This window comes from Chaetodon auriga, chromosome 20, assembly GCF_051107435.1.
Source record: "Chaetodon auriga isolate fChaAug3 chromosome 20, fChaAug3.hap1, whole genome shotgun sequence".
NCBI classification, from domain to species: domain Eukaryota; kingdom Metazoa; phylum Chordata; class Actinopteri; order Chaetodontiformes; family Chaetodontidae; genus Chaetodon; species Chaetodon auriga.
In genome coordinates this window covers 8,856,493-8,978,388 of record NC_135093.1, presented here as the reverse complement: position 1 = coordinate 8,978,388, position 121,896 = coordinate 8,856,493, and the positions used below count along the sequence as shown (strand labels likewise).

The 121,896-nt window shown below is 42.4% G+C and overlaps 6 protein-coding genes across 7 annotated transcripts; 1 reads left to right on the top strand and 5 right to left on the bottom strand.

Moving 5' to 3' along the window:
* Nucleotides 1-658: 658 nt before the first annotated feature.
* On the bottom strand, nt 659-33,703 carry kcnh4b (potassium voltage-gated channel, subfamily H (eag-related), member 4b). Its single transcript, XM_076760338.1, has 16 exons — nt 33,488-33,703; nt 24,668-24,901; nt 22,889-23,020; nt 22,354-22,487; nt 14,632-14,872; nt 13,914-14,071; nt 13,385-13,586; nt 12,090-12,284; nt 11,373-11,572; nt 10,833-11,082; nt 10,526-10,740; nt 6,146-6,184; nt 4,850-5,229; nt 4,223-4,314; nt 3,709-3,785; nt 659-2,761 (listed from the first exon to the last, which is right to left on the bottom strand). Exons 1-16 carry the CDS (start codon nt 33,561-33,563, stop codon nt 1,703-1,705), a joined length of 3,684 nt encoding a protein of 1,227 aa, XP_076616453.1. The 5' UTR covers nt 33,564-33,703; the 3' UTR covers nt 659-1,702.
* Nucleotides 33,704-39,174: 5,471 nt separating this feature from the next.
* On the bottom strand, nt 39,175-44,128 carry ghdc (GH3 domain containing). Its single transcript, XM_076759139.1, has 11 exons — nt 43,908-44,128; nt 43,414-43,704; nt 42,604-42,800; nt 42,328-42,522; nt 42,120-42,239; nt 41,481-41,778; nt 41,137-41,326; nt 40,727-40,798; nt 40,475-40,608; nt 40,304-40,392; nt 39,175-40,219 (listed from the first exon to the last, which is right to left on the bottom strand). Exons 1-11 carry the CDS (start codon nt 43,990-43,992, stop codon nt 39,998-40,000), a joined length of 1,893 nt encoding a protein of 630 aa, XP_076615254.1. The 5' UTR covers nt 43,993-44,128; the 3' UTR covers nt 39,175-39,997.
* A 389-nt stretch (nt 44,129-44,517) lies between these two features.
* Nucleotides 44,518-48,214, bottom strand: LOC143338609 (FERM domain-containing protein 6-like). The gene is made up of 13 exons (XM_076759140.1): nt 48,143-48,214; nt 47,834-47,924; nt 47,623-47,702; nt 47,387-47,445; nt 47,081-47,303; nt 46,845-47,000; nt 46,640-46,705; nt 46,437-46,505; nt 45,887-46,061; nt 45,426-45,590; nt 45,115-45,240; nt 45,010-45,032; nt 44,518-44,930 (listed from the first exon to the last, which is right to left on the bottom strand). The coding sequence occupies exons 1-13, from the start codon at nt 48,212-48,214 to the stop codon at nt 44,889-44,891; spliced, it is 1,347 nt and encodes a 448-aa protein (XP_076615255.1). The 3' UTR covers nt 44,518-44,888.
* Nucleotides 48,215-48,670: 456 nt separating this feature from the next.
* Nucleotides 48,671-68,107, bottom strand: gpam (glycerol-3-phosphate acyltransferase, mitochondrial). Its single transcript, XM_076759844.1, has 21 exons — nt 67,892-68,107; nt 62,876-63,012; nt 62,564-62,683; nt 61,781-61,854; nt 60,731-60,844; nt 60,407-60,556; nt 60,049-60,148; nt 59,645-59,781; nt 59,029-59,128; nt 57,011-57,223; nt 56,680-56,793; nt 56,337-56,422; nt 55,408-55,520; nt 54,240-54,310; nt 53,499-53,766; nt 53,235-53,392; nt 52,869-52,946; nt 52,542-52,679; nt 52,233-52,422; nt 51,957-52,015; nt 48,671-51,813 (listed from the first exon to the last, which is right to left on the bottom strand). The coding sequence occupies exons 2-21, from the start codon at nt 62,957-62,959 to the stop codon at nt 51,697-51,699; spliced, it is 2,484 nt and encodes an 827-aa protein (XP_076615959.1). The 5' UTR covers nt 62,960-63,012; nt 67,892-68,107; the 3' UTR covers nt 48,671-51,696.
* A 478-nt stretch (nt 68,108-68,585) lies between these two features.
* LOC143338589 (large ribosomal subunit protein eL19-like) lies at nt 68,586-70,800 on the top strand. Its single transcript, XM_076759062.1, has 6 exons — nt 68,586-68,632; nt 69,495-69,601; nt 69,702-69,824; nt 70,068-70,188; nt 70,300-70,410; nt 70,617-70,800. Exons 1-6 carry the CDS (start codon nt 68,628-68,630, stop codon nt 70,741-70,743), a joined length of 594 nt encoding a protein of 197 aa, XP_076615177.1. The 5' UTR covers nt 68,586-68,627; the 3' UTR covers nt 70,744-70,800.
* A 12,939-nt stretch (nt 70,801-83,739) lies between these two features.
* Nucleotides 83,740-109,562, bottom strand: LOC143339525 (SH3 and cysteine-rich domain-containing protein 2-like). 2 transcript variants are annotated; one of them, XM_076760813.1, is made up of 11 exons: nt 109,098-109,562; nt 98,157-98,532; nt 97,005-97,099; nt 91,380-91,464; nt 91,036-91,148; nt 90,862-90,925; nt 88,879-88,934; nt 88,616-88,704; nt 87,627-87,678; nt 86,102-86,239; nt 83,740-85,827 (listed from the first exon to the last, which is right to left on the bottom strand). In XM_076760813.1, the coding sequence occupies exons 1-11, from the start codon at nt 109,185-109,187 to the stop codon at nt 85,729-85,731; spliced, it is 1,257 nt and encodes a 418-aa protein (XP_076616928.1). In that variant the 5' UTR covers nt 109,188-109,562; the 3' UTR covers nt 83,740-85,728. The 2 variants fall into 2 exon arrangements, with proteins under 2 accessions (XP_076616928.1, XP_076616929.1); XM_076760814.1 differs by having other exon boundaries at nt 85,509-85,700; nt 109,098-109,317.
* Nucleotides 109,563-121,896: the final 12,334 nt, after the last annotated feature.

The window sequence follows — 121,896 nt, the reverse complement described above, 5'->3', positions numbered from 1 at the left end:
TACATCAAACACGAGGCTCTGTAGCTTCTTGCAGGTCCTGCAGCTCCTTCATTTGAGGATTTTAATGACATGTAAGGAAATTTGAGGCAGCTCACAAATGTTTTAATCATCTAAATGACACCAGAGCACATATTTTCACCCAGTTTTGTTATGAAGTATAAACAAAGGAAGTTCTCCGTGTATCTAACTAAGATTTGCTAAAATCAAAATAATCTGTCTTTGGCTGACAAATCTTGGAAATTACCTAATTTTTTCATTGTAGCCACAACAGTAATAATCTCCCAGTAATGAGAAAAGATCTCCTTCAATCTTTGGTAAATGTGATATAATCCGAAATAAAACCTTGATAGATTTACTGTAAAATCATGATGGCATACTAAACCACTATGGAAATTTATACTATGAAGATATACTTTCATTTAAACTGATTTAAGCCTTTATTTTCCCCAAAGTGTTAGAATACTGCACACCAGTGAATCAGTGGATAGGACAGTGAGTCCAGTGTTTCCTGAAGCTTGGACACAAACTTCCTGATCTTCAATCAGTTTGATATTCATTATTAGAAGCAGGATGATCTATTGCAAATAAGCGGTCATTCACAGCATATGTTATTTATTCATCATCAGTAAGTGTGACACCACAGTAAAAGACACCGTCATACATTTCTGGATACTTTATTTTGTCAACTGAGGAGAAATCATTCAAAAAGAACAAAGTTCCTGAATACTCTCAGCACTGTATGAGTATCATGATTTAATGCTTTTCATCCCAGGAGGCATTCATATTTTGTAAATTCATGACAGTACTAAATATTTCATGGGACCCACGTTTCATCTAAATACGTATAATTATTCATGTATCATTATCAGCATGTTGTGTTTATAGAATTGTAGATCCTTGAGAGAAATTTTCAAGCTTTAGTCATTTCTTTTTTTTTCTTTTTTTTTGTGGAGAGAGCAATTAAACTTATTTCACAGCGCTACCTTTAATGCTTTGGTGAAAGAAAACCAGGAAATGTATTCACATCTCCAGAAGGATCCGTAGGAGCAATCGTACGTTATGCACTGATTAAGAAGGACTCACAAATAAAAAAAAAATGCTGAACCGAGAAAAACATTCAATTCAAAACAACAAACAATCTACGCCATGTGATGCACATACTGTACTCTACGTGAAGCATGTGTCCTTTTTTGTTCCTTGGTCCATTAAAACATCCAACCGCTCCAACCTGTCTGACTTACAAATACAGCATCTGTGAACACAATCAGCAGGTTGTCATGTAGAATGCATACACATTGATTTGGAAACCTTTTCCTTAGGAAAAAGAATAAACAACTTTACCATGCAAGGAGGTAATAGGTATCATCAACTGCAAATTGCTCCGAGGATGTTGGAAAAAATATACAGTATATACTGGAACCCACTGCTGTGGAACTTTATTTTTTTTTTTTTAAAGACGCACTTCAGTAAAGCCAAGTTAATGCACAAATGACATGCTTTGCATAGAAATGGTGTAAAGTTGTGTGGAGTTTGACAAATATGAGAGCCCAGGAATTAAGAGAGGGAAATACAGCACACACTGACAATCTCCAGCAGCAGTCTCCTTAAACACTGTCAGAAGTTGCATGTTAATAACTCGACTTTCTCCTCCGGTCTTTTGTTCCAGCCGCAGTGACGTCAGTGAGTCTGATCCTGAAACAGTTCAGTCTGTCAGGTCCAGACACCACGACTGCTCTGTGCTCTGAGTCTGGACGCCAATGCTGGACCTTCGCGATGACACGCTCTCACTGTCCCTGCTCTCCATAGAGTCCCTGTTCCCGAGCAGGCACTCCAGACTTGTGTGTTCTATGGCAGATGGGTCGCCCAGTGGAAGGTGGGGCTCGAGAGCATCCGATCGCAGCGATCCTGAATCCACAGGGGGTCCCAGAGGCTGGCCCGGCAATGTGGGTGGAGAGGCAGACACGGGGTGGATTGAGGGTTGTGAGTCCTCCATTTGGAAGATGGGGGTGTCCTGGATCAGAGTGTGGGATGCTGGGGCGGACATCAGAACACAAATGTCCTCATGTGTGCCTTGTGATAAGCTGAGATGGGACTCAGAGGGCCGGCAGAGAGGGGGGTAAGAACTGGGTGATGAGTCCAGCAGACTGTGTGTGGACGCACCTGTAGGGGCACTGGACAAAAGGCAAGAGTATTCATCACTATCGCTGGGAGGCTGCAGGCACAAAGTGGGCTGGGACTGGCTGATGGTGGTCGGGCTAGCACTGAGAGGTCTGTTGTCTCCGTGCCCAACACGAGGTGCAAGGCCTGGGCTTCCACCCTGGAAGCCCGGGATGACGCTGAGAAGAGACGGACTGGTCCACGGGTGCGTGGTCACGCTCTCAGAGCCATGACACGGGCCTAACCGGGATGCAGAGTTTACAGAGAGGGGCGGACAGGAGTGAGCAGGAGGACTTGAGGATTGAGGTCGGTGGTGGCTCTCTGTTTGGGTTTCAGCTGCACTGTAGCCCCAGTGGGCAGCGTGTGGGACGCTTTGGTGGCTGTAGCCTTCATGGCCCCCAGGATCGTTGTGGAGGTTGTAGGTTGAAGCTAGGTTGAAGGACATGCTAGTGTCGGAGGCTGTGGGAGGGCTGGACACCATTTGGATGCCATACGGGTATGAAGCGAGGGAGTAGTGCTGCACAGAGACGTGAGCCTGGAGGAGGTGCATCATGTGGTGCAGGCCCTTGGTGAGCTCAGATACTTCCTGGTTTAATGTGCTCATCTGGGTAGAGAGTACACACAGTTTAGTCTTGAAAGACTTGGAGAATATTCTAAGTTTCATATATGCTTTTGTTATACCGAGCAAACGTGTATGAGGCAAGTACAGCTTCTGCCCAATTAAGTCCTGAGCACAGAGTGACAAATTAATCAGATTCTATTTAAGGTTTAATCTCAGACTTGTGTCCAGATGTAATTTTCTGATGACCTCCCAAAAGAGAACCAAACAATTTATAATCCCCTCTATGACTCTAGGAAATAGCTTCTTGCGCAGCAGCGAAATCTAGTGGGACACAGACTGAGGTAACTGACGCAAATAGGGAAGAAAGCAGACAGAAGCCTGGGAATAAGGGAGCGAACGAGAGGCAAAGGGGGCCAGAGAAGGGCCACAAGTAGAGCTGCCATCAAGAAAAAAAAAAAAAAAAAAAAAAGTAAAAAAAATTCTTGAGATTGTTGAGTCAGCACTCCCGACAATCCTCTGCATTGCAGAGAGTGCCCTGCTGATTAATTAATATTGACTTCAGACAGCACCTACCTGGGCCCATCTGGATCCTTTCGCTGCACCTGCTTTCGCTCTATTTACTTTCAAATTAGGAGTGCAGCAACAAACTGAGCTACAAGGCAGAAACTGAGTCTATGTGATCACACTTTATGTTTTTCCCTGTAAATGTACCATGTCTGCTTATTGGATGAGACGGCAGAAATGCATCTATGAGAAAAGCTTATGAGTTTCGACTGAAACAGAAACTCGTGGTGTGATGTTGAAATAGCTCACGGGTTGTGTTTTCTTATCATGAATAAATTAATGCTTCCTTTATTTCATATTCAGTCATCTGAAATTGCTTTACAGACAGGAGACAGAAGGGATGATGAGAGGGATACAGAGCAAAGCTGATTCTACATTATTTTTGGCCCAATCAATTTTAATTTGGGTTAGGGGCTGTACCTTACCTTGTGGTTGAGTTGACTGATGCTCTGTCTGACCTCCTCTGTCTCCAGCAGCAGCGTGGCATTAGCCTGAGTGGAGTCTGGAGAAATCAGGAGAAAACATACTGGTGTTAATATGAGACTAATTTTGATGTGTCACTTCAGAGGAAGCCCAATTACATCCAGTATTAATACACTGTTAGTATTTAGATTGCTATGTTGTACTGATGCGCCTCTCTATCGCCAACGCACTCGTACTAAAGTAAATTAGTTGGACTTTAACTGAACTGGAAAGTCATCCCAGAGCGATCACCAGTGAGAGCTCAGGTCAGATGATCTGTACCCTGCTTTGACCTCTCTTGTCCTTTAACATGTTCTCTGACTCTTCGGACACCTAGCTGTCATTTCCATCCTCTGCGCTCTCATGTTTCTCCAGAGGGAGGCACGGCTGCATCGTATCCACTGTTTGAACTCTTGAGTTCACCTCCAGCCATCTGGCACCCAGGTGACCCTCGCAGCTGGTGGCGGTTTGGCTTACCTTGGGTGCTGCCTCCTGTGCTGGCTTTAGGCCCGCCGTGCTCCACGTTGAAATGGAACGTGTGTCCATTGTCTTCAATGCCGTCTACAACCCTGGCAGGAGGGGTGAAGAGGAGGGGGAAGCTGGAGTTAATGTAACAGTAGAGCGTTTTCAATTATCACAGGAGCCAGCAGACGACCCAGGAATGTGCCATGAGAGCTGCTGCTGGCAGAGACCCATGTGGGTTTGAACATGAGGAGAAGAGCCCAGTCTGGAGGGGTGGACACCTGAGCTCTCTGAACCAGCACTTACCCATATCTTGGACTTACTGGATGACTTAGGGATACATTATGAATACAGATGGTTGGGGCAGAGGGATAAGGTGCTCCGGTAATGAAATGCAGTGACATCTGTTGAAAAATGCAATGCAAATACACTCCATTTGCATTAAGTGGATGATGCAGGTTTTGGTAGCATGACTTTAGGTGTCCTTACTGCAACGCCTCACTTAGATCATCTCAGCAGTTCTAAGGCTAGCATAACTTGGGTGAATTGGACACACATTTCTGATGCTTTACAATGAACCTTCAAGAAGTCCTTTAATTTAGACTTGATACGTTCTTGCTTGTTTTCTGATTCTTACAATACCTGGGACTGAGATCTGGGGGTCCAAAGCAGGTGACAGTTGGGATAAGCAGCTTTGTGGGCTTTTGCTCAGCCCCTGACTCTCCCTGGGCTGACGTTGAGGCTGGGGTCGCTGTAGGGGTGCTGTGCTCTTTTTTCGATGGTGGCTGAGGGGACGAGCTCTGGCCGTGGAGGCCACGGCTGAGGTTCGGTGAGCGGCAGCGTCGCAGGGCGTTGAACTGCCGCAGTTCATCCCCCAGGAGGTTCCCCAGGGAGGTGCGGCGGACGGGGCTGCTGAAGCTGGGCAGCAGGAGGTTGCGACGGGAGCGGGTCGCTGGAGAGAGGTGGAAGGAGTCATCGAGGTCATCCCCCTTTGTTTCCACGATGGAGGGGAGTCTGGATTCCTGCAAAACAGCAAATACAATGTACAGCATTAATAACTACACTTTTTATTTTCTCTACCGAGGGGTCCACTAATCACAAAACTGTCTGATAAGTGTTTCTCAAAATACAAACACAGAGGACATGAAAGCACATTAGAGCAGAAAAACAATTTGGCAAGTGCAGGAAAAATAATCACATGAATACTTAAATATTTCAAAATATTGGAAAATTCAATTTAAAACCAAATTTAGAATGCCACTCACAATACCATTCCCCATTAAAACATTTCCTGAGCAATCTGGCACATAATAATAACTCTATTTACTTCAAAAGATGCTGATAAAGAGCAATTATTGTGTCATTTAGATTTTAATGAGTTACAGCTGGTGATACTTTAATCACATACTTTAATCCTGTAACAAATTTTATTATGCTTTAACCACGGCTGCCTGAGTCCTTGTGAGAGAAACAACTGGTTTTACATTAAACTGAACTTTCAGGAACAGCACAGTATTTTACTAACAAGAAAAACAAGGCGGGACATGCAGCGTACAGTACATAGTGAGCAAATTAGCTCATAAGGTTTCCCATCAGGAGAGCTACTGACCCAGTTAGTGAGCTAACTCCAGGGACTGAACTGCTCTTTCTATTCCAAATGAGTTTCAACCTGTAGGGGAAGTCCTTGCACAAACCCTCCCACAGTACTCACTAGTAATAAAGTACAGTATGTCCCAGATAAACACGGGGGTTTTACCTTAAAAAGGCACAAGACCCCAAGAGTTGAAATGCATGACAAAAATATACCTTAACAACACCTGCCTACTGTAATGAAATTCAAAAACAGGTTTTATCATAATGTAAAAGTTAAGGAAGCCATGTGTTGTGGAAAAAGGAATAACGACACTCTGAGAGGAGAAGAATCCGAACTGAACTCACATGAGAAAGCCTGGGTGACCTTGAGAACCTGCTGTGGCCCTGCAGGAACGAAAAGAAAACCACAGCGATTAAAAAAGTCATATCCTCAGGCAAAATGTAGTATTTTAATCAACTCTGTATCCTCTTTATTACACCTCGAAAAATTAAAATAAACCTCTGCAATGACATCTTTGGAAATTAAAGGAGCCCTGTGGAGTTTTCAAAATGCATTATGTGTATCCTTGGGGGTCTAAAAAGTGTGTAGAGTACATCATGAAACATTTGCACAGTATTTAAGTATTTTAAATCCAGCATCGTTTACATCCATGTTAACTAGCTTACACCTGTTGATCAGTGCATGGCACAGGATAAACAAAACCGGGACCCACTCAATGAAAAACAGCTTTTTCGTCATGGTTTTATCCATAGGATAGTGATGTCGCCCTTTGCTGCACAAGCTGAATCACATCACTGATCCTTTTTATAACCGATTCCTGACTGCAGAGGGGTTCCAGCAGAAGTTTGCCTTTCTTCTGGTGTGTGAAGAAACTGCGAGCAATTTACCATAATCACCAGCTGGATGGCAAATGAAATGCTGGTAGTGTGAAGTCTTCCGTCATGTGTGAAAAATGTGCTCCTGACAACATGGCTTAATGTGACAACACAAGCCACAGTCTGTCGCTCCACCAGTACAGTGCCAGTAATGCTCTTTGATGCAGGGTGCCAATTGACTGAGGCTACACATTAAATTTAATCCACTGAAGCACAACACTGGTGAAGAATCAGCACCACTCAAAGGCAATCAAAGCGAAAACATAACCTGAGCTCTGAAACTTTTCTTCAGACCGTGGTGCCATGTGAGAGGCAGGGGGGGGACAAATTCTCCCTGGAGCAACATGGAATAATTAACTAACCAGGAGGAATATTGGGGCCAAATGACGTTAATTGAACATCAATATCAATTAATGGGGCACAGATGCCACAATGCCCCACATAGCAAAGTGGGTTTGCAGAGACTTAATTGACGGACTTTTTCCTGTCAATCAAAAGTGTGTTTTCTTGTGTTTGCACATGCATGCGTTTATTTATTTTTATAAGCACAGGTGGAGTGAGGGTTTTGTATAATGTGCCACTTGTCTTTCAAATCCAGAATACATTTCATGGCTTCTGTTTTTGCTACAAGAGTCCAGAAAGTGAATCACAAAACTCCTAAACCACACAAACAACAACCTTAAAAGCTAGTGTTGTAGGTAGAAAATGAAGCATGACTGAGCACATGCTTGGCTTTGTTTGTACCATGTCTTTACACACTGGTGTTGGTGAGTAATTTGGGACAAAAACCACCTGGAACAGTTGATGTGACATTTTTTTTTGTCAACTCCTCTCTGTACTCTGTCAGCCCACTCCTGGTTGGTATTGTTATCCAATCCAACGTGTCAAAAACACTGAGCTCATCTTGTCTCTAGCTTTCTTTTTTTTTCTTTTTTGTACTCCCACCACTGGTTACCCGTGGCTGCCTTTATCAACTTTGTTAAACTACTGCTGTCATATGAAGCTCCAGAGGGGGTTGTGTCCCTATAACTCCTGAGCGACCAGCTTGTTCTTCACACGCCATGACTACTGACGACTTAACTCTCCCTGTGGCGAGATGGTCATTATAGTCCAACAAATTTTGACTCTGTGCTGGCTCCCTGGTGGTGGCATGACCTTCCCACTCTGCCCTGGACAGCACAGTCACTCTTTATCTCTTAAAACTCACCTCCCTTAAGACATAAGCCATGCTCCCGTCTTTGAGTGCAGAGTCTTTAATGTTGATATGTTATTTACACATCCAGCAGTAACATGGCCATTCGTGTTCAGTCATGTTTTATGGTCATCTTGCAAATGTAAGTCCAATATTTACTCTCTTTTACATCTGAGGGAAATATCTGGCTAATTACCCTCCAACTGCTTCACACCGCTCTCCAGCTAGTCGCTAACTGTGTCTGTCTGCTTGTTTGTTTGGTGCTGACAAGTAGTGTAAATTGAGTTTTTAGCTTTTTCACTGGAAACAGCTGCAGCACAAACCAACACTCTACCTGCAATGAGAGTGAACCACGACAGTAAAATGAGGGCTGGACACTTAAAAAATTAGCTGAAATTCACTATAAAGCTCAGTGAATCTGAGGAAAGCTGCAGATTCAGGTCATAATTCTCTGTAGTTTCATGACTCTGAGCGACACCTTTCACATTTTCATATTGTTTTTACATTTGTCATTTGATACATTCTAGCTTTAAAATATTGATTACAGCTGCTTCAAAAGACAATATCAACGTATTTATTAAGCAGCATATGGGATAACTCCTGATACTACAGTGTAAAAACAACCCAAAACAACATTTTGTGTGTGGGTTTGTGTCTGTTTACCATATGCTGAATATAAAAAAAAAGCTATAAAACTTCTCTACCAAAACTTTAATTGACACGACAGCAATAAAAGTTGAAACTGAATAATAGAGTTGACAAAAAAAAATCCTCATTTTCCATCTGGCTGTCTGGGTTTTTCCCTTTTAGACAAGATAAAATAGTCCCATCTGGATACCTTGTACTGTAATAGGCATTCCTACAATCTGTTTCTTTGGCAGTATTTCACTGCAGCTGACTGATTGCTCTACAGTCAGCATACGATTCTCAAGTATGTCTCGAGTGTGAAAGGACCTCCCGTCCTACAACAACTCCCACCTCAAACTGCTCACCATGAGGATGTGGATGACACCAGTGTGACTGTATACGTGTGTGTCAGGAGTCAGTGGGACCTGGCAGCTACGACCAGATAGCTGAGCGCTCCTTCATCCTGTCAGGGGGATGCCGGTGCCCTGGCTTTGTGCTTCAGCATAAACTCAGAGCAGATGGTGTGAGAGAAGTAGAGAGCTACTACTGGTGATCAGCCACACCCCAGAGAAGCCTGCTTGACTCTGAATTAAAGACTGCAATAACTCTTATAACGTAAGTACATATATGGCATCTATAAAACAAATTCTCTGCTCACACACAGTTCACTTTTCTCCAATAACTGACAAAATGTGCAGATCATAGCTTTTCTGTCATATATGCATGAATTCTGTAAGGTACCAAATTTGATCTGTGATGTCTCTTTAAGGAGTGAAACACCTCGAACATAATTGTTCTGTTTTTGAAGCCCTTATGAATACAGCAGAAGCCGTTCTCTCTCAGCCTGACTGACGAAAAAGGACATCCGGTAATTAACACAGCCAGCACAGATGTCCTGTCCTTCATGTTCCAAACTAACCAAACAAACAACAAAAAAAACAAACAAACAACCACCCCTGAAATGAATAAACTAATGAGCTACAAAACCTTCAAACAATGAGGAGGGCCTGTGGGAACCAAAAATAAAAAGCTTGAAGCGAGTACCAAATGCTTGAGACTGACAATTAGGACGAGATTGGGAAAGTCCTCGGGGAGCTTTGTCAGTTGTTGTCAGTCACACATCAGAGACATCTTGGAATTAATTTGTTTTGATCATACGGTTCAACAAAATGCCACACTAAACAGCTACTGAACCGCGTTGAACCGTTTCTGCAACCAATAAAACGACTGAGCTTTCCGGCTCTCGTGGTGCACCTTTAAACAGATTGTATAACAATGCCTGAAAACATGGTTACACGTGTAACATCAACAGGTGCGTCTTCTCCACAGACGGAGGATTATCTTGCCTTACGTAATGCTTTCTTAAATAACTGTGAGGGGCAACAGGCAGTACCGAGAGGAGGTCGGTGTCTGGGTGTAATGTCATCCTGCTGTGCTTTGGGGTGGCAACAGGGAAGCGATACGGCTGCCTGACAGTGGCACCCACGCATGGTAATTGGTGTGACAATCAAGCCACCAACAGCCCTTTGGTTGCTGTGGTAGAACAAGTGTCAAGGAGAGTGACAAAGGCACCTTAGGGGGGCACAAATGTGTTGTCTGGTGTGTTGTATGCTCTATTCCACGGTGAGACAAATGTAGGGGGAAACTGAGGTTGCAGAGTCAGATGCACATATCAATCTAACCGCTCTGCTGTGAACCCAGAAAGAACAATAAGATGTCTGGGTCCATTTTGGGTGATCATGACGTGTTTGGTGTTAGCTCATCATACAGGCTGAAATCCACTGCAGAAGTGGGAAAAATACAAGATTCTCCACTTACAACAGCCTCAGCTGACAAGAGAGTATCACCACTGCTCTCCTCAACTACATTTACTGTGGAGTGTAAATGTGGGTAAGGGTTTGTGGGCTGTAAAGTAAAGTTTTTCTAAGTTTAAATAGATGACTGTGACAGGTTTGACTGTGAAAAAAGAAACCCTAATCAACAGCGCTTTTCTCTGTGTGTGTGTGTGTGTGTGTGTGTGTATTTCGTACCTCGTCCTGGCTGCCCTCGCGCAGATTGTAGGTGAGGTTGTTGTGGATGTCGGAGGCGAAAACACTGGCATACTCAGGGTAGAGTTCCAGCACCTCTCTCAAGCCACGCACACTGATATACTGGAGGTCGCAGTAGGTCAGCGCTTTCACGTCAGCATTGGTCTTAATCACCTGGTCTGTTCCAGGCAGGTCAGACCCAATCAGATCCCCTTTTCCTAAAATTAAAATAATTAATATTCACTTTCCTGCTCCACATTATCCTATATTAACACCTTAAATGTGATGTTAAAAAGACCACAATGCACACCTAATATTGCCAGCACCATGTTGTCTTTCAGCACCTCCAGAGACCCAGAGCAGACGAAATAGTTGGCATGCAACGCGTCTCCCTGACGGATGAGGTACTCCCCAGGGACGCAGAAGGAGGTTTTTATATGGAGGGAGAGGGAACGCAGGCAGCCACGACTGGCCCCCTTAAAGACCGGCAGCTGGAGGATGTCCTTATTCAGATGCATGGCGATGTCAGCTCGCAGCTCGTCAGGGAAGTCGTGCAGGAGCTGGGGATGTGTGACAGATGTAATGAGGTGTGACACTGATTGGTAATTAGGGAATGGACTGTGTTGCCACCAGTTACCCTCTTTTGAATTTCAATAGGGTGTCAATTGCTAGTGCTCAGGCGGCCATGTGTTGTGAAAGATCATAAACAACTACAGCTGCAAATGATTATGAAGGGACTGTAGAACAGATTTCAGTGCTATCTTGCATTGGATTGCTGTGAAGTTTCTGGAAGGTAGGCAGCACCATGTACAAAAGAATTACATGACAGTAACACTGAAAGGACTCCTACCTCGTTGGCATCTATACCGTTGTTGACAGACCATGTGGTCTGGAAGTACTCCAGCATGCGTTGTTTGAGCTGCTGGGGCAGGCGGTGGACACGGATGAAGTCCTTCAGGTCCTTCATGCGTGTGTGGTACAGAGAACGCCGCGAGTACATACGCTGGATGATAGCCGTCACGTTTCCAAAGACCAGGGCGTGCATCAGCGCTGTTAGAGAGATGGAAACAAACAACATGAAAGACAGTAAATGATAATATAAAGGCTGAATACTGGGTAAAAGTAATGAAAGCTGAAATTTGTTTCTGTGGCATGTTTCTTTTAGCATGTTAGAACTTAAATGGGTTAAATTGCAACAAAAGAAAAAAATACTTTTTAGGATGATACTTTCCTCTCCTTTCAAACACTTTCCTGCTTTAAAATAAAAATGTACAGGTGTTACAGGTGCCACAGTAAATTATAGCTTCACTGGTATCACTATTCTGACAAGCAGTCTGAACAAAAGATTAATACACAATAATCATCCTCTGGGTTGTTGCCCCAATAATTGCAACCTTAGCTAAAATAATCTGTTTACTGGTACATAAAGATGGGAACAAGCTGCGTCTTAAAGGCCAGCCAAACCATCCAACCCACTTCCTGCTGAATTTCTTGCACTGACGGGCTGAAATGAGGCGCTGTTATGCCAGGACGCCAGAGGGAGAATGTACCCCGGTGTCAGACGTACCGCCGACAAGCATGGTGCAGATGGAGAAGATCTTCTCAGCATCGGTGTTGGCACAGACATTGCCAAAGCCCACACTGGTCAGACTGCTGAGGGTAAAGTAAAGGGCAGCGATGTAGGAGCTGCGCACTGTCGGGCCGCCCACCGTGCTGTTGACGTAGGGCGTCTCCAGACGTTTGCCCAGCTCATGGAGCCACCCTTGAAGGAGAAGCCAGAGCATGAGACAACAATGTCCAAAATGATTCATGTCATCTTTATGTTTGTGGTGGTCCGTCAGCTCAGAGCTAGATGGCAGTGGCGGGATGTTACTGCAATACCTGGTGTAAGAGAGAGAAAAGTGTATGTCTGGGTTTGTGTGTGTGTGTGTGTGTGTGTGTGTGTGCATGTGTCTTAGAAGGAGATTTCCAGCAGTGTCAGGAGGCTGACATGTCGGTGCGGGACAGGGCAGAATTAGACTGGCTCCACCAGGAATAAATAAGGCCAAGTGTTAATTAGCAGGTATGACCTAACCTGCCTAAGTATGCACAATCTCACACACACACACACACACACACACACATTGCACAGCAGACTGGCCCAGATGTTTAATTTCGCTGTAGCCTGCAGTATATCACAGTATGTGCATTACAGATTTTGGTTGTTTAAAAATCACGTGACTGCTAAGATGCAGGAATAAACTCACTTGTATGCCGTCATTTTAGTGGCAATAAAAGACTCAACATGATTTTATACAGAGAATAGAAAAGCCAGTCAGTTTTTGATTATGGGGCTTTGCTGTTCTCCATGTTGAACCATTTTCAAATAGTGACACAGCCAACATTAGTGAGCTGCTTCCCACCAGCCACATTTGATATCAGCTTTTGATCTGGTTTCAGACAGTCCTCATTAGAGCGGTAGAGAATGGTGTTTGCCACCATCTTGCCACTGAGCAGAGCTAGACATCCCAAAAGGTGAGCCATTACTATTTATAGCTGAGTGGGGACACAACAAATGCCTATTGAAAAGAAATCTTATTTGTCTGAATTTCTGCCGATCTAAAAATAGAAAAAACTGACTTGCATAGCATCTACGATAACTGAGTCATGTCTGGATAGTCAGCAGTGCACTTAAATTATGAAATGAACAGTTTAATAAAATATTAGATTTATTTCCTATCAGACACAGTGAAGACAATGAATAAATAATATTTCCTCATTTACCCTTTACAGAGAAAGGAAATATGCTGGATGAAACACTAAAACTGACCCTCACACTTCCAACAGCTTCTGCTCTAGCAGGGCCTGATCAATCAGACTCACCAATGTCCCAGGTCTCATTGGTCTCTATCTCCTTGCGTCCAATCATGTACCAGATGCAGGCCATCCAGTGTGCCAGCAGACCAAAAACAGACATCAGCAAGGTCAGCACCATGGCGCTGTACTGGGAGTAGCGATCCAGCTTCTGAAGCAGGCGAAGGAGGCGCAGCAGGCGTACGGTCTTGAGCAGGTGGACCAAGGAGGTCTGAAGAGGAGAGGCAAGTATGGGAGGCGTTGTGACAGAGAAAAGGAGAAAGACAGTGAATACCTCTGCCGTGTTATATCTGGACACACACTGTGTATATACTGCATGTACACAGCTGAATGTCACAGCTTGGACAAGCAGCGACTTGTTTTGCTCAAACAAATTAGCATATCTTGTGCAAAATTCACTATTTTAAGGAACATAGCAGATGCAAGAGTGCAAAGACTGTACATTTCAGGGGAAATTAGTATGTATTATAAACAGTCAATTTGCTGCTTATGTCAGCAGTCACAGAGAGCGGTGGGAAAAAAGAAAGCTTGTACTCACCACTGTGATGTTGAAGGCATACAGCAGGTCAAAGGGCAGGGCAGCCACCAGGTCCACAAAGAACCAGGTGGTGGCGTAGTGAATGCAGATGGAGCGAGACTCATACACCACCTGCCCTGACTGGCTCACATAGGTGGTGCGAAAGTTCAGGATAATGTCTGCAAACACAAAGTTTGAAGATACTTTTTGAAAAAAGGGATAGAAACATATTTTTAAAGTGTCACATGCTCAGATTCAATCCCAGTGGTTCACTATGTGACCTATAGACCGCACAGCTGGAATATGTCATTGTTTTAAGGCATTCATATGGATCAGTGAGTTTGCTAGACAGATCATCTAACCCTGGTGTCAGAATGTGGCAAACACATAACAGGCAGACCTCTGGGTATGTGTCTGATGAAGCAAAACCTCATCTGTCAACCAAGCTGTCGATATTTGCAGAGATGATGGCTCATCGTCACTCAGTACAAATTTTGGTTATGAGAAGTCAGAAGAAAGTATGATGACAGCAGCAAATTAAATAATGATTATGGATTTTTAGGGAGTGCAAGCTGCAATGTGCAGACCTGCAAAAATCCTAAAATGTGTGAACTATTATGACCGCCAAAATTATAGATTATGGATAGAACTGACTTGATGATGGTCCTAGCACATAGTGCACGGCACAAGACCTTCAGGTGGAAAACAGGAAGCAACAGTAACTTCTTTCAGCACTCACCTATAATAAAGAGCATTTCCACAACAATGTCACTGACGATGGTGGAGCGTGCAGCCGTGACGGTGTCGTCGTACGGCGTGAAGCTCACATTGTAGGGCACGGTGACGGCCACGTAGAAGGTGGCCAGCAGAATGAGCCAGTCCCACAGGGCTTTGGACACACTGTAGTGGAGCAGAATGAAACGCGACTTCTGCACCGCTGCCACCTTGTACTCCGGTATTGAAGGCTTATCAATCATGCTCTGTAAGAGAACAGGTACTCTAAGTGTAGAAGCACAAAAATATCTGTCACACACTAACAACCTCTTGAATGTCAGGCTTACGGTGATAAATATACAAAACACACAAAGCGCACTGGAGGAGCTGCATAAATGAATAAGTTGATAACCAGATGGTCACGAGGTGGAGTGCTGTGAAAATAAATGACAATCAGACGGACATTGCAGTGCCAAGATTTTGCAGAAACAGACAATATAAATGTCAACACCCTCCCTAGTGCTCTGACCGCTGATGATTCAGTACGGTAGGCAACTCAAGTGAAACAGATACGGTAATGCTGCTGATTATCTATTCTCGACAGCCTCCAATAGACAGTGATAAAGCGTTTAAATGGTCATGCATTAACAATACAAAATGACAGAGATAAGACTGTGGTCAGTGAGGGGGAAACTGATAATTTCATACATGACTTAGCCTTGGCTTGACTTAATCCCACCAAAGGCCATTATTGCCTTAAGTTTCAGGTGGTGCAGTACAATGGCAGTTGAGCTATTATAAGAAAATGAGGGAGATAGAGCCATCAGCTGCTTTTATTTTTGAAAGTCACTTATTCATTCCAGTCATTTAATTTTTATTGAGAAAATCCAATTGCAGAAAGTATGAATTGCTACAGCTGATGAGGTGGGGAGTCCATTCGGCACGTAATGAGACTGCAGCTCTCCAAATGGGGCCATGCACTTGGCACATAATAGCCTTAACCATGTTTAGAAGACAGGAGGAGAAGCTATTACTTTTGACAGTAGCGAGAGGGAAACAGAAAGGGGAGATAAATGAGCAGTAATCCATCCAGGAACAATGTGGCCACTTCACAAACAGGTGTGTGCAAGAAACAAGGAGGTTGGATAATGAAGTCTTAACCTGAGATTTCCTTGTGAGGGCTCTGAAACTGCCTGGTTGACTTGGAGGAAATAGACAGGCTATCTGAAAGCACTTGGGAGAGAACGGACAACCTTTTCTTGTACTTCAAAAAGATGAGAAACACCACAGAACAATCACACACTCCACTGTGTGAATGAAGGAAACATGTTCAAATCGTCCCCAGTGAAATGTACATCTGTATAGAGCAAAAATGTCTGACAGTGGACAATTTCTGGTTAAAAAAAAAAGTGCTTTATCACAGTATCCATCCGTCAGTGGGTTTTCATGGTGTCTGGGGTCATTCCTACGCTCCCAGGCTACTATGTTCCCCACAGTTACATGGCACACAATCAGAACATGACAGTGTCATACAGTCCCAATTCTACATATGTGCTCTGTGTGATAACAGAATATAGAGCTTTGGAACACGGGACCTTGGGGACCTGGGACCCTGGGACCCTGGGACCCTGGGAACATAGATACACTCCCTTTGTAACCACAGCAGAAAATCTAGAGTTAAGACCTAGCTGACTGTCATCAACAGCTGAGTACAAGCTATGTCAGCAAAAGCTGGACTGTTTTTTTAATTTGCCTTACATCACAGAGGTCAGGACGCCCTCCTGACCTTTGGCACTCGAGGCCGTTGGCCGAGCACATCTCAATGATTAGAAAAGAAAAGCCCAGCACTGTGGGGACACATGGGACTGCATGTCACACAGCTACAGCTGGTCTTCGCACTTCATTAAGTCAAACTGTAGCCCAGAGCTTACTGTTCTGAACTCCATCTCCCAGCATCCTTCAGGCTTTAGCACTGATAAAAGCCTGTCCTTGATGGAAAAGAGGATACACGCCGCTTTCCATGTGACGACAGAATCTATTGCAGCGGATCAACAACCTTTAATTTATACCCCAAAATACTACTCAACTTTCTTCCGAGTGATTACTCTTCAGCAATAATGAAGCAGGAGTAGAACACAATAAAAACTGTAGAATGGCCAGAAGCCCACAGGTAAGGAAATTGAAGCTGACTACTCTCAATTGACTCTGTTTTGTCCTTCACTTATCATATGATTTTAGGATTATAAAACTTATTAGACTTTGCAGTTTGAGCTTCAATTTCAACAATGTAGTTTTCTCCTACACTAAATTGCTTTAAAGTCAGAGGCCGAACAGAGACGTTCACTGTCTGAAAGTGTCGTTATGAGTGAGTGTGTAGAGGGCAAAAACAAAAGAAAAAAAAAAAAACTGAGGGAATGTAAGATGTGAGAGCTCAGACTGTGGACACAAACTATGAGTTCTGTATTTCAGTCAGTCAAAGTATTTGCATCATAACTTACAAACGCCTCCAGATTGCACTATTTTTCTCTTTCATCGCCCTCTGGCAAGTGCATTAAAATGAAAAGAGACAAGAGAGGCTCTCCCCTGGGAAATGCTTGAAATCAAGTCTGAGCGACTTGTCAGTTTGCCTTGGACTGGTTACAGTAGCTGATACACTCATGGGCTGACAGCATCTAAACTGCCAGAACAGTAAGGCAACAACTCAGAATGTTTGTGTTTTGGTGAGGAGCTTTAATGAAAAAGAAAACTTCATGTCCTTTAACGAGGCAATGTAGTGTGTGGTAGACCATTTAAAAAGTATGTAGCCTGTGCTGTCTGAAAATAACTGTATGCAAAGTGCTGTGGAAATGTCCAATTTCTGAAATCAGTTGACAGATTTCCATTTGTACATGATATCCCTCTGTCAGTGTTTTTATGGCTATGCACCTATTTAAAGATCTATGCCTGTGTCTACATGCTTTCCAGCAAAAGATAAAGCACCCCCCCTTTTCTTCCTTGCCTCGCAGGCCGATGGGCTACAAATAGAGATCTTGTCAGAGTAGATCTGGCTGGCTGTGGTGTGGAGGCAGAGGATCACATTGTTAGCTAACTGCTACTGAGAAAGAGACAGAGAGACAAAGTGAAAGAAAGATGGAAAACAGAATGGGAAGAATATAGTCAGAGTGGGAGGATGGCAGTGGTGGAAGAAGTATTTTGATCCATTACTTAAGTTAAAGTAGAAATACCCCAATATAAACATACTCTATTGCAAGTTAGTAAGTCCTGCATTTAAAATCTCAGAGGTATTATCAATTGTCTAAAGTATAGAATAAGCAGTCATTATGCAGAAAATTAAATTATTTTGTTATTCCTGAAGATACATAATTTCGTAAACAGCATTTTAAGGTTGCAGCTGGTTGAGGTGGAGCTGTTAGATCACTTAATCTTTATCGATGTATGATATTTTATAAACTGATCATAGATTTAAGATTTTAAGTAAAATCATGATCTGTCATACAGCATTAGTATTTCCTTCTGATTTACAGTGTGAGTATATGTAAATGTAAGTATTAAGTTGCAGAAGACTGAAGTCATTGAGTTAAGTACAAGCACTGTAAAACAGCGCGCATCAAAGTATTGGAAGTTGAAGTGGATGGAGGGCGTCAACAAGCTGTGGCAGGAAAGAAATAGGAAGTGGGAGATAGTTAAAAGTAGAAGAAAATGGGAGCCACAGAGTGACAGACAGACAATATGGGGGAGAGACGGCAGGATCCAGAGGGATGAAGCCAAAAGGAGATGAGGTTAGAGTGACAGATGGAGAGGGAGAGAAAACGTGTAGAAGCTGTAGAGGGGTGGTGAGCTAAAGCTAACAGCGAGGAAACCGAGCGAGGGCACTGACAGGGATGAGGACAGGACATGGCTCACTCGTACTACAATTTCCTCTCGATTTCCAACAGTAAATAACAACTATGAATACTAATTTTCCAAGTGTGGAAAACCCCACATGCCGGGTCCCTGCTGGACGTTTAACGTATGGCTGGAATGGCGTTTGCTCCGACTCTATTAACGCTAATTAACTAGCCAATTAGCTAATTCATATTTCAGGATAACTCAGAAAATACGGTGTCATATGTCTTACTTCTTACTTTCGAGAAGGCCCAATGGTCAACCATTATTTCAAACCCCTTTTTCTTCTGTTGCGAGTTAACTTCGCTGTCATTGCAAAACTAAAGTATTTTTAACGGAGGTAGCTAACTGACGTTGGCTAGCTAAACGGCTAATAACTGCAGTGCTGTTGCTATGGTTACCTACGGTTTAATATAACGTGGTCACGTGGTTTTCTGAACTATATCGGTGCTTTTTTCTCTTTTATTTCCCTCTCCTCTTCCGCAGAAGATTGTACATTTCATCTCCATCTTGTTTAATACTGTCATCTTTATTATATTTTTATTGTCGGCATCAGCAACCTCACTCAGAATTGATACTATGCTATTATGTTTTATGAAGAGGCAAATTTAGGAAATGAAATGTACCATCTGAGCAGTGCATGAACACACAGTCCTGCGAAATTGAATCAAATAAAAATGTCTGTTTTAGAATAACTGAGTGATATATGTTTAGCTATATTATCATGAAACAACTTATGAATTTTGGTTCCTAATAACACTCACTGGCAGGTACATGTGCTGCACTGCACAGATATACAGACATAAAATAAAGACACAGTGCAGAGGGTAAGATGTAGGGAAAAGCTGCAAACACCATCAAACTTGTGTGTGTGCTGCATGCTGCTATTGCTTTGAATCTCGTTCCCACACATACTGCGCTGTATCTGTTTAACACTGGTGACACATCTGCAAGATACAGGTTGTCCAAAGTCACTGATAGAATGTCAAATGTCAACGTCTGATGTCAAAGACCCTGAAAAACAAACCAACATCTTAGAGAAATATATGATTTATATTCTAAATGGTAGATGTTTTTGTTTTGCAACCTAAAACCACGCTGCTGACATTTTTCATACGCTACATCAACACAGGCTTGTTCTGAACGCATCGTCCTGCTGGAAAGTACTCTGTACTGTGTGCTATCATCAGTCCCTAAGGTTACAAATAAATTAGGCAAAGGTGCTTTCTTCTGCATGTAATTGACTGAAATGTGGGCTCAAGTGCAGGATCTTGATCATACTCTGTTTACTGGTCTGCTGCTGCACTACTTTGAATTTCTTCTTAACTACAATGTGATGTCTGATCTCAGGGGTATTAATAAACACTTTAAAATGGTAATTCTGGTGGTGGTAGAGGTAGAGTGAGGAAACAAGGGAGGTGATGGAAAGCTATCATTTCTCCTTAAGTGTGTGCATGTGTGGAAAGGAGAGGGAATGAGAGACGGAGAGCAGCCTGTGAGGACATTAACTCTGAATGCTGAATTTCAGATTCCTAGATTTTTTTTATATGTATCTCTATATGTGAGAGAGAAACTGAGTCCGTGTGAAAATACAGCCTCATGCTGAGAGTGCTGGAATAAAATTTGAATGCTAAATACTGCGCATCTGATTCTGACTGTGTTGACGTTTTGCCATATGTTTGTCTCCGCTCTTGTCAGAGGGCAAGCCATCATTTACATGTTTGTGTACATGCATGAATGTTTTTGTCAAGTGTGTGTGTGTGTGTGTGTGTGTGTGTGTGTGTGTGTGTGCGCGCGCGCGCACTAGAACAGGTGTGTGCATGGTGTCATTTAACAGTGCCATCTGTAAGTAGGTGGGATTGGAAACGTTGCAGCAGGAGGTTCGGGGAAACATGGGGGAGGTGTAGCACATTGATTCCCATGAAGGCACCTGCAGGTCATATCTGAAAGCCGCAGCAGCAGCACAACTTTTGTTTCTGGAGGTGTTAACAGGATGCAGGTCAGCTGCATGCAGGTTACATGAGGGCATTTATGGCTGCCTATTCAGACAACTTTAACTCTGATTTCATTTCCACCAAAAAGCAAACACGGTACTTTAAAGGGCTGCAACTATCAATCACAATGACATAAAGAAAAGCAGCAAATCCTCAATTGAGAATAAGCCAGTGTTTGATCTGGTTTGTCAAATGATTCAAACAATCAGTTATCAAAATGGCAATTCATTTTCTGCCAGTCAGCTGATTGATTTATCGACTCATTATGTCAGCACTAGTAATTTAATTATCTACAAGTAAGTGTAATGTCCCTTGGGCTCCTAATAACAGCTAAATATGGTTTATTTTATTTTCTTAATTTCTGAAAAAAATAATATTCTGACTTTCTCCCCTTTTTCTTTGTCTTATGAAAAAGAGGTGGTAGTCTGCAACATATCTGGAATTGGCAAACACATTGGACAACAATAGCATGTTAATGATAAAGAGTGAAGTGTCCAGAAGGCAGTTTTAATGTTAGATTCTCATCATGTTTTTGCAGGTTTCAGCAATGCATGTATCAGCACTGAGGAGGGGATGCTGAAAATTCGGTGTCAGGTAAGGGGCATACCATTAAAATGGTAGAGGCACTTTGAAAGAGTGCCACTGGTAAAATTTTATTGGGCTTCTCAATTTTAGTGCTAAAATGAACAAGTGCTTTCAGTGCTTCAGGCTCCTAAATGGCAAATTAATCTCTCCAAAAATACACAACAGCCTTTTCCCCCGTTTTTCATTTTCGAGTGCTAAAATTAGCCTCCTGAATCTTGCTCGTCTCACAGGCTTTCAGCATTTTTTTTTTTCTTTTTTTACATTTTAATTTCCCCTGAAAAGTTCAGAATTGCTTTTAGCCCCCTGGGATGAAACGTCACATTGTGAAGGACAGGTTTGAGCACAGACCCAGTTGGTAACTGAGCCTCTGTGGGTGGGGGGGGTGGGGTGAAGGATTATCTCAAAATGGTGCTCCACTAGAAAAAAATGCTCCCGTTTGCATCAGAGAGCAAAACAGGAGCCCGTTCTCATAAATAACGTTGCTTAGAGTGTCAACTTTATTATTCCAAGCCTACAAAGGCCTTTGTTCTGCAGCTACGACAAGAGCCAATGAAACAGACTATAGCTGGGCTCTAGTTCAACACAACAAGGTACTTGAAACGCAACACTTGAAAGACAGATGAAGGCAGAAAAGTGGGACACTTATCTGAAAAGTGTTGGAAAACATCTGAAATCCATATGGAAGGAGGCTATTCTGTCCTACTTGCATCCATTATTCAACAGGTAGCACATATATACGACACTGTATAGAAGCATCAGACACAGCAGCTTCATTCGGACCTTTAAGGGAACATGCTGGTGACATAATGACCTATATCCTGGAGCTCCTATTGGTGAGGTGTTAACATTTCCAGACAGCCCCTCAAAAAAGTGATGATGATGACGACGATGCATCCACGTTCCCCCCGACCATGTTGTGCCTCCCAGCAAACCACCGCTGCCGCAGTGACCTTGCTATTTGTCCATTTAAAGCCACCAAACAACGGCTTTCATGCAAAAAATATGCAACAGAAGCAAGATTAAAACCATTCAGGAGACTTAAAATAGAAAACCCATTTGATGATTTTTTTTCACTGGGATAAGCCACACTTGGGAAATCTGGGTCAAGACTTCCCTCATATTGTCTTCCTAAAAACTCATCTTTTAGTTATCAGCATTAATAATTCACGCTCAAGATTGAGGGCGCCGCATGTCTGAGTAACTCCTGACTGTTTACTTTCTTAGAGGGCCCCCGAAAAAATACCATCACAGCACATCAGGAAGTACGTGAGAGTGGTACTCACGCCGCCCAGGTTGACCTCTCTCTTGCCTCCCCTCGAGAATTGGCTGGTCAGCTGGTACAACATGGTGCGTCCACGCTTCCTGGCCTCGCTGAAGTGGGAGCCGCCCTTCCTCCTGCGCCTCTTGTCTTCTGAATCTGTCACACAATCACTCAGATCAGCGCATGCAATTAGATCATGAAATATGACAATATAATAGAACGCCTGAAATCTGTCAGGCCCATGTGCTGAATACTTTCTTTCTGTAGTTACACAAGTCTATTTCCCCGGCATCGTGCTTGGTATTTGCGGCAGACTGTCTCCAGGTTCCACTTGAAGACACACCGCTGCCCAAATCAAACTCCCCATTGCAAAAACATTGTCTGAGTTCAGCGAATGAATGCTGGCCCAAACAAAACCGCCGGGCAGAGTGTGACAGTGATGAACAGGAGTGCACGGACAAAATGAAAGCCGGGGGCCAGAGGATGGTCCGCTCGTAAATCATGCTCAAAGTAAGTAAATAACAGGAAGCTTTTGGTAATCGGGGCTTGTTGCCTACCTTCCTTCTTGCTGTTGTGGTGGCCCCTTCCATGGGTGTCAGTGACGTCCTTGAATGAGAAGAGGAAGAGGACCATTTCGCCCTTCTCGTTCTTTATGGGCACGATGTCTAACAGACACCAAAAGGCCACACCTGGAATAAAATCACAAACGTTCATTTAGCGCAGGGTTTACGTTACCTCATTTGCTGGATGAATGCAAATCCTCAACAGACACATCCGGGCCTGTGATTTCCCACGTCATGCCAGCTCTCACCATGTCTGCTGAGCCGTGGATAATTGTCAAGTATGGCACGGCCTTTCTAAAAATACACCACAAACTGGATGTGGATCATGTTCGGGAGGAATGAAGAGAAAGAGCAAGTGAGAGGGTTGGTTATAACAAGTCGGGCAGGGAAGGAGCACCATAGATCCAAGACCTTGCCATAACCCAATGCGCTCATTAGCAACCCTGCAGAAACTGTGCAGTGCCACCAAACAGACACTGTCCCTTGTGTGTGTGTGTGTGTGTGTGTGTGTGTGTGTGTGTGTGTGTGTGTTTGGCATAGACAAGGATAGAGGGGAAGAAAACGGTGTGGATGATGGTGTTGTAGCACAAGGCTGTGGGTGTTAATACAAACAGAGAGAAGCTATTTGTGTGTGTTTTTGAGCAGCAGGCACACACTCGAGAGGACTGTGTGTGTGTGTGTGTGTGTGTGTGTGTGTGTGTGTGTCTGCTGAATTTCTTTTTCTGTCTGACTTCATCATGAAAATCCTGCTAAAACTGTACCAGCCATGAATATTTTCCATTTTGGATTCTAGCTTTAACATCACTGTCTTTGTCCTCTTTTGCATTTCAGTCCCTCTTGGGTCTGAAACTGCATTCTATTATTTTTGGCCATATTACAAATGACCGTGCCATTGGCCTCATTAATGGTAGTGGCTTTGCCTCACAGTTACTTACTGTACTGTAAAAAAGTGTTTTTCGGCTACAGTACAGATTCGGTAATCCATCACCGTAATTAGCGGCTCACACACTTCGAGGCTGCAGGTTTGGATCTCTGTAGAAGGAACTTAATCCTTGTGTGCCAATCAAAGAGGCTTAAAGGGTGTTTTATGCTCTCTTTTCATGCATGACATCGTATTTTGAGCCCAAGACCTTGTCAGAAGGATTAGGTAGAAGTCAGAAGGAGTGGGTTATATTCAGGATTTAAACTACTTTAATAAACACACACAGAGACAGTATGTGCCGTACTTTGTCCTGCATTTACTTCATTAATAAAGTATCAAATATGTCTTTGAGAGTGACTTTATGCTTGTTTTTTCCAGCACACGTTTACTCCTTTTTGCGCTTCTGTTGAATGAATCACAAAGATGAGCTGGCAGCAAATTTCACTCGATCAATGCTGGTTTTGTATTAATTATAATAAGCACCAACTCCAACAAAAGAGCATGAATTGCACTGCTGACCTGCTGTACTTAAATTATGCATCACTGTGGAGATTCATAATTCCACCAAAATGTTCAGTTCTCATCCAAAAATAAATGTGCTCTTCATGATGTCAAGAACAAAAAAGAAAAAAAGTTTCACTCTGAGAACAGAACAGATGATCACAGCCTGATCAACCCAGAGCCGGATCTAAGAAAAATGACTGCCATTATACTTGAGTTTTTGATCAAGTGAACAAAAGATGACGGGGATGTTAATCGCTGGATGACTATTTTGCTTCGAAAAGAAACAAACAAACTAGAACATCTTTAAGTTATGTACAAATCGGCTCCGTCTCCTCTCCTGCACCCACCGTTCTTCTTGTAGAAGTGGACCTCGGCCTGGTACTCCTCTCGGCCCTCCAGAGCCTTCACCATCTGCTGGGCCACGTGCTCGCTGGTGTCGGCCCCGTACAGGAAGCGGCAGCTGCAGTTCTTCTGCATCACCTCGGTTCTCGTGAAGCCGGTCAGTTCGCAGAAGCCGTCTGAGCAGTAGACGATGGGGTAGCCACGGTGGCCTTGGGCGTTACCCAACAGGAAGTTACTGTCTGTGGGGGGGTGGGGCATGTAAAGGTGTTAGAGGGAGTGGAGCAGCATGGAGGCAGAAGGCTCAAGGCCAATGTGAAGAACCATAAACTGAGACATTTTGGAATTTTCAGGTTGCTCAAACCTGCCTGAACGCCAGTGAGTAACGGATAAGGAGCAGCCGGGTGCATTATGTCACAGTCTGAAGTTTGGCGCAAATTTGGTCTTTGCTCCAATCAAAGGGTGTTTAGCTCTTTGAACTCACGTCAAAGCTTTGCAGGTTTGGTTTGACGCTAGTTTACAACTTCAAAGTAAACATGAATCAGACTTTGGTGTGGACTCAGTTCCGGGCTAAATTAATTTCCCCCGGGCCTGGTCGTCTGGTGGCGGTCAGGGCTACTGATGTGGGTGATTGAAGGAATCTGTGTCCTGGGCTGCAGACAGCGAGATATAAAAACAGCTGACTGGAAATGAAAACGAGCACAAAGGTTAGCAATTGATTCCCATGTAACTCTTTAATTGATTGGTTGATGTGACCTGATAAAGGCTCAGACCTTAGAATTTGAAAAATGATTGCATAACAGCAGAAAGTATGACAGTGAAAAAGAGCGTCAGAGTGTCAATATAACTGTGGATTTAACTGAATGAGAAGACACATGATCTACAGTCCACTCGACCCAGCTATCATAGAGGAAATACGAGAGCAACATTAAACTATTAAATACATATGACGAGAAGTAAATAGAGCTTGAATTGTGCAACTAATTTCTCGTCAAATACAGATGATCTAAACTTTCCTACACTGAACTATTCCATGCATGACTTTCTTTTATATGAATACAGAAAAAAATCTATAATTCAAAGTAGATGAGCATGTGACTATAGCTTATGAAAATAGCTTTATATCAAATCTTTATTCAGGCCCTCTGATAGATTGAACCCAATTTCAAAATCCAATAAAACACTGGAATATTGTCAGCGACCCCTCCTCTTATGTTCCTTCACCTGTTCATTGCACGCTCATCTCAAAGTACTGATATCATGCCGTGCTTGTGAAGCTGCAGATGGAGAAATGCAATCTGCCTCCAGGACCTGCTGAAGATCTATAAGATCCACACATCTAACTGCCAAATTAAAGGGGTGGCTTATCAAGTCTGGAACGCAGGTTTTTACATAATGTGGATGGTATGATATCGGCACCAAAACATCTCTGCTTGGTTTCTCGCTCTGCTTTCAGCACCATGGACAGCTCTCCAGCAGCAGGCCTGCACCATGAGCTGTCTTCTTGCTGTATTTTGTCTGTGGGACATAAACACACAACGCCCGCCCTCCACTCTGCATACTTACATATACATTAATCTTGGTGACGTCACACATGTGACCTTGATAAGCGAAGGCAGGTTCTTGCTGCAGTGTGGCTTCTTTGTTAGACTTTGGCTATCAGTCTGTCAGAGCGACCAGTGGAAGGAGCTTTGAAATACAGTGCAGCCTGTTCACTTCTTGCATTTAACACTTCAAAACCGTATACACAGCAGTGTACTCAGTGCTGCTAAAACAAGATAAAAACTAATTGGGGGACTTCCACTGGCACGCACTTTTTATTTTTGCAGTATTTGACAAATGGAACATGACCAATACAGACACAATTAACCACATACTGCAGCTGAACCAGCTCATCTCAACAATAACATTGTGAGCTTTGAACTTTGGATTGCATTATATTCTCCAGCTATTCAGTCCACTCTCTAGATACAGCATGGATCCCATAAAACAGATATTCCCAAACGGTTTTTGTCCAGCATACTCCCACAAGCCCTATCTAATGGGCTCAAGTACTCCTTCATTGTGCCCATTTGGCTTTATGGATGTGGAAAAGTATGAGATATATAAAAGCAGAGAAAACCTGTGGCATTGGTGGATCCATGGCTGCACATGTGGAATTGTCAGTTAAGATTTTTTTTTATTATTTTTTCTTGTTTTTAGTCAGTTAAGTCAAGCTCATATTCCTGGAATAACTCAGAAACCCTGTAGAGGCACCTTATGTGGTACCTGTTGGGTTTTACTACACAAAGGGTGGACTTATCTACAAGTTAGGTGTGATGACATATTTATGCACATTTGTTTGCTAATTCTTTGCAAAAAGTCAGTGTTGAGGCATCAAACTTCCACAGGACTGGGCTTCTTTTGGCTGTTTAAATGAAAACATCAAACCCCAGATTTTCTGAATGCCGAGCAGAGAGGCAGCACACAGAGAGACACCGGTCTGAATTCTCCCGATTCCACAGAGACCGACCTAAGAAGGAGGAGTATTAAGCAGCTGCTGCAGCGCTTTCCACAATCTAGCACTTTAATTGGCCAGACTAAGCAGAAAGCAGTCCATAGGGGATGTCTTTTCTGAGCGGTGACAACCTTTCTTGGGTGTGCAGTGAGCAGCAACTAAACTGTCACCGTGGAATTAAAGAAAGAGACAGGCATTAGTCGGATCCATCAACAGGCAGATGGGGTTCTTTGCCTGTGCTATGAATTGCTGTTGTTGCTGTTCCCCAGACTTCAACATGGAAAAACTGAGATGTTTCTATTCTATAGTCTGCTGCAGGTTTGTGCTCATGAGGAGAGACTGATAACTGCTGCTTTTTATTGCTTACAGGCTTTTTTTTGTATAAAGTAACACCTGTTCAAGAGCTGTCTTTTCACATCTAAAAAAATCGCCCTAGAAACAATGGCTGAACACAATGCGGTAGCCTATCCAGCTGAAGAAAACAAAAAAAAACAACCAACCATGCCCTCTTTTTCATGTTCTATAAATTTCTGACACCCAAACTCAGTGAGCCAGCAAGTGTTAGAGAGCAACTGCATTCATCTCTGGTTTATGTAATGTTACCTATGAATAGGTACATCTCTACTCAGCATCCCTAAATCGGTCCTTCAAATAGGTCAAGGGCAGGTGTAGTCATAAATCACTTTCTAAGGATGTATCAAAACCAACAAGCCACAGTGGCCAAAGAAAACAAACTTATATGCTGCGTTTGGAGGAATGCAACCTGTGCTACTTCACCCTGTAGATCAGGTTAGTCACTGCTATGGGTACATATGTACCACACAGACATGACACTGGTATCAATCTTCTCATCTAACTCTCTCCAAAAGAAAGGAATTAAAAGCATTTCCCAAAAGGTAGAACTATTTGTTTAAGATGTTGACAGGTCTTGATCCTGAGCAGACCATTTTACATCCTGGAAACAAGTCTTTACTCCAGGATTTTTCTTATCTGGTAACTTTATAAACAAACAATCCAGCGCCCACTTGATAAACAGTTTGTGAATGTGTGTGTGTGCGTGTGAGAGATTGTGACAATGCTTCGACTCTTAGGCCGTAATCCTCTTCGGGGATATTGCTTTGAGTGGCCGCTCCGCTGCGCCAGCTTCCTTAATTACACATCTGTGCTGACTCGCTACAACTGTAATCTGACATGATGACGCCACATGCTACAGCTAACAACAAGCAGCATGTCCGTGTCACAGGAGTCCCACAGTGTATGAAAGACAGATGAAGCCCATGAGGCTTGGCCACTGCCTTGCCAGCTAATTACCACCCAACAGCATGTAATTACTTATTGGGGCATATGGGTGAGAGTGCAAGGAGAGGTGGACCTGCAGGGGAAAAGGTCTTTGGTCTGGTAAAGAGGCATCTGGTGAGTCAGTGGAAATTATATTTTGATGTCAGTGATTAATAAAACCATTTTCTAGACTTTAGAATGACACGTTGGCGACGTCAGGAGCAAACATCACGACAGAAGTATGTGTGCTGTTGTGATCTGAACCCTACAAAAGTCAAAATGACTGAGCAGAAAGCCTCACACCCACTGACACCTATATTCACACGCTGATGGAGGCAGAGCTGCCACATCAGGAGCAGATTTAGTGTCTTACTTACAGCGTCGAACTCAAAACATATCTAGGAGGAAACAGGGTTGAAACCATCTATCCTGCCATTCCTGAATGATCTCAGTGTCAGTTAAAGATTTCGATGATGCCAAATCAATGCTTAGATCACACCTGGAAAGCTAAATACCAGGAGGTTCAAAAGAAGCAGCAAAGGACGAGCACACACAATAGCTTCAGCTCTCCACTGGCTTCTGTCTGCAGTGTTCTGACCTTTGCAGCTGCCTATTAAGACCCGCTCATCAGCTGGGTAACAATGAGCTCCGTAAGGTTCAGTCTGACAGTCCTTCCTGTCTCTGCTTTGGTTCTTCGCTCGCCTTCTAACAGGAAAGTGTTAAGGGGGGAAAATAAACCCCGTTCTTATCTCTGCCTGCAGCTGCCCCGTGGTTACGCTGCCCCACAGGGCGAGCGCTGCTGTCAATGTAAAAACGCTGCCGGGCAGGTCGTGTAAAGAAGCTGGGGGAGTTGGGGATGGGTGTAAAGGACAGGCGTGCATGCTGTGACACGCACACGACAGGCACAGCACAGTGCCAGTGGTGCAACTACTGCAAGGTCCAGGTTTTAGCCTTTGTGTGACAACAAACATCTGCCACGCCGAAATGACCTGGAGCAAAATACAGCTCCAGAGGTGCTGTTCTGTGAGGTGACCCTCACCTTTGACCTCACAGAACTTTCCCTCAGGGATAAATACGGAAACATGCAAACACATATAAAATCAACATATATCGTAAAAACACGTCAAACACCAAACCCTGAGCCCAGGCGCTCAAAACACACAGTGCTGGAGGAAGCACTGAGATCATTTACTCAGTAAGTGATTTGTAAGAAGAATTACCAAAATGCATCTCCCTTATTAATCTGCCAATTTACCCTCTACATCCCCTCAGAGGGGCAGAGGGGTTCTTTATACGTCAGTCTAGTCTGACTCACTGATCCTTCATCTGACTGAAGTTAGAATCTGTGGCCTCCATCATGGCTCTGAAATATCAGCAGTGTAACTGTGCTGTGAGTTGATAAATCCACGACGCTGTCCGTGGTGCTGAAGCAGCAGATGGATTTGTGATTGTGCCTTTTTCTCTCAGTCCCTCTCTCCAGTTAGTTTTACCTCAGATCTATAATATTCTATAAACTACTATAAACTACTACTTCTCTAAAGTACTCAGTGCAGAAAAATGGCCCCTGTGATATTATAGCTTTCTATATCATTAGATTATCATTACTGTATGTATTAAAATCAGGATCTTGCTGTTGTACTTGGTTGAGGTGGAGCTCATTTTGAACTATTTTGTGTAGAACAGCAGCTAATAATTCTTTTCATTATGGATTAGTCTGCTGATTAGTCCAAACCTCAGGATTATTGAAATAACAAGAATTAAAAGCAAATCATCACATATGTGAAACTGGAACCATGATTTTTTTTTTCTACATGAAAAATGACTGAAATGATTCACAATTAATTTTCTGTCACATGCACAAAAAAATCCTAGGGGGACAGGAACGCTGACATTGCCAAGAGGCAAATGCTGTGCTGTGCAGTGCCAAAGGTTACTGACTTAACCTGTTCTGACATTTTGCATATAGTGGTGGTGGTGGTGGTGGTGGGGGGGGGGGGGGGGTCTCTATGCTTCCTCTTCTGTGATATGCTGAGCAATTTTCTCAGCCCAGGAAGTGATGAATTAAAATCTTAAAATTGCTTTGAGTTTTACAAAGGTTATTCCCCAAGTCATCACAGTCCAGTCAATATTTATTAGCATGAACGACTCTCCCTCACAGCCACAAACTGGAGAAACTACACTGAAACCCCCTGACGGCATAAAAATGTGGAATGTGAAGCTGCACAATATATAAAGACTGGGGGAGCTTTTAAAACCAAACGGCTCTATTGTTTGTCCCAGCAGAGTTTCCAAGTAGTTATGCTTTGCACAAAGACACAGTGTGGAGCGTACAGGAAGCAGTCTGGGTAATTATATGGACATGCTGCAAAATAAATGCAGTAGGATAATGATGTTTACATAAATAATTACCTCATGTAGATTATACTTATTGTAAATAGCAGTCTGGGAAAGGGGCTGTGTCTGAGTGACACGTTAGACAAAAATCTGTCAGTGCTGCAGCTCAGTAAACACTGCTGCTTTCTTTTGTTCTGCTCATCTAAAAACATTTTTTCAACTAATCTGACTATCGCACTGAAAATATGTGGCAGGCATCATGTTTTACATATTTTAGGACTGCATAGCGTAAAGTTTGTTCTGATGTGTTATCCATATTATTTATTGACTCCTCTGGTCACACTTAAACATATATGAATGTTGAAAAATATGAAAAAATTAACCTCCGTCAGTCTTGTCTTCCTATTGGAGTGACACACTGGATAAATCTTCTGCACAATGTTTGAGTGTGTGGCTGCTCAGTCAGCAGTGCTGCTTTCTGTGGTTTTGCTGATCTAAGGGCACTTGACTTCATTTTCCAAATTGTAGAATTAGTGAAGAAATATGTGGCACACATAATGTTTTACATATTTTAAGGATGCAACATGTTTTTAAATGTAACCATGTGTAAATCACGCCTGTACACTTACTATATAGATTTAATGGGGTTTAATTAATTCTCCTCCATAATTTAAGCCTGTATTGAATATTGAACAATGTAAAACACTAAATTATAACAAATTTCTATTAAAATTACCAAAAAACATAACCAGGAATGATGGTTTAAGGATTTAACTGAAGCTGAAAGTCACACCTAGAGCTGCACAGGAGCCCAAATTTCTTGGCTTTGGAGACTGTATGTAACACTTTAAACTCATGTCTTCCACCTGGAGGAATTTTAACAAAGCATTTAAAGATACCCTCATGACATGTCTTAACACATAAAAACACTCTGAATAATAATTAGTCTCATACTGTTTTTCCACAAGTTGAATACTGCAGCATGACTGCCTTCCAACATGGCTGTGATGTCGCCTGAAACTCAGATTTAACCTGACAAACTCTCCAACTTCGGCACATGAGCGAGAAAACTCTGCACAGCGAACGCCAAACTGAGTGACTTCAACAAGCGCTGCAGCTTGAACAGTTTGAGGTTACACTGAATTGCATCGCAGCTGCACGACCCACAATGCCTCTTGTTTTAAGACGTCTCATTCCGAAAACAAGAGACCAGCTGCGTTGTAAAAGTCCTTGATTGGAAGGCAAGTTCAAGTGTTTTCTCTTTAGCGGACCATCTTTTTCTCAAAGACCAAACTGCTCAAGCATCATCCATGTCAAGTGGCGGGACCCTGTCGCCCCGGCAACAGGAAGGAAGCTATTTTGAGCCGTGGGCACTTTGCCACTCCTCTTGGAGCCACAGCCTTATGGTGGCTTTCAGATTGGCTTGGAAGGGGCAGAAGCTGGCATGTAGTTGCAAAGATGTGTATCCTGCTGCTACGACACGCTTTTATCTCGGCCTCCTGTTGCTCTAAAGGGCCTTTGTTGGGTTATTTATTCACAAGCGTGCAGGAGAGCGAATAAACACAGAAAGTATAGCAGTGTAACTTTAATGTAAAGTGGTGGATGTAAGCTCATTTGTCTTGTCCAGCGCTTCAGGAGGGCTGCAGGACTTCTGATGTTGAATAAGCTCTGTAGTTTGTTGAGAAATGGTGTTACACAGTAGAAAAGACATTTAGCCTGAAAGGGAACTTTCCCTCTCGCTCCCTTCTGCCGGGAGGTCAGAGAGGAGGTTCAACCAGAGAGCAGCCCTCTGGAGCTGGCAGGCAGGGAGTCCATGTTTAGCTCAAGGACTCTTCAGCAGGGCAGATGCAACACGGGGGCACGACCCCTGCTCCTCCAGCTGAACTGTGCACGACCTGCGTCATCTCCAGATTCAATGTGTGTATCCTCACATCTCACAAACCTCTTCATTTTTACTTTACAGTCGGCGCTACGTGAGAACAATTCCTGATGAGCAATGTGTCAGGGCGCTTTAAGCTCTTCAGAGATCCCCTAACACCTCATTAGAACGCCTGACTCACAAGTCAAAGCTATAATTGCATACCCTACACATCAATTACACAGTAATGTCACACATTTCACTGTGTTTATTTCCCCAAGTCGAACCGAGGCCCAGCGCGGAGAATAACTTCGAGCCAGCCGCTCAGTCAGGCTGCTACAGCAGAGGGAGGACAGGTTGAATCGACGAGCAACAACAAAACACAGACTTCCCTACGGTATTTGTTTACAATGAGCCACAACCTCCCCTGGGGTGGCACAAGGTACAAAACAAGAGACAGAAGCCAAGCAGAAACGGCAGTGCTGCCCGTCGGCTGCAGCGGCTAGTGTGGAGCTAACTGTGTGAAACAAATGTGAAAAGACAACATGATATCTGAAGGTCAATTTTCCGCTTCTGTCTTACTATAAAGCAAACTTTTCCCTGCATCCCACTGCAACCACCAGCAGATTTTTGATTCAGCACCACAGAGCGACCTGAGCACAAATGTGTCTCGTTCACATTCAGGTTCAAGCATGAAAAGAAATTCATTCATATTCTGGCAGTGGAAGAGAAAACACCAAGCATGCTGCCACCAGGAGTTTTTTTCTTATTTCCTGTGATGACATGCAACAAGAGTAAGTTGTGTGAAAAACTACAAGCACCAAAATAACTCATCCTCAAGAGTGTTTCCACTGTACTTACGGGTGCCATCAAAGCGTGTTGCGATGGTGTCCAGAAAGGTGTTCTGCGGGGCCAGGAGGCCCTTCATCACCGGCATCTTGACCCAGATGTGGGATGGCCAACAGCTGGCTGGAGGTCACACCATCCCAGAGGCACAGCAGGTGGCTTCCAGGGCGTCTCAGCAGGCGCAGGAGGAGACTTTGACGGTGGCAGTCCAGTGCCGGTCGCGGAGACACACATTTACAGCCACCCTTCTCCAAGCGGCGCCTCTCCCAAAGACAACAGTGCAGTCTGGGGAAGACTAAAATAGCCCGCTTCAACAAATGCAGAGGTGCAGGTGTGGGTAGCCTAGATAAGTCGAAATTAAGAGTAGCAATCACCAGCAGCTGCTCGGCCAGCAAAGAGGGATCAAATCCAGGTGACGCTGAGATCCGAGGAGCTTCAGATCAGTCAGCTCAGCTGTTGCTTGTCTGCACCTTTCAGCCGGAGAGCTCACTCCATCAGCAACGTGGAGGAAGTTATCCTTTAAGTCCACTGCGCTTCCCATCTATAGGAGCAAGAATCTGCAAGACAACAATGACATGATGTGTCTGCACGTCTCGCATCCCTCAGCTCAGAGCTCTGTCGGGATGCTGTGGCAGAGTAGTTGCATCTTCTTGAGCTTTCTCCCTTCCTCGCTACTCTCTCTCTCTCTCTCTCTCTCTCTCTCTCTCTCTCTCTCTCTCTCTCTCTCTCTCTCTCTCTCTCCTGCTCCCAACCACTCCTGTGATATCCCAGCCAATGAGATGCTGGCATCCTCTGTGGGGACCTGTTTTCATCTGTGGTGGGGGTATAGAGGGAGGGAGAGAGAGTGAGAGTGGAGGTGAGGAGGGAGGGAGGGAGGATGCTTTTGGAGCAGCTGACAGCACCATTACACCCCATAGTGCTACTATCAGCACATGGCTTTTGTGTGCATGTCTGCAAATCAAGGAAAGATGGATCACCTGCATGTTGGTCAATGGAGCCTATTGTATTCAGTTGGACTGTGTGCTGTTTTGTCTTGGGAGTCTGACTCAAGGGACATTGTGAGAGCGGGGCGGGGAGTGGGAGAGAAATATTCAGATGTATTTCTCACATAACTGAAGGAGCTGCACAAGTTATAAGGACTGTAGCAGGAAAATGTCATTCCTAGAGTATTGTTGTCTCAAACTCATCTCTTCTGGATGGAGCTGGTCACTGCTGCCCTCCCAGCCCCTACAGTATCCTCATCAGAGAATTAAGGCTCTGGGATAAAAGCGGCTAAGAGCAGATTAAAAGGATAAGCCTGGAGATGTTTTTCATGAGGACTTGATGCTAAACACACCAAAGCAATGCCGTCTTAACTCACTTTGACCCGAGCAAATAACACAGCTTAGCTGGCGAGGGGAATACCTCCGGATAGTGAAGGTGCTTAACAGCAGCGCTTGTTTATCGTAAATCATATCATTTTTGATGAGTTTTGTCAACAGTAATCTCATTAGATTGTACAGTAATCAGGGAAAGCGGATCCTGCTATTAATCCAATTAATGTAACTTTCATTAAATATTCATTCTTTTAAACGACAGGAAGAAACCTGATAATTAGGGGCTGATTGTTGAGACGACTTCTCCCGTTCTCTGAATCTGTAAATTAGTTGTATTTACATAATTTGTCCATTTTAAAATGTCTGCATCTTTTTGCAGAAGGTGTTCATTCTAAAGTGCACAACGGGAGGTTTTCAGGAGGAAGAATGGAAAATTGCTCCTTTTTTGTCACTGTGATTTATGCAGAGCTTGAGGACAGAACCCACGGCGGCATTTGAGTTGTATAGATTTACCCAGATGATAGAAGAAAACCTTGAAGAGATCGTACAACAATATATCATTCTGAAGCCTTTTCTTAGGCCTTTCAGCAACCTCAAATTCATATGCAAATGATCAATTAGACGGTCACGACTGTTTTTTTTTGTGGAACATATAAGGTACTTGTGGCTTAACATAGAAAATTTTTTGACTTTTAATGCCTGTCAAAAATAAATAATATGTTCACAATATATTGCCCAGGCCACGTATAAAGTGTAACCTAATGCAAATTGGGAGAGCAGTAAACAAAAATGGATGAGAAAAGAAATAGAAATATACTTGTGGGGGCGTTGGTAATCTTGAAAAGTTGAGCCGATTCAGCAGCTGCGTGGGCGTCTCCTCAAGCCAGAAATGAAGTTTGTAATCTTTAGGGTGAAAAAAAAAAAAAGAGAAAAGTTTGGCTTACATCTTGATTGACAGACTTAGCAGCAACTGCAGATATCAGAGATGAGAATAAGCAGGTCAAGAAAGTGGTGAATGATAATGACCCCCCCCCCCCCCCCCCCTTTTTTTTTTCAGTATGCATGATTTTAGGTTGAAGAACAACATGTGGTTCTGATAAATTCTAGCTTGAGTGGAGGGAGAAGACAGTTTCTGAGCTTGTCATCGTTACTCTGTCAGTCAGGAAAATGCTGGAGAGATGGTGGAGGTGATTAAAAATGCCCAATTAAGCCATCCAGCAGGCAGCACAGGTGCGCTGCATTTAGAGAAAAGGAGGGAAAAAAAAGAGAGCCAGTGAAAGTAAAAGACTGGCTTTCAGACTGTAAGAAAGTATTGTTCACCCTCTCGGATCCTATTCAAGCCCTGGCAGCCCTACACTGCTATCTATTTTTAATGGCTTCTCATTGTGGGTTCTTCTTGTAGTTCATCCATCTCTGCTTGTCACTAATAAAGAGGCTTATCCATTAAACATGCTCACTATCTACTCTGCAGTCTAATACCACAGAGTGACGCACATGCGGCCAGGTGAAATATTACGCCGACTACATTTCCCACAGTTCTCAGCTCTGCAGGGACTGCTGGCATTTGCCCTGATTTGATTTCTTTATTTATGTATTTTTTGAGGTGAAACTTGAGGGATTTGACTTGATTTGAACTTTAAATCTTTTGCTATTATTTACAAACAGAACTCGCATTTACTGTTTTAAACTTGAATGAAAATCCACAGGCCTAATCCTGACTTAAACTGGAAGATAGATAAGCTCTGAAGCCGCCATCATTCGCTCAACATGCAACATCCCTTCCTCTCAATTAAATACGTCCTCCTTCTCTCAGCAAACCCATTGAGAAATCAGGCCTGCCATTCTCAAATCTCTGCTGTTTACATTGAATTAACTCGTGTCTGAGCAGATGTGCTTTGAAGCGCTTTGTGTTTGTGTCAGCCCTCAAGGCACGTGAGGAAGACAGACACAGCAAGACACACACCATCTCACCAGACACCAAGCGGAGAAAGATGACAGTCTGTAATGAATAAACAAAACCGCTGAAAGCATGGATTAAAAAAACAGGGCCATGCTTTATTTACCTGCCATGCTGTCATTATTTTGTAATCTGGGGCAGCATTGATTATGCGCGATAAAAACAAGACTTTCAGCACCACAGGGGCTTTCAGAGACAGGATTTATCCCTATCCTTGGTTTGCCCAAGTTGTTGTTGTTGTGGCAGTATGAACAAAAAACGTTTAGATTATTAGATTGCTGTTGAATGAGTAAGTCACATGTTCAAAAGATAGCTAATTTAGTCAGAAACTTGGAAAAAAAAATCTTATTTGACACTGGTGGACTTTCAGTACATTGATTTTCTTTCTGGTGGAGAACTGGATTATAAGATTGATAAAACTGTCATGTCTCTACATTACATATGAGGCTACAGCCAGCAACCAGTTAGCATAGCTTAGTATAAAGACTGGAAACAGAGGGAAACAGCTAGCCTGGCTCTATTGAAAAGTAAGTCCACCTACCCGTGCATCTAAAGCTCACTGATACATCTGGTGTGTTTGATTTCTAATAATAAGAGATTTGATATATATAATGCCTTATCATGATACCCAAAGTGCTTAAGTGAAAGGGGGAAATTCACCTCAACCACCACCAATGTGTAGCACCCACCTGGGTGATGCACGACCGCCATCTTGAACCAGAAGGCTCGCCACACATCAAGGCGTGGGGAAGGAGGGAAACCTTGAGCCAGTTACACAGGGGGACGTTTGGGCGGCCAGATGGAGGCAGCCAGGTTGGGAGCTCTGCCAAGACACAGCAGAACCCCCTACTCTTTGTGATAAACGCCATAGATCCTAAATGGCCACAGTGAATCACGACTTTATCTTTAACGTCTCACCGGAAGGACGGGGTCTCTTACAGGCACGCGCCCCAAACACTGTGCAGAAACTTCGCGATTAATTGGGACCAGAGGGAAGACTGCCCCCTACTGGCCCACCAACACAACTTCAGCAGCAAGTTTGGCGAGTATAAAAGTTATTTCCTGGCAACTTGGGAAAAAAAAACACAATTTGTTGTTTTTACGCTTCGGGCATGGTAACGTTATCAATGTACGCCGCAAAGAAAATTAGCGTAGCTCCAAAATTGTCTCAGTATTCCTTTGAGCTTCAGCACCAGCCGCCTAACACGAGGCTGACACTAGGCGTCTTGCTTCAAGTCATTAATCAGCCTCCTGTAACCTCTGATGTGCTGCAGAACATGAGAAGATGACAGACTTTCACAGCTTCAGGTAACCGCTGTCAAACCATTTAAAACCTCCAGAGAGGAAAACATCATCTCACCCAAATGCTGTTATTTTCATTTAACCCCTGTTTTGGTGTGATCGCACTATGAACCTGAAGCCAAGATAAAGCGAGAGCAGTGTCAAATCTCACGCTGAAATGGGACGTTACTATAAATACTAGCCCACTTTGTGAACGGGGGGACCTGCGGGAGAGGAGCGAGTCCTGCAACAACACACGAGGGTGACAGGCTCTCAGATGAGGGCTTGTTTCCTACTCAACTGCTTGGTTCCTCCAGCTTCCACAACATAATAAATGCCTACTTTGGTTAGATGAAATATCTCATTAAATTAAATAGTGATGTTGGGGTCAGCCACTGTTGTAGGTCTACTTTCACTTAACTTCCAGCAAAAATAACCTCTCTGATTGCCTGTAGTGACAGTCATGACCAAGAATCCAGTTTTTAGACAGTAGCAGACGATAAGACAAAGTATTGAACTGCTGAAGTGTAGAAAACAATGAATAGCAGCTCCTGTGAGCCTTATATATTGGACTAGCCCCCCCTAGTGGTGACTTTGAAGTCCAGGCACTGGCGTTGTAGCTGAGGAGAGAAATCAGATGGTCAAGAGTAAATTCAAGCCAATGTTTGCTGCCTGTTTTCATGGAGAAACATCATCTGCAATGAATCTTACCATTAATCTGCTTATCTGGCTTTAAGGGCTTATGGTGGGAGGTTGTGAGGGAAAGCTGCATTAACTGAACATGGTGTGGTATGAATTGTATGCTTACCTTCTGCAACCCACAGAGGATACTGAAGCAACAAGACAAAACATCGGCTGCTTTCGAGTCCAGATTGTGATAAAAGGAGCGCGAGCTGCTGAGCCGATTGTGCGAAACCTCTAATTTCCCTTTAAATGGCTTTGATTTGCCACTTATAGGAGATCACAACCTACATGCGAATTTGCTTTCCAAACAGAACAAAATCATAGTTTAGTAGTAAAAGGGTTTAGGATGCTGTTCTCTGTTGCACCCCCCTTCCACGAGGCATACAAGAGGGATTTATTTTTAGATATAAATCTTGCCAAATGTTGCTTTAATCTTCACGGTGACTGCACTTATGGGACAATGGGAACGTGGTGATGCTGCATTCAATAACACCAGATGGTATCAATTGAAAGGATCATACTGTTATAACTGTGTATCAGCGCAAACATTTCACAAGCTCAACTGTCTGGGTGTTATTTTGCTTTTTCCTCAGCTGCCATAAAAAACACTTTTTTCCCCCTCACACATCACCCCAGTAGTGATAAGGCAGCGAAATGAAATCCTGGGCAGACACACTGTGTAGAAACATGTATGTGCAGTCTCACACTAGAAGGCTGTTCTCACATTCATCTGCTGAAAGCGAAAAGTCACAACTAGTCTGGAAGCCAATTCTGGTCCAGTGATGTGTGTGTGGTGTGAGGTGGAAACTCCGAACACTGAGAAAGGACTTTTCAGTGAAGTCATCTGGTGTCCAACAGCTAAACTTTGGAGATGAAAAAAATGCTTGCACATTCGTAGATTCTTGAATTTATATAAAGTTTTTTGTTGAACTGTGTGTGTGTGTGTGTGTGTGTATCTTGGAATACCCCAAAAATCCATATCAGTCAGGCTGTACTCTGATGAAACCTTTCATTAATCAAAACTACAGCTTTAACAGTTCACTTTAATAAAAATTATAAATATGGTTGAGAAAATAAATCGTTGAAATGAACATTTTTAATTGTTAAAAATGAATGCTGTTGTGTGTTTGTGTCAAGCGGTTCCCAAAGGCACAATTTATCAACTCACTGATGAGCGGCAGGTCAAAAAAAAAAAAAAAAAAAAAAAAACTGGAGACATGTCATTCAGTCGGCGCTCACCACAGTCTGAGTCCACAAACTTTGTCTCCTTCTCCACAGTGGAAGGTTTCAGGAAATGGTTTTCCCCAAGAGGAAGTCTGCATATTCTTTCCTGCGCAGCACGCGGTGCATCTTGAAGGTGTTGGGTGAGGTGTTCGAGAAGTCCATCATACGCTTGCGAAGTTCGTCGAACGCGCCCTGCGCCACCAGCTGCACCCTCATTGGTCCGATGCTGCCTTTGATGCGGAAAGACTTGTAGACGGCCGAGTCCTTCTGGAGACAGAGGTCCAACTGGAAAGGAAGTAGAGCGCATGTGAATTTCACGATGAAGGAGAAAAACAAGCTGTGTTGTGCTGCAGGCTACATTCATCTCACCTTGTATCGCTGCTCCTCTGTGAGGTTTCTCACACCTTTCAGCTCTATGAAGACCTGATAATGAGGATCTGAGCCCCCTATTGAATCTCCTACAACGGCACAGAGAAGTTCATTAGAGCGCAAACTGAACCTGACTAGGCACTCAGAGGTGTGACTCAGCGTGAGTCTTACCCATGATGCCGCTCTCAGCGCAGCAGTAGTCGACCAGCTGAGCTCCTGGCCACTGAGCAACAGCTTTCTTCAAAGCATCGAGGAACAGCGCCTCAGACACTTTCTCCCCTCGAACGCTCAACATCTGACCCCGTCTGACAGAAGACAAAGGGAGGTAATTTGACATGTTGTTTATTTTAAAGACCTGCGTATAGCACATGACATGCAGGATGGGAATCTACAGTAGATGCGTGGGAATGCCACAAAATGTACCTGTATTGAAACTCAACAATGGGACACTGGTTGTGGAATCCGACTACTTTCACAATGTCTCCAATGCGATATCTGCAACACAGCACAAACCAGTGTCATTATGGAGTCTGAGCACAGATCTTGTTCTTGCATGACATTATCAGACTTGAGATGCCGCTCATTTGATCTTGATAGCGTGCAGTCGAGTGAAACCGCACCACAACGGCAATGACACCCGGCAATTATTGAACGTAAATTCTCACTTTTTCCAGCGCACGACTCGACAAAGGAGCAGTTAATTAACAGAAATATTCCTAAAATTGACCTGTATTTCACGTATTTACTCCCTGAGCACATAACAAACATAACGTTGTCTGCATTCAAATCCTGCAGACTTTCGTCCATCATTAGATCCTTAAATGAAATCAGACCTGAAGAGTCCTGAAGCGTTCGTGATAACAAGCTCGTAGTTCTGTCCCTCCTTCACCTCCTCCATCAGCAGAGTGTGAGGCGTCTCCTCCTCCAGGCTGCTCTCTGGCAGGAACTCGCAGAACATTGAACGAGGACACAGCAGGTAGCGTCTGTTTGGCTCCTGAGGCCACAGGTTCACCCCTATTAGACCTGCCGGGGCCCGTATGCACAATTAGAGCTAATACTACTAATGACAGATGCGTTTCTTCTTCTTGGAGATGCAGCAACACATTTTATCTGTACTTTTATTGGTTGTTCCTACAACGGTGTCTGATATCAGGTGTGTTCACGTGCAGGTTCATACCTTCAGTAGCGGCGTAGAATGGCGAATAGAAAGGAACTCCGTGACAGTAGTTCTCCCTCAACATTTCCCCATAGATCTGATTGGAGCCCGAGTCCACCGCCAGAACCAGGTGGAGGTGAGGCCACAGCCGCTTGGCGATCCCACGGAAGCCGTCCTGGAAGTGGGCCCGGAGCTGAGCCGCCCTCTCCGGGTCCGGCTTCATCAGAGCCTCCAGCTTGGACCTCACTCCGGGCTCCAGAGCCAGAGCGCTGCTGACCTTTCCTCGTTCAATGTCCTCCACGAGCTCCTGCCAGCGATCCTAAGGGATGGAGAGGAGATGGGATGGAAATTACCTTTCTAATCCTCAGTACATCAAACAAATTACCAGAGCTTTTCTTTTGGTCAGGGCAAGGCTGACATCTGACTCAACATTTCATCCCACTTAACAAGAAAACGTCCCGCTGGGACTCAAACCGGGCATGCATGAAGGATACAGCACCACAGGACTTTTCCATCTAATCGGCAACTATATATTCCAGCTTTTTCTGCCTCCAATCACATAAAGTAGAAAGAAATCAAAGGAGTAGAAGCGACACATAAAAGTGTTTTCACACGACCATTATTTGTAAAATAAAACCTGACATGAGTTATGTGGTGTACCTGAAGAGCACTGAAAGCATAGAAGACTGTGGAGGCAAAGTTAGACTCCAGTGTTCCCACACTGGGATCTTTGAGGGCAAACAGGAGATGGAGGTAGAGGGTGTCCTTCTCACTGGGAACCTGAAAGAGAGGACCGGCGAAAGTATTGAGCAGTGTGTTTCAAATACTGTCAATCGGACATAACTAAACAAAGCTGATTATCTCGTACCTCAAAGGCCGGTGCTGGGGTGGTGTAGAGGTTGAGCATGTGACGGGAGGAGGCTGGTGTGGAGGAGTTTGGTCCGATGGGAATGCCGGCCTCAGACTGGCGAAACGTGGGGGAGTAGAAGATCTTGGTGGTTCGCTGGAGGCTGTCGGTCGCAGGAAAGGCTGTTCTCATGGCGTCCAGACACACAGTCACTCCCTGGGAAAAACACATAAATAATTATCATTATTGATCGTTTAATATGCACAACAGCCGGGTCAACACGTCATCAAGCTTCACCTGTAGGAAGAACTCAGTGTTGGTGTCCTTGGTGCTGAGCAGCATGGCGCTTTGGCCTGACGTCCCAGAGGTCATGGCCAGGATTAACAGCTTCTCGGCGATGATCACCTTCTCCTCTCCTGCCGCGATGCGTCTGATGAGCTCACGGTAGTGCTCGTACGTGGTGATAGGGTGACGTGCCCGGAAGCCATCAATGTCTGAAAAATAACAGGAAAACAGCTGATTTTAAAGTTTCTGTTGGTGAGTCTTTATAAACCACTTCACTTTTTTTTTTCTTTTTTTTTTATCATTTTGAGTATTTTCATTTTACCCTACTTATCACTTCACTACATTTCGGGGGGAAATATTGTACTTTTTACCCCTGTTCACTTAACTTTAGGTAGTAATTACAGATTCTGATTAATAATAAGTTAAAGTAAATACATTATATTGTTAGATTTGCTGAATTTCCTTCTCTTAGATGACTGTAAATTGAACAGGTTTAGGGTTTAAATGGAGGGACATTAATAGATTTGGGTGAATTGGGATTTTTAAAAAAAACAAAAACAAAAAAAAAAGTAGCCAGTAATGGATTTATAAGTCAGAAAAACCGTGAACAAATTGCTGCAGGGTTGTGTTTGGAGCCTGATCTCAGATTTCCTGGTGACGGCCCTGCGGTCTGTCCTGTCTGTGGGCTCCATACATTCACAACACACGAGGTTACATCACAGCACGACAGAGGACAAATCAGTGTCACTGCTACCTTCACAACACGCGCAGGTGTGGACGAAGTTACAAGCGTCCACTCGCACCGTCTCACTGCTCTCTTACCTTTAATGGAGCTGAACTCATACTGTTTTCCATAACTCGTGTTGGCGTTTCTCCTCAGCCGCTTCAGCAGAGTTTCCTCCTGGACTCGCTTCACATTCAGAGTCTCGGCTTCAAGTCTCCCTCTCTGCCGCCTGCCCAGCCAGCCCACTGCCTTCACGGCCAGATACTGGCTGAGCAGACTGCTCAGCGTCCGGTTTTCACCTTTCATTTTGGAGCTCATGTCCCTCCATACGAGCGCCATACCGGCCAGCGAGCACACACCGAGGGCGGCGGGCAGGAGAGGCGGCATCGCTGTGGACGAGAGCCGGCGTTACACAAGAGGCAAGAGCGGAAGAGGGGCCAGGTGGGGGCGCTGTTTGCCAACATTACACCGTTACTCGTGTCATATACGTTTAAGGCAGCTAACTGTTCACTGTTGTCCCATCAGGTTTCAATCACAGCGGCCTTTCGCATCGTTTCCACACTTTTAGCATCATCATATTTAACCTCCTTACCATGATTGTGTCCAATGATGGCGACAGCAGCCGATAAAACCACAAAACAAAGCGGCACAGCAACGTGGAACCAAGAGAAAGGCATCTATAACAAACAATGTCACCTAACGTATCTGTGTTTTTACTGTTCACGTTATTAATAATGTATAAAACGCAACTACGTGACACAAAAAGAGCCTGAACTTCTAGCTTTCGCAGCTGTCTGAGCTGCTTCCGTGTTTGGGTCGCAGCCTGCCGCGCTGATTGGCTGACCACAGGATGACGTAGTCTGTCTGATTGACACTCGACAGAAAACAAAACAAAACTTTTTATTCGAGAAAGTTGGTCCAGACTTATTCACAATTTTCAGGCAAATTCCAAACACATTAAATTAAAGTGGAAAGCTAGAATTTGCAACTGTACTCCCTTTTATTATATTTTATCTTCTTATTCTTATACACGTACGTACATACATACATACATACATACATACATACACTGTATATTGCTCTACTTTGAAAGAACAAAAACTAACAAAAAGAGTTTCATGCTTAAACAAGACCATATCTATTAGTTATTTCTTACATATTTTTATAATAACCCTACCCTACTGTTTTCTTTTCTCCTTTAATTCTGTAGTTAATAAATAAACGAAATAAAACCCAAATGTCTAATCAAACACTCTTACAGCACACCCTGTGTTCCCACAAATGCTTTGACTGAAGAAAAAAAAAAACATTTTGTAGTTGGAAGCTCAAACAGACAGATGAGCTTAGTTGACACAATTATTGATTTAATATTACTGACATATTGTATGTTAAAGGCATTTGTTTGAGCATATGTTGCAGTGGAAACACAACATAATAAGCATAATTTCTTCTATCAGGTATGCAATTTATTCGGTCTCTGATTACTTATTTGAAAAGCAATGTGAGCATCAGAGCAGAGACATTAGGGGTCTTGTCCTGAGCTGAATGAATCCCTCTTGCCTCTGGCAGTGCATTAGTCCACAGAAACCCCTTCATCAGCTCTCCTCCTCAGAACCTGCACACAGATCAGAGAAAACCCTGAAACCTTTGATGTGCTGGCAGTGTTCAATCAGAGGGATCTGCGGTTTGCTCACCTGTTTCATTTCCACGGTGACAGCTGACGATGGAAAGAGAACAGGAGATTAAGTGGTGATAAACAAGCGATCGAGCTGATTTTAGATATGTCTCTGAGGACTAACCTGCCCAGGAAGGTAACACCAAAGGTCCCTGTACAGATGCTCCGCGGAGCAGCTCAGCCAGCCACGTCACCTCGGCAGGGTCGTCAACAAGAAACTCCTCTGGTTCATCCACGCAGAGCTCAAACTCTGACACAGTCAACAGAAACGCAGAGACGCTCAATGTTTCCTCTTGATTTACAGCCAAAAATATCACAAGCAGAAATATAATAGTCAATAAAATTATTATTTAATGTGTATTCCAAGAAACCTTCAGTGGACTGTACAAGATAGCACGTAGCAAGTGACAGCCATTATTTTTCCTTTCAGCTGACCTGTGGCAGACACTGTATCCTCCTCCTCCTCCTCCTCCTCTCTGGAGCAGGCTGCGGTCATTTCATCCACATCGCTGCAGTCAGACATGGAGGATGTGAGGCTCTGGAGTCTGTGTGTTAGGCGTGTTGTGTCACAGATGTAGGCCTCGTTGTAGAACTGAGTGGCTGAAGAGAGAAAAAAAGAGGAAAAAGTCACATTTTGGGTTGTGATTATGTCAGAAACTGCTTTGAAAAGTCATGTTGTTGTCAAAATGCTTCGGCTGAGGATGAGAATAACAGTCCAGTTGTGATGAGTTTGAGATGAAACAGCGATGAGAAAACAGATTTTTTGAGACTGCAGCCATCTTGTGACTTCTTAAGGACATTTAGGATGTTACAGACTTGAGGACAGATCTCAAATTGGCATTATATTATCTCATGGATGCATTGGAGCAATGGAAAAGGATGGTGAGACTGCTGACCCTCCATGTCCTCCAGCTGTTGGATGTAGCTGACTGCGCCTCTGGTGTGGATGTGGAGGCGGTGACTGTCGCTGAGGTGCCTCAGGATGTGTTTGGAGTGAAAGGCTGAAGGAGTGTGATACAGCAGCTTTGGGAGGCACAGAGAGCCCACTGCAGAGATTTCAAACCTGCTGCCCTGCAGTGAAAGAAAGAGGGAAAAAGCAGTGGAGCAAGAGGTATTTAAATCTAATATCACACCGTGAAAATACTCTGTTACAAGTAAAAGTTGCTTAAGTAAAGGACAATGCAGTGAATGTACTCAATACAGAAAAACATGTCCTCTGAAATGTAGTGGAGTGGAAGCAGAAAGTGGCAGGAAAAGACTCAAGTAAAGTACAAGTACCTCAAATTTGTACGTACAGTACTTGAGTAAATGCAGTTAGTTATATTTGACTAACGACAGCCAAAAGCAGAGGCAGAGCTGGCCTTGTGGAACTGACAGTATCCTCATTTATGTCAACATATTTACTCTTGTATGTACTCAGGGGTGTGGGGGGTCTTCAGGACCAACCTGGAAGGTGAAGCGGTCAATATCGTTCCAGGAGAAATCATACAACAGACACAGCTTCCCCTCCACCTCCTGAGGACAAACACACTCACTTTACACCCATAATTCAGGCAAACTCAGGTGTAAATGTATTAAGAAAGTTTCTTTACCTCGACAAGTCAAGACGCTTTGAGATTGAATGTGTATATTCACTGTGGAGGACCCACCTGATAAATACAGACTCCTTTCAAGGCCACGCCGAGAAGGATTGAGCTTGTCAGCTCTTTTTTCTCCTGCACAGAAAATAACAGATGAAGAAGCAGAGTTCATGAGCGCACAGACACTTTAAGAGCAAACAGCGTCACGACTTCCTCATTACCTGACTGAGGTTTTCTCTGGTTCATTGACAGTCTGAGTGCATGTGTGACTGACCCGTCTCATCCTGTAGAAGGTGACCGGCCCGTCCTGCAGGCTGCCGGCCTCTTTAATAAACTGCAGGACAGCTTGGCAGCGCGACACACCTCTCAGCTCGGCGTGTAACAGCGGGCAGTGCTGCAGCAGGAAGTCTCGTCCACGATGCTTTATCAGCTGAGGACACAAGCATGTTACAGCACATATCAGACACCTAAAACTGTTATGATTTCTGAGGTTAGGCCCACTTTTTTTACCCAAGAGGGGAAGTAATCTTCAGGAAGGAAGTAATGTTTTCTCTCCTGTCTTTTCTCTCCTCCCTCCTCTTCATCACTCCCCGCTCTCTGCTCCACATCTCCGACCTCAGCTTGAAGCGCGGAGGCTGCCAGCTGGAAGAATAAAGCTTCCTGGTGGCGGCTCTGCGAATGCAGCACCTTCTGCCTCAGCTCTGCGTAGTAGAGCTGCTGCACTCTGCTGCTCCTTCAACAACCAAACAGCACATCAAGTTACAGAGTTCACCTTCATCGTCGTGTCACGCTTTCGCAGATGGGACACCGACTTACAGTATTAGCCGCCCGCTCTCCAAGTAATGCTGCACTCTCAGGAATAAGATGAATGGGATCTGGAAATGTAGAATAAATATTTCAGCAGAGTCAAGGAGGAATGTTGCTCACACTGAACACGCTGCACAGACCGTATGTGAGTTCAAGAGTCCACTGAGGCACACTGCTACACAGTGCTGTGGGTATGTTCTATGAGAAAAGGATTTCACTGCTTAAATATGAGGGAAAAGAATCACCTTTAAGGATCTTCTGTTCCATCTTTTGCCAAAGTACTTGCTCAGCTTTTGCTCCAAATCAAGAAAGAGGTATTCATGATCTGAGGGAACAATGGTGTGCATTTCGTTCAGTTTACACAGTGTTTACCGGCAGCCTCCCTAAATCTCAGCGTCTCACACTAAATGAAATTAAAACATTTTCTCTGTAACTCCCACACAGACACTGACTGACCTCTGAGAACAGCCAGAGCGAAGACTTGGAGCTCACTGACGCCGAGCTGCTTCAACACGGTGTTCAGCACCTCGCGGCCTCTGGCTCTCCCCTGAAAAACACATTTAACACACAGCAAGAATGAATACATAAGAGGAGATGGTGCATTCAGGGCTCATTTTAAGAGCTTTGGGTTCACACTGATACATTATTTTGGCTTTGTGATATCAGCATCTTGTTCATTTTTGGGTTGAAGGAAAGCTGTTAACGGATTTGAATCAAATATTTAATAAACAGACAGGAAAGGAAAAGATCATTGAGGCCGCTCACCCTGACAGGACAGTCCAGGTGCTGCTTGTTTGGGAGGAGGATGCACACTTGTCGCTTCTCCTTCGTCCTCATGGTCACAAAATGGTCCGTCTCAGGCCTCCATATATCCTCCTCCTCCTCCTTCTCCTCCTGTCCTCCAACCACAACAAATCAGCCTTCCTCCCTAACCTGACGTGTCATGACTCTCCCTGCAGAGCAACCACACTGATTTTCTGTTTCTGATTTATCAAATACCTGTTAATACTTTTCCAAAATGATCACATATTCTCAACAAAGAGGTTTGTGCAGCATCTGTTTGGCCTCCATCCAATTCTGCAACAGTCTTGTATATTTTTACATCATAAAGTCAGAACACTCAAAGAGGCCACAGGATACAGGAGACGTTGGGTTGCTGGACACAAAACTGGCAAATTCAACACATGCCGACAAAACATGGGCTTAATTAAAAGGTAGTATGTGTTCGTAGGGTGTCAATAAAGAGTATTTAAAAAAAAAAATCGACGATAAAGAAAAAGACAGACAAGAGGCCATTGTTAATCTATCGTTAATTTATTTAAAAACAAAACCCAATAATGCCAATTGTGCTTTGCTCTGAGAAAGCTAGACCCCAAAAAAGTGACCTTTCTTTAGTAGCTGGTGATTTTTCCTACAGTAACCACAAGTTCTCCCCCTCGTGTGTTTTTTTAATATCAACCTACAGTGTTCTTTTGGAGTCCCACACAAAGTAATCTCTGTTAACATGCACAAAAACAGAACAGAAAACACAACCAAAGAACACTACAGTGCATTAAAAAGGCACCTGCTCCCCAGATACAGGCATTTTTTTTTTTATTCTACAAAGTTACATAGTTGTTGAGGGATGTCGTTAATGCAGCTTCAGTAGCAATGAGTCTCAACGATCCCCGTGAGCATCGTATCCGTACCGACTCCACTGAGTATTCCACAAACATCACGTTGACCTTTTCGGGGACAGATGAGATACATTCAAGAGGTAACAAATTCATCTCCTACACAAACAACCGTCTTTCTCAGCAACATAATTCACACACTTAACTGTAAAATACAATTCTCAGGTTAAGTAGAGTTCACATTGAAGTGTCGATGATTAAAGGCGACCAGAGGAAACATGCAGTACAGTACGGAAGGTGGTTTTCATCTTGGCGGAGGGGCCCCTCGGTGCGGGGCACTGAGACAGACGGTGGGCTCAGAAATGCTTTGAATGTCATGTGACGCTCCCTCTGAACTCCAGCACGGGCTATTTTTCAGGGCACTGTGATCACACTCCCATTTGGACTACATACTTTTCTGTTCTTCGACGTGCTGTGGGTGTCGCTCACTGATCCTCAACGGCTAATCTTTTTCATTTATTTTGTACACAGAACTGAAAACCTGCATGAAAATATGCAGGTCTATAATAGTAAATACAGCAGTACGTTCAGAAAAAGTCTTTAAATTAATCGTAAAAAGCAGTGTTGTAGACTAGTCTTTTAGTATAAATATCATCAGACACCCGGTTACATTTACTTTACTGCCCCAACAGATCAAGAATGTCCATTTAATGACATTCACACTGTCTTCACATTATCAACGTGGGATTCGGGCGAGGTTCCCCTCTGATAATGCCAACAATTCATCAGACTTACTCAGCCCTTTCCAAACACACTCCTCCTCCTCCTTGCTCCTATGCGCTGATGTGCACTCAGACACCAACATTAACTTGGACATTTACGTTCGATGCAAAATGAATTCAGATTTAAGAAACACACACATATATACACAAGACCTAAATATCGAGACCTGTTGTGTTATTTTACAATAAAACTGGTCGAATGTCCTGCAGCACAAGCTCTGTGCAGTGAGGTTTCACTATTGGGTTTTAATATCACGTGTAGTTTTGGTGTGTTTTTGATTTTCATGATCAACACCAGCCGACGATTTTCTTGTTTTTTTTTTTTTGACCAACATTTTAAAGATCAGCGCCTACTTGCTGGCACTCTGAAGTGTGTTTTTAGGACAGTTTTTGACTGTTATTTTGTGAAAAATAAGATAGTGGTGCTGAAGTTTTGAAGTGAAGCGTCGCTATAACCAAGAGAAATCAAGATGAGGTAAACCTAACATTTTCAGAACGTCGCTGCTCCTCAGGGGAGCCTGCGTTTAAAAAGTAAACAGAGGAGAACGGCGCCTCCTTCTTTCTCTCTTTCTCGAGGGGTTTCTTGACAGTAAAACAGACACTTCTTATTCTCACAAACACTGGCCAACTTTTACAGACTTAACCTTTTGTTCAGAGGGATCACACAGTGGATACGTACCATTTATTTTTACCGCACTATGCTGCTCCTCTGTCTTGTGAATGCCCGACCACTGGAGAACAGTGAAGTTATAACGGTTTACATACAGTGTGTTTATGACACAGGAAAAAAATGGTGGTTATCCCCAAATGTCTGCTTTCCCTGAAAGGCATGACCAAAGAGTTTCTGAGCATCTGAACTTAAGTGGATGTGATGGCTGGTATTAAGTCTTTTAAGTGCTGTGCTATGTCACATTCATCGCAAAGTGAAAAAAGTGTCACACAAACACAGACATCGAAGTCACTTTTCATCAAAACCCATGACGAAAAGAGGAACTGAATGCACTTGGATATTAGTGGTTTGAATGCACTTAACTGTAGATGCTTGTGATTTCAGGCTTCAGCCGCACTGGACTTAAAAACAGACACATTTTGTGTTTGCCAAGTGAATATTATTGCACGACTGAACCAATTTGCTGCTTATTTTTTCTTGAACCGGCGACAGTCCACTACGACTAACCAAAGCTGTCTAAAGAGAATTAGAGTTCTATTAAACTATTTCTACATGAAAATTTGCGTCTTGCGGGGGCAAATCTTTCTGCCTAATGTTCCTACATTATTAAATTTGATGACACCAGAGTGCATTTCTTAAATGCACTGCAAAAAGAGCGACAATGTTCTTGTCCTATGTACAGGAATGTGTCTTCAAAATGAACTTTTCTTCAAACTACATTTTGACAGACTACAGTATGATAGTGGAGCGCACTTCAGAGATTACAGCGGTTTTAAAAACGAGCAGAAAGAGTCAACATAAAGACGCCTTTGTTGTTGGTAATGTATACCACTATGCATATTTTACTTGTTCACTTGTATAGACGAAAGGCGACTCGCTTGCTGTAAAAATGATTCTTATTCGCTAACCTGCTTGAGTATTTTTTCCGATTAAAATCTCGATCATATTAAAACCTCATGACTTCACTGGCAAAGTTCCCAAAGAGTGGATGATTCCTAGAGGTACCTCTTCAAAGAACGATACACCTGTTTTATCAGCTGCACAGTTCTGACAAGCAGCCACAGACTGGAACAAAAAGGGAAGACTGGCTTCAAGTCTCTTCCGGCTAACAGCTAACAGTTAGCGGCTGTTACGTGAAGGCACTTCCTGGTAAAGCTTTCCACAGAGTAGCACCTGGGATTGTTTAGAAGTAACCAGTAGAAGCCCTTTACTGGAAGGAGCCTGGGGTCTGAGCTGGGCTGAGAGGTGTCTCGGTCACAGCAGGGTGAAACCTAAGATGTACTGCAGGAGTTTGTTCCGATTGGCCTGAGGTAGAAAGGTGCTGCTCAGCTCCAGAATTGTCTTTCGGTTCTCTCTTCTCTCCTTCAGGACCTGCAGGAAATCACCACACAGGAGGTTCGTTTTTACTGGAGGAACCTGAACGCCACTCAATCCTACTTTCTTGACAAGTAGGTAGTAGTAAGTATTTTAATATGTAAAACAAACCGACAGTTTAAAGTCAAACATCCTCTTACCCCGAGCTCTTTGAATGTCCTCACTGTGTTCTTCACCAAATAATGAGTTGCACTTTCACCTGGAAGAAAAGAGATTACAAAGGACTCAAAGAAATACTAATTACCTGCTCACGACAGACATTTTATTTCTGAAAATTGGACTAGTTAATCTTCATATATATTATGAATATATATACATTCATGATCTAATGCAAGCACCCAGCAGAATTTATTTGTTTAGTCCAGGTTGAAAAGGCCTGGTTGATGGATTTTAAATAACTAACACTGCGGTATTACCATAAGCGGCCACTCCTCTCTCTGTGCGGGTGAGCAGGTATCTGAAGAGTCTCTGGGTGTAGTCGGACTCAGACATGGGCTGACTCAGGCTGTGGACGAAGATGGCGGCCCCGCTGTAGGCCTCCAGCACCGGGCTGACAAGTCGCTGCAGGAAGATGAAGAACTCCTGGTGCTCTGCGGAAACGCTCACCTGGAGAATAAATGAAAAAATGGGAAGAGAAAGTCAGTGAGTTCTAGAAGTTGGTACCATGCTGGTGGTTATTTTGGAAATTGTCTTTTTAGGTAAGTATTAACTAGAAGAATCTAGACCTTCAGGTAGCGATCTCTCTGCTCCTCTCCAAAGTCACTGTCCTCGTCCTCCTCGTCACTTCTCCAGGAAAGGGGCTCGGGGAACTTTTTGGGCCAAGGTTCGTCTGTGGGGCTGGGACTCAGTTCCTCCTGATCCTCCTGATGTAAACAACACACAACTTAGACCATCTGCACCATGGGAGAGTCCCACTGCATTTTACACATACAGTAAGCAATGATAATTAACAACACTTCCCAAGATGTTCACAATGAGTCAATGTCCAGCGTTAGTCAGTGGTTACTTTCATTTTTGTCCACCAGCAGTGAGTTTTCTATCTGTAAACTGACCTCTGCTACGTAGAGAACTCCATACTGGATCAGGCGGGTCACTGCATCATGAAAGACCTGGTAAATCGTCTGACAGGGCTGCAGGACAGAGAGGAGCAGAGGAAGAGACACCGTGAAACAGGAAACAAGCCAATAAAACAACAAAAAACAAAGTATGAGCATACACTGATGTGAGACTATCAGCATCTCTATATTGTCTTGCTTTAGTCCACATAACAAAGGCTTGTCATATGTCACTTCAAACAGTGTAAATAAGCAAAGCAGGTTTTTGCTTTTACAATTTAGAGAAGTACTTCCAAAAGACTTGCTGGACTCATTTTGTTCAGTGCAAAGTTTAGGAGGTTGGTGTCAATGTGCAGGACTCACCGGTGCCACAGACACCTCATTGATAAGGAAGTGGGAGAGCCCGGCGGCCTTGCGGATGAGTCTCTCCTGACTGAGAGGAAGGCTACTGGGATCACCTTGCTGGTGATCTGACTCAGATTCTGCGACCAGCTCTCGCTGCAGTGACAGGATGCTGCAGGCTGGAGACAAATCACACAGAGAGTTAGTGGAGACAAAAAAACATCTAGGCAAGGATCAGCGATACATCAGAGCAGGACACAAGAACGACCTCTTGGCTCAACATACCAATGATTGCATCCGAAATGAAGACGTGGAAAAGGCCATTGCTGTAGAAGTTGAGCTCGAAAAGCGCCGGTACAGTCTGGCTGGGGGCGATCGTGAACTCTCCATTGCGATTCGCACTGCTGGTCACGTTGACGCAGTTTCCCAGCAGGTGGAGGGCACGCATGACCACGTCCTCAGAGTTCCCAGAGAAGCCCAGATCAAAGTCCCGCGACAGGATCTCCTCCTTCATGTTGAAGAAGTCTTCCACCAGCTTGGACAGCACCACCCCCTGGAGCAAGAAAGAAACATGGATCGTGTCAGGAAATTCACAACACAGTTCATGATTCAGAAGAACAGAATGGCAGCTTGAGTTTGTGATATGCAGTACTCCTCAGCACCACCACTCCTCAGACCATATCCAGCTCCTCAGCACAGAAAGACAATTTCAGAGACTGTTTTCCGCTGCCACTTACAACAGTGTGCCTGCAGAGGGCAGAGGCCCACCGCTAATGAGGTGGTGAGAGGAAGGATGCAGGGAGAGTGAAATTCATTACTACCATGCGGGGCTTTTGTGACATTTACAGAAGATCATTTGGGATAAGGAAAGGAGTATGATGGGAACAAAAGAAAAAAAAGAGGAGCAGAAATCTGAGTGAACAGAGGGGTGAAGAAAAAAGGAAAAAGGGAAGAGGGTGCAGTGCACAGTGGCTAAGCGCCAGAAGAGGAGGTTATAGGGAGGACATGAAAGACAGCCAAGCTTACCTGTCTGTGTCTGTACAGCAGTAGACAGGCTACAATGTGGGTGGACATGATCGCTGAGGACTTATTAGCCGCTGTGAGGGAAGACACAGAACAGATATAATGAGCAACAAACAACAGCGTGATGACAATATCAAAGCAGAGACTTTGGGAATTGACCAGTATGTCTTAACAAAGACTGAGAGTAACGCTACACAGCTGGAGGGTACCGATAAACATTTCTTCAACGTTAAAGGCCGCACTCACTGTTCTAAGTTTACAAGACAAAAAAACATGAAGGCTTTACTGTCGAGCATCTGACTTGGACGTCTCTTATGTCAGACACTGGTGGGAGTTATATACAGATGGGGCTCACTGCCAATCTATAATTAACCATATGCTGTAACATATATTTTAAACATCATATATTAGACAGAGAAAACAATGTAGTGTATGTGTGTGTGTGTGTGTGTTTATGTGTGTGCACGCGCTTGTGTGTGCACATGTCTTCTGACAAGGGTTACTAGTGGTCATCTTAAGCATAGCTCAAGTTCAGGGGTGTTCACTGGTATTGCATTCCTCCCCTCTCGTGCTTCTCTCTCCTCCCCTTCATCCTATTGGCTGAAAACAACATGCCATCCAGCTGGAGGCTTTGTGATTGGCTGTAGAGAGCTTGGCGCAGGAGAATGCAGCTGAATGGGCTGGGGAGAACCGGTTTCTGCAGTGCTACCCCGGGGCAAAAAGCCCTGAGTGATGCAAAGCGGACGGACTGATGCTGTGCTGTGTAGGATTTCAATTAAAGGAGGCAGTATGATGGATAGTATGTCATGAGTGCTGCCTTAGCTCCAAGCAAGCAGGTGCACCTTAACACAGGATGAAGATGTATGTAGAAGAAGAAGGCAGAGGAGGAATGCCTAATAACGGAGCAAACATGTGCTCTAATAAATGAATGAATGAGCTGTGATGTGGTGCTAAATAGTGCCATATGAGATTTAGCTGAATGTGGCATCTTGGCTGGAAGACTGTGAATGAGATGGTATTATGATGATCTGTGACCACTGTCACATGTCAGTCTTACTTGATGCCTTTTCTCTGCTACAAACTACAATCATAAAACGCTGATATGATCCCTAAAAGCACATCTAAAGGGGGTGTAGTAAGTCCACTGGCTGTGTGGTTGTGAGTGTCTTACTGAAGAGGACGTGCTTGGCCAGGTTGTTAATAACTTGTCGTCTCAAGATGTCTTCTGGCATCTCTCTGTTCAGCTGCTCCTCCTCCTGCCCCCCAAACAGCTGAGCATCAGGTCTGGAAGAACAGTAACTCAACATGTAAACACAGTTTGATGTCTGTCGTATTATGCCAGCTTGATATGGCATGCACAGTGTAACGCAGTGGTTTGCATGTCAAAACAAACACAGGAAAACCAACACAAGCACTGTGGCAAATGACTGAAACCACAATACACTGTTTCGATGGCAGTTTAGCCTCCCTGCCCTGTGCACTTCTTGTCTTGTCTGCACTGTGGCTTTATAATGCAAACAAGCTGCCTTTTTTGTATCAAACAAACACTACGCTGAGTTGCAGTACAGTTAATGTCTTACCAAATGTGATGATTAATTTGCCCCCCTGAACCTGTGGCTTCTTCTCACTTTTACTCTCCTTTCAGGCTCACAGCACAGTCTCTACAAGTCTCAGCCAACTGTGCCATATATTTTCTAGACAGTACAGGCTACTTTTCAGCATGTGAGTGTGCTGTAGGACGTTCTTTTTGAAACAGTATTTGTGTCTGCTGGCTTGAGTTCTGAACTTATGACTCTGGACCAGCTGGGATGAAACACTGCTGTCCTTGTGGACATACTGTGTGACAGTATCAATTTTATCATGAAGGGGCCGCGCTGAACTGAAGTGACCCCTGCCAGCGCAAACACTCTGCTGTGCTCAGATGTCAGCTAGCTGACCCTGCTGAGAGGTAGCGGGAGGGAGAAGTCAAGTTTGCGACATGAGGGTTCATGATATTGCAGGTGGGACTGTGGGACTGCTGGTGTGTGCATGTGCACTGATCAGAGGAGGATACAGCTGATTGTCAGGGTGGTGTGTGTATGTGTGTGCGTGTGCCCTTACTGTGCAGAGATAATGGTGGGCATCAAGGTGTGTTCCAGGGACACAGGTGGGGGAATATGGCGGCTTCTCTGGGAGTCCAGGTATTCCTACATTTGACACACAAAAGGTTTGTTTCAAACACAAACTCACAGAGAAACACAGTGGGTGCTGCATACAAACGTTTAGAAGATGATCTTAGATTTCTACATCACAAAGCTTTGCAACACTTTCATTTGCTTTAAAAATCCTGAGTGATACCTGAAATCAGTTATAGCCTCTCGAGACCAACACTAAGCTCCAAATGTGGCCATAACAGCTGCAGCTGTGTTTGTGGAAAAGCTGATGTAAAAGTGCAGTCAGTCACCTTTAGGGAGAAGGGCTGGTTGAAGTCAACTCGGACGCAGCCGTAGTTCTTCCTCAGCATCCTGAACACTCCACAGGCAATTCCCCACAAACTCTCGTTCTTCTTAGGTTTGCCCTGATGAGTGAGGAGTTCAGACGGGCACAACGAAGACTTGATAATCATCACAACAACATACACTGACTGACTTTACAGTTTAAGTTATGGAACAAACAGAACAGCTACAACTTCCAAAGTATTTTACTATATATTCAATTTTTTGAATGAATAAAGAAAAACAGCTTTGCTGCCAAAGCAAAAGCACAAAAACTACTGACATCATGCAAGAACTCACCAGCTGCTCGCTATTGTAGTTGCCCTCAATAATACGATCGTAAGAGATGCCAACTGGCACCACCAGGACATCTGCGATGGACCCGATGCTCAGTGTGTCTACCACGATGGACAGCATGCCTGCACGTGCTGTAGACGGCTTTCCGCTGCGGGAACGGGTTCCCTCCAGGTAGACCTCCAAAAACTGCTGCTGACACAACAACTCCTCTGTATACTGAAAGAAAATTCACAAAGGAGAGACGAAAGTTGAAGTGAGAACGGTGGACAAAGATGACTGAAACGACGTGGCAATGACTTTCTTGACATTTATTAGATAAATAGATAATCATAGCGAACCACCAAATCACCAGTTTGGGGTTGATGGCCATTTGGAAAATTTCAACATATGATAAAATGAACACTGCGTGGCCTGAAAACAGATTACAAATAAGCAGTGGTCAGCAACAGTTTGACCCCCAGACGCACCGTAGACGACCTGACACATGCCAGGGCCGCCACGCTGTGTAACGGTATCTGCCTGAGTACCTAATGTACACAGCTGTCTCTTGCTATGTCGACATTTTTGAGAAGAGAAGCTTTGTCCTGAAATGGATTCAAGGCTGTGGCATTTAGAGTAAGCCGTGAAGAGGACGGACATTCAGGTTCAGCTTTCACAGGAGCAAATGAAATTAGAGCAGCACGTGGCTTTTTTCAGCTCTTGAACTTCTGCCTGCGAAGGAGTTTGGCTCATTACATCCGTGTGAGCTACACAGGCATGCAAGATTAAAATCTTACAATGTGATCCACTTTGCACAATTATAGTAGCACAAGCCTTTACTCTCTTTGGTGGGATGTGTGGTAAAATACTGCAGGTGCACACAGGGATAAAATGTAGGTAATCATTTCCAACAGCTCATAACTCTTATCTTGGGGGCATAATACACATTGATCTTAGAGGTGCAACACACAGCCTGTATTACTTCAGTGCTACTAACTCTGATCATTACTCTCTACTCTCTTCCATAAACTCCAAACATACAAATTAATAGCAACTATCAACCCTGACAGACCGGTACAACTAAGTAGATCCACTAAGCAGCTAAGCTATTTAGTAGAACGCACATTCAGAGACTTCATGCCACGAGCAGCTTGTGCTGACAAAGCTTTCATATTAACATCAGGCGTCATTCACATTAGTTCTACTTCAGGTTTTCTCATTAGCAGCAGCTTGTTAAGCCACATTATCCAAATACAAGAGCTAAACAAAAGGTTCAGATTCCAGGTTTAGCCTCTAATTTCTCATTCAGTCTCTCCAAAAAGCTTTTGCACCTGTAACTTTCTTGAGGTACAAAAATGGACAAACCAGGACACCTTGCACATTCAAAAAAAATGCTCACAAACAATATGGTGGCCATTTTTGGGATACTTGAAAGGCAAAACAATACATCGCTAAAATCCCTTCACAATTTTACCGGTGCCTGATCTCCACTCTAACAGTCACAGGAGTCAAAGCAATGACCATTTGTACTGCAGTTACTTGATTTAACATCAGGTTATGCTGCTACACACCATGTGACCATACATGTCAGTAATGACAACTTGTCCAAGTACATTCTAAGAGGTATAAACCTATCTATGGTCCAACAGAGCAAAAGTAAGATCTCTTATTTTCACAGCAGAAGTTTTAAAGAAGTTTACAGAAGTTATTTAGGCTCTATGACAGGATAGTAGCAGCATCTAAATAACTTATTTCAAAGATAAAAAGCCCTAATGTGTTAAAAAAAAAGGACTGATTGTACAATATGCCTAAACATGAAGACAGGAAAAGGGGAAAAAAAAAGAGCTGGGCTAACATTATGTAACAAGGGCTTTTAACGTCCTATCACTCAGGAATGAAAAGAGCACACAGAGCACAAAAGCATGAAGTCAACCTGCGCTTACATAATAAATCATGCTAAGACAAAAACTCCACACACAGTTTGAGAACAGTAGGTTAAAACAGCGTTTCCTGTAAAACACAAACAGACTCTTGGGACTTACTGCTTGTAAGAGCGATCTGTACAGAATGTCTTTCTTCCCGTCCTCCATCTCCTCCATCTTCCGCCGTATGAAGAATCCTCCAAGTTTACGGATCAGGGTGCTGGAGACAGAGACAGCGGCTTTCACAATAAAACTTCTCCTTATCATTTTCAGCTGGTTGCAATTTGGATTGTGGTGTCACTGTGATTAAAGAGGAATTACTGTGCGCCTTCTATAAGAATTGTGATTATTGTGAGTATTCAATGTGATTTAAACAACTGACAACTTAACATCAGTGGCTCCCTACAATTTAGAATAAGCCAGTTTGCATCCGATTCCTGTCTTTATTTATAAATTTCTACTCATTTTCAGGCCGAACCTGTAAGTTTCAATGTATTTTACACTTCATTTCCTAATATTTCCTCTTCATTATGTTATTCCAGAAAGCACAGGAAGGTAAATTTGAGTCTCCCAACCTGTTGTTAGGCTGGCTGTCTGGCCTTTCATATTCCCTCACTGTAAAATCACTGTCAACCTTTAGTCTCACTCTTTAGTTCCGCTTTAATTCCTCTCTGATCTACCTCTAAAGACTTCCCTGTCTTGTGATATCAAACTTCAAGCTTCACGGGTCTTTTACCTGAGGATCGGGATGCTTAGGTTGTTTCCAGCAGCAATGTGTGGAGCTTTGATGTTGTGACAGAACAGGATCAAGGTGATGAGCAGGTAGTCGATGTGGGATTTGTGAACAGGGAGGAAGACCATGGGCACATTTTGCTGTAAGGATAAGACGCAGATTACTTTTAGATGAGGATTCTGTTGTGATTTGGCGCCATGTAAATAAAATTGAATTGAATTGTTGCACTGTTGCACACTGACTGCACTGATAATAAAAACAGCAATAAAGACATGAAACACAGAAAGCCCTGTTAGCACATTAATGTGTCTGTTTGCATAATGTCTGTTAGACGATGTCTCAAATATGCACATCAGATCGCGTTGTGACAGTATAATCCATTTTCTCTGTGTGGTGTTGCTTCTGACCTCTGTAGCAGCTTTCTTGACCATTTCCAGCTGGCCCTTGTGGATCTGGATGCTCCAGAAGAAACCATTAAAGAGCCTCAGGAGGACCCACCCTGTCAGCCTGAACAACAAGAAAAGTGAGGATGTGGAACAGAAACCAGGAGCCCACAACTTTGGCTGTGGCTGAATCTAGTCCATTTTAGCGAGAGGAAACATAATGAAGCCATGCACATATTCAGTGTGCTATTCTACAGTAAATTAATCTGACTGCAGTGCAATGAAAGGATGTTTCCAAGTTTTTCCCAAAGGGTTGTTACAACATTCCTATAAGCCCAGCCGAAAAGCAACTGAAGTGAGATTTCCAGTTGACACTGTGTACCTGATAAAGGCCGGTGAAATGTTGGCCACCATCTCCTGGAGGAAGGCCCTGGCTTTCTGCTTCACTTTACCGACCGCTTTCTGCTCCTGGCCAGGCTGGCTGGCTGCAGCGTCCATATCTGTGGCCACACTCACGATAGCACTCTCCACCCTGCAATAGACACAAACATGAGGCACAAACATAAGGCCGAATTGTCTCACCTGTGAACTTATTTTCATTGTAGTATAATGATTTTACTGATGGTGCCCATCGGGCCATGACACACTCTCACGATGCTCACTCTCACTTCACTCTCATTCCAACTAATGTTACGTCGTCTCTCACCTGCTGTTGTTGAGCACGTTGTCCACTACATTCCTGGTGAACATGTCCTTGTTGACATCTCTCTCCATGACAAACAGCACATAACTCAGCCTGCGTGCCAGCCAGCCCCGCTGTCTGCATGAGCGCATAGACACACACACAGAAGCATGTGAAGAGGAGAAGTCAAGCAAGGATACACTAATGAATGCATTGACATGTCTTGTGTAGAACATGTGACATACACATCTGTTGATATAAATATCCGTGAACATGTGATCGAAAAGGCGCAGTTTAACTGGACAGTTGAAGGACTTGGTGTTTGTTTGTTCCACTGATTTCCTGGTAATTTAACACATTTTGGGGAACCAGAGATCAGCTGTGGCTCACATATCCATTACACACAGCTTTCTCAGCTACAACGGCTGTTAATGTCAGTTTTTTTCCCACCTTGTTGAGCATAACACAATACTGACGGTGTTAGACGAAACTATCAACCTGCCTATAGTGTCTTCAGTCCATCTTGGCTGCGGGATGCCTCTGTTTATATATCAATACAATGCAGAATAAAAGGTATGGATGGACTTATTTCACTGTTTCCCATCCAATTTGGAGCATGATTGCAAATAGCCTTCATTTAGGTACCTCTCTTTGGACAAACTGTCCAGATTCACACCTCATGTTTATATCATTTGGGGTTGAGGTATTAAGGTGTCTCACTGCTAAGGTCAGTCGCTGGATGCATGTGTCTGGTGTCCACTGACAAACACTTTCAATTATTCATCTATCTACCTTTCCTCTGTTTCACAGATGGGTCCTCTTGACTTAAAGCCATTTATTATACACAGGTTGTTCGGGAGGCCGGCACCCGTCTGCACGGCATTGATTGTACTATACGGGAGGAATCTGAGCTCTTCTTGCGAGGCACATCAGCTGCTACAGCAAAATGTTAAGCCAACCAGCTCAACACGTAGATCTGAAAGTTGAATGTGTTCCTCTTGCCCAGCCAATGGCAGAGAGAAAGATGCTGTGGAAGGAAGTGATACTGTGACGGAGCAGATTCTACGTTTTTACCTGGTGTGGGTCTCATTGATGTAGATAACATTGCGCAGTCCCAGAGATGGAATACTGGGGTTGAACAATCTTTCCTGAAACCCAAACAAAAATGATTATTATTATGTGCACAGGGACGTGAACCATCAACACAGCATAATGCTTTGTAAGTTTAAGGAATAAACACATACACTGCATTTTATTTTGTTCATCCTTGATGAGTACTTGGTTCATGACAGGTCAAATGCAGTATTTGCAGGCAATGCAGACTTGACAAAGCTAAACAAGCTGAAATCATTCATGTCTTATCTTGAGATACCGTGTCAGGCTGGCCTGAAGGTCAACAAAGTCAGTCCACTCTGATTTTGTTTGACTGGTATTGACACAGTAGTTCAGAAGAAATATTTCTTTATCTTCTCACGCATTAATGCAGCAGTAGTCATTTTCTTGTTACCACTGCAGCCGGAAAACTTATGCGGTGACTTTAAAGTGGTGCTTCACACATTATTTTTAAAGAGAAAATACGATGTGTGATCCCTGGTAAAAATATCTGTGGCCTTGGCTGTTACACATTCCACGCCATGGGCCCCAGCATCTTTTATAGACACAGCAAGTAAGACGGGACTTCTTGTGTCCTCAAACAGCCACAATGCATTGCTTTTAGCAGGTGCTGTGTAACGCATATTGATCCTTTTTGTTTTCTTAATTACATACATTAACATTAGAAGAGCTAATACCCTGGACCTGACTCGACTTAAGCAAATGAACTCGTGTTAGAGTTAATTAGCTGTGGTGTAATTTTACCCAGCTCTGCGGTGTACAGGAGTGACAGCAACGGCCCACAAATGGCCTCTTCCTGTTCAGCAGGCCCTCCTTCCACGTGCTGGTGACGCAGCGCAGGACCGAGGGGCTGGTGCTGCGGTCCTTGAAACACACCCGCACACAAAAATCATTAAGATGTAAAAGGAAAGCATGACTCACATAACATAACCTGTTTTACGGAACATATGGATGCTAAGACAAGATGAAGCCCGAAGATCTGACAAGATGTATAATGCTGATCCTGCTGTAAATGGCATTATGAAGATAAATCGTCGATCTGGGTCTGTGGCTTACCGAGTCGTCATTGGGATGTTTCCAGCGGTTACACCACTGCTCTCCATTGTTGACCTGCAGCAACAGGCCATCTGACATCTCCATATTCTCTGCTGTTCTTTCCTCTCCCTCCAGATCACACACCACTAGCTGGCAAGCTGTCGAGACACAAGGATATCATGTCATATCGCAACTTTTCATTTTCTAAGCAAGAGTGTTGCCTATTCATTTACCTCACATTAGATGATAGCTTATATCCCTTTTTGTGAGGCACCACAAGTCAGTCAGATCAAACAGATAGCTCCTGCTTTACTTGCTTGTGAGTCTTAGCCAGCTGGTATCAATTTCGACACTATGTATGTATATAAAGTTAGCGTGAAAACCACGAAGTGCTCAAGTTTACCAGAATACAGAGGAGAAGATATATATTTAGCTTTAAATGTAAAGAAATTACTCAAGTATCAATAAACAATGGGACTGCTTCAGATTCCTACATAACAAAGGCATCATTAATGGCGCTGTAACATATACATGTAGCTCTCCACATGCTGCAACATCTGTCTACGCTCAGCATTGGGAGCGCATGAGCAGTGATCTTGAACCAGATGTCACCTGCCTCACTTCAACAGGAAAGAAAACTCAGCACATCCAACAGCTAAAAAAAAAAGACAGGCCCTCCTCCCACATGATGCATCATGCCGTTAGTATGTGTTCTGCTTACTCAACACCTGTTTGCTCCGGTTAGGCCAGATTTTCTGACTTTTGCCAGGGTTTCATTGTTTTAATCGTAAACAAACACTATGGATGGAATTCATGGGCCAATCTACTGCGGCCCAATTAAATGACTAAACCAGAGCAGAAAGCATTGTGCACGACATGCCAAACATCTGAGACTGAACGAGCCCTGGGAAAAAAAAAAACAAAAAAAACCAACTTAAAATAAAAGTCTATTATGCAAATGGGTGAATGTATTTATTTTGGTTATGCTGGTAAAGTCACACTTGTGCTGGTGAGCTCTTGTAAATATTGGTATACAAGATATCATGAGTGGAACAAAGCCTTCCTCATTTTAAGAGCCACTCGAGCATCATCAGACGTCAAACTTCCCTAAATGTTTATCATGTTTATTCATCTACTTTTGATTTCAACTGATAGAAAACTTGCTTCAAATGTACAAAAGCTGAACTCAAATGAACCTGTCAGGCTAAACTGTTTCTTGTTAAAGATAAAAAAGACAACACTCAATGATATTGCCATCAAAGAAAACAACAAATAAATGATTTTTATCTACAAAAGGTGAAGTGACATTAAACTTGCAGGTTTCCTTTATAGTAAAATTGATCATTCATCAGACAGTTTTCCTTTGAGTACACAGGACTTGATCTGATGGAAGACAGCAGGTACTCTCAGCTCTACAATACACCATATTGGGGAAACTTGGACTATTTCCCAGAGGAGGTTTGGCATGAGTCACTATTGTATTCACTGGAACTCTATAAATATCTGTTACAGGTTTGTTAACTATTGGGACATTATTCCAAATCAAAATGTATCCGCATTTGATTTGAGCACACTAAATACAAACACTTTTTAATGTCTTCTTAAAGGTTGTAACAGGAGTATTTACCCCAATCAGGGCTTAACGTTTTTTAATAGGACACCTCAACAGTTGGGGCAATACAGAAATGGCAAAGATTTGGAGTTTGCCAACTTCAGCAACTTTGATACAAATCATTAAATGAAAGAACTCAAAGCAGTCTTATAAGGGTTTGTTACTGTCCCTCTTAAATGACACTTTTCATTGAATAATATCTGTGGACTTAAAAGTTTTTCTTACACTATGTTTTTTGTTACACATAATTGTAGAAATGATTTATTTGGCTGACATTTTGTGAATGTATTCTGAAGATTAACACACTGGAAAATACTTTTTCAGGTCATTATGTGACCAGAATCACTCATGGTCCCACACTCTAACTGGTTACTGTCTTGTTAACCTTTTGTTACAATGGAGGTGTGCAGCGTCTGGGCCCCAAATTCCTACAAATACAATAAAAAACTTTGACAATGGCCCACTCTACCTGTTGTTTCGCCAACTGTTTTCTGTCTGCTTATTAGCAGGTGAATGATGTGGTCACCCCAGTGGGATACACTGGGCTTGTTTGTCCCCACAGTCAAAACATTTCAGTGCAGATGGAAGCAACAGGCCTTAATCATCATATCCTCTAACACGCTCATCGTGATATTTACCAGTGACCTGCTTTCCTGATACAAAATGCAAAAAGAGCACAAATGTAATTAACAGGAAACACCAGTGCCTCTCATTAGTTCGGAAATAGGTTAGTGAGTCACTTTATGAATGAATGTTTTCACACCAAACATTGGAGAGTATCTGTGTCCGTTAAGGGACAGTGCAGATCCGTCTTTCTGTGAATAATAAGTCTGAGGGAGTTGGCAGACACGTCGGCCTCTTGGCCAAAATGTCGCTGCCTAACTAGTATCCAACAGAGGATGAATGCACTTTGAGCCATTGTCCTGTTGTAGTGTTGTGGTGGTAGTAGGTGATACGCACACTGATGAGGTGGAACTGGGTTTTCAAAAGGGTCAATGACCGAGAGTACTCCACTTGATGGGGTGACTTTGTTGGAAGCAAAACAAAGAAGATGAGGAATGAGGAGCTGTGGGGATTAGGTAACACATGAACGTATCCATAATGAAACGCTTGAGTTTCCATGCAAGCAAATATATTGACTGTTATGTAGAGCAGCAAGGCCGTGTTGTCACTTGTTTGGTCTTCGAATGGACAACAAACACTTATGAGACATCTAGCTTATCGTCCAAATCGTTTTGATCAAGTGTCTCAACATGATAAGAATTCAGATGACTTATGTTGGTACTTTGTGATTTCTAGGAACTCACCAGGAAGCACAAAATATCCAATATTTATTCACCCATATCACCAAATACAGACTTTGATCTTTACAGGCAGGCACTGATTAAGGAAATTGTGGCTTTTATTATGTTTTTGATTATTTTATTACGTTACTAACTAAAAAAACACATTCCAAGAAAAGATGACATCATGGAAAAACCACAATCTGCTAATTATCAAATTATACTGGACAAGATACCAGTATTAATTTTGTTAACTCAACAGAACAAACAGACCATGGGACAGTAGACGGGGTCATTATAGGTAAGATGAGATGCCTGACATCATGTAAAACAGGAAATGAAAAGAAGCTGGGTTACATTGCATTACCAAGGTCTGAGGGTCCTTCATATGTCGTTTACCTAGGTTTTATTTAAGTCCATACTGCTAGTGGAAAAGGAAATAAAACAAAATTCTGAAGAGCAAAATGAATAAACCTCACTTCAGATTCAAGCAAGATTTCCAGTTTTTCCAGAATTTTTTACATTTAAAGCGGCATGTCTCAAAGAAAAAGTAAATTGTTCTATAATATAAACCTCCCACACTATTTCTATCCATTCAAACATTGTCGGAGACTCTTCACTCAGTCATTGCTTTCTTACTAGCTGCTGGTAGTATTTGTAATAAATATGTATGCTTTTCCAGTTGGCACATTTCCCAAATACATAACACTAACATTAACCTAATTAAACTAATCAAATCTCTGTTAAATCTCTGTACCATGTATACTCAGTAGGAAAATAAATATCAGGACACCAGCAGGCATATTTTTGGACATTTTCCAGCACTGATCATGTTCAGGTTTGTTGCTTTGTGACTTTTTTTTTTTTTTTTTTTTTTTTTTTTTACCTTAAAATATTTTTGCAGGTGAATTCCCTTCACAGATCTGAACTTGAGGTGGCAGACTGTGTCCTACATGTGTTTAATCATCCTGGGTTAACCTTATGACCTTATTCTCCCACCTTGATTTAACACACATAGTGGAAACACCCCTTTCCAATTGTAAGGATGAAAAAATCCTGGACATCATTTTCTGTTGGTATTACTTTTGTATGAACTGATGAATATCCTAGTCAGACTCATCCCTTTCTCTCCAGTATATTTAATATTCTTGTCAAAATTATTTCTCAGTTGAATATATCTGGAGAAATCATGTTTCCCCTCAAATAAGTCTTTGCGAGATAAAATGTGTCGAAACATTTATTGGAGGATATCATACAGTACGAACTAAGACCCACATCTGTCCAATGTTTACATCTGCCATCTAATTCTGCATCATATGCCACCCAACCTAATATGCCGGTATTCATTTCTAAAGCTTGTATCATCTCCCACTAAACCACGTTTTATTCATCGTTTAGAAGGCCAAACCATCCCTGTTCATGCACACTGTACTCGGCTAGATTAATCCGTCTCACACGCTCCAAGCTGTCTGCAATAAGCAGGTCAAACAGGAGACGTCTCTGTGTGACAGATGGGCTGTGCAGATAACTAGCAGTGCAGACAACAATGGCACAAACCAGGCGGGCTGATGTCTGGCTTGGCTAACGCTGCCATCTCCTCCTCGTACCTGGTTAAATGGCTCCACCAGCTCCGTTTGGAGGTTCGTGTTAGGTTATAAAAAGATGACTTGTGCGGTTTCTGTCAACGTCCCTCAGCACATTGCAGGGCATGCTGCCGAGCCTCACGAGGTAAACCTGCCGTTACGGAACTCGCGATACCCAGATTGGAGTCCGTTCAGCCTGACGACAGATACGTTAACGAGCAAGCGGCTAATGGTAAATTAATTAGCCAGTGTCACTGGAGCAGACATGGCGAGCCAAGGTTAGATGTAAAATCCCATGCAGTCGAGGGTCCTCTTGAACTCAATGTCAACGTAAAGTTAACCGGCTAACGCGAGGTTGTGCCACTAAAATCGGCCCTTATGTGACTCAGCTTTTAAAGTTCACAAACGTTTTGGCGACGTAGTGTAAGCTAACGTTACAATATAGGTATTGTTTCCATGACAATACACGCGCGCAGCATTAGTACCACTTACTTCAGTGTTGTCGATGTAGCTAGCTCTAGCTCGCTAGCCAGGCTCGCGAGAACGAATTCTCACTTACCTTGAATGTAATGTTACGCTGACTCATGTTTCAAAAAATAAACTCGTCGACAAAACTGCAGCAAGCCGTTTGGGTCCTTCTGTGCCCCTGTGGCTCCCTATGAGAGCTCCACTCTCCTCAGGCGACTGGACGGCGCGGCTCGGTCAGACAAAACTATGACAGGAGGCAGGAGCGCTGGTGTTTTGGTACACCGGCGAGCTGCCAGCAGTGCCGTTCTGCCACCAGCCAGGGGGTGGCAGCACTGCGCCAATCTGACCATTCATCAGCTGCGGCACTGGAATCATGTTTTAACTTAGAACTGTGGCATTCAATTCTATTTTCCCTTATATGACATATTTACATGTGCATCAATCAACTACCGACAAGCTAGTCTCATACAGCAGATAAAACTGACACAGCATGTTTTTAAAATTACAGTTCTTTAAACATGGATGTAGTGCGCCCTCCAGTGGTCGGATATTTACAATATATTTTATTGGAGCATACCACTGTGCTATGATGGGGGGAATACATCAATACACACAGTATGACGATAAAGGCACATTAAACCATAGATAAAACAGAAAATATCGCCATTTTAAACGCCATTTGAGTATTTACTGTCAGTACGCAATAATTATTAATTATATGATAATAATTTCTGATACTGCCACAGTAGAGTCACCCATGATGTCAGATATAATGGTAGGGACTCAAGCGTTCTATTTCCTCCGTTTCTTTCAAGCTAGCGGCAGCCATGAGGTAAGGTTTGACGTTTAATTATGTGTTTTCTTTCTAAGCAAAATATATAAAGGACTGTTGGTTTTGTTATTAAAGACAAGACAGAATACTGGGTCTCTGTTCTTCTTAGAGTAAAAACGCCTATTTCTGCCTGAATGTACGTAGCGTTAGGGCCTGTGTTGGTGAGCTAACGTAGCTAAGTTAGCTAGGACATGTCACAACATGATACCAACACCGCAGGTCTGAAGCAGTAAATCAGCTGGCCACTATGCAGAGTTTTAGCATGTTTGTCAGTGCTAGTGGGACAAGCTGATCAGTGAACTCAGTTAAATAAAACACACAAAAAAATCTTAACTAGTTTTGGAGAGGTTCTATTTTCCTGCACCTCGGTACCGTACAGGTGTAGCCACACACTCCAGTTGGCTAAAAGGCTAATCTTGCTTTCTGTCAGGTAGTTTTATTTAGCATGTTTTTTCTTTCATTTTCCGTCTGGTTGCGTTGAATTTTTTAATCAAACCCGTCGGCAGCTCCAGAGGACTGTCATCTATTCTCATAAGTAAAATATTGAACGCGTGTGATTCAGTCATCTGCCGTCTGTTATCCAACCTGAGGAACAACTAATTGACAGTCGACAAGTTAGTGCACCCGTTTATTAAACCAACGAGCCTGACAGGTCGTTCATGTGAATGGCCAAAGTTCCCAGACTACAACTTGGAGGAAAAGAGGTGATTAAAAATCAGGTTTGGTTGCACCGGTTCTGACATCAATGCGGAGAGCCCCCTCCCTTTTATCAGTGTTTAAGTTCCTGGAGACTTGTTAGTCCCCCTAGTACTGTATGTATCTCACATCCTGCAAAACTAATATGTTCCCGATGTTTATCCAGCATGCTCAGGCTCCAGAAGCGCTTGGCGTCCAGCGTCTTGCGCTGTGGCAAGAAGAAGGTGTGGCTGGACCCAAATGAAACCAATGAGATTGCCAATGCAAACTCACGTGAGTCGTTTGCTTTTCATCCCAGAGTTTTCTGTCTGTAGATTTGTGTGTTCTGGGCCTCATAGGCCAGCATCCTTATTGCACTGTGTTTATACCGCAGGCCAGCAGATCCGAAAACTGGTGAAGGATGGACTGATCATCAGGAAACCTGTGACGGTTCATTCCCGTGCTCGCTGCCGCAAGAACACGTTGGCACGCCGCAAGGGACGTCACATGGGTTATGGTGGGTGAATGATTACAAGTAATGATTAATTTATTAGTTTTCAGCTATTGAATTATTTGGCAACTATTTCGATAGTTGATTAATTTGTTTGCGTTATCTAGCCAAACATTAATCAATGAATTGAGAAAATAATCAACTGATTAATTGGCAACGAAAATAATTGATAGTTGCAGCCCTGCATGAATTTGTTACTTGAATAACAGGCTCTACAAGTAATTTAATTTGCCATTTCCTCCTGCCCAGGTAAGAGAAAGGGTACAGCCAACGCTCGTATGCCAGAGAAGTTGTCATGGATGCGGCGCATGAGAATCCTGCGTCGTCTTCTTCGTCGCTACAGGGAGTCCAAGAAAATTGACAGGCACATGTAAGTGTGAATTTCAGCGCTCAGTGCTGGTGAATAAGCCAGCACAGTTTTATTTCCATTTTCAGAAAGAGGCTTTCAGATGCTCATCAGACATATTCTGTTTGCCTGCAGGTACCACAGTCTCTATCTGAAGGCCAAGGGTAACGTCTTCAAGAACAAACGCATCCTGATGGAGCACATCCACAAACTGAAGGCAGATAAAGCTCGCAAGAAGCTTCTTGCGTAAGTTTTTTTTTTCATTGCAGTCTTTTTTTTAAAATCTGAGATTTTATTAATTTATTCAGATAATGTTTTCCTGCCACAGCTGAATAACCCATATTAAGATTTATCTTCTAAAAGAATCTATGCGTAATGAAATATTTGTATTAGTTCACTGTGTTCTGTCAAATTCATGTTATTATGTCCCTACCTCCCTTCATCCCACACAGTGACCAGGCTGAGGCTCGCCGCTCAAAGACAAAGGAGGCCCGCAAACGCAGAGAGGAGCGTCTCCTGGCCAAGAAAGAAGAGATCATGAAGAACTTGTCAAAGGAGGAGGAAACTGCAAAAAAGTGAATCTAAATTGAAAGTTTTTCTTCCTAAATTCTTGTTAATAAATTTGGATAAAAGAGACTGATTGCTGGGTGATTATTATTGTTTGCCTGATGTCAGCTGTTGTCTTAGTGTTAAAAATTGCTCAAGCTACAATACAGGAGAACTGTTGGGTTCAGTCCTGTTTTGTAATGCAGTGATCTCACCCCAAAGCAGCTACATGTTCTATTTCAGAGAAAGATTAGTAGGTTAATCTTGTTCATATGGCTAAGAAAACACCATCTATGCTGCCTTATTTAGGGTTAGTGTTGTCAACAGTCCAACAGATGGCAGCACAGCACCACTATCAAATTCTACCAGAGCACCTGTCCATTCATTTCAGTCATTCAGCTGGTTAAAACACAGATATTTACATGTTTAATAATTGATCTAAAAAGCTGTTTTGCCACTTCATCAGCAAGTTTCATCAGCAGTATTCAATCACATGTTCAATAACAACACAAGCAGTATTAAAAAATGCAACAAAGGATACTATGCAACAATATCACCTAAGGACAGATTTACCATTTGTATCATTACATTCACAAACTGTTTGACTCTGCTAATGAACTACTGCCCAGCCCCAGAAAAGCCTTAGCTGGTGTTTATTTTGCTCTATATTAAGTATGTGCGTTATTACTTGGAATTAATGGCAACAGTCTTTCCACTCTGCATGGAAATACATTTTTTATAAGGCACTTTCAAAATCATCCATATATATAATGGTTTCTCCCTTGCTGAGGTAAGGAGTTCTAAAGTTTAGAGAACACAGTTTATTTATACTCTACCTGCTTTTGGTTGTTTATATACAGCTGGTTGAACATAAAGTGCTGCAGCATGCACGCATCACTCTCTGAGGATGATGTCTTATCCCCACACAGGAACTGTCCAAAATGTTTCCTCCACATACCCCAACAGCCACTCTAGGTCTTTGGTTGTGTGCTTGTTGGCCTTTATGTGTGTGTCTAATGCATTTTCACCCATGACTTATCAGTTTTTAGTGAGCAATCATCTGGTAATCAGTCACTCTGAACTCAGCTTGAGTTAATTGCAGTTGACATTGAGGCAAAACCTGAAAGGTGAAGAAGACGACAAACTTTGACTTTTCAGTGTAGACGACTGACTTTGCTGATTGTCAGACGAACCCAAACAACTCTGATTAACCGTCCAAGTTATATTAATAAGTGACTTAGCTATTAATAAATAAGGTTTCTCCATAAATAATTTTCCCTGCATCAATTTTCCTGAAGGCAAATCACAAAGGCACTGTATCACACCTTCATGCGGACATCGGCCATGCTCCAGCTTACAACCGCTGTCAGCCACATGAAAGCTGAGCCGCTGACGCTCCAGTCATCCAGTCGTTTTCACTTCTTGCTCAGGCCTTGAAGGATTCCTTCTGTTATGCTCCCTGGAGAAGGTGTGACTGAAGTGTTTGCAGATGCAGCCGCCGCTAACCAGGACAGACAGGCTGCTGTGTGAATCTGATACATGAAAGAGTATTTGGGGGATTCTCCTCAGGTTGATTGAAAGCAGATTATATTCAGTAATTGAGATCATATGTGAATGTTGCTGGTGTTTTAATGACTTGAAGTTAAGTGACGTACTTTTGTCGGGAATCTAAAAAGACACAATCTATTTTCGACTTTTGGGCCGAGAAAGAAAGTGTCGAACCTCCTTGTTTTTCTCCCTCAACTTGCCCTGGAGAGTTAACTTCCTGTTCGCTGGCAGATGTTTTGGTGTTGTAAATCTGGGTTGTAGTAGCTTCTGTTTGTGGATCACGTCCCATCATGCATAAACAATAGCACACCCAAGACTTAGAGGCTGGCAGTGAACAACCCTCATATTTAAAAATCTGGGTTTCAAAGGCCTTGAGGAGCTGGAATGAAGGCTTACGCAGCATAATGCATCTGCTTACCTTGACATCCTGATTCAATTTTGCTACACTGTAGCTTAACACATGCTTCCTAAAATGTTATTCAAATGTATGGATGTGAAACATACATTCATATATAACAAACCATCCATTTAAATAAATGTGAGACCTACAGGGAGATGTCATAAGGTTTGCTGAAGGAGAAAACAGGCTTTGTGCATCAAGGCCATTTTGTAGCTCAGTTAATGTATTTCTTCATTACCAGGAGGCACTCCTACTTCCTGAAGCGTGAGCCTTAATGGGATTAGATAAGGGAAGGAATATGAGATGAAATGGAGCAGCGCTCTTTATTACAGTTGGCCTTCAACCCAGGCAAAACAAATGGAGCACACTCAAAAGTTCAGGGGACCTTTAATAACAATTGAGACAAAGATATGAAAGTAATTAAAGGGAGATTATTTTTAGATATAAAAACAGTTATCTAGCATCTAACAGAATTACCCTGCACTTCGCAGTGTGATGAGCCCGTTGTGCGTTGTGTGCATTGTGTGTTTGCCTTCTCCTTTCTTTTGATTACCTTTGACTCTAATATGTGCAAAATGTTAATAGGTACCAGGAGACCCTCTTGGCTTCACAGGATGGATTGATAAACATCAAGAGGAACGTGCCTGGGATCTATCTGTAATTCTCACCTGACAACACGCTCACCTGCCTATAAAGAGACATCATGACATCATTAACCTCATCTCACTCTGTCAGTCCGTCTTATCTACAACACAACCGCTTGTTTTTATTATCACCTCCATTACCTCATTGGCTTGGTGTATTTAAGGAGAGATCTAACACCACCAGAAAGCATGGGAAGGAGTCAGGTGGTTCAATTCTCTCTCTCACATTTGTCTCTTTCAAGGGACTGGAGGAGGCATTAATAGCACTCGGTGACACAGATCACAGATCTATCAGACAGACAGCGCTGTCAGATCTTATGTCCTGATAGACGCCTCAGCTCCGTCTACTTAAAACCAGGTCATGTGCCTCTGCACTGCTTCATACTGATATATATCAGTCAGCTGCTGCTCCTGAAAAGGGCAGGTTGAACACTCTCATCTCCTGGATCACAGTCGTGGCTTTAATGTTCTCTAGTACCATTCAGACTGAAAATAAGACCATTCAGCAAGCAGTTCTACAATGAATGATTTCATTCTGAAATCACTGATTACATAATTGCTCCGATCAAGGGTTACATGGTTACAAGCCAACACACAGATCACTAGTAGCTTCTACCACATTTGATTGACAGAACATTTACATATTTATGTATTCCTTTCAATTCTGAAAAACCTCTGCGATACACTGACCTCTGGCACACTGCATGTGCTGGAGTTGCTCTGATCTAATGTATGGTTTGCAGGAAAAAAAGGTTCTAATTAACTGAACAACTCTCACACATTAAAGATTTTCTTTTCTACTGCAAAGATGAGCAGGCCTCTAAAAACATGTTTGTTTATTGCATCGCTTTTCCTGCTGCAGTCTCGGTGTACAATGATATGTGGTCACTGGCTGCTCAGGTGTCCAATTAGAGGCCAGGATACATCACATGGTGCAGACTGAACTGCAATTTAAGGTGCCAGTGTTTTCATTGTCATTCTTTAAAGCACTCTGCTAGTTTTCAGGGTATATTTATTCCTCTTGGCTTTGCTGAACAGCCCTCCACCCTCTGTCTCTGCTAAGGGGTCTCACTCAACAATTGAATTTCACTCCTAAAAGACTGTTAAAGTGGTACAAATAAAGTTGTCTGTTATGATTTGGAAAGTACTGCCACAGCTTACAGCAAGAGCAGCAGCTAAACAGCAAACCAAGCGAAATCGATCAATAACAGGTATAGGCAGAGCCAGAGTAAACGAAATGCTTCATTTAATAATGAGTCAGCCGTGCTCATTCATCAATAATGGATTCAAATGCTGAATAAATCTGTTCTGCTGCACGATGAGATGATGATTCATTTTGTCACTTTTTTTTGCAAGAAGTGTGTGAAATTTGATTAATATATTCAGCGTGTCGGTGTTCCAGATGCAATTTAAAGCATGAACACAACAAAGATGAAAAGAGAAACAAACCTCGGAGGAGAGCTCGGGATGAGGGCGAGAGTTGACAAATAGCCCAGCTGAAGTTCACAGTGTACATCATCAACCAGGATTGCTGTAATAGTGCAATTCATCACAATTTAAAGATCATTAGATTAGGTTCTTTGAGTGGGTTGGATTTCTTCACCTTGTTAGAAAACGCTTACTGAGAAAAGGCCAACTTCAAAAACATATAATACTGACAATAAAAATATGAATACCATACGTGACTGTTTTTTCTTTGCATTTAGACACTAATTTTTGCCTAAACTGTGTCAGTTCTTGAGTTCAAAGGCCAGATGGATTCCCTCGTTAAAGGAGAAAAATCAAGCAAGCAAACCAACCTCAGAGGGCCATATAGATGACAACAGTAGTTTCTTGTGCTCAATCGATGGAAAAAAAACAATTTTGATGAGAACATGCCGAGTCACCAAAGTGAGCCACCACATTTTAATCACATTAAATGAATAATAGAGATGCAATTACAAGAACTTTGTTGTGCAGAGGATGTTTGGAACAGATAGCAAGATCAAAAAAATCCCAGGCTGGAGATGCATGTGTCCTTTGAGCTCTAAATATAGTCATGTACTGTCAGTTGTTTGGGTATTTTGTAGTTCCACTTCATGCAGTTTCAATATCACAACTAAGGGAAGAGAAATTTGTCCTGCAGTATTTCACACTGTCTTCATCTTTCTGCTCACTCTTGTTACTCCATTTTTCTTTCTCCCTCTATCCTCTTTCTTAAAAGCTTGCACTTTCCTTTGTAAAAACATACCAAGCAAGGCAGGACTTATTACCAACTCTCTCCCTGTCTTGCTGATTCTTCAGTATGCTGAATATTCTGTCTTTTTCAGCTTTCTATTTGTCATAGCAGAGTTGTTGACTTGGGCGGTGAGAGGAAAAAGTTACTTCAGCTGATAGCAAGCAAAGCATCTTTAGCAAAACAGAACAGCTCCAATTATCCTCTAATCCCCGCGCCTTGAAGGCATAAACCCCAAAGTCTGTGACACACTTCAAATTGAATAGATTAGTTTTGCCTATGCTCGTCATAGCAGGACAGGATATTTTAGAGGGCCCTTTGTGGGAACATGACTAAATGGAGAGCTTGACTGAACTGAGCCTATCGTAAGGAAAACAATAGACTGCTGTAATGTGCGTCTGCATATATATATAATTATATATATAAAGGCAGAGAAAAGAGCTGAGGCGGAGTACTTGAAAAATTAATATCTTCAGATCCACAAATGCACCTTAGTATGGGGAGAGAGAGTGCAAAGAAAACCTGTCCTGTGGATTTCAAATCCTTTTCTTAGCGACTTAATGGATTTTGAAGTTTGCTTTCAAGATTTTAAAGCATGTTGGATTTGGAAACCATTTACAGGCAGGGAGGGCTGAGGCTGGGGAGGTGAGACATTAAGGGGACCTGTGGCAACACACTGTCCCAAGATACATGCCTGAGAGGAAGCACACAGCAGTGTGGCTGAGGCCAGGATGCTGCAGAAAGAACTTCTATTTATTCAGTTGATCTTCTGTGTAAGTTATTGCCCTGCAAGGCCCAAAATGAAAGTAGAAAAAATGAAAGTAAAACCAGTGAAGCCAGTCCAGCTAAAACAGAGCTAAAGCAAGGCTACGTGAAGTTAAAGCTAGCTGGTGAAATATAGCCACAGCTAATGTTAGCTTGAGATAAAACTAACAGCTCTTGACCTTGGGGCATTCATGTGATATGATGTGGTTAAGACAGCTTTTAATCACGTGTATTAATGGATTGATATATGTAAATGAAATTGTAGATTGAGTTATGAATTCATTAATTCAAACAAAAGAGAAAGCTAACTGAACAATTCTTGAGGTTGTCCATACATTTTAGGTCTCTCAAGGTCTGTTTTTTTTGTTTTAAAATGTTTAAAATTGGATAAAGTCAAGATATTACAGCTAACCTTAAAACTACAAACCCTTTCCTGTTGACTTCACCCTTTCTATAGAACAGCCTACTCTCTGCTTTTGTAGGGCATGTACATAACAATCATGATTATGTGAGATATCTACAACAACATAACATCCTCAGAGAGTGGTGCACCATTGTGTGCCAGATGGAGTAAATGTGTAACAACAAAGCAGCAAGTAACCAGGAAACCAGGACACTTACGTGACAAAAACAGTGTTTACCCGATAATTAGGAAGATAGAAACTCTTAGCTTAGTGCAGAGATAAATCACCACTCCTGCAGTCATTAACAGGCATGAACACGAAAGCAAACTAACCTTTTTAACCTTCTTCGTCACAGCAATGGATAAAAGCAAGCTGGGAAACTTAAACACATTAAAAACACTCTCCTCTCCATTTAAGAGCCACGTCCTCATAACCTTGTTCCATAATTGTGCCGCTTGACCTTCCTTGATTTTCCCATTGCGGCAGAGTCAAGAGGCCAGCAGCAGCATCAAAGCCACATAATGACAAAAGGTTAAAGATGAAGAGGAGAAATTTATGTGCGAGTGGTCATTACTGATGGAAGGGTGTGTTGGGCGAAGTGTTGCGGAGTTTAATCAAGTTGCAGGGTGGAGTTGTGGGGTGAAGGCGCCGTGAGCAGGTGTGGAGGTGGGGTGGATCTGCAAGACTGGAACTTAGTGTGTTCATGAGGTGCCATGGGCTTAATTCAGAGGAACATCTGTGATAACGGATGGAACAACCATCTGGCACAGAGTCACCTCAGTTTATTAGGATAAAGTACAGCGACTGTTACATTACAACCAATATATTGGCACTTTGACTTAAAATATAGAAATTTGATGGTAGCTACTTTCATTAGGGTCAATTTAAGCAACTTACACATTATAAGAGACACTTTCATTACCATAATTTCTTATTTTTTTCATCATATGCTGAAGATCTAACTTTAAATTTCACGATTCATATGACTGACTGTGGTCTACTCGAGGAGCTGGAAAGGGTCAGTTCAAGGCCCATTGACTGGATGCTCTGATTTGTGGGATAAATGCTGTTAGCTTATGTGTTTGCGAGGAAAGGAGGTGCTTGTTGTTATGATTGCTCAGGAGCAATCAAACCAAAATAACATCAATCATAGCAAACAACCTCAAAGATGACAAAGCAGCAATTCCATCAATGATTTGAAGGGTCTTTTAGTAAATGAATGATTTCTCTTGCAATACAGGCTTTAAAAACGTCCCAAATATCCTCTGATTTCTCTATTAATTACAGTAATGCCAAAGATAGTGCAGGAGCCAGCCCATTATGTTGGCTAAAGAGCAAATTTGGCAACAACACACACACACATTTCCAAAGTTACATGACATCATGTTATAAATCTGTCCAAACGATCTGTTTAAAAGTGTAAAATATCTGTTTCTAATTTACCTACAATTTTACAAGCAGTATTTCACCCTATTACCATAATTTGAGCTGAACTTTGGTCTGAAAAGTGAGAAAAATAAAGAAATACCTTCCAGTTTTACCCTGCAGAGCTCTACTCTCTATCTCTATCCAGCGTATTCTACAATGACACCTTTTTTCATAGAAGTTTTACCTGTGAGAAGGCAACGCTTTTCATGACGGAGAGATGATTTTGAAAACTGTTCAGATGACAATGGTTTGAGGCTAACCCATCCATCCTCATAAATAAAACTCTCTTGATCTCTTTTCATTGTGTATGAGAATAAACAGTATAAATCACCCAGGGCCTCCCCTAAAATACTGATTCTATGGAAGAGAAGAAGCATATGCTATTCCTCATATCTATCATTCCCAGTGTAGCGTGCTTCAAAGACAGCTTTCATGTGTCAACCCCGGGGGCTTATTTTCTCCGTCCTGTTCAACCTCTAAGATCAACTCGGAGGATGTGTGCCGACTTTTCACTATTCAGACTCGAAGCGAATCTTTCACCTCTGGACTCGGCCATGTGGCGCTTATTCCTGTCACTAAGAGTGTGTTTGCAGGAGCAGCATCCTGAGTGAGCGGAGGTAGCCTCAGCGGCAGGAGATGAGACCATGCATTAAACATGCCATCTCCGTGTACCATCTTCATTTTTAATGGTCCAGTTGGCCGGGGGTCTGGAAGAATGTAAACACGACTGGAAGCTGAGGATGGTGACAACATAAGACGAGGAGGAGGAAAAGACACCTCAGTTTCTTTTTTTTTTTTTTTTTAAATCCATCCATAAGGCTGAAGCTGCAGCATGAGGCGTTGGTAGTTGAGAGATGGGGATTATATTGACTTGCAAATGTGAGTTGGTTGAATCATTTAAAAACTCATTACACTCATCTAACAGACATCATTACAACGATAATCATGGTTCAGCTCAGACTAAACCTGAGCTAAACTCATTTGAAGCTGCTATATGTTATTATTAACAATCAATCAAATGACCATGTGAAAATGACCAACCAACAGAGCATTATCACTAAACATATAACTAAACTACACAGAGTGTTTCAGCTGTGTCTTTAAGCTCATTGTTTTGCTTTAATAGGCAACTTGGTGTTTTTATGCGCAGGACATATTGTATGCAAATATCCTCAATTTCATAAATAGTTTGTATCTTCCTTTAAGGTGGTTTTTGCCAGTTTTTCAAAAAAGTGTTAATATGCTAAATGGGGAGATGGAAATACCTTTGCCAAAGCTCTGACATAGTGAACTCACGGGATGAAGAAGAAGACGCTGTTTCCACTGTTGTTGTCTTCCCATTTATATTCCTGTAACGCTCTTCATCTTCATAATCTTCGTCTCCGGAAAGCATGAAACATGGCTGATACCAGCTGACAAGAAAGAACAATTACAACTGCAGCCCAAACGAAGCAAATTCCTTCAGACCTCTCTCCATTTGTCTCTCAGGTGGCTAAGATGTCACCTGTTGTTTCTGGTTTTCAACATTCTTCTTCTTCTATTATTTTTATTAGAGCCATGCATAACTTAGCTTATACTGCCACCTTCTGGCAAAACTCCACTTTCCATAGTTTACTTTATTTGCTCCAAACCAGTTTATGGAAACGCTGAATGGCAGAAAAACTACTAAGGTCTGTGACTTCCTGGTGAAAATGGTGGAGACATCCTTCAGGAGCTGTTGGAGACCGAAACCAGAGTCAAAATGATTGAGCTTAGATTCATCAGTTGGACACAAACACAACTCCAAACAAATGTAAATTACATCAATTTTAAAGGTGATACTATGTCAGTGTTGCATTGACAGCTTGTTTTTGCTGCCCTCAAGTGGCCAAAAAATCAATAAATGCAGTTTTAAATGAAAGAGGCTCTAAACTATTTGATATATGATTATCAGATGACTGTTTGTGTTTCAAAGGCCCTGAGATGCAACAAATGGAGCAACGACACACCAGTTTCACCACATATTCAGTGTACACTTTGCTATAAGGTCATTTTAAGGTGTCAGTGCTCTGCCCACTCTTGCTTTGGTACACTGCTGATGCACCAATAATTTGCAAACGCTGCTGCTTATATAGCAGTTCATAAACCCAATCTCCAACCCAAGACTCCACCCACAGGCCCTACGTTATGTGGGTGGAAAAATTAATTATCGTCACTCCCCAATCTCTGCTGCACTGAGCTTGGTGTATGCATGCGGGGAGTCAGACGGTCAGAGCATAGATATCAACTCTGTATGCATTCACATAATAAATCTGTTCCACGTGACTGTCAGAGGGAAGCAGTATGGAACAAAACTGAAGCAAACCTTGTGTAGATTGTGTGCAATATCCTCTCATGGAGACTGAATAAAACAGACGGTAAGAGGTAGCGAGGGATTGGAGATTATTTTTATTTGCGGGTGTTTGATGCAGGGGTCTATAAGGTGTTTTTTCTTATTGTCTGCCAAGCACCAGGAAGCTTTATTTTCCACTGACGGTGCTTTCCTCTCCCTCTGCCTGCCTATATAATCAAGTGTGCTATTTTGAGCGCAGATTATCTTCCAGAATTTGCATTTTTTGCTATATTCCTGCTGCCTGTTAACGCCCTTGTGCTGCGATCATCACCCCTGCTGTGAGTCTGTCCAGCAGCTGCTGCTCAGTTCTAAAAGATGCAAAGAGGTGAGTGTGAACACTATAGGACAGGGGACGATTGTGTAACAAATCACACTTTTAATGAGCCATTTTACTTCATTTTCTGGAGCAGGCGTGATACGCTCAGGACCAGTCTCTTTGATACTCTCGGTCGGGATTTGTTGCCCCTAACTAAACACTCCGGTGTCTTGTCGTGATGTTGATGGATGTAGCGTGAAAGAAGAGTGAAAATGATTTCCAAGGGAGAGACGGTTACTCGGCCTTACATTCTCTGCTTATCACTGCTGTTTGAGCTGCAGAAAATTTCAGAGAAGGATTTCAACTTCCTCTGCTCATTGTCATGAAAGGGAGAGCTCAGTGGTACAGTGAGTGGAGAGCACTGTGCCATCTTGAGCTCCGAAGTCAGCAATTTTATAATATGTACGAGTAGCTTGATGTTCTGCCAGTTGCACACATTTCTGTCTCTCTCTCTACAGAGACGAGAATCACATTTGATCCAATTTGATAACAGAACTGGGTCATGATTTGAGAAATGTTCCTCACACCACAGCAGGGACACACACATACACACACACACACATACACACACAACGCTCTCTATGCCAGCTTAGTCTATGGCCTGCCAGCAGCTCCTCCATTGCCAGTTAATTTTATTGGGAGTTAATCATATTATTTATGGTCATTAAGAACAAGAAGTCCTCTCAGGCTCTGCACTGTCAACTCAAATGAAGGATCTCAGTGTAATCCTGCGGCCATGAAGGGAGACGTTTTCTATTTGGATTCGATAACTAATGAATTTAGGTGTGAAATTACACATCAAATGAGGTTAAAGTGCAGACTTTTGGCTTTAATTTAATGCTTTTTAGTGCATAGTAGGCAAAAATGGGTGGATAAAAAAAGGAATATTTAACATTTTTTTCTGTTGTGATGCTAAATGCTCAATGCTAAAACATAGTCTGTATGTCAGTCCAACCAGACTGAAATATCTCAACAACTATTGGATGGACTGCCATAAATTTGGCACAGACATCCATTTCCACCTTGTAGTAACTTTGGCAACCCTCCAAATTTTCATCTAGTACCACCATCAGGTCAAAATTGTGTCCAATACTTTGGTTTATGCACAAATTCCTGCAAAACTAATGACATTCTCATCAGCCTCAGCTTTGTGTTTTGTGCTAATTAGCAGATCTTTGCATGCTAAACTAACATGGTGAACATGGTAAACATTATACCTGCTAAACATTAGCATAGCATTCTCATTATGAGCATTTAGCTCAAACGAGAAAGCAAGTACAGCCTCCCAGAGGTGCTAGCATGCTTGTAGACTCTTCTTTGCAGTTGCTCTGCGAGTAATAACATCCCTAAAAAAAATGGCCTTCACTGTGAGGTCACTGTTTGGGTTCATGTCTTCAACAAACTGATTAAACAGTGAAATATGTCACCCAGCCTTCCTGTCGTTTATCACATCAGGTCATGAAGAAGTGTGGTTGACAGCATTGCTAATTAATGTCAGGGTCACTGTCTGATTGACTGGACAGAACCCTGTGAGCCTCCAGTCTCCCAGTATGTGCCCACGTCAGGGTGATCTTAGCAGTTTTACACAGTGGTGGAAAGTCACTGAGTACATTTACTCAAGTACTGTACTTAAAATATGTACTCTGCCTAAGTATTTCCATTTTATGCTACTTTATTCTCCTTCCAACTACATTTCAGATGGACGCACATAACTATTTACTCCACCACATTTAAGCCACAGCTATGGCTATGTGTTTTTTTCCCCAATTCAAACCTTTATTTAAGCACTGAAAAGAATGTGTCCCCTCGTGTGCAGTGATGTACAGATAGAAAGAAACATGCAGTTAAAAAAACAAAAAATTCAAGAGGACAATACTGCATTTGCACACTGAGGTGAAGTGCTTTGAGATGATTGGGGGTCGATTAAGGGTCGATCTTGAGCATGTGTTGTAGATAATTCCATTTGTTTGATGCACAAAAGGGCAAATGTTACGTAAGGTGGTGAATATTCACTGAGGCATTAATGTATGAAAAAATACAAATGTTAATCACTCCTCTGTGCCAGACAGGGTCAACCAACTTTGTTCTACAGAATAAAATGGTGAGTGTCATGGGGGTCTCTGGTAATGAACCTGAAGGCAGAATGATAAGCTGAGTCTGGGTGTTTGAGAGTGGAAGCAGCAGCATTAACTCATTATATTCAGGGACTGATACAAATCCTAGTTTGGCACAGTGTGGTCAAGAGATGTTTGAATGTAAATGATTCATTGAACCAAATACCTGGTACTCTGTGACTCCACCGATGTTGCTATCATTCAGTGTGGATCACTGCAGACTGTTAAAATCAATATCTCTTAAAGTACCCAACAGCGCTGTTTTCATGTTAATGCATTAATAATAGTGATACATTTTTACAATATAAAGTCCCTTTTGTAAAAGAAGTCCTTTTACTTTTGATACTTTAGGTTCATTTTGTTGCACACTGTAACTTTAATAAACTTTTGAATGCAGGACTTTACCTGTAATGACATATTTTTCAAGTGTGGTAGTGCTTTTACTTAACTACAGCAAACTTTTTCTACCACTGGTTCTACGTAAATTCCATTCATGAGGTTCAAAACACAGTTTAAGAATTCAGTTCTCATTTCAACACTGCAGCAAGTCAAGTGCTCTTTTCATGTTCTTCAGAGCCAAACACTGGAGACTTTTGAGAGGAGACACTTTGTTTTGTCTTTGACAAAAATGATGAAATAATCCAGACTTATAGCAGTAGCACTGAATTAAAGCTGCAGTATACTGCTTTCACTGTTAATGCCACAAACTCTTTGCAAACCAAATCTTTATTGCACCCTGCTCTGGCCTTTTGACAAGAGGAACCAAAGCACACAGCTGAGGAACAAAATTGGAATTATATCTCAAATAAAACAGCACACAATGCGACAGTTCATCTGACTTTATTGAGAGATGTGAGGACCAAAGGGCAGCTAGCCATGTAAAGAACCAGCCTGGTAATGTGCATTGAGGTGAGAAAGGGATTTCACCTGGGTAATACTGATCCTGAGCCAATCTTGGTTCTAGTCAGTGAAGGTAATGTTTAACACGGTGCAGACTGATCCAGGACGGACACTTTGTAAAAGCTGCAACACTCCCAAATTCAGATTTTTGCAAAAGCACAGGTATACACTGACACACGTGTGGCTACAGTACAGAGTACAAAATAAAGTGAGTGACTAGAACTGTTGTGCATAGTATTTGAAAAGATTTGTGCTGAGAGGGCTAGATGATAATCGAGCAAAGGGGTGCATACATTGGTAAGTGGGTCAATAAACAATAATCTCCTGTAATTTATAACTGTGAAGTTAATGCCCTTAGTTGGCTCCTGGATGGCTACAAACCTCTTGGCCAGAGTGCTATACAGAGCCAGTATATACAGTATCTTTATAAGACTATGTACAAATACTGTCAGATTTTTATTTACAGTTATTGCCGCAACACAGGCAGTTTCACTGCCTTCTGCTTTATTATGACAGAGCAATAAATCAAATGATGTGTGGTGATTTTGCCTTGTGTTCCCTTAAACAACAGCAACAGTAACAATCCCTTAGACTTACGTAAACATATTCATGTGTGCTGGGAGAAACGTTGGCCATACATCAAAAATTCATCAAGTTTCTGACAGCTGAAGTTTGGAACGTGGCCCTCTAAGGTTTGTCAGCCATCACCACCTTTTTGACAAATAACACTGAATTTGGTTTTTCATCCATCATCCATCATTTGCTCTGCCCCTCCATGCAAGAAAAAGCGAGTACATGAGAAAAGTCAAGACAGCACACCGTCCTCACGTTGAGAGTACACGACCAGATATGACAGCGAATATTACAGGACGTCACACACAGATAAACAACGCGGAGGATATAATGACAGGAAGCGGATTCTAGTGGTTGATTTTAGAGTTACATGGAACAGAGTGAACTATAAAAATCTACGTGTTAGTGTGTGTAGAGAGAGTGTGATTGAAGGGCATACTTGGAGAGAAGCTCCCCGAGGCGCACGCAAAGCATTTGTCACATCGGAGGTGTGAAGAGCATGAATGCACCGTAATCTAATCACTGGAGAGCAGTCTGAAATACAGAAACCCCAGTGTTTGTGTGTGTGTGTGTGTGTGTGTGTGTGTGTGTGTGTTATGAGTTTAATTTGACCAAGATGTAGCAGAGGACTTTGTTTTTAAAATTTTTAAATACACACAATGTAATACCTGAATCACTTTGTGACGCATGTGCACATCATGAATCCATATTACAGCAGCGGACCTGTGCTCATTGTGAGCTGCAGTCCGCACATACAAAACTGGATCAGCACCCTTAGCTGAGTCTACTGAACCAAATCTGTTGGAGGGTTTGAAACAACCAACCACAACGTGTTTGCACAAGCCACTACAATAAACAGCTCCAACCTTTCAGAATCTCTTTTGTCTCGTTTTCTCTAACACAGAGAGTGAAATGAAGACAGCTCGCTCACAAAGTCCCTTAGGCTCGGACACGCCTTGACATCATGGTAAGGTAGTCCTCCATTTTTCGCAGACGGGTGGCCAATGGAAATGGCTAGTGAGGTAACCAGACTTCCTGCACGCTATCCTCTTCGACGTGATGCTACATCTCTGCTGTGTGTACAAAACCACACAAAGTTGTGCTACAAGAAAAGTAGCTCTAAAGAACTCCCCTTGAAGTCTTAACCTTTAAAGTCTCCTGCAGTAAAAAGCAAAATTGTGGGCCGTCGTCCACTCAAGCTGCTAATGCACTGCCGCTTTTTGGAAGGGTGGAGGTGGGTGGTTGGCGGTCAGTGAGGTGTTGGGTAAACACTCCTGAGTATTCCTCCATCATAGTGAGCTTCCTTATCAAACTGAGGGGCAAAGAGAAGCGCGCTGCCGTCATATTTCTAGCAGATACATCACAGGCACCAAGCCTCTCTTCTTCCCGCTGCTCAGCCGGAGGAAACCGTCAATCTCCTCGTTCTTCCCCACACAGATCTGCAGAGGTAGAGTGTGTGTGTGTGTGGGGGGGGGGTGGGGGTGGGGTCGGGGGTATGGAGCAGGAGGAGGAGCGACTGACATTCAGTAATGTGAGAGAGTTTGTGGACTGAGGCAAAAAGTGAGCTGCGGTAGAAGCTGTAACATGCTGTCCTCTGTAATCTCAGCACTTTTCTGCATGAATTTACATACATTTATTCAGTGTGTGTGAGTGTGTGTGTGTGTGTGTAAGCCAGAGAGACAAACTCGTGTATATTTTTACGCGTGTGTTCACCTGGGCCTCTTTCACAGTCATCTGGCCTTTGTCTCGGTTGCCGTGGAAACCAGCGGTGACCTTCCACACCCGCTCACCGGGGCGGACCCGCTGCACAAAGTTGGCCGGGAACAGTCCCACCTTGTCTCTGCTTTTCCCCTGGTAAACACACCCGAACATGGACACACACGCGCGTACACAAACAGTCTGTCAGACAGATATAAATAGACATTTCTGTCCTCTGAGGTGGCTACAATGGGAAAACAATGGTTCTTAATTGCCTGCAGTAGAGAAAATCTACGATGCTGACTTCTCTCGATTCGAGTTAAATTCCTTCTCTGTGCAACAGCCACAATTTGCCGCCTCTGTTGACATTTCAATCATCTGCCGGCTTACTTTTAAACAACAGCAGACCCGACACACTACAGTCCTTGACAGTCCTTGGCTGAGCGTACACAATTAGATCCTTTGTGTTTCATTTCTGTTTATTTGACCGGTTGCCTCAGTATGCATCACAGTAACACACTGGAGTTTGAAAAAACCATCACAATTAGCAGAAAAATGGAAATAAAAAGAGTGTTTTTGTTCCCTAATTAGCAACATCAGTAGTAGAGCGAAAAGCTTGTGTATTTGTGGAGCCATAATCCCCGACTACTCTCTTCAGAGACTCTGGCACAGGCGTACAAAGCCCATGGGTGTCCACTTAGCCATTTTGCTCATGTCCAAATGTTGACTTTGCAAAGGCTTGTTTAGACTAAAATGGCAGGATGGGAGGTTAATTGTCAGTTTTCTGTAATGGAATGTGGTTTGCATGGGTGGAAATTACTTTCAATTCTATAATCAAGTGTTTTGTATAATTGTACCATTTTACATCTATTTACATGTATTTTGATGTAAATATTGTACCACACTGAAAGCACAAACTAGAAGCATTCTGGCATGAGAAGAAGAACATTTTTAGTTTTGTCATATAATCAGATTGAAACTCCAGGTAACTTTAAATATGTTTTAAATGAACCACTTATAGCTCTTTGACTTCAATATGTGGCTATTTACAGCAGCAACATCAGCTCTAACAATATGGCTACTCTGCTGCTATTTTATTAAAGTGGACATCCTGGTACTTTTCCTGGAGTTTTGTTTATGTAAAGACCTGTCTGTCCTTTCGCAGGTGAAGGTTACGATCTTCAGCTGCCTCATTAAACACTGACTACAATCTGTCTTCTTCCTTTTTTCCTCTTTATGCTAACTAGTTCTGCTAACACCCCCACACGCTGTCCTTCAAGCACATCCACCAGCTTTTAATTTTACTGTCTCTGAACCACTCTGCTTTGAATGGAAGAACTTCAACTGCTCCTATGACCGTCTAACTGAAGCCCATATGTGTGTTATTCTAGTATCTATTCAAAGGCAATCTGGGCATTTGTAGTGATAATATTTTATTCACCAAAGCACAGGCTTAGCAGAAAGAGAGATATAATCATTTCAACATGTTCGATGGTCAGACAGTGCATTTTAATATAGACAGATTTTTTTCATAGCCCACCTTCCACCAGTCCTCGTTGGAGTCATCTGTGACTTGAATTCTGTCACCAGGCCTGCAGGAACAACAAAGTGCAATATGAGAATTTATCGTGATCCCCAAATGACACCATCTAAAATGTGGTGCTCAGTATTTTGATAGTTTGCTTATTTGCTTTCTTGCAGAGTTAGATGACTGTATGTGAAACAGGAAGCTACAGGTTAGCCAGCTAGCATAGCTCTCAGGCTGGAGCCAGGCTAACTGTGTCTCCCTGCTCCCAGCCTTTATAATAAGCTAAGGTAACTGGTTGCTGCCTCTATAGGCTATCAAGGGTACAGACATGACAGTAGTGTCCACAAACTCTCAGCACAATAAGTGCATTTCCAAAAAATATTCCTTCAAAAGAAGAATTTTACTCTCACATTACAGTTAGTGAATCAAATATAACGATTAATGCACCCTTTAAATAGCATTTTATATCAAGTTATGTTGTAAATTTGACTCCCACATGTAAATTAGGAGAGTAGGCCTCATTGGTCAGGCATCACTTTATGGCTGATGTCACTAAATATCTGTTTTCTAACTTCTTTTTCTGTCATGTTTCATGCATGGCACTTTAAATGTCACCATGAATGGAGTTATTTTTACGGGACGGCTCTGTCCATGTGAAGAAACGCCTCATGTGTCTTCTTGCACAGACGCCTCCACCAGATTAGTGCTGGCTGTCATATCGCACTCAGCAGTTTCCTGCACCTACAGTTCTAACATACAAAGACTTTTTTTTAAAAAAATGTCAGACACTCAACGCAGCTGTTTGTCCTTCCCGGCCTCCCAGCATGCACCCCCCCTTCTCACTCCCAAACCCATAAACCCCTACGGTCGTCCTGCTGAGGAGGCAGATGGCGTGTGAATGCTAGTAAATTCTGGCCAGGTACACACTTCCCCCTCTTCCTCCTCATCTGATTACTCTCATTTACACACACAGTACAGTATACACAGAAAATTGGACTGACTGTAGTTCCAAGTCATTCTTCTCCTGAGGCAGAAACTTGTAGAGAGCCACATAGGTGTGGATGGAGTGAACCTCTACTCTCTTCGGAGTCTAACGAAAAGAGGGAGCAACAAAACAGAGACAGAGATGAAGGTCATTATCTGTATGTTCCTCATGTGCAAGTCAGAAACTGATAAAAAGGATGACGAGCTTGAAGGGGTTTGACACGGTGTGTTTTCACCAAGAAAAATAAGTTGAAAGACGAGAGGAATGCTGACTACACACCTTCAGGCTGACCCTGTCTTCTGAATCAGCCTTCTCGCTTTCAGGAGGGGTGAGCACTGGAGAGACAGACGCACAAACACAAAGAGACAGAAGGAGAAGAGACAGAAAGACAATATGTGTGGAGAGCATGGGGGGAAAGAATCAGGGTGCAAGAGAGAGACAAAAAAAAAAGGGGGGGAGGGGGATACACAGAGAGGTCTTGTCACTTTGCGGCAAACAGAAGGAAGGTTGAAGCCAAGGTCATTTACTGTAAAGTGGCAGCAGTACAAACAAATGATCCCTTCTCCAGGGACTAAAGACAGAGAGGTTAAAGTACTGTGAGGAGGACACACACACACACACACACACACACACACACACACACACACACACACACACACAGCGTACTGTATCTCATGTTAAAGCTCTTTATCTGAATCTGCACTTCTCACATGTTAGAAACAAAATGCACTGCACAACAAAATGACACTGAGGTTGTTTCCACCACAATTCAACCTTCTTTTGATGATGAACCAACCAATTTAGGCGTCATTGCACTGTTTTTGCTGGTATAAGTTTTGTTTTTTCTGTCAAAAAGTGGCCACATCTACCTCACAGGATTTTAGAGATTAAGTCAACATTTTTGGATATTTGTTTTCTTTCCAAGGTAAAATGACTGCACTCTCTTGTCTATCTAGCAAATATGAAGCTAACAGAGAGAAATAGCTACCCTGGCTCTGTCCAAAAGTGAATCCGCCTACCTGTACCTGTAAAGCTCTTTGATTAACAGGTTATATCTCGTTTGTATGATTCATACAAAAACCGAAGTGCAAAAATGACAATTAGTTGTTTTATGGGTTTTATGCATAGGAGTTTTTCTTGGCCGAGGCAGCGACTTCCTGGAGTGTCTGCTCTGTCTGCTAACCTTGCAGTGATGACATGACTCCCCATAAAAAGAGCCTGGTAGGCAAAAAGCTAATGGTAGCTTCATATTTACTGCACAGGCATGAGAGCAGTAACTCATCTAACTCTTGGCAAGACAGCAAACAGGTGATTCTCCCAAAATAAATTCCCTCTGATCTTCAACAGTCATAAGGAGAAATGAACCTTCAGAAAAGGCAGAGGTACAAATGTCTCCTCCAACAGCTGTCTTACTACACCAGAATACAGTTCAGCCACAGCTTATGTCTTTCTGGATCTGTCACCGGCAGTGTGTAAAGTCCGACACCCTCCTTTAACAGTTTTCACTGTTCTTTCTCAGCTCACTTATTTTTAACTACAAGAACTCGATGAACATTTTTCTGGAGTTGTTAAAAGACTGAGAAAATGTGGGGAATTGCTACTGAAATAGAAACAGATGAGGTAGGTTCAGAAAAAGTAGGTAAACCAAAACTGTGATTGCCAGCTCTTGACAACATAATAACCCTGTGGGTGAGCTGACCATAACAGATACAAAACAGCTAATAATGGAGGGGTTCTTCTTCAAAGGAATAGATTGATATTTTGGGGAATACACTTATTCGCTTTCTTGCTGAGTTAGATGAGAAGATCAATACCACTCTCATATCTGTTTGCAGATGGTTAGCTTAGCATAAACAGCTAGTCTGACTTGTATGAAGGTAACACCTACAAACACCTTTAAAGTTCACCAGTTAATGTGTTATGTCTCGTGTGTTTAATCGCTTGTTTAGTCTAGGCACAGGGGTTAATTAACCTAAACATGTCATTTTTACACTTACACACATAATGTGTTCATTACAGTGAGCTTTAGAGATGTTAATAGGCGGATGTTGTAATAACTGGACAGAGCCAAGCTAACTGCATCCTACTGCTGCCATTATTTCCACTAAGCTAAGCTAACCAGCTGCTGCCGGTGGCTTTTTATCAAAAGTAAAAGTAATTTCATAAAATTCAGAACTATTCCTTTAAGGCTTTTCAGTATTTATCATGAAAGCTGCCACACAGGCAGTCATCAGAAGTTCAAAGCAAAATGATTTGACTTACTTCCTGGGATGTGCTCCTCTTCAGCTATTGGCTGGTTTTCTAGTTTTTCTTGCTGTTTTTCCGCCTAGAAGAAAGAAAGAGCAGCAGCCAGCAACGTCAACAATATTCTAGGTGTGATTAATGTGGACACAGATGTATATGAACGTCTGGGGTTGTCTGTGTGTTTTTTTATACCTCGTGACACGGTGACTCTGAGATACTGCCGAAGCTTGAGCGACTCATCTGAGCCAGTGACGTCCCATAGCGCAGTGCCTCGTACACGGGATCAAGAGTGCTATTATCTGCCTCTACACACAGCCAGACAAGATGGAAGAAAACAACACATGTGCAGTTTTATAGCTGACACTATGTCTACACACACACACACACACACACACACACACACACATGCCCCTATGCACACACACACGGTGGCCTGTCAGGCATCAAGGGCTGAAGGCCACAGACATGGTGATTAGTCATCCAAGATAACAGTTGTTTGGTGCAGTGAGCTATCAGCCAGTGTTCCCACCACTCACCCTGGGCAGCAGGGGCCTCTATGACCACACCCAGCACATCTGTGGTTAGCAGAGGAGAGCTGAAGTTCCTCTTGAAAGCTCCAGTCTGACAGGCCGGCAGAGAGACGGGGAGACGAGAGAGGGAGGAGCGGGGAAGGAGAAATGTTACTTCAGGCGGAAAAGTGACAAAGGGCAGATGTAATATGTTGGTGTAAGGCAATACCTGTGTGGATTTGGTTGGGAGAGGTGGGCACAGTGCAGCATGTGCAATGAAAGCTGAGTATCTGAAGATGAGCATATTCTTTCAGTACTTCAGCTCAACTACGAAATACTTTGATGCAGATATTTTGCAGAACAGAAGAGGGAAAAATGTGGAGGCACTTGGATTTTGTTACTTGTCTTTATTTGTCTGAAGATCAAGGAGAAAAATCAAGGAGAAAAAACTCCTATGAATACACAAACTGTGTACATGCAGTACCTTAAATACTTTCACAGCCAGCATCTTGAAGTTATTCAGCTTGGTATCTGTGCATTTATGCTACTGTATGATTTAACTACAGTGAAGGTTAAACTTAAAATGTCAACACTCCCACCACTTTCCTCTTATTACCTGCTATCTGTCAGCCCCCAAAATAATTACACACATACATGTACTGTATACACACAAAAGTCAATGCTGACCATTAAAGTGTCTAAAAAGGACTCTGCCTTTGTTATACATTTTGTTGAGTAGTGCACTTGGTGACACGGCAAACACCAGATGCTACGTCAGAGAGTGAGGAAGGAAGTTGGCGAATGTGAACCCTCGCTGCAGAAACGATGAATGACACACCTGGCAGTGATGTAGTTCGTCTTGCAGGTGACATCTATAAACATTTTGCTCTATTTGATGTCAAGCTTTTAGTTTTGAGCTCAGCTTATAGACTGCAGGAGGAAGAAGAGAAGCCATCAGCTGTGTATTTTTCACCCTGATATTAGTGCTAAAGAGGCTAAATGAATACCTTCGGCATACTTTTCCAGCTTGACACATGTAGGTTAGATCAACTCTTATGATCTATGACTGCGTTATTGCACTAACTCTATTATTACCCTCTGATGGTGGCAATGAGACACTCATCATTAGTTTTAACAGGGAGCTTCTGAAGAAATGCCTCCCAACACTGCTGTATGCTTAATGGAGTATGACTAAACTTATTTCTTAACTGCCCTCAAGCAAATGTACCCACACGGTCTGCGTACTGAGGCGCCACAAAGGACCGTCTCTGTCAAAGTGAAGATCAACCAGTGCAGATCTGGTACTGTACAACTTTGATGTCTGATTGTGTTTCTTTATTTAGCAAGAGAAATGCTTTAAGTGCAAGACTCATCAGTCTAAGAGATACATTTACAAAGTCCTGTTTCTGACAGAGGCTGTGATAAATCTGTGCCGTGCTCCCAAAATAGAAACAGTTTATAAAGATAGTGTAACAGCTTCATTTAATCTCGGAATCTCTTTTCATCTGGTTTACAGTGATAAATTCTGAAAATAACATCAGAAAAATGTCTTTAATGTTTGTTTTCCTGCTGCCCCGTGGTACATTCAGTGCACAGTTTTCAGTGGTTTTAGCAGTTTAAATAAAAGATATTGGACATCTCTCACGATGTATCAAGTGAGAGATCATTGATAAATAATTTATCCATTTCCTGTCAATGATTTCAGCAAATATTCCACACTGGTGGAAGCATTTGAGGTTTTTGAACATTTTGCATGCTTGTGCCTGAAAGCGTGCGAAAGCCAAAGTCAAGGAATGTATTTATAGAGAGGAAATAAATCAAGACGACGGCCATGACGATTTGACAGTTCCTGTGAGTGCAGACCTGAAAAGCACAGAAGTCCTCCGAAAGTGAAACACTGCTCTGAGGTTCGGAGGGGGTGTGACGGCTGCTCTCAGGACTGACAGACAAGAATTTGCCCAGAATCTCTTCTTTATCTCCTCGGTCACAGAACACAGATTTCACCTCTAGACTGAAATAACTGCACGAAACTCTGCGACGACAAATCACCGAGCAGCGTGATTTCACGAGCGTTGTATCTATTTTTAACTAACGATGCAGTTATGATAATACACCCCATACAAATTCCAAATTACCACCATATGTGATATAAAGTCATTACTGTTATCTAACATTTCTGCCCATTTAGAGAATGCACAGAAATATGTGTACAGGAGGGCTGCAGACAATTATATTTAGCATGGATTAGTCTGCTTATTATTTTCTCAATGAACTGATCTATGTCTCTATGTCTATGAATTATCTGAAAAATGAGGGAAAATATCATTAACAGCTTCTTTAAGTCCAAGATGATGCCATTAAAATGCTTGCTTTGTCTTACCAGCAATTTGCAAGGATATGAACAAGAGAAAAGTAGCAATTATTATCAAGTAATTATCAAAATAGTGACAGACTAATCCGTTAATCAACCAATCGTTGCAGCTCTGGAGTACGAGCACACACACGCAGCTCTGGCCCAGTGTCTTGGGAGCTTGTGATGCTTTTTTTTTTGGGAGTATTGTTTTCATTATTCTTGTGTGAAGCTGTTTGTCACAAAGTGCTTCACAGGAAACAGAGGACACAAGCAAAATAAAAGAGCTCTCTGTAAATAAACTTGGCAAATGCATCACTTACTGTCAGACTGGTCTAATTAATGGGTGGAAATTGGCCTCATCTCCTCTGCCAGTGCTCCAAATTGAAACTGATGTGCTCAGAACTGGAGGTGGATAAATGATTTCCTCAGCATCAGAAACCTTGAATCTTTCCTTTCACATCCAATAGCCAAACACTACACTTACAATCACATACCTACATATCAGCAATGGTGACTGTGGAGCATTACTGGACAGCCTTGGACTTGTTGAGGTTTAGGAGAGCAAATGAGATGCATAGAAAGTGAGATTGGACTCTGATCGCTGAATTATAACAGAGGAGACTCACACAAATTTGGATGAGGATGTGTGTGTGTGTGTGTGTGTTTGTGTGTGTGTGAAGCTTCCCTATAGAAACAATTATTTTGTGCAGTGATCAGCAGGCCTGTCTCTTTAATCAAACTGTAATACATCTTAAAGTTCAATTAACATTGATTAGCAAAATTTTGTCATGATTCCAAAGTAATTTAAAGCTGCTCGATTCTGGAGATAATTTAAGACGTTTGGTCACATGTGGCTGCACTCAGCAAATGGACTTAGAGCGAGCCAGATGAGCTGCAGTCATCCATATTCCTTTTTCATTTTTAATTACACTACTTTACATAAACACTAGCCTGTGCAAGTTGTGCCTGTTCAAGTTGGTGTTTCTGTTTGCTATGAATGACCAGCGGTGGAAGAAGCACTCAGATCCTTCACTCAATTAAAAGTAATAATACCACGCTGTGCAAAGTGAATATAAGTAAGACTCCTGCATTCAAAATTAGAGTAAAAAAAGCATCACAATAAAACTCATCATGCAGAATGGCCCCACTCATAGTGTTTTGATATTATATGATATTTAATCATCTTTTTATTGCCTTTACATTCACCTGTAAGCAGAATTTTAATGATGTAGCTGATTAAGGTGAAGCTCACTGACTATTTGTACAATAATTGCTAATTAGTTAATCATTAGTAAGAGTTTTCTAAAAATAGTGACATGTGTCAGACACGTGCTGATTTCTGTTCAGACAAGTGGAAGTCAAGTCACCATAGAGACAGATTTTTTTCACTTGTTTTAAGAAAATAAGACTTATGGGACTCTCATAGACAAAAATGTGTGTAGTATTGTGTGTAAAATGTTAATTTACACCAGCAACTGTAGCTGTAGTAATAGAGTAAAACATGCTTAAAGGAGTAAAAGTAAAATAAAACAGAAATACTAGTAGACTGAGTTACCTTCCATCCCTGTGAACGCGTGAGCTCCATACAGCACTTGCACTGATGTATTCATGACTAACAGACACCGTGCTCTCTTCTCCCCGCGGCGGCTACATCGCTGCTCTGTCTGGCCTCGAGTCACCCAAAGAGCGTGACTGGCATTTCTACTTTCCTCCACCAATCATGTGACTTAATTGACTCTACTTCATGATGTTGTCAGGCTAGTTTTAACATTTATTTGTCAACAACACTTGCTCAAAATCTGTTCTACATCACCTTTTCATTAAAATGTGTAAGATGAAGAGCAACCCATAACACCTGAAACCTGATCTATTTGCACACAAAAGCTTTGGATGAAGCACTTTGGTTGAGAGTCAGCGAACCCTGGACCTTAACTGATGTACGTATGTAGTCTCAAACTCCATCCACTTTCAGTAAAATGCCTAATCCTTGCTTTGATGAGTGTGCAGTGATCGAAAAGGACACTGCCGAAGGCTTGGCGAGAGCCTGCCGTGTCATATCCTCGAGGGATTGTGTGCGCCTCAAAAACACTGAATTTCACACTGAATTAGCCAGACCAGCTGGTACAGGGAGATATTGATTTTCCAACAGAGTTGAGAGGGGAGGAAGGAAATGTAGCATCCAGACAAGAGAGAGGAAGAGAGGAGGGCGTTATGTGAGAAGAGCAGCACATGCGAGGAGGAAGGACAAAAAGGCTGAGTGAAGAAATGCTGGGACCTGGCCGCTGAAACTTTAACATCCTCCTCCGCTTTTGCTCCTCTCATGGCATTTATAGTTGGGAGATAATTTTATCCCACTGCAACCCTTTCACGTGTTTTCCCTGTGTCTCGGTCTTCTTTGCAAAGCCTTGGTCAATACACATACCATTTATAACCTCTACCTTTCTGTCTCTGCTGGTTTGAAAAGGGTCTGATCCTCTTTTAACAAGATGGGGGCTTTGAGGCTAAGCATATTACCAGGACTAAAGGCTATGCCAACTGACTGAGAGAGCCAGTGACAGCATCCAGATGCTGTTTAATTCTGCTGACACAATGCGTTCTGGGTGAATCTCTGGCCTACAGAGAATTCACGCATTTCCAGTAAGTTTTACAAAAAAAAATGCACCGAATATAAAAATGTAATTAACTATGTAAGAAATGGTTTTGCCCATGGTAAGCTGGGCTATGGGGAAATAACTGGAGCAAATGAGCAAAGCAACACAGGAACACTTAATTTAATATTATCAATTAATACAAAGCCGCCCTGACCAGTGATTAAGCATTTATGCTCGTGAGAGTTGTCCCGTCAAGGGTGGTAATGTTCCCTTTCAAGTCAGGGACATAAATACAGTGAGGCTACAATAAGAAAGCATGAGAATATGAATTTTGTCACAGAAAAAGTAAAGAGATGAAAACATGAATGATCACTGGAGTCGATGTGAGACATTTCAGATGAATCTTATGATGAAAATCATGTTATAAAATAGTATTATGACAAATAACAACATTAAGTTGGTTACACACACTTCCTGCTTTCTCACTGAGCAGGTGGCAGATGCAGCTACTTTTGTGAGATTTTCACTCCTTTGCTAACATCAGATGACCACATATTTCTGAGTGTCACATCTCTGCCAGACAGTTGTAGAGAAACTTTGTTTTACTACGTATTTTATTTGGGAAGTAAGGTGTACCTGCTGGCTTCATAAAGGTGCGTCGTGCGTGGCAGTGAGATTTCATGATGAGACAGTCTGAACAGTTCTTACCTTGCCATTACAGGGCTGCTGTGAGAGCTCCGATGAGCACCAGAGGTGGGCTGCCATCTTACAGGCTTTACAACGCAGTCCCTGCTTGGAGTTCCCTGGTAATGGCAATGGGGTGAGAAGAAATAAAGCTTGCAAATGTTGCTTTCTCTTGCTTTGTGTCTGTTTTCCTTTCTTTGCATTGTAAAGTTTGCATCTGTAGCTGCTTGTACACATCAACTCTGCAGAAATTAACTGCTCCAGGTTTATTTGCACAAAAACATTACATGCACCAGATGTGTGCCTCACATGTGGAACCCATACCTGAATGTCAAAACATCAGTTCTGACACTGCCATGCTTCACTGTCTGCATGCAAAATGTTGCCAGTGCACTGGCCTGAAGTGGCAGGGTAAAGTATAGTATGTCAAGTGTATGTACAATCCTGAACTGATCCTGATGCACAAGCAGCCAGAGGAGTGAAACCAGGTCCTAAACTTGATTCTTTCTACAGATTCTGAATCAGGTGCAGTTTCTCTGTTAGTGTTCTTGAACAGGTAAAACAGATTTGTATATAAAAACAGCCTGGACTAGAGCCACACCAAACTGCTAGAAATATTTTAAGCTTGATCACTTGGCTTCCATCACAGGTGCAGCTGAGAAACATCAGCACACCATTCTAAGAAGAAGGCGATAAAGTTCCCAGAGGAGGCATGTAAACAAGATTGGACCACAGAGCATGTCGTCAATAATTGTCACTGCTCAGAAAATAGACTCAGTCCGCAGTGAGATTTGTGGATTATGCTGAATAATGATCTTTAATCCTTTGAGAACCACAAACAAAATTGGCAGAATTCCCACTGGAAAAAGCAATCCCTTAAAGCTGATGTTACACCGAGCCCTTTTTCACAGATATATTTGTGCATTGTTAGGAGTGCCTTGATTCAGCCAGGTACAAAAGAGATTGATCCAAGTATCCACTGACCATCTTATTTCTGCTTTAATGGAGTCGTTTACCTCTTGGAACACTTATTTCCTTTATGGGAGTGATGAAAGTAACAAAATGCACATTTAAAATCAAAAGAAACTATCAGGTATGGATACCTTCACACACACCTGTCCGACTCGGCTGCATACTTTCCATGAATGCAATGTTTTTGCAGTAACTGGCACCTACCTTGGATCATGTGTTTGCATCTCTGGCAGCTGGTGGGCCTTCGGAAGACGTGCTCCTGGAAACAGTGGGTCTTGACCGGTTGCACCGGCTGGGCCTGAGACTTTGGCTGGGTTTTGGAGGTCACAGACAGCGAGGGACTGATAGAAGGTGAGCGCGATGACAACGAGGGGTTGGGACTGACAGACGGGGAATGGGAGGGAGACGGCTCATAGGCCTTGGGGGATTCGGAGATGGGGGGAGGAGATGCCGGGGGTGGAGGTGTGGTGATGAGGGCTGAGGGAGGGCGGGATTCGCCATTACTGCGCTGGAAAAAGTTGTCCATACTCTTGCTGCGCATGACTGATTTGAAGGACAGGGAGCGCTTCAATCGCTGCAACTGAAAGACAAAAAAAAAAAAAAAAGAGAAGATGTGTAGGTGACCAGAGAATTGTGTTTCTATTTCACAGGAATGAGGACATAAAACACATCACATCTGTGGAAGTGCTTTACAACACAAGCCAGCATCCACCCGTCCACACTCACACATTCATACACTGGTGGCAGAGGCCAACATGCAAGGTGCCTCCCGCTCATCAGCACTGAAAACCATTCACAGCCACACTCAAACACCGATGGCACAGCTATCGGGAGCAATTTACAGGTTCAGTATCCTGCCCAAGGACAATGAAATATAGACTGCAGGGGCCAATGATGGCACCACTGACCTTCTGATTAGTGGACAACTGCTCTCCTGCCTCCCGCCCCTGTGGCGTACTTTGATAAGATGTACTTTGATTCACCAATCAGAAACATGTGAATCAAAACGCGATGACAATTGTTTCCAAGAAAATGGCAATTTAATCTGATTGAACCGCACCCACACAGTCCTGATGAGGCAGATTATCTTGGCTTTTCTCGTAAATTCTTAATAAATAATAACAGAGTATTTAACAGCACAGAAAAATGCTTGGGATTTGAGCACAAGTCCTAATGTGATGACCGATTACAACTCGATAACCTAAAGGACCCACTCTTTCTTTTAATTGTGACATGATATTTCAAATATAATTTAATCCTGCGGGAACAAAAGAAGAGTCCAGCTGGAGGGGATGTGCAGTGTTTGAAAAATCAGCCTGTTAAACAGCAGTCTGTTCGCTCTACCCTCTGACTGTCCTTGCCCTGCCAGGCTGGCTTCTGGTCTTCCATCTTCAGCTTTTCCCCACTTTCCTTAGATCACAAATTTGCCATCCCTTGCGAATCCACGCACATCAATACCCCTTAAAATTCACGTTTGATTAGTTTTATTGAGCGGCCTGCACCTTCGCATTCGAAGCAGTTAGTGATGCGCAGCAAACACTGTGTTTATCTTTGACCCTGCCTGCCTCCATGTCCCGCACGCTTGCCATCCAGTGCCTTTGGCTTCAATAAAGGGGAAGTGATAATGACAAACAATTACATCGACTTAGGAGCGATGGGATCCAATATATGGATAATAATAAATGCTGTAGATTCATAAATCAAGAGAATGGCCTGGAGAATGAGGGCAAGGATGTAATAAGTCCCTGAGACTGAACAGCAGCTCCTAAAACTACACAGAGCTCATTAGCTGCCTGTGTTAGTGACTTACACATTGTTTTGATTGCACTTTGTTTAGTTTGTGGCATTAGCATGTTTATGCTTGTAGCGATGCAGAAAAAGGACAGGTATTTTTCTTCTTTTACAAAAGCTGTTTTAAGGATCATGCGAGACGGCAGCATCATCTTCATGTCTATTGCACCTTCGAGCTTTGCATTACCCATCTCACTCCCTTGTAGAAAATTCAATCAATAGCATCGAGCGGGTTCCTCTTTTTCTTCTTTAAGCTACAGATTCACAGATGCCAATTAGTTTGAGTGATGAAAAGAGTCTTCTCTGTTGACTCATTAGTGAGTACCTCTTGTAAATGTTTTCTACAGGGAGCTGAGTCCAAGCTTTCCTTAATGGCCTTTTCTTGGCTCGACCGGTGGCCCATCCAGTAATGGATGTTCCTCTCTATTAGATTTTTAACTTGTCTGACTTTGTTAATCATCTCTGTGGTGAAGGCCGGTCTTTGCTCCAGTTCCAGGGGAAAAGGAACAATTTCTTTAAGGCACAAATTAGGAAACACACGACTGCTAATCAATTGCTTAATATACCTCTCTGAGCTTTTACGAAGATTAAAGAAGCAGGACTCATCTTTAGATAAAGGAATAAAACATATTTCTGTTATTTTATAGGGTTGAATAATCATGAAAATTGGTCTTTCATTATAACATGAGCCAGTGCCTCAGCATTTACTCACTTTAACTTCCATTAAAATGTATATCGTGCACAGCTGTGCACTGATGAAAGCAATAAATAATTCTTGAACAGATAAAATTTTAGTGGATGGTCTTATACACTTCATCAGAGTATCTATTATTCAGCAGTTTCTGCGTCTATCTACAGTCTCCCATTTGTCCAATCCAGTAAAGTTGAAGCTTAAGCACAGTCAAAGAAATAGTCCAAGTGTTTCATGACTGATCTGAAAATGTGCAAAGATGCAGTGTAGTTTTTGCAGCTTGCTAACTGTTCTGGGCACTTTCACAGTTCATCATTAAGGTACACTCAAGTGAGACAAAAGTGTGCTTCTAAGTGTGTGGCAGCAAACTGGGAAAGGCACCATCTTGGTTCAAATGACAATGTGCTGGAGCCATGACCTCGACCCCATCCAGCACTTTTGGGATGAAGTGAAACAACGACCGCAAGTCACGTCTTATCGGCCTTATCGTGGCTGAAAGGGAGCGAATCCCTTCAGCCAGGATTCAGGATATTAACAAAAGCCTTCTCAGAGATGTCAGGGCCACTGATGCCCTTGGTTTTTTGAATGAATCATTCAACAATCACAAAAAGTTCGGGTGCCAACATATTTTATTTGCACATACTTCGGGCCAGACGGTTTCAAATTCAGGACAAATGCTGCGTCCTTTAACAGGCTCCATTATGCTGCACTGTAGCTTGCCAGCACTGCACAACAGTCGAACTGTATATCCAAGCAGGTCCATGAGGGCTCTGGTGGGCTCATTCTGATTTATTAAACCAGTATGAGCACATTTTTGCATGGTGAAGCCTGGTGTGGTCTTTAATATACTTAGGCAAATTAGTTGAGTGAAGCGCTAAATGGATTCAGTTATTCAAATCTGTATATCAGTAGAAGCGCTAATACAACAAAAACATTATTGCATCTGCCCGAGCTGCTCAAAACTGGGGAGCTGCAGGGCATAACACTGCATATGCACGACTATCTTGATTATCTCCTATCCTTTATGGTCATTATATACGTGTGGCTGTGTGTTGTAATGCGTGTTAGTATAGCTGCTGGGTTGAAACAGCCTCACTGAGCTTTCTTATATCCCATAACATCCTCCCCTGAAAACAGAAGAGAAATCAAAAGCACAGTTCTAATGAATGCAAATCTCTATGTTTCTCCATGGCAGTCTTGTGTCTCTCTGTAAGGTTTTGAAAAGTCTATTTATGGATCACAGAACTTGGGACCCATCACGCTCTGAACTACTGACAGCAATTAGCTCATCACAGCGCGAGCGGTGTAGTGTACTAGAACAGACTGTCGTTTGAGGAAGAGGATGAAGCAAAGGATATAAGGGAAGTATGAGGGCAGTCAAAGGAATGTGAGGTAAAAAATAGGTGAAACTGAAATAAGAAATGGGAAAAGGAGCACGGAGAGAAAAGAGACAGACTGAAAATACCACTCCACCACCACCGTCAACCCCCGTCGTCTTTGAAAGCCCAACAATGCACCAGGGCCTTTCTCTATCACACCTCTGACAGGCAAACGGTACAGTGGAGAGACAGAGCAGACGTCTCAGCCTTGTTCTTTGGCCGCTTAAAAATGAGCACAGAGATGTTTGGTGAAGGCGTCTATAAATAGGCTGTTGTGAGGGATGCCTGGATAAATTAATGATTAAGGGGGGGGCTGTTCACACAAGATTCCTGTGAAAGGCGAAAAGTCATCCTGATGCCATTACAATGCAGTTGCAGATGACGTTAGAAGCAACCTTCAGGAAAGAGGATTAAACTTTCTGAAACTGGGCACATTGTCCTCCATCTTTGGATTAATCTGTAAACACGGTCTTCTGTTCTCACTATGCATGGAGATGCACAGCTATGCGGCAAGCTAAAAACAGTGGAAACGGTACCCAACAACAAATCTGACGGCAGTGATTACAAACAAACAACGAAATACCATAAACAACAGTTGTACCAAAAGGTATCGTAAAAAATAATTAGCACGGTAACAGCGACGCGGGATTCACAAAGGTATAGACGAGCTGTAGTACCACTGGTGAAAACTCAGCATTAAATTCTGAAGAACGAGAAAGTCTTAATCTAATAATCATACATATGGGGGAATATTTAGGAAGTATTTAAAAGCAGTTAATTAGCAGTTGCATCGTTACAGTTCGCCACAACTTTGCCAGTCATGATCGCTGCAGAAGTTCAACTGTCACCTGCTGGTGGCAGAATCCACCGGATCTATTAAACCATCGACGATGTAGTGTTGGACTGAAATCAGAGTTTTCCTGACAGAAGTAAAAAGACATAAAACAATAATTGTCCCATCACTACACGTCTGCCAGCAGTTTCAGCTGCCATAAAGTTGGCACGTCTCGTCTGGTGGTCTAGATCTTGTCGAGGAATCAGTTCTGGGTGAGCTGGGTGCAGATACATAAAACTAAATGCTTTAAGTCATAAAAAATACATAAGCGCTTATTACTTCAGGTTTATAAGCCTAGTTTGGATGAGAAATTCTTGTTTTATCCTCATGTGGCACCAGTAATATCCTCGAACAGTACCAAAGCTGCCTTTGTGTCCTTATGCACAGCAGTATACTGTGTGCATGTTGAAAGCTGTAACAACCTGTTGCTTGATGACACATGAAAAGATTGAAATGATCCTAAATTCATTGCTCTAATTCCCTGCAATTTTAATGCAACATGTGCAGTGTTTTGTACGTTATTCCCACATTTCTAAAAGTTTCTTTGTCTTATAAATACCTTACAGAACAGTCTAGATGTTCATACAGTGATGCACTTTCTGAATAACCACCAGTTTGTTTGTTTAATGCTCATCTGCAGCTGGGACACGGCTGAGCAACTTACTCCCCAACGTCTGCCAACTCCTGCCCACTGCAGTGTTTTTCTCAGGACATCTAGCTGCTGATGATATTCAAAGTAGTACTGAACCTGATTACGTTTGGCATTTTTCTTGCAGTGACCTGAGCTTTGAATTAAAGATGACCTCATTAGGCACTGTTCCAGCTGGACCCTGGTAGGTAAAAGTGCACCTACTGAAACAACCTTTTCTGGGAACAGAAAGTTGCAATGCATCACTGCACAAGCTGCACTGCTGGTCACAGGGCTTGGGACAAATTGATAACTTGCTAATTGCTAGTTGCTGGGGTAGTCCATCTGATCCAATCATGATTCCCTTGATTTCCACTGTATTACTGACCAATATTACAACTTTATAACTATAGACTGAGGCAATCGCAAACTCAGAGACTGGAGGACAAGCTAAAACAAAGCATTTATTTTAAGGATTTTCCAGAGGAGAGAGGGAACCTAACAAGAACCAGAGGTGTCTCTGTGACCAATTATATTATATGTTAATATCTTAGGTGAAAGAAAAGGTGTGAATCAAGATAAATTATTCTCATATCTCCTGTCTCACAGCTCTGTGTGTGGTTCTCAAATGTCTGGTTGTTGTTTGGGGTTGGGCTGTTTCTGCATGATCCGTGAGCCTCTTGCTAGCAAAGTCTTCGCCAGCTCACAAGCTGCCTGTCTGAGTGTGCAGCAAAAGAAGCTTGCATTTCCAAATCCAGCCATTTAAAAGGCTTATCTACACAAGGAGCTTTGGCGGCTAGCATTATGTAACTGCTACAACTGCTCTCTGATTTTCACACAGTGGTGAGACAACAAAAGTCATTGGGGTGTTGATAACAAGCTGGTTACCCTTTCATGACCCAATAGGGATATATTATCTTACATTTACTTCACATCGATATTAAAACTGTGATTTACTAGATTATTTTATTGGTTACTGAAAGATATCGTAGTCTCACACAACTCAGTGCCTTCATAAGTCTGTGAGTCTGTTCATGCACAGTAAAACAGAACAGAGAAAACATGATATATGCAGGGAGCAAGGCAGGGCAAGATCAGTTTAGGATAAAGTTTTAGGATAAATGTGTGACCAGTGGAGAAGGAGAAATTCGTCTATGCAGGGGATAAATTATTCACTTATTAACCACAGTCTCAAACTTGCAGAGAAAGTTAAGAAGTTTTTTTTAAAAAACTTTAATAATGAAACATTATTTCAATGTAACTTATGAGCAGTATGCTCTTGAAGAGCTGATGATAAAGTTACATAATAGTCTAAGTCACCCCAGCTCTTTATGAATGATCATTTGTCTTGCAGTCAAATGTGCACTTTGTTCAGTTTTTTCAAGGTGAGTCCAACTTTCAGAGTTGTAGATCAAAACTATCCATTATAAAACTTTATTTTCTCCACTGCGTTACATCAACAGTGTTGCCTTTAGGGACGAAGTAACCTCAGATGTTGACTGTCTCTAAAGGAGCAGCCTGAGGTCAGTACTAAACAAAGGACTAAATAAAGTTCATATTTATTCCCAACTGACTGCGCTCTACCCCTGAACCTGCACATGGGACTCTGCTGCATCAGCAGCATTTTAGAACTCAATCAAGGACAGTAATTCAATGTCTTCATTATTAATCACACCAGTGCTGGGTCAACACTGGACACATGAGCACCACGGTGACACTGTAAAGTCCAAAAATGTTTGCATGCATTCCTGTTTTCTGTCCATCTTTGGCCGTCTCTCTCACTGTGCGTCTGTCTTCTGTGCAGATTATATTTTGTATCAAAGGTCAGAAGTACAAGTCAATCATTCTTGCAACATATCATGATGCGTCAGAAGTTTAGCTGGTGAGTGATGTATCCTCCTGCTAACAGCGATACGGAGGAAACAAACAAGGAAGCAGAATACGCTTTGTTCAGAAATGTCATCTACTCAGTATTATGATAGAAACGGTACAGACACATGCTGGGACACATCAGAAAAGCGCTGCAGGTGCGTTTGCTCATTACAGAGATTCAGTTACCTCCTGCCACAGGAATTCACAAGTTAATATTAAAGAGGAAATTAAATGTCACCACTGTCAGAGACTAATTTAAAAAACAGTATAATTTTACAATTTACAGTTAGTTTCGTGAACTGTAGAAGTTACAACATAGAGTTTGACTGTTTTCCTGTTTGTATGTGTATGAAAAGTAATTTTAAGAATGAGAATTGAAGATCAGAGAGGTCTTTATCAACAAAGACAGCCTGTCTGTTTACTGTCACTCGCCTCTTCTTTTCTAGTCTTGCTCCTTAATTTGGCATTCTCTTCTCTTTCACTGTTTTTACCTCCTCTCTGCTGCTTCTCTCCTCATACTTGCACCTCACTCCCCTCCTCTTTCTCTCAATTTCTCTCCTTCCTGGCAGGACCTCTGGCTGGCTATCCTATTCTTAAATCACCTTTATCCTCTCAAGCACTCAGGCAACCATCAGCAGCCAGCCACTCAGAGCTATGGAGAAAGAAGACAATGCAGGCAAGAAAGGAGGGATGGGAGAGGAGAGACAAAGGAGAGAAAGATGAGTAGTGATGGAGTGCTGGTGGGATGGGACAAGGTTTTGAGTTTCATTTCAATGGGCCAGTCAATAGAAAACAGAAAGGAAATACATACGCTAAGAGGAGAGCAAGAAATTAATTAGATCAAGAGAGGACGGAAAAGGGCTGATAAGAAAGTAAGTGGGAAGAACAGCAGAGAGATCTCTGAGAAAGTGAGTGTGAAGGGCAAAGTCGAGAGAAACCGCTGCCATCATTTTACCTCATAAAAACGTCTTTGTGTTGGCTGAGGAAGTGATGGGCCGTGTGAAGGCCCTGCGGACTGGGGCCCAGCACCACCTTGCATTATCAGCATTTACACCCACTGTCTTATGTGAATATTAAACTTTATGTAGCAGCTGATTGTGAGCATGGCACACATTTCCTCCACCGACACGCAGCGTTGAGTTTAAAGGAATAGTACAGGCCAATTCGATTTACTGTTGAGAAGGACGTGAAAGATTAGGATCAATATCATCTTTAATATGAAGCTATAGCCAACAGCTGGTTAGCTTAGCTTAGCTTAGCTTAGCACAAACACTGGAAACAAGGGGAAACAGCTAGCCTGTCTCTGTCCAAAGATAACAAAATGCACCTGCTACAGTGTCCCACCTCTAAATCTCGACAATTAACACATCATATGTTTGTTTAATCATATAAACTGTGACATGCAAAAATTACAATTTGCAGTTTAATGGGGGTTATGTGCTGGGTCTCTGCTGGTTACCTAGCAACTGCTCCCAGCCAAGAAATAGCCTAGCACATAACCCCCAAGAAACATGTTTGTATGGATTAAACAAATGAGACATGATGTGATAACAGATTTTATCACTTTTGCACAGCGCCAGGCTAACGGTTTCCCCCTTACTTCCACTCTTTATGCTAAGCTAAGTTCCCCGGTTGCTGGCTGTAACTTCAAATTAAGCCTATATGGTTTTTTCAAACCCCCAACTTTCCTAGCTCCTCATTAATATCACCATAACTCCATAAATGCAAGACATTCCATGTGCTTCAAGTGATTGGAGAGGAATACTAATATTTTTGGGACTATCACCTTGCCCGTAGGTGGAGGAGGTGGAATAACTATTCACTGTCTATCACAGCCTCTATTAGAAGCACTCTAGAAAGCTGGTAGACCCACTTAGCACTGTAATAAATACTCAGAGAGCCGAGGGACAGTGGAGACAGAGAGGGAAGGGAGAGTGAGAGATGAAGGGAAGAGAGCTTGATGAGAAGATGAGAAAAGATGGTAAGTAGAGAGAGAGAGAGAGAGAGAGGCGGTAAGAGGAACTGAGAAAGAGGAAGACATGGAAGCAAAAGGTGGAAATTGTTATTGAACGAATGGAGCAAGGAGAAAAGTGAAACGATCGAAAGTGACAGAAAGAAACGAGTGAAGCTCCAGAGATACCCTCGAGCAGACTACTCCAAAAGAGCCCTCAATCGTAACACACATTCAATCTTTCCCTCCTCTTTCCTCTTCATTCTTCTTCTGCGGGATGTGAGGCGGTCGCGGCTGCCAGCGGGGGCTTGGCAAACACAGAGCTCCACGGCTGACGCAGCTCAGAGGATTGTTTCCTCCCAGTTCTGTTTTGTCTGGTCGACCATTTGTGTGAATTATGGCCCAGCCCCTAGCAAGACACAGCAAACATCTGCTCGCTGATTGGCTCATAAATTCACGTAGCAATTCAACGCCCACCATCCATTGTGTTGTCTGCAGTCAAACAGAAACAACAAGAGGCCAGTCCTGCCAGGCTTGTTCCAGATCCCTGTGGCGATGACCAACTAAAGTCAGCCTTAATGTAATTTGTTGTCGTGGCCGCTGCTGCAAAGGCCATTTCTGAAGCTCATTTGAAAATGCTGAAAAAACAATTACGATGCAGGAGATTTAGGGCAAGTCAATGAGCGAGAATTTACTGAGAACAACCTCGGTTTGAAGTTCAGCTTTTTGTCGAGAAAGAGCAATCAGCAAAAAATACAATCTCTTATTTTCCAGACAATACAAGATTGGATTTCATCCATCATTATACACCAAAGAAGGCAACTGCTCTGAGGCCCAAGAGCTCCAGGAAAACCGTGTTTACTGATTTGTGCTAGCTTGAGTGAAAATCTATGCACCACCAAAGCAAAATACTGACACCATAAATGCCTTCTTGAATGGTGTCGAAATCTAGTTTTAAACCTCCACTATCTTGGTTTTGTGCTGATTAATTGTATTTAACCCACATTTAAGCGTTATTTGTAGTTCCACTGATGTTGAAAAACCTGTTTTGCAAAGGTCAGGATGGCAGCATAAAAAGTTCTAAATGTAAAAAATATGAAATCGGACAACAGATGCTAAACATACGTAGATTTGACTTTCTGGAGTAGTGGTGAGTGGCTGGAGTAGAACCTGTGAACGCCATGTGATCTCAGATAATGATTGCAAAACAAATTCAAGATGCAAGATGGTTATGCAGTAAATTACCTCTGCAGCAAATCTGGGAACAGGTAATATTCTGGTAGAGGAAGCATAGAAAAACTGTATATTGCACAGAGAATGGGAGGAATGTGAAGTTAATAGAAGACCAGCAGCTCACTGCAGGTTCATACGTCTATGCCTGGACCATGTTTGCCTTCCTGTGTATCATGAAGGTCCAACTGGTTTTCTAAGAGAAATGATGCACGGCTCCTCAATCGTGCAGGCTCATGACTCCTCTGCTTGGACATGTCCTGCATGGACAATATATTATGGATGTCTTCCTATAAACTGAGATAAAACCCAACAAAAACATCGTCTCCAAGCATCTTTCTCAACTTGTCTGCCTACACCTGCATCCAGGTTGTCAATAAGGGTTGACTTGTGTTCATTTCATCACTGTGTAGTTCAATAAAACACAGTCTTTTCTTCACTACACATGCCACCGAGAGCACGCACCTTCATGTAATCTCTGCCCTCTAACTTTGAGGTCAGGGCATAACAAGAATTAAAGCAGCTTAGTTCTTATGCAAGACCTGCAGCCTCCACAGAATTAGCCTCGTCAGACACACAGCTAAGTCAAAATTTCCAGGGAAAACTTGATTTTAAAGATGGTTAAATCAATAATAATTGTTTAAATCCTTAAACACAGCACCCCAACGATGAAGCCACCCTTACTCAACCAATGATGTGTTAATTTCCTTTAGCTTTTCAACTTAAGGAGGAAAAAAAGTCGCCATGTTTACACAGGTGTGTCGTTACCTTTGATTCAGGTTGGCTGGGCACGGTCGCCTGTGGTCGGTGAAGGTCTCGGTTCTGTGGTTCATTCTCCTTTTCGCTGATTTCCGTCATCTCGGCTCAGAAAATGTTCCCTCAACAGCAAAACTGTGACAAATTGATGAGTCCACGGCGGCACAGGAGCGGGGATAGCTAAGCACACAGAGGTTTAAACATCGCTACGGGGTCTCATCCGAAGAGGAAGCGTTAGTTTCAACTGTCAAGTCATCTTTCGTCGGCGACATCCATATGGGAATTTGCTTCTTCTTCTTTTTTTTCTTTCAAGTATAACGCGATATTCCGTCCGAAAGCTTCTTCTTGTTGTCAGTTTAAAGACAGTAAATTGCAGCAGAAAAGGACAATAATGATTCTGTGGAGGAAAATACACAGCGACCGCCGGTGTGTTTGTCCACTTCTCTCCGCTGTCTCGCTCCTCTCTCATCCACCGGCCAGTTTTGCTATCCTCGCGCACACACTCGCGCGCGCTCTTACAACAACTTTGATTTCGCCATGACGAACGCTCGGCTGCTTCTGATTGGTCCAAGTTTCTTGAAGCGTGCCAGAGGGACCGGCGAAGCGCGTCGGGATTGGCTGAGAGATGATGACGATGGGTGAAGTGGGCGGTACAAGACTCAGGACTGAATTCCACAGTATTGAACTTTTGTGATATAACGTTAACTTTCAGCACATAATGAAATTTCACCACCAAACATATTAAGGTGAAAAACTGTGTGACAAAATTAAAGGAAAAATAACAGGACTGTCACTTTAATGGATGGCTGAACAATACTCTCAGAAGTACTCAGAGGTTTTACTTAAAGAAGCAAAACCACAGTGTAAAAAGCCTTTGTTTTAAGTAAAAGTCCTGAATTCAAAGCCTTACTTGAATAAAAGTAAAATAGCAGCATTGTACTGTAGTACTGCCATCAAAATATTTCAGATTAATGTATATTATTATATGACTGGATTATGATTATTGATGTGTTCATGTGCAAACACTGATAATATTGCAGCTGGTACAGGTGGAGCAAATTTTAACTACTTTATTTACAGCCTCATAGCTTAATCTCTAATGATCCAGCATCATTTATTAATTGATTTATATTTCATGTTAATAATCTGAATCTCCAAAGTAGCTAGTAACTAATGTTATCAAGGAAATGTGGTGCAGTAAAAAGTGAATCAGCTTCCAAAATGTAGAGAAATATAAATGTACATAACGTGGCTCTATGTGCATAAACGAACTTCAAATCAAAAGGCCACTGATGCACATGATGAATTGCACGCAGGCAAATAAGTCCTTTGTCCTTGCATATGTTTAAGGCAAGCTAGAAAACAACAGAACAAATAAATCGTGGCTGCTGCCGCCTCTCTTGGTCTGGTAAAAAGCCATAAACTCTCACAGGTGCATGCTGGTCCTGGTACCTGCTTACCTCAATGTGCCTGAGGGAACAGTTCTGCCCGATTCTGACAAAACAAACCTCTATGAAAGGAAAATGTAGTATGAACAGAACAAACATCTAGAGTAAGTCAAATACTCAAAACAAAAAGGAAACAGATCCTACCACTCTTTTTAGCTTTCATACTGGTTCCGAAATGAATAGAAAAGTAGATAAAAGTAACAATGTAAAGCATTACAAGCTAACAATGCTGGAGTGGTAACACAATCATTGAGAACCACAGGCCACCAGACAGGCACAGCAGTCCACAGAGAGCACCAGCAGCCGAGCATGGGTGGCTGATTCAGCACCAAGGACAGCTCCTCTCTGCCCGCCACCGAGCATCTGTGTGGCTGTAATTATCAGCCTTCCCTGCATGTAGAACTACGCGGTCTTACACTCACCAAATAACATTCATTTCTAATCCTGAATTTCTCTTATCAAGCCAGCTCATTTTGGGTGGTTGCATGGACAGCCTGTGCACAGTATGCAGTGTATTCCACCACTCCGAGCTACCTACAGAAGCAACTTAGAACAAAGGAATGACACTGACGACTAATAATTTCTGCTTCTCGCCCTACAGATAAGTTAACAGAACAGTCATGGCATCATAATTAACAAGCCAGATGCTGGATAAGTGGATGTCCATTAATATTCTGCCTTTGGGGCTGGATTTCATTAATATTTAGATAATATTCTCAAGGGAAAAAGAAACAAAAAACAAAAAACAGTTATCTATGAATCTACAGATCTATCCATCTAAAAATGTATTATGATGAGAATGCAAGATGTGAGTACATATGTATTTTTCTGTGGAGTCTGAGGTGTTCTCTCAGAGTACGTCTGTACACCATGTCCCAGTTTTTTTAGTGGCCGTTGTCTGCAACAATCACGGTTGGCCTTCAGCAGCTTGACAGTGCACTGAAGAGCCTCTGTCATTCTCCATCACTGAAACAACATTGTGTTGTGGTGCAGCAGGTAATTATGCAAATGAAAGACCATATTATTTTATCATAAATGCATTATCTGCTGACAAGGACCTCTTGAGAGGTCCTTGTCAGCAGAGCTAGAGCTAGTATCAGCTTTAAAACTCAACTGTGAATTAGTGTGACTTTACTGCATATATTGTAGTGCTACATATACCCACACAATGTCTATAGCTTATATAATTTTATATTATCACAGGTCTCACTTTACCTATGTTTCCCAATGCTTTAATGTACTGCATCTGTGGTTGCATGTCACAGATCTGATTAGTGTTCACTTTGCATTCCTCTTGTGTAAGTTGTATTAGTCAGGCAGATAGCACACAGTGCTTTACTATTTTTGATTTTTTTTTACTGGATTGTGTGGCCCACATGGCGATTTGTTTATTTCAAATGTTTCATAACTCCATGCCACCGAAAAGCATAAAAAAACAGCATCAATCTGTCAACACAACAGACAGGAGACAAAAGGAGAAAGAGTCATATCCTTTGCTCTCCTGTCATGTCGGAGGCTCTTGCTGGTTATCCATTTTGCAGCATCATCTTTTATTAACTGCTCGGGGGAACTTTTTTCGCTCTACTTACGATACACTACCCTCCATCCACCAGCTCTCTGTCTCCTTTACACACATGCATAAGAATACACACACACACTAAACCCTGTACACCCTGGACATCCTGTACACTTGAGACCACGTGTAACTCTGTTTGAAAGGTGCTACTGAAAAAAATAAAAACTTTGAACAAATGGCTTGATTTAAACCACCACTACACAATACTTTCAAAGGATGCATTAACAAAAAAAAAGGGTAAAACACAAATTAAAGACAACATTGGTCCAAGTGTACCTCCAGTCTTTCCCTCTGCAGCTCCAGTTGTCTTACTGCATTTCCACATCTGTCACCTATAATATATGCTGCACCATTCACTGCACACCGTCTACAGTACAGGAACATGCATTTGTGTGAGAGTGTGTATGTTTGTACTGTATGTGTGTAAAGTGGAGCTGCAAGGAGCAAGTGAGGGGGATTAGAGTCCTGTCTCTGGAAGGCACATGCCCTGATATGACTCTATTTAATCTCCCCATCCAGTCAAATTAGCATAACCCCTATTCTGTCTGTGGTTTCTGTCTATCTCTTCTTCTCTCATTTGAAAATCCACCACTCTACACTCTGCCCCCCCCATCCCCCTGTTTGCTCGTTATCACTCCTCATCTATGCCAACTTTGTTTCTCATCTATTTCCAGTGGAAAAGGAGCCATCTCTCAGCAGGCAGTCTAGTGAGACAGCTGACGTCAGCTGTTTCTCTACGCAGGGTGGCCAGAGATTTTAGTTTTTGCTACGGGAGGCTTTGGTTAGGCTCTGCTTGGTTTGTGGTTTATCTGGAGTCTGATTGCTTCCCGTGAGATGCCGTTTGGCCACAATTCAGCACAGATCCCTCTCAATAATAATAATAGTGAAACTACTGGTGATGCTGTTTGACTTAGATATGTGGTGTTTTATGACATTTATGCTGTAACTACACAGACACTGTAGGTTTCTCTATTACCATAATCATTAAACTCTAATATCAAAGACACCATAACATCCTTGGAGTAACTTGGAGTAACATCCTTGGGTTGTTTTCATGCTGCAGCACTTCTTGCTGTATTCTTCTTCATTATATGCATTAATACGCAGCATCTTGGCCATAATTAGAACATTATTCTGAGAAATGACCTTGCCAATACAAATTTTTATCTCTCTATCATCTTAGCTCCAACTCCGCAAGGAAGTGCAGCAAAGTAAATTAAGTATGTACACATCTAACCCAGGGCTCAGAGATCTTCCCTGCATGGTGCCAACAGATTTTATCAAACCAAATTATACCAGGGAATTCATCTGGGTAACATTAAGTTGTAATGAATGCATTAGTAAGCTGCTGACTTTGTCAACCTAAATATGATAGCGGACGGTCCAACAACTAAAAAGTGAAAAAGAAAGTTCTATTTAAATGCAATCTAATGGAAAATTTAAAGGTAATAAATGGAGATAAAAGTCAAAATAGTGAATGAGAAATGGTCAATAATAATGAGCTTATTTCCATATGCTGAAACTGAACAGACTACCGTAAGGGCTCAAGCTGATAAAGCACTTTATTAGTGGCAATGAATGGATAGATGAACAGATGGGTGTTATAGATGGGTGACCCTACCAGACAACCGGAGCACGCTCATCTGTGCTTGAGGTTAGGAGCTCTGAGGTACATTAGCTGCTATTAACATAACACACCCAAAGCTGCAACCAAAACATCATCTGTTGAGTTGCATTATGGGTAATGGAGAAGGGTTTCGAAAAGGAAAAAGAATGCGTGAAATAAAAATAATAATAATAATAATAATTCTGTGCTGCACTGATTTATTTAAACAATCCTTGTTGAGTCCAACAATGCTTTCATGCTGAATCAGAGGAGTACAAACTAAGCGTGTGATTTAGTGACTACATTCCAGTAGACTGCTTTCACTCTTGGCCAAGTGTGTCAGACGCTCTTAGCGCCCACATTTTCCTTAAGCCACTAAAGTCTGAAACATACTGCATTATCCAGATTGTGATTATGACCTCGAGCTGGCCAAAACAACTGATTTTGAAGATCTCGGAGTGTGTGCTTTTCGGTGCAAAATCGAGTAGATCACCGAGGACTTTTGCCACGTTATCTTGTTGCATGCAGCCGGGTTTAGGATGCAAATCTCTTGCCTCCCAACTGAGCCTTGGAATAGGCAGAGCCATCATGGCTGGAGTATATGTGCTTGGAGTGCTGTCATTCTCCGAAAGAAAAGTTGCTGGTATAACGTTCCTCTTTTTGTCTTTGCACAATGTTAAGTGATGGAAGTAACCACATTTGACAATGTAGTTCAGTAGGTCCCAAGGGCAACATGAATTTAAAGATAATGAGAATTTGAACGCACATGGAAAACAGGAGAAAAACTACTCGATCCTTGTCTCATGATGACAAAAAAGCTTGAAATCATGCAGCCTTGCTTGGAGCTGTTAGCCCACTAGGTGAAAAAAGTGCGTTGTTTTAAAGATCCTTTTCCTTTTTAAATGAGAAAGCTTAATTTAAACTCTTTGATGTAATGAACATCCACAGATCCCTGCAGTATCTGGGTCAAACGTTAACCTACTAATTCCTGATAGGAGACAAATCTCTTTCATGATGTAACAAGCAAACGTTTGCTCATGTGTGAATATGCCTTGTTTTTTTATTTATCACTTTGAAGGGTTTTTCACCGTAAGCCTGCTCCTTATGGAATATGCGGCCCACTTTTTTCCCCTCCATGAATTTGTTCCTCCTGTGTGGTGGATTTGTATTGCTTTTTAAAAGCGAAATGTTCATGTGTTCTTTATTTTCATGACAGGAAATAAAAAAGTTGCACTGTGTCAGAATCTGATGACAATGTGAAAACTGACTCCTTCACCAGGTTAGCTGTGATTTCTGACATATATAAAGGTGTGAGATATCACAAAAACAACTGAGCATGCGAGGCTTTCAGGGTGTCAGGAAAATAAGATGTGAGGAGAGAGTTTGATGCAGGAGAAGAGTGAGGAGAGAGAATGATAGATCTAACAGAGACAGGTCTTTAGGAATCTAAACTACTGTCAAATTCATCACATTTTAGAGCCAAAGCTTTAAAGTTTGTGACTTAAACTGCCTCTTTTATTGCAAACAAACAGCCGTATATAGAAAGCAACATCAGCTATTACCACAAACAGTATGTAGGCATCATAAGACCTAAATGAATGTCCTGCAGTAGATGCAGGTATGGAAGGTGCAGGTGTTACATTTGATGCCATTCAGGGTAAATCAGGGATGTCTTAGTCGTGTTTGTGCCATGAGGCAGAAGCAAACACTGAGACTCAGTGACAGGTGAAGTAATCACAGACTTTAACCTCATTATAACAAAATAAAATGATTATAACTTAATAACAACAAGAAATTAAATTCCCCGACCTTAAGCTGATTATATGAAAATGATTCTGACCTGATTATAGTAAGGAAACATAGTGCTGCCTCACACGCTAAATAGCATGGATCATTAGATGCTCAATGAGCAGAAATTCCCAGAAAGATGAATATAATGTAGTTAACCAAGAGAACATGTGGTCTGTATATGAAAGTGAGATTAAAATCACTTTCCCTTGGGCTCTGTTGTGAAGTATTCATGATGAACATAAACTGTATATGTAAAGAAACTGTTTCTATCTGGACTGGAAAGGCTTCGCATTGCTGCTTTGTCAGATTAGCAATGCAAATAGCATGAAACACTCATAATGTGGATTTTCCCCTCCTTTATTTAGGTTACTGTGACAGTAAACTGTGCCTTGGGTTTAGTCTTATTTACAACAAAACACTCTTGAGACGTAGTTGAACAAGAGTCTACAGCTTCTAGAGGCTCTGTGAGGCTGTACAATACACAGAAGTGCTTTGAGCTATAAGCTAACATGCTAACAATGACAATACTAACAGGGTTGGGTGTTTACACTATGATTACTCACTTTAGCGTGCAAGCATAGCACTGGACACAAAGTACAGCTTTGGCTGATAGTTAAGTCATTTGTTTAGCATATTCAGTCAAGAAATTTGACCTAAAGGTGAAAAGTCAGGAGATAAAAGTTGTCCCAGTGACACTTCATGCTAGTCCATCTCATAGTTGTTGAGACATTCCACTGAAAATTTCATGGGGGTGATATGCGGAAAGGCAGGGATCCCCAGTGTCATTAAAATTCATCCTGTGGGAACCATGAATGTGCAAAAGAACACAGTTGTTAAGATATTTCCAAAGTAGTGGACTGACAAACACCACTCCCTCTGCTAGCATGACTACAAACTGCTAGCTGAAGTAGCCTCCTAGCAAAAAGCACACAGTACCAGTGTTAATATCATGAACAGGTGGAAAATAACTGCAAATCTTTGCATTTACTGTTTCCATTTTGTGTTACTCTCCCACATTTCAGTGGATAATATAGCTTTCACCCTTTTGCAGATTTTTTTACACAAATGAGACAGAAAGCCAGATTTACTCGTAGAGCCAAGATAAAAATAATTTGCTCCACAAACGTGAGCGCTACATTTAGCTCCAGAGGCAGATCCGCTGTGCCAAGTGTTCACAGACTGTCAGCGTCTGTGTTTGCCTCATCATATGGCTGCTTTTTATTTATTTTGGTAGACGCTATGAGCTAAAACTAAGCCTGCTACAGTAGACGCCAAACGAATGCACGTGTTGCTGATTTTCTCCCCTTGTCAGATTTAGTTTGAAAAATAAGTCCTTTTGGCTGGATATTCGGTTTGGTTGTTACTGCTTTAAGGGTTTAGAATAAGGACCTAATTTTAGGGTCAAGGTTATGGAATCGAGAGTTTCTCATAGTAAATGTTTAGACAGCTCATACTGTTACAGCACCAACTTCAGGTGCCTGATTAATTTAGTCTTAAACATGCAAAGACTTTTCGCTCTGACTTTCAGGCTAACATCAGATCAATGCTGATGCTGCACCATAGTGATGATTTAGAGCATTACAAAGAAAATGCACATAATTGACAATTCAGGTGACCAGTTTTTACACCGAAATCTAGGTTTTGGTTTAGCACTTGGTCACACCAATACTCCCTGCAGTCAAATCTCATACCACACAACAAAACTGAATACACAAACAACAACATACAAAACATGATAAAATGTTAATATATGATCTGTCAGATCAGTGGGATTATACAGTGTAATAATAATACAATAATAACGTTCACACCTAACAGAGGATGTATTAGGACTTGCAGAAATTATTCCAGTGCAGAAAAAGATTGAGCGACATTAATATGGCTTTAAAGGAAAAGAAATACATATTTAATCAGTTTTAGCATAATAGTACTCCATTTAAAGATATTACACAAGTGTTACAGCAGAACTAAAATCCCCTTAGGAGTAATACAACAGACTCTTAGGAGATATCGTCCAATAAAGAACAATAGAGTCTATAAACCCACGATGGATCAGCACGCTCACAGCACAGCCCTATAAGTGTCTACAGGAGTAATACGGTGATATTTTTGGAGAAAAGATGGATTATCAGCAGCACTGATTCTGTGTGAGAGAAGGGGAGATGGGAAGGGGGAGAGACGGGCAGAGAGGATGGGCAGGTGGCCAGAATGACATTGGGATTTGTGTTGGACGTGCCAAAAGGGGTTGGCACTGCCATTTGCTGACTCACACCACGGCCCCACAGGGATTACAGGGACAATAGACTTCCATTTCTTTTTAATGAGTGCTTCAGATAGCCTTACAGACATATCATCATGCAGAAATACAGCGACTGACAGGATAAACGAGTGGAGGACACAGACCAAATGACCCACTGTAGCACAGATACTAAAGCCCTTCTGTAGCCAACAATAATGTTAGGTTTGGTGCAGCATCCAAGGGAGGGACGCCTCATTGACACAGTTCTACCTGCACACATCACAGTATAGATATACAGTATATTTAGATTTATTTACTACTGTTTACAAGCTATTAAACCATCACAGTACATATATTTATGTGCTGGCAGCCTGCATCCTCTTCTCACCTGTCCATAATAATTCTCATTAAACATTCATTACTATATTCAGTTTATTCATTTTACCACTGCACACAAGCCTGCCTCTGTATTATATTTTTACATACTTAATTCCTATATTTTAACTATTTGAACAAGAATTTCACTGCTTCATTTGAACTGTGGTGCACAGGACAAATAAAGAACTTGACTTGAATAAAGAAGCTGACAAGCAAAAGTTTAGAATGAATATGGCTAATTAAGAGACGAGTTGTTTGTCTGAATTAGCTTTTATCTGCCAATTGAATGTACTGAGTGTTGTTATGGTAGCTTAGAATGGGTGAGTGGTGTGGAACTCTCCATGGTGCTGAACACCTGAAATCAAGCTCCTGTAGTAGAAGTAGAAGGAAAACACATGCTTACAACAATTTACATTATCAACACTAAAAAGTTACCAGCCATGCATCTAAGTGTCCATTCAAATCACATGTTTGGGCTTTTTTTTTTTTTTTTGCATTTTACACAACTCTTTCAGAGGTTTTGAGTTCAAAATCTTTAGAGAAATGTTGACACACCGTGGCCGTGAACTTAGGTGTACCTTCACCTCCTTCAGTTTTGCTGATGTTTCGCAAGCAATACAGTTTTACAGCCACTTACTTCAGTTTGCCTCAGCATAACTCTAAGGCTTGATACAGTGAGGGAAACTTGCCTCAGCACAGCATTTTAAAAAGATCTGCAAAGCCACAAAGCACAGAAGGTCATAAAGGAAAAACATGAAACATGATTTTGCTTTTTGGTTTTTTCCAGTTCAAACTAGAGTGAGTTTAAAACTGTAATATCAGACTGAAATGAAAATGCAAACTGCTGATGAACTTATAAAAGCAACAAATCAATCCACAATTTTCATGGTTAAATTGCCAGAGCTTGTAAATAGAAAAGTGAGTATTTCAGTCTCAGTACATCAAGCTGTGGTTGCTATTTCTTGCATTTTGAATCTTTGTTGAATAGAACCAGGAAATTGTTATTTAATTCAAGTTTGCTCAGACAGCAACCTTCAAGTAAAGACAAAATATTCCTTCATGCTTAAAGCTGCTGCGTTACTCCAGAGAGTGAAGCTGGAGTTTGTCTGTGGCTCTCTTTCTATAATAATATCCTTAGTTCAGGATGCAGCACTCTAAGGCTGAAAATACATCTACACTCTCCTCTCCTCCCTCCTTCTTTTGCCTTTATTCTTACTTCCTCTTCTTCTCTCCCCCGTCTCCCTCCTTTGCCTCCCTAAGCTAACTTTACAGCTGCACATCAGCTATAAAGCTTAACTAACTGGCAAATGGCTGCCTCCTCTTGCTTGCTTATCTACGGGATGAGCTGGGAGGTTATTTCCATGCTGTACAGCTCATCAACAGCTCATGAACTGCAGCCCTTCCTTATGTGCCGAGAGGGAGATGGCAATTTGCTGAAGTCTACCCACCGTCTGCATCCTCTGTGTGTCACATGCCTGAAATGTGATGAATGTGTATGTCGCGGGACCTCAGTGATTGGAGAAGTGATGGGATTGTAACACACAGATTATCTAGTGAAACAGGTGAGCATGGCTGTGTCTTATTATTGCCAACTTTACCTCTTCAACCTGTGAAAGCAGAAAGAGAGCTCAGAAGTAACCTGTGGGCCAAATCTGGAGCTGCCAATGGAGAGAGAGAGACAGTCAGTGATACAGCTGAGATAGAAGAAGAAGAAGAAAATAGAAGAGGGCATGTGAGAGGAGGAATGGGGGAATCGGCAGTGGAGTTGAAAATTACCATAAATGACGGGATGAGGGTTGATATTTGGACCTTTGAGAATTACAAGATGGGACTAAAGAGAACCAGCTGCACATGGAAATCTGGCTGGCATATTTTCTCTGCTGCCAGAGAAGATTTTATAAGACAGACAAGTGAGATACATGACAAATGGAGTCAGTCAGCTTAAAAAGGGTAACACAGAGGGAGAAACAGGAGTCCACAGCCACGCCAGCAGCCCTGGCTAAATGCTAACACCAGCATGCTAACATGTGGACAGTGACAGCGCTAACATGCTGATGTTCAGAAGGTGTAATGTTAACCAAGTTCACCATTTTAGCTTAGCATGCTAACATAACTAATTAGCACTTAACACAAACTGAACCTTTATATCTTTGCATATATTGTTTATTTTATATTTTTACACACTGAACTTGAGTTGTCTAGTTTTGTTGTTTTTTTTGTCCTTGTCGAGCTGTATGTCTTTTTTCCTATGCAACTACAATGAGTGCAGTGTTTACTAAGTGCATCCATACTTGGCCAATAAAGCAGATTCTGATTCTGATTTATATTAGTTTTTCAAATATTTGGTCATAAAACATTGACATTTTGACGTGATGATGGTGCTAAATCACTTGATCACCAAGTCATTTAAATTCATCCTTTAGAGATATTGGATTTCATGGCAACCCATCTCATAGTTGCCGATTTCACTCTGAAGCAAAAATGTCAAGCTGCTGATGGCACAAGAGGAAAAGTTTAGGGATCACACGGATTTCAGGTTTTATCTTATCAGGCCTTTTCCTAATCCACCTATCAGATATCAAACTTTCACCAGCTGTGTTGTGACAGAAAAATGCATGAGCTAAAGACCATTAGTGTTCAAAGTTTCATGGCAGTCCATTAAATTGTTGTTGATATATTTCAGTCTGGACCAGAGTGGTGGACAGGCCAAGAAGCATACTCAAAGAGCAAAATAAACATTAACAGCCAAGAATTTGAAAATGCCAGGACTTTAAAGTGACTATTCATGAAAATAACGAGACTGCACAACTAAAAAAAAGCTGTATTTGTGTCAGCTGACCGGATCTGAAACTGCTCAGTTACATTACAGAGACCTGCGCTCGGCCTCAGGCTTGTGTTTGAGAGACAATGAAACAAGACGAAAGGACGAGAAAGAGACAGAATAATGCAGACCTATTCCAAGCAGCAAGACTGAGTGTAAAGCCAGGCAGAGGGTTTGAGTGGCAGGGTCGACAATAGAGAAATTAGCTGTGCTGAAGAAAAGCATGGATCAGCAGTTTGAAAAGGTTGACAGGGAACAGAGTCAAGGTGCTGCAGAATGGAGAAACCAGAGGAGCTTGCAGTCTCAGGCTTTCCTTTATTTTCCTGGAGGTTCGCAAATTGGTTGGAAAGGCCTGTCAGAAATGTGTACATTGACTGTAATGAAGTCCCTGGTGGTATCGGAGTGTGTGCAGCTAAATGGAATTCAGCCATCACTAATTTTATCATTTACACCTGTTCTTTTCCTGCTGTGACACCTTAAAAGTCAAAGCAGCTTAATAACGAAATGAGCTTCCGTGGCTAAAGACTACTTCCTGCTGCCATTTAAATGTACCAAAGTCAAACAATGTCTTTCCAGCACACTAGCGTCTGCAGTGGAACACCTCTGTCCGCCCTGTGCACTTTTCCCTCCCCCAAGGCCTTTTCAGCTAACATCTTTCTACTGAAGTGGCTGAATGGAGCTGACAAATTCGAACCCTCGTGTGAATAATTGATTCAGTTTGGAATTTAGATTATATTGCGAGCTGCTGTGTTGCATCCCTTTCATGCAGCGTTGTAGAAGTGGGTTGTTCACTAGCAGGAAAAGCTGTAGAGGGCTTGCAACCTCCGTGTTTGAGGTCAGGATGAGGCCGTCGGTGAAAGACATACAAAATATTTGTGTATGTAGGATAAAAGAACTGTCAGTGATTTGCAACCAAAGATATATAGTATGTTCATGCATAGCCCATATAACA

Coding starts and splice junctions, on each gene's coding strand:
- LOC143338589 (XM_076759062.1), top strand. Junction 69,602..69,701: donor GATTGCCAATGCAAACTCAC/GTGAGTCGTTTG, acceptor TTTATACCGCAG/GCCAGCAGATCCGAAAACTG. Junction 70,411..70,616: donor GCTCGCAAGAAGCTTCTTGC/GTAAGTTTTTTT, acceptor CATCCCACACAG/TGACCAGGCTGAGGCTCGCC.
- ghdc (XM_076759139.1), bottom strand. CDS start 43,992: ATGCCTTTCTCTTGGTTCCACGTTGCTGTGCCGCTTTGTTTTGTGGTT. Junction 42,523..42,603: donor ACACTGAGTTCTTCCTACAG/GTGAAGCTTGAT, acceptor TGTTTTTCCCAG/GGAGTGACTGTGTGTCTGGA. Junction 40,220..40,303: donor CAGAGGAGCAGCGATACAAG/GTGAGATGAATG, acceptor CTTCCTTTCCAG/TTGGACCTCTGTCTCCAGAA.
- LOC143339525 (XM_076760813.1), bottom strand. CDS start 109,187: ATGACGGAAATCAGCGAAAAGGAGAATGAACCACAGAACCGAGACCTT. Junction 90,926..91,035: donor CAGAGTCACCGTGTCACGAG/GTATAAAAAAAC, acceptor TCTTTCTTCTAG/GCGGAAAAACAGCAAGAAAA. Junction 85,828..86,101: donor TGACTGTGAAAGAGGCCCAG/GTGAACACACGC, acceptor CTACCTCTGCAG/ATCTGTGTGGGGAAGAACGA.
- gpam (XM_076759844.1), bottom strand. CDS start 62,959: ATGGAGATGTCAGATGGCCTGTTGCTGCAGGTCAACAATGGAGAGCAG. Junction 59,129..59,644: donor CTAAGCATCCCGATCCTCAG/GTAAAAGACCCG, acceptor CTCTGTCTCCAG/CACCCTGATCCGTAAACTTG. Junction 55,521..56,336: donor CCCACCATTATCTCTGCACA/GTAAGGGCACAC, acceptor CTGTTCTTCCAG/ACCTGATGCTCAGCTGTTTG.
- kcnh4b (XM_076760338.1), bottom strand. CDS start 33,563: ATGCCGGTGATGAAGGGCCTCCTGGCCCCGCAGAACACCTTTCTGGAC. Junction 23,021..24,667: donor CCACTTCTACAAGAAGAACG/GTGGGTGCAGGA, acceptor ATTTTATTCCAG/GTGTGGCCTTTTGGTGTCTG. Junction 11,083..11,372: donor ACGGTATAGATGCCAACGAG/GTAGGAGTCCTT, acceptor ACACATCCCCAG/CTCCTGCACGACTTCCCTGA.
- LOC143338609 (XM_076759140.1), bottom strand. CDS start 48,214: ATGAGGACGAAGGAGAAGCGACAAGTGTGCATCCTCCTCCCAAACAAG. Junction 47,925..48,142: donor ACCTGGACTGTCCTGTCAGG/GTGAGCGGCCTC, acceptor TGTGTTTTTCAG/GGGAGAGCCAGAGGCCGCGA. Junction 46,506..46,639: donor AAGGAGTCTGTATTTATCAG/GTGGGTCCTCCA, acceptor GTTTGTCCTCAG/GAGGTGGAGGGGAAGCTGTG.